The sequence below is a fragment of the Aedes albopictus genome, chromosome 2, assembly GCF_035046485.1.
Source record: "Aedes albopictus strain Foshan chromosome 2, AalbF5, whole genome shotgun sequence".
Lineage (NCBI taxonomy): Eukaryota > Metazoa > Arthropoda > Insecta > Diptera > Culicidae > Aedes > Aedes albopictus.
In genome coordinates this window covers 123,802,985-123,947,163 of record NC_085137.1, presented here as the reverse complement: position 1 = coordinate 123,947,163, position 144,179 = coordinate 123,802,985, and the positions used below count along the sequence as shown (strand labels likewise).

Below are 144,179 nucleotides of genomic sequence, written 5' to 3'. Positions count from 1 at the left end.
CATGAATTCATTTAGAAAATCCTTCAGAAATATCTTTCAGGAGGTCTTCCATAAATTCATTATGAAAGTTTTTTTTACAACATTTTCCATGAATTGCTTCATAGGACCCTTCAGAAATTTCTCCAAGAATTTCTCTAGAAAAGCTTCCATGGGTTTACTCAGAAATTGTTCAACGGATTCTTTCAAAACCCGTATGAGAATTCTTAAAGAAAATCCCACGGTTTCCCTCAGAAATGCTTCCAGCGATTTTTACGGAAAATCAAAGTTAAGAATTCCGCAAGGAATGTTTCTAAAAAAATCTTTCACAGAAATTCTTAAAAAGTTTCATTTAAAAGTTTATCCATGGATCCCTTAAGAAATGTCTGCAGGGTTTCCTTCAAATATTCTCTCAATATTTTTCCCAGAAATTTCTCCAAGCATTTTTTGATATCGATTTCTACGGGTTCTTTCTGAAACTTTATGAGGTGGGATTTTTTTTTATTACCGTACGGGTTTGGGCCGAAGGGTCTCAGATTTTCATGAAACTTTTTCCACAGGCAGGGCTCATGGATATATGGTCGGCGTTAAGTCAGAGAGGACCATGTGTCTTTTACTTAATTTCTAGAAAAACGACTTTAAAGTTTGCAACTGTTTAAGTTTTGAGTTTTTCAACAAATGTTCTTGAATTTTTGCCATAAATCTCAATAACTATTCATCACAGCATCGCTCTGTATTGATCGCAAAAAAACGTAAAATAAAGTTTGAAACCGAGAAATTGCTAAGTAATTGATTGTACTTAGTCCACTCTGACTGAACGGTTTTTGGAAAACCTTCAACCAACTACAGTTCACACTCAAGTTTTTACATATTTGATGAAAAAATAATGCACAAGTAGGACAACAGTTAATAGGAGTGGTGTGTAATGTGAGCATGAAGTTTGGAATTTGATATTTCTGTTATTACACTGTTGATTACCATTTTCAATTTTTATGTTCAGTCAGAGTGGATCAAAAGTACAACAGTTCAATATCACATGAAGGGTAGTCAATTAATGAGCTATTTAAGAATTCTTAACTTCAACATTTAATAGCTAACAACTTTTGAATGTATTTCCATAGTTCGGTACGTTTTTTGAAATATTGTAGTTACACAGTTCATAATAATTTATTCAGAGGACTGGCATTTTTCAAAAATTCGTTCAGACAGAGTGAACCAAGTACACAATTATTAAATAATCGGTAAAATAAATTTCTTCATGAAAGGGGTATTGGTACATTTCAATATGATGCCCAACAGCTACTAAATAAACATATTTTGATTTGGAGAGGATTACGAAGAATAAGGTAATTTCAACTATTTTCCTTAGAGACACATGGTCCACTCTGTCTGCACGCAAAATGCCACAATATGCTTCAACACGATGATCTGTAAAATACGATATTGACCATTATAAAATGGAATTTCACGTGCTTTCTTGACCAATAATCATCAGAAAATGCGTTAGGGAGTCATACGATTTGGAAACGTATCACATTTTGCTCATAAACTATTATATTTATTGGAATTTAACCATAACATATTTTTTCAACTCGTTTGCCATCAAGCATATGGTCCACTCTGACTGCACACTATTATCGATTTTTGCAGTTCAATCAAAACAAAATTGTGCTATAACTCTTGTTAATTGTAACATTAAGAAAATTGGGTAAATGTTCCAAGTAGCTTCAGTAATTCTTAATCAAATGCCCTAAAAATCTAATTTTCATCAATTTTGTTACTTGGTCCCCTCTGACTTAACGCCGACCATATGATCAAAAAAAAAAATGAGGAAAATTCAGGAGGAAATTTTTTTGTTTTCCCCTGACACTACTTACTACTACTTACAAAGCTTTTTTTTTTAGAAAATGAAAACAAATTTTCTCAGAAACCAAAAAAATATGAACTGGAAAAAGTATCCCACAAAATTTTCCACGGTTGAGAAAATTCGTAAAGAAAAGCCGGAAAAACTATGCCCGAACACGTGGAAAATTTTCGAAAACATATTTTTGAGAAGGTTATTTTATAAGCTTTAATCGCTGACATTTTTGGAATGCACTTATTTTCGTTTTTGAGTTATGGCCAATTTTGTTGAAAATGTCCAAATGTGCCATAAATGCCTTTTCTTTGAAAAATCATAAAAGAACGAAGCATCGTAGAAACAAAGTTTTTTTTAATGAAAATAAAAGCAAATTCCCATAGAAATCCAAAAAAAAAAATATGAAATAGAAAAAGTTTTCCACAAAATTTTTCTCCGTTGAGAAAATTCACAAAGTAAAGCCGAGAAAAACTATGTCCGAACTTGTGGGAAATAAAAAAAAAATTGAGGAGGTAATTTCATAAGCTTTGATCGCTGAAATTTTTGGAATGCACTTAATTTTCATTCCTGAGTTATGGCAAATTTTGTTAAAAATTACCATATAATATAGGCTTACATGGTCATTTTCACATAATTGACTATAACTCAGTAACAAGAAAAAAATACATTCCAAAAATTTCAGCGATCAAAGCTTATAAAATTACATTCCCAAAAATATTTTTTTGAAAATTTTCCGCGAGTGCGGACATAGTTTATCCGGCTTTTCTTTATGAATTTTCGGTTGAAAATGTTGTGGAAAACTTTTTCCACTTCATATTTTTTTTTTGATTCCTGAGAAAAGTTGCTTTCATTTTTATTAAAAAAAAACTTTGTTTCTCCGATGCTTCGCTCTTGAGTTATGATTTTTCAAAGAATGGGCTTTTATGGTACATTTGGACATTTTTCAACAAAATTGGCCATAAACGAAAAAAAGTGCATTCCAAAAATTTCAGCGATTAAAACTTATGAAATAACCCTCTCAAAAATATTTTTTCGAAAATTTTCCACGAGTTCGGGCGTAGTTTTTCCGGCTTTTCTTTACGACTTTTCTCAACTGTGAAAAATTTTGTGAAAAACTTTTTCCGGTTCATATTTTTTTTTTGATTTCTGAGAAAATTTGTTTTCATTTTCTAAAATAAACTTTGTATCTACGATGCTTCGTTCTTGAGTTATGATTTTTCAAAGTAAGTAGTGTCAGGAGAAAACAAAAAATTTCAACCTGAGTTTTCCGGGAAAATAGGCGACCCTGAATTTTCCTCAATTTTTTTTTAATCATATATCCATGAGCCCTGCCTGTGGAAAAAGGAGGAAAAATACCCAGGTATCACATTAGAACTCCTTCTTGGGATTAGTTAAGAAAATCTTTCTTCTATTTCTCCAAGAAATCCATCAGAATTTCCAACAGGGATTTTTCTGAAATTTAAAAAAAATCTTTCATCATTTCTTTCAGTGGTTTTTTTCAGCAAGTTTTCCAGATAAATTCGTACGAGAATATCTTCACGAAGTCCGTTGAAGTGGTTCAAAAACTACTCTACGGATTCAATTGAAAATCATCCAGGAAGTTTATTAATGGATTTCAACAGGATTTTTTTCTAAAAAAATCTCTATAAACTTTTTTAGGAATTCAACCAAGGTTTCTCTAATAGTATTTTTAATATTTCTCCCTGGTATTACTTCAGAAAAACCTTCACGAATTTTCTTGGAATTTCTACAGATAGTGATTCTGTATGGACATTGGAAGTAGTTCCAAGGACAAGTTGCTCGAGAAATTGCTTGAGGGATTCCTGTAGAAATTCATGAACCAATTTTTGTAGAAATATTGTAAAAATGTTTGCAGAAATTGGTGGATCTGCAACAAATCCCTAAATCAATAACTGAGCGATCCTTGGAGGGTTTTCTGAATCCTTGGAAGAACTCCTGCCCAGCCAACACGAAGTTGCATATGATGTAGACTAGTTTGCTTAAGTGCCATATGCGTACATATTTGCATTTAAGGACAAACGTCTTAAAATCCCGCTTCAATGGCGCATCAGAACTACAGACGCACAAATCTGAAGAAGCAAGCTTCAAACTACCCTGCATTTTAATATTCTGTTGTTGCTCACTTGTAATAAGCTGAAAATAAGAAGATCAGGTGCGCTTGGTTTTGTTTACGAAGATAATTGTGCGCTCGAAATCGTGAGTAGGTGCAAAAGTCGGCCTTTGTGGCCGCCATTTCGGGATTCTAACAAGTATGTCTATAACCACGCGAAAAACGTACGTATTTTGCAATCGTGTGTTGGCTGGGTGAAGATAATTCGGGAGAAATTCTTGGAAGTATTTCTTAGACAAGTTTTGTCTGGAGAAATTTTTGAAGTTATTCCGCATGAAACAAAAAAAAATCAAAATCTTTTTTAGTGTATCTTTGAAAGAATGTCCAACAGAACTAGACCTGATTTTCTTTTTCAGAAGATCTCTCACGAAGATCTCGACAGGAGTACCTTCCGAAATTCTTTTAGGAGAATTCAGGGAAATTCATCCAGAAGATCCTTCAGGGATTCTCATAGGAGATCCTTCAGAGATTAGTTTGAAAGTGCCTTCATGGATTCCTTCAGAAGTTCCTCCAGGAATTCCTTCGAGAATTTCTTTAGAAACTAGTTAAGGAGATTCTTCAGAAAATCCTGGAATTTTTCGGGGATTCATCTTGGCATTACTATTCTTTCAGGAGTTCTTTTAGGACCGGGCTGTTCGGGCTCGTTTAGAAGTTGACCATCAATGCTAACTTCTTTTCCCGATCAGCCTAGATAGCTGTGTAGTGTCGGTAGTTGTCGGTCGGTTGTCTCAATTGGCTAAGAATAACACTACGGATCGCATGATCCAGTGGTAAGAGTCCACTAAACAGGTGACCCCTATTTATGGTGTTATGCGGCTTAATGCTTACCGTACCAAGGAATGAATGGTTAGGGGGGTCTAATAAGAACCTGACTACAAACGGAGCCTGTGGAGTACTACTACCACAGTATTCTGCCCTTACTGCGCTAACCGGAGCAATGGTGCAGTTGACCTTGTGTTTCTCTGAGATAATCTGCTATCCTTCTTAAGCCTCAACTGTGAGGCTCAATAAGGGTAGGATTATTAGTATGTTGTTCATTAGCTTTAATTATAACCTATATGGCTCTTCGCATTATGCGTTCTTTACAGTGTCCTCTGTGTATGTTCGTCTCTGGCGTTCTGCAATCGATACCGAATTGGTTTTTATCGCTACTCTTTTTTCTTGTGTTGTGATTGTAAGAGTTTGATCGTGCCTAGTTTGGGTAGTGGCTATGGTTATGACTGCTCAGATCAATCTTCAGCATAAAACAACAGCTTTGGTCTAAGAACCTTACTTTCGTAGGGAGGATTTCTAAGTAGATGTAAAGCTTTAACTAACACATATATGGTTCCGCATTTTGCGTTTGACCCGACGTTTGCTACTTTCAGTAAAATTGAAATGACAATCTCGCGTGTCATGCCTCAAGCCCCAGAATGTTTTGATAAAACTGCTTGTTTGCAGCCATGCTATTCCCAAATCTTGGGGGTTTATTCCGTAAGTCGATAATGCATCGAATGAAGATCAGACCCATCAATTTGAATTTTTCTTCTGAAATGATTAGAACGCTTTGTCGGGCATCACACCCGTGATGTTTTTCTGGCAAACATTACGGCATTGCGTCAAGCAGCGATTAGGAAATTGAGTGTTTGTGGATGACCCCATGCGGGAGTCTTGCCATGACTTTTGAGGAATCTCGTAGCAGAAACGCAATTGAGATAACTCAATGATTTTGTCCATCACAAGCCTGAACAGGCTGCTTCATTTGTATATCTTAGCTGTGAACCCGACTGTGGAACTTTGAATCATTTGATATGTAACTATCCAGTTTTTACGCAACTGCGTTTCCAAGTACTCGGTAAACACTTGATTAAGTGAAACTGACCTAAGAAGCCTGAATCTTCAGGATGTTCTGTTGTTCTGAACCCGTTGTGGCAAGAAGCTATAAGCTTACTTTACGCTTTATGCGTTTGTTTACAGTGCCTTTTCAGGGTGCTGTTTGAACCCGTTGTGGTACGCTTATAAAAAAAATCCCTATTCCCTTACCTTCCCTTTCCCTATCTCATCCCTTATTCCTCCCTTCGCTCTCCCTCAGGTAAATGATGAATAGGCTCGTATTCATGGCGATGGCACAAATTTCCCAAATGGAGGAGAACGTGCCTCTGGAGCCAGCCTACTGATACCTGATACCTGAAGGATTGCTCCAGAAGTTCCTTCGATGATCTCTCCAGGAGTTCGCTCAGGATTTTCCCTAATAGCTCCAGGAGGATTCAGGGATGCCTCCAGCTGTTCATTAGGAATTCCTTCAGAAGTTTCCAAAGCTATTCCAATGGGTTCAGGTATCCTTTAAGAAGTCCCTTTAAAGAGGGTTCATAAATGCCACCTGGAGATTCATCAACAATCCCGTGAGAAGTTTCTTCAGGAATTCCTGCAGGAGGTCTTTAAAAATAAGTATAGGAGTTCCTGCAGGAATTCCTTTTGAACAGAGATACAGATACAGTATTGTTCCGATTTTGTCGCGCCCTTTTTCAAAAGTGCTTTCAAATATTTTACAAAATGTATAGGCATTTTCAATAATTTCAACTCAACGTTGCAAAACGTGCCTTTAACATTCATCTTGATGAAGATGGGAAACACTTGCTCTCAAATTTGACAGCAAATTAATGTAAAAAGAATGACTGACGCGCGGAGGGCGTGGTAAAATCGGAACATTACTGTATATAGATTTTTCTGTGTTATACAGATTTGTTACAAGATACAGAGTGCAGAAAAAGTACAGATTTTTAATACGTGATACAGATTTCTCCATACAGCAAAGAGTGTTTGCAAACAACAATTTTTTAATCAATTGAATGAAAACTTCTCTGCTGATTAAACTAAGAACAATTTATGCAAATTCGCGCATTTTCAAACACATCTAAAAGAAATATATACCAGTAAAAATTGAAAACCGTGAAAAAGAAATTCAATTTTATTAGTTTCCATTGAAATTTAAGACTCTCGGTGTCTGCTGTACCCTTAGGTATGGTAATACAGAAAAACTACCTTTAGAAACTCCTATAGGAGTTCTTTCCAGGAGTTTTATCAGAGATTCCTCCAGGAGTTTCAGGGATTCTTACAGATGTTTACAGAGATTCCTCCTGAATTTCTTCAGAGATTCCTACAAAAGTTCCTTCAGGGAATCTTATACGAAGATACAAGGATACCTCCAGGAGAATTCAAGGATTACCCCAGAAGTTTATTCAGGGACTCCTATATAAGAGTCCCTCCAAAAGTTTCCTTAAGGATGTCCTTAGAGGATTGCTCGAGATATTCCTTTAGGAACTCTTTAATAAGCTCTCACAGGGATCGCTCCTGGGCTTTTTTCCGATAGTAGATTAGGATGAATTTCTTCGAGGATTCCTCCTGGAATTCTTTCGGGGATTCCTCTTGGAATAACTCCGGAGATTCTTCCTAGATTTTCTTTTGGGGCTTCCTCCTAGACTTCCTTCGAGGATTCCTCCTGAAATTATTTCGGGGATTCCTTCTAATATTCCATCGAATTTCTTTAGTGATTCCTCTTTGAATTCCTTCGGAGATTTCATCCGGATTCCTCATGGAATTCTTCCATGGATTTCCTCTTGGACTTCCTTGTGGGATTCCTCCGAAATTCTTTCTCCTCGTATTGTAACGTGAATTTCTCCTGAAATTTCTTCGGGGTTTCCTCCTAGAATTTCTTGGAAGATTTATCTTAGAATTCCTTCGGAGATTCTTCCTGTATTTGCTTCAGGGATTCCTCATGGTATTCCTTCAGGAGTCCTTCTGGTGTCCCTTTGGGGTTTCCTTCCAGAATTGTTTCAGTGATTTCTCCTAGATTTCCTTCGAGAATTCCTCCTGGATTTCGTCCGGAAATTTTTCCTGGACTTCCTATGGGGATTCCTCTTGAAAATCCTTCGAGTATTCCGCTTGGAAATCCTTCGCAGATTCCTCCCAGCATTCTCCTCCCTTCAGGGGGGGGGGGGTATTCCTGCTGGATTTTTCCAGGGATTTCTCCTGGACTTCCTTTGGGGATTCCTCCCGGTAATCCTTTAGGGATTCCTCCGGGAATTAATTCAAAGATTCCTCCATAAATTCCTTCGGGAATTCCTCCTAGAATTCCTTTGGGAGTTTCTCCTGCAATTTCATCGGGGATTTCTTCTGCAATTTCTATGGGAATTCCTCTTCGAATTTCTTCGAAGATTTCTCCTGGAATTCTTTTGGATTTTCCTCTTGGAATTCCTGCGGGAATGGTTCCTCCTAGACATACTTTGAAAATTTCTTTTCGAATTCCTTTGAAAAAAAAAAATCTAGAATTTTTTTGGGGATTCCTCCTGGACTTTCTTCATCAAATCCTCCAGGGATTTTTCGGGGATTCTTCTTGATATCTCGTCGTGGATTCCTCCTGGAACTCTTTCGGAGTTTCCTCCCCGAATTTTTGTGGTGATTCCTCTTAGATTTCCTTGGAGATTCTTCCTGAAATTCCTTCAAAAATTCCTCATGACATTACTCCAGGATTTCTTCGGGATTTCCTTCTTGAATTTCTTCGGTGATTTCTCCTAGAATACCTTCGGAATTTTCTCCTGGTATTCGAAGATTCTTTCAAGAGTTCCTTCGAGGATTCCTTCTTTATTTTTTTGGAGATTCCTCCTGGGCCTTTTACGGGGATTCCTCTTCGAATTTCTTCGGGATTCCCTCTTAAAATTCCTTTGGTGATTCCTCTTCGAATTTATCCGGAGATCCCTCACGGAATTTCTCCGGGGATTCTTCTTAGAATTCTTTCAAAGTTTCCTGCTGAAATACCTCATGGGGTTCCTCCTAGAATTCCTTTGAGGATTCCTCATGGAATTCTTCCAGAAATTTCTCTAATATTCTCTCAGGGATTTCCCGTGGAATTCCTTTAGATATTCCTTCTCGATATTTTTCGTTGATTCTTCCTAGAAATCTTTTGGGGATTGCTTCTGGAACTTCTCTCGAAGATTCGTCCTGAATTTCCCTCTGAAATTCCTCGAAAACTTCAATCAGGAATTTCTTCAGAATTTTCTGTAAAGATCTGTAAAAGAGATTCTTCAACCACTTGAGATTCATGCAGAAGTTTCATACAGCAGTTCCTGCAGATATTAGTCCAAAATTTTCTTCATGGATTCCTTCAGGAGTTTCTTTGAGGCTCCTCCTAGGATTCCCTGAAGATTCCTCACTAAGATCATTCGGGGATTCCTTAGTGTAAATAATTTTAACTTATTATCAAGTTTGATAGCTTCTGAAGGTTCTGAGAAAAAAAAACTGCCAAAATCAATTTTATATTGCCCTTCATTTGCAATGGAGTAATGCAAGATGCATAACACTAAGGATACCGGTAATGTCTCAATATTCCTTTCTAATTATACATATTCGATATTCCTAACCTTAAAACAGCCGCGAGTACTTCGGCTCCCCAAACTACGGGAGCGATTCCAATAGGCAGCTGCTCTTACACTTTGTACAGCGCCTGAATGTATTCTATTCTAATTCTACTATATCGAACTGGTTGCCTATGTGCTGCTGTCACTTTCTTACCCTGTCCATGGTAGAATGATGAGCACGAGGATGTTGATGTGTGGCTGTTGCTCCTTTTCCAGTCTGATTGAGGGTCCATTATAAGTTGCCATTTCGCCGATTTACAATTATCCGGGTCCGTTAGGGCTATGAGAGTTCAGAAGAGGGCTCTGGCATCGCATTGACCCCTTCCAGAAAATATCCCTCACTACGCCACTGCCGTTTGTTGGGTGTCACTGTTGCTTTGTTCGTAAAATTTGGAAGGACGTAACCGGAACTGGCCTCGTAAGGTCGTTGTGTATGATCTGCACGCGCTCACCACCGGGGGAAGATGGTGGTGATGATGATGATCATGATGATGATGATGGAGGAGATCTCGGTTACTCTGACCGTGCGAGCAGCTCACGAGGCTGCTGATGAGTTATGATGTAAGCCTTGTGGTGGGTTGGTGCAGCAGCCAGTCAGTGTGGACGAATTCGGTCATTGTAGGAAGCTAATGCATGAAAAAGTCCATCATGTTGTAATGGATGAAGCGTCGATTCCACCCGGTAAGTAGGTGCGGCCGGCGGCGGCTGTTGTGGTGTTGTGTTGGCGCGATCAGTCTCGACCATTTCCCCTATTGATCTATTTCGATGAAAAATTTGTACGAGGAAAAACCGATCGGCCCTCAATATCTCTACAAATTGCTATTTTCTCCTGTATCTTTTGAAGCCATTCTTCATCGGCCGAGAGATACAGAGACCTTCGCAGCCGATCCGATGTCGAGCGATATCAACATCATTGTAGCGAATTCCGTGATCGTACGCTGCTTGTCAAGATTGTCAGCCCATTGATGATAATATATATTTACCTTCCCTTTTTGTGGGAGATAGCGTAAATCATTATAATTATGACTTTTATCCTCGCTGATCGCTGGAGCTGAGTGGACTCTCGCATGGAGGAGAGTTTGAAGTTGGTGGAAAGTGAAATTATTCACTCCTGGCTCAGTCGGGCAGTCGTCGTCGTCGTCGTCGGTGTAAGAAAAACTGCAGGTGCACTTTCCTGAGCAGACAGCACTCATTTTTCTTCCCATCGCTTTCAATCATAAAACGTCAATCTTTTCCAGCGAACTGTTTGGATTTCGAGCCGGGCAAAGGAAGAAAGAAAAACCCTTGCGTTTTCAATCAGAATTCAAACGGCGTGTCTCAAGCCGCGCAAGATCAATGATGACTCAATACTGTAAGTACACGCGATGGCACGGTGATTGACAGGTATTGAAGTACAATCATTACAACCATTATCGGAACGGAGCTCGGTGTGCGGATTGGAATCTCTTTTGTCGAAACTCTGCCTAATCATGGTTGTAATTTGCCTGTACACGGTACGGTACCTTGATGAATGAATTGAAAGGTCCATGTGTTATCTGCGAATTGAAATTTGAATCGAACGGCAATGGAAAGCAGAGCATTAACAAAAAGTAATTATCAGCGATTAGGTGTACACACGTGTTTACCTACGTGCAGCACCAGAGGTGAACTCTTAGGTTGAATGATCATTGAGAAAAGTTATGCACATTACTACATTTACACCATACCACGTAAGAAATTTTGGAAAAATCCATGATTTGAGTTGGCGTATGCCTTTTTTTCACTTTATCATACCGAAAAGTTTCCTATAAGCCGTGCTTGTTTGAGACGTAACCACCACCAGTCTTACTATTGATTCACGATTCAGGTGGGTGTAGTAGATTTAAATGCTCAGGTTTGCCAGGAGGAGGATTGCAGACCGAAGATTGGAAAATTCAGCGCCCACCAGCTGACGAACGAAAATGGCCTTCGCCTCATCGATTTCTCCGCTTCCAAGAACATGGCCATTCGTAGCATCTTCTTCCAGCACAGCCTCTCGTATCGTTACACCTGGAGATAATCACAACAAACGGAATCGCAAATCGACCACGTTCTGATTGATGGACGGCACTTCTCCGACATTTTCGACGTCAGGATCTATCGTGGCGCTAATATCGACTCTGATCATTACCTGGTGATGGTTAAACTGCGCCCCAAACTCTCCGTTATTAACAATGTACAGCACCGGCGCCCGCCCTGATACGAAATAGAGTGACTGAAGCAACCGGATGTCACCCCTGCATACGCGCAGAATCTCGAAGCTGCGTTGCCGGACGAGGGTATGCTCGATGTAGCCCCTCTAGAGGACTGCTGGAGTACAGTCAATGCAGCCATCAACAACGCAGCCGAGAGCACTATCGGGTACGTAGAACGGAGTCGACGAAACGATTGTTTCGACAATGAGTGCAGAGCGGTTCAGGAGGAGAAGGACGCAGCGTGGGCGGTAATGCTGCAGCATGGAATCCGACAGAATGTGGAGCGATACAGACAGAAACGGAAGCAGTAGCCTGGAAGAAGAGGAGTGCGAGGAAATGAAACTACTGTGCCGTTCTCAAGAAACACGTAAGTTATGCCAGATGCTCAACGCATCCCGCAAAGGTTACGTGCCGCAAGCCGAAATCTGCAGGGATAAGGACGGGAGCCTCCTGACGGACAAACGTGAGGTGATCGAAAGGTGGAAGCAGCACTTCGACGAGCAACTGAATGGCGAAGAGAATGTTGGCACAAGGGATCAAGGCAGCGGAGGAAATGACAATGTTGGTGCAACAGAGGACGGGAACGAACCAACCCCCACGCTGAGGGAAGTTGAGGATGCCATCCACCAGCTCAAAAACAACAAATCGGCTGGTAAGGATGGTATCGCAGCAGGAGTCTAGAAAAGTGTGACGAGTCATGTATTAGGTGTGGGGAAATATGCTACAAGGGGAGGACCTTGTGGATGCTATCGACTGGTAATTTTGTACTTGGGGGGTTTTCGGCCTTGCAGTCTCCGGTGCAATCAAAACGATGTATATTTTCGATGCCCGACGTTTCGATGGACTATGCCATCTTTCTCAAGGGTTAGAAATATCGTTCTTCGTCTGGTGGTATGAATTGCACATGAATTTTAGTCAAATTTTGGACGGACTTCATCAATTTCTATTTTTGTCAGGAAAAACTGGGAAGTTTTGTATGGCGGGTGACGATCAGAGTAGTAAAGACACGGACACCGTCTTCAGCCAGAGGCTGTACAGACTGAACGAAACTTAACACTAGACAACGGACACGACATACATTACGAGCACCAGTGGATACGAGGAAGAAACATTTCTTGCGAAAAGTTGCATTACTCGGAGCGGGAATCGAACCCTCACCCCATGGTATGATACGTTTATACGCTTGGTGACGCTAACCGCACAACCACGAGGCTCCACGACCCGCCATACAAAACTTCCCAGTTTTTCCTGACAAAAATAGAAATTGATGAAGTCCGTCCAAAATTTGACTAAAATTCATGTGCAATTCATACCACCAGACGAAGAACGATATTTCTAACCCTTGAGAAAGATGGCATAGTCCATCGAAACGTCGGGCATCGAAAATATACATCGTTTTGATTGCACCGGAGACTGCAAGGCCGAAAACCCCCCAAGTACAAGGGGAGGACGGGAAATAAAAAATCGTCCAAAAATGCTACGTCATTAATGGACGCTCCCTTAAGTTGTTATGCGACGAGTCGGGCTTAACAGCCGGGGTACACAGCAAATAATTTTGTAATATCCAGGTGCGTAATTTCTGGTGATGTATTCATTTTCGAACGTAATTTCACTCGGTTACATCGTTTTCCAACAATTACCACACTCACCATGCAAACCCTGGTTGGCACCAGAAAGTATCAACAAACCCATTCCAGCAGATACCTAGAAGCAGTATCATATTTATCACCTTCCTTCTAACTCGGTGAAATAGCTGAGAGGTAAGGCATATGCCTCACAATCCACGGATCAGTGTACGAATCCATGCCAATATTTTACTTATATATGATTCATCCATAGATCCGGCTCTAGCGATTGCTAGACCCACTCTCAAGCTGCGGCGGCTAATTTGTTGCATGAAAATGATGTAATTGTTTACATCACTTTTACGACGCGACTGATGTGCAGCGAAAATGATGTGATATCACAAGAATTTTTTTGCTGTGTACGATCTTCACGAAATCAGGCCAATTTGTCTGTTTTGCGGATGAAATGGATATAACTATTGCGGTGGCAGAACTGTACACCCGCCTGAAACGCGAAGCAGTAAAGGTCGGACTGGTGGTGAATGCGGCCAAGACAAAGTACATGCTGGTAGGTGGAACTGAGCGAGACAGGACAAACCTTGGCAGCAATGTTACGCTAGACGTGGATATTTTCGAGGTGGTAGAAGAATTCGTCTACCTCGGTTCCTTGCTAACGGATGGCAGTACACGGTGTGCCAAAAACCGTTATTATCAAATAAAAATGTCCACCAATTTGGCACCCGTCATTCGAAAGATATACTATCCTAGTATCTACTCTGGAAATTTGAAAATCTTTCATCGAGGGAAATTGAAGTTTTTGCCATTTGAGCATATTGCGTTATTTCTATAGAATTTTCATATATGAGTAAATATGCACATATCGTTGTTCTACGGCTATTTATGATTTCAACAAATATATGTACATTAGTTTTTCAAATACATACTTATCAACATGTATGATATTCAAGCACAGTTTCTGCAAATTTGACAACATTTTGTTAGAGGAATCACAAGTTACAGTAATTTTAATAGTTTACTCTGATATCCCAACATATTTCCCTAATATGTTACCTATAATTCAGTTACTTACATATAAGTTTCAAACCCGTATACGTCATCAAAACATTTTTTTAGCAATTTGTATTGAATATACGTGATTATTGGGCATATATGCGATAAATTTTAAACCATTATATTGCTGGGTTTGATAGTCACGCTGGAGTTTAAGACATTTATGAAATAATTTGAAAAAGTGTTAGGAAGAAGATCTACCACATGTTTAAAATATTTTCTAGTCTATTATAAAAGAGTAAAAATGTGTTTTCAACATGGATAACCGATCTTTTTTAAAAATAAAAAAAAAATATTCCTTCAGATAATTGGAGTTATAGCTTATGGTATTGGGTATCAACTCCAATTTATCAAAAAATTTGTGAGATTATGAAATTATCATATTTACACTTTTAAACAACTACCATGAGGTGTTTGAAATTGTAACAACAATATATATTAGCATGGGTAGAAATAGACATTTCACTCCTGCACACTTTTTGAGTTCCATTTTGGCCCCATATAAATTGTGCAAAATTTCAACTCGATCGGAGAAACTATATTTTAGCGCCAGCCGTTTGAAATTTTCATACAATTTACTATGGGAAAAATCACCTCTTCAAAGAGAAATCGCCACAGGTGGCCCCTTAATCCCTAAAAATTAGATTGATGAATGATTTCTGTAGGAAATTTGACGAGGAATCAACCCTTTGAACACCGCAAATCGATCTAAGTGGAAAAAGATATTGACTGAAAACCGAATAGCATGGCAACGCCGTTTAACATGTAAGGATTACCAAAAAATATTAATATGTATATCATCATTTTATTGATCGGGTAAGGCTTTATGTTTTTTTTAACGAACATTACATCGCATTGCGGTTTTCGGAGGTCTGAATTCTCGTAAAGTTTTCTTCAGAGATCACATCATTCATTTTTAGGGATCAAGGGGCGATTTTCTTTGAAGAAGTAAATTTTTCTCATACTAAATAGTATGAACATTTAAAAAAGACGGGCGCTAAAATATAGTTTCTTTGATTGAGCTGAAATTTTGCACAGTTGATATGAGGGCAAAATGGCACTCAAAAAGTATACAGGAACGAGAGTTTTACCATTTTTCCCATATAACCGTGTCCCAGACTAATACATATGGAATAATACATATAATCCTGTGTTTGACATTTAGGTTGAAAATTTCATAAACAATTTATATTAATTTTCATATATTTCAAAATGATTAGCTATTGTGCTCCTTGTCGTATCTAATCCAAAGTTATCTTTTTGTTCAGTAAACGGAATATAATACTTCTTTTAAACTTCCGATCATTAGAAACTGTGCATTTACATAGCATTTCAAGTACAATTTAATAACACATAATAAATCACAATAATAGCACATAATAAATCTATTAGACTTTATAAAAAAATCACTTATTTATACATAAAATTGTACGTATATAAACGTACGCAAGGATTTTTTATCATTGATGAAATTTCAGTCGTTGCATAGCTCAGATCCAGCTCGTAAGAAAATACTAGAAAGATACACTTTTTAAATTTATTTTACAAACGTCTTAAGCTCCCATACCATTGTGATTATCAAACCCATCAATAGAATGGTTGCAACTTATCGCAAATTAGATAAAAAATCAGGCATATTAAATACTAATTTCTGAAAAGGATAACATTTTTGCTCTGATGACATATACGGGTTTGCTAGTCGCATGGAAATAATTGGATTATAGCGATTATAAGTAAAATTTAGGGAAATAGAGTAAATTATTCAAATAGAGTAAAGTGGGGCAAAGGTTCGAGTGGGGCAAGAGTTTCGTTTGAAGTTTTTGTGCTCAATTGAAATAATTTCTTTCGGGTGTCGAGGTTGTTCGAACCCTTTTTAAAAAAGAGTCTTTCACTCCAAAAATTATGAAAATTGAGCAATATTTCGAATAGTTATGACAAAATGTTGGTTTTTGATCAAAAAATTGTAACATGCGATGGTCCTTCCAATGTATGGAATGGAATTGTAATGAAATCGAATTCGATATTTTATTTTGGGGCGTAACTAGGTATATTTTGAAGATGCTTCAGCATGTATAACTTTTTGCAAAAAAGATTTGGAAATCATATTTTACACATAGTGGTGCAAAAGTTCGAATTGTGGGGCAAAAGTTCGAGTCATGTGGCAACTTTAGGTATAAACCTAAAATTCTGCAAAATGTACATATTATCTCTAAGCGTGATGGAATTATTGAGAAAATTCGATCAAAGTTGAAAAAAATGTTGTTTTATCTGAATTTGGCGGAAAACTACTAATTTTTGGTGTAGTAAGTTTAACCTTGATTTGGGTAAAATCCAGATCGAATTTTAGAGTGTATTTCAATTCTAACGTCAAATATTAAGTGGTTTCAGGTATTCCTATTACCAAAGTGTCAAAATAGTGTGCTACGGTTGGCGAAATTCCACAAACACTAGATTCGAACTTTTGCCCCAGTGGTGGGGCAAGAGTTCGAATAGAACACACACATACAAAAAGTGTTGTAACTCAAAATTGAAAAGACATTTGGCGTAACTTTGTTCAGCAAAATTTTAGCTCATGGATGGTAGAATCACCACACGGTATTTATTTATTTTTATCTGCTTCGATTTTTCAGCTAGGGTCGAACTTTTGCCCCACCTTACTCTAACTGTAACTTGAGAGGAATCTCAAATGAAGGAATTCAACAAAATGTTGTCAAATTTGCAGAAACTTTGCCTAAATATCATACACGTTGGATAGCATTTGAAAAACTAATGTTTAGTTGGGTTGAAATTATAAATGGCCATAGAACTACGATATGTGCATATTTACTCATATAAGAAAATCCTATAGAAATAACGCAATATGCTCAAATGACAAAAACTTCAATTTCCCTAGATGAAAGATTTTCAAATTTTCAGAGCAAATACTAGGATAGTATATCTTTCAAATGACGGGTGCCAAATTGGTGGACATTTTTATTTGATAATAACGGTTTTTGGCACACCGTGAGTAACGTGAGCCGTGAAATAGGAAGGTGCATCATCAGTGAAAGTCGTGCCTACCAGGGGCTCCAGAAGAAACTGCGGTCAAAAAAGATTCACCCTCGCACCAAATGTATCATGTACAAGACTCTCGTCTCGTGGCCGTAGAGAACCACCGGTCTTGGTTCTCTACGGCCACGAGACGTGGACCATGCTCAAGGAGGACCTGCAAGCACTCGGAGTTTTCGACCGACGCGTGCTAAGGACGATCTTCGGTGGTGTGCAGGAGAACGGTGTGTGGTGGAGAAGGATGAACCACGAGCTCGCTGCACTTTAATAATATTTCGTTTTAGGTTCCTGCACTGTTTTAAGGCTTCGGAAACAGCAGATTGTTGACCTAAGGTTCCCTTTTTACCATGGTGGGTCTGCCACTTTATGTATAGCTTCTGGAGGAGGAATATATCATACTCCTTAGTCATCTCCATGATCTTTAGGGTCTCCAGTTAGCCTAATGGTTAAAGCTATGGATCGCCAATCCGGAGACGGTGGGTTCGATTCCCGTTCCGGTCGGGAAAGTTTTCTTGACTCCCTGGGCATAGTGTATCATTGTGCTTGTCCCATACATACCTACAGTCAAGTTTTTTTACGCGAGGGATACGTACCGCGTAAATGAAAACCGCGTTAATTCAAAAATCCGGAAATCCAATAATCAATAATAACAATAAATAATCAAGGAGATAATTATGGGAAGATGGAAGGATACTCAGGCTTTAGGTGTTTCAGGGGGTTCCAGTGGCATTTTAGGGTATTATGTTGTTCTATCGGGCCCGAGGAAGTTTCAGGGGGTTGCTGATAGGTTTAGGAAGTTTCGATCTCTGATCGAAAGTGGTTTTCTTCAGCAAAGTTGTTCAGTAGGTCAAAGATTTGTAGTTAAATGACCATTTATTTCAAAATTCCGCCACTAGGAGGCGCTAGTAACACATTTGCAAATGATAGGAATTTCTTAGAGAGTATTAATTACGATGATTTTTTTTTTTTCGGTTGAACATATTCAAGTCGAGTTAAATGTATTTCAAAGCCCAGCCCACAAATGCCAAAAATTACATTTCATTTGGTGCACTCAATGCTGAGGTATAGCACTTTAACGAACAGCACTCTAATATGAATGGGGCACGTTCGGTGGAGTACTAGATGTGTAGTAATGAGCTGAATTTTAGTATGGTGAGAAGGTCAATTCTCCGTTTCTGCAATGAAATGGTCCAAAAAGCGTGGGTATTATGATTCCTTGCCTAATATAAAAAGTTACAGCTTGTTCAATATTTTGGAAAATTATTAGAAGCTTTAAGCCTTGCTTCTTTGCAACTAGCACCGTCTAGTGGCAGAATCTCGAACTAATCGACTAATCAACTGATAGCCCTTAATCTACCTTTCAACTTTGCTGAAGACAACATCTTTCTATGTCATCAGGATCCTGAGGTATATGGAATTCAAAGTTTGTTCGCTCTCTAGCGCCTCCTAGCGGTGAAAGGGGCTGTCCATAAACCACGTGGTCATGAGGGGGGGGGGGGGGGTTCGGCCAATGACGATTTTGTATGGACTAATAAAAATTTTTGTATGGACCAATGACCACGCGGGGGGGGGGGGGTTGAAAAGTCCCAAAAAATGACCACGTGGTTTATGGACAGCCCCAAACTTTGTATCAAATGGCATATCACCAGTAAGTTCTTGACCAGCTTAACAACTTTGCCAAACACATCAACTCTCTTAGTAATCAGGGTGCTGAGATATAAGGTATGGAAATTTCGCTAGTATTTTTTTTTTAATTTTTTTTTTATTTCTGTTCGGGTTTGTCACTGCGACCAGTTTTTAGATCTATTGTGACATTACCCGTATCCTTAGTGTAGTGCATGTCGCATTACTCAATTGCCATTGAGGGGCAATGAAGTATCGAGTTTGATACAGTTTTTGTTTTGTTTTCTTAGAAAACAAAACAAGAGTACTGATATTGGCCATGCATCGGAAACCTAGCATCACCCTTGTTTTACTGCTAAATTCTCCCCAGTAAGAAGTTTAGAATCCGGGTTTAAACATTAGCAGCAATACCATTCCAATAATGGAACATATGTTCTGTAATAAGGATTCTAGTTCCTTGCATACCAGCACTTACCTGTCTTTGAAGAGTTAGTACATACATGGATCCCTAACCCGATTTGATGTCCTTTGCATCAAGTTTAGCCTCGAACGGCGAGGTTTTTAACTATCTGCAAAGTAAAGTTGGTTAACTTAGTTTTATTCAGAGACCGTAAGCCACCACGATACCAGTGACAAGGACTAAATACTATGATTCCTTGAATTGCCAGAACGCATATTCCAAAATTGGAAAAGTAGGACGATACTAGGTTTCGGTAGATTTTACTCCGTAACTCAACACGAAAAGGTGATCTACCCACGTCCTGTTTGGTGGACTTTTACCCCCGGAACAGGGGGTCCGTAGTGCTATTCTAAGCCGGCAGCTACACGGGCAATTTCGCTAGTATTTTTTGTCTGTGATTTCTGTCATAGTCAAACAGACATAACACTGATAAAATTTCCATGCCATATATTTCACAATCTTGATTACTTAGAACGATGGTGTCTTCGGCAATATTGTTTGGTAGATCAACACCTCTCAGTTGGTTGAAAATTCTGTCACTAGGCAGCGCTAGTTGCAAATTTGTATGAGCATGCAACATTTAATTAATATTTAGAATTTTTTTAACAAGCTGCAGGGATGGCATTCACCCTGAGAACTGAGATAGTAGCAAGTGAATGTAACTCTTTGCAAATGGTGACTGCCATCCCTGAAAGCTGTAACTTTTTATAAAATGCACCAAAACTTCTCAAAGTTTTACTGCTAGTTGCTCAACTAGTTAGATATTATGAAATTTTAACTCGGTTGAACGCTTCCATTCATTCGTCCGTATGTTTTGCTGATAATTTCGTGAAAAAGTTTGTTAAAATTCTTATTGTTGTTAAAAATACGAGTGATTAATCCGTTCTACAGTTGGAATTCGTTAGTTCATCGGTTTTTCATCTAGAAGCTCATTTTTATCTGGATCCGTAGTGTTTTAAACGTTTCTGCTATGGATAACACATGCAAACAATGTATCACTCACATCGATACAATGAAAGGACTGTACACCGTTTGTAAAGGCAGATGTGCCAGGAGATTTCATGCATCATGTGTTGGTCTTAGTGAGTCAGATCTTTGCGCGCTATCCAACAACATCATTTGGATTTGCGATGAATGCATGCTTGAATTTTGTAAGGCCAGAGACACTGTTCCTGATTCGCCGAGAGCACATTTGAGCTCGACATCTTCAGTTGCAGCAGAGCTGAACGAGTTAAGATGCCAAGTAGCGAATACTACCGATGTGGTTTCCAAAATAGCCGATCAAATATCTCCATCTGTTCCAATCGTTCCAACACACCGGCATTCTACACCAGTATAAACACCGAGTCCATCAAACAATGTCTCTACTCGCACGATAAAACATTGTGATGATGAATCTTCCTCGTTTGTTTTGCCCAATATAGATTGTAGTGCTACTGAAACCGATTTCACTCGTTTAGTAACTAATTCTCTTTGCGACTCAGAACCCGAGTGCCTGAAGATACTTTATCAATGAAGATACTTATTAAATGACCTAAAAAATTGACCAGTAGCTTTATCATACCATTTAAGAGTTTTACTTGACCAGTGGGTGTGTTCGTATATGAACCGGTCGACTACACATTTATACTGTGTTCTAGGCTTGTGTTTGTTGCGCCTTACTGGATGATAGCTATCCAGCAGTGAGTGACACAATTTCTGCAACGGAGCGACGGATAACGTGTGTTGGGCTGCTTAGGAGAGTGGCAAAGAAAGAGCGTAGAAAAAGTTCCCAGCGTATCAATGCGTTCGTCGCGAATATGTGTTTGAGCGACATAGAGACGGTCAGATGAGTGCTGATGGAGGAATTCGTATGCTCTACTTCTGATTTTCTTGGCGATTGATCAGCAGGCTACCTGACTAGGACTGCGCTGCCTATATCGCACTGATGAGTCTGTCTCTTTAGACATAACTGACGCGATACAGATTTTCGTACTCAATCGCAGAATGTCATAAAAGACGCTGTTTGAGACGTACCTTCCTGTTAGACAAGCGCTCTGGACGTATTTTGACAATATAACTGACGTCAGAAGAACAGCAGTGTCCAGGCTGCACTATCAGCTAGCCTCAAGGCTAGCCTACAACTGTTAGTTGTTGGTCCTCGTCACATCGGTCAAATCAGTTGGTAAACGAGAAGAATGCAGCATGGGCGAGAATGCTGCAACACCGTTAGAGAGCGAATGAGGCATGTTACAGACAAGCGCGGAACAGGCAGAACTCAGTCTTCCGGATGAAGAAGCGCCAGCAGGAAGAACGAGATCTCGAAGCGATGGAAGAGCTGTACCGCGCTAAGGACACACGAAAGTTCTACGAGAAGCTGAACCGCTCGCACAGAGGCTTTGTGCCACAAGCCGACATATGCCGATATAATTATGGGAATATTCTCAAGAGCGAGCGTGAGGTGGTCGAGAGATGGCGGCAGCATTACGATGAGCACCTCAATGCAAGTACCGAAGGTGGCGTAGTAACAGATCTAGGAGTATGTGTACAGGACGAAAGACTTCCGGCCCCTGACCTTCAAGAGATTGAGGAGGAGGTTGGCCGGTTGAAAAACAACAAAGCCGCTGAAGCAGATCAACTACCAAGCGAGCTTCTAAAATACGGTGGAGAAGCACTGGTGAGAGCACTACACTGGGTCATTACCAGGATTTGGGAGGAGGAAGTATTACCGGAGGAATGGATGGATGGTATCGTGTGTCGCATCTACAAAAAGGGCGACAAGTTGGATTGCGGGAACTACCACGCGATCACACTACTGAACGCTGCCTACAAGATACTCTCTCAAATTTTATGCCGCCGTCTATCACTGGTTGCAAGACAGTTCGTGGGGCAATATCAGGCTGGATTTATGGGTGAACGCGCTACAACGGGCCAGATGTTCGCCATCCGCCAGGTGTGGCAGAAATGCCGCGAATACAACGTGCCCACACATCACTTGTACATCGATTTCAAATCGGCGTATGATACAATCGATCGAGAACAGCTATGGCAGATTATGCACGAATACAGATTCCCGGATAAACTGATACGATTGATCAAGGCGACGAAGGATCGAGTGATGTGCGTAGTTCGAGTATCAGGAACACTCTCGAGTCCCTTCGAATCTTGTTGAGGGTTACGGCAAGGTCTTTCGTGCTTGCTGTTCAACATTGCGTTAGAAGGTGTAATAAGGAGAGCGGGGATAAACACGAGTGGGACGATTTTCATGAAGTCCGTTCAGGTGCTTCGTTTCGCTGATGATATTGATATTATTTGCTCGTCAATTTGGGATGATGGCGGAAACGTACTTCCGACTAAATAATGAAGCCAGGCGAATCGGATTAGTCATCAATGTGTCGATGACAAAGTACATGATGGCAAAGGGCTCTAGGCAGGAATTACCGCGCCCGCCATCCCGAATTTCTATCGACGGTGATGAAATCGAGCCGGTTGAAGAATTCGTGTATTTGGGCTCACTGGTGACCGCCGAAAACGACACCAGCAGATAAATTCATAGGCGCATTGTGGCAGGAAATCGTGCTTACTTTGGACTCCGTAGAACTCTGCGATCGAATAAAGTTCGTCGTAACACGAAGTTAACTATCAATAAAACACTGATTAGACTGGTAGTCCTCTATGGGCACGAAGCATGGGGTCTACGTGCAGAGGACTAACGCGCCCTTAGAGTTTTCGAATGAAAGATGTTGCGAACCATCTACGGCGGAGTGCAGGTGAAAGACGGGACTTGTAGAAGGCGAATAATCCACGAGCTGCATCAGCTGCTCAGAAAACCAACCATCGTCCATACCGAGCAAATTGGGAGGCTACGGTGGGCGGGTCACGTCATCAGGATGTCGGATAGCAACCCGACTAAAATGGTTCTCGAGAGTCATCCAACCGGTACAAGAAGACGTGGAGCGCATCGAGCTAGGTGGGTCGACCAAGTGGAGGACGATCTGCGAACCTTTCGCAGAGTGCGGAACTGGAGACAAACAGCCATGGACCGAGTGGAATGGAGACGGTTACTATGTACAGCAGAGGCCACCCCGGCCTTAGCCTGATTGGTAAGGTAAGTATGTTCTTCGTCAACAAGCAGTTTAAACATTAGAAAGGAACTCATTGAGCCAGCAGGTCCATCCACGTTGTCAACTCACCATTTTGTAGCCCAGTTCAATATATAATGGCTAAACTAAAGTACATCTTACCATACAAATGTAACCGATTCAAGTCTCCAAACGAAAACAAACTCCCGATTACATGACTGAAACGCGATGCATCTACCAAATGAGTTTTTCCCTTTTTCCATCTCCTTCAAATCACGCAACCCCTCAATCAGGGTGCAGGTATTTACATTCGACCACATTCGGCCACGGGTTTTATGGCCCAGTCTCGTTTAAATTTCACGCATCACTCGCCGTTTGATGGACACACTGACTCACATTTCAATTAGTTTTTTCTCCGGCGCTTCATTCACCGCTCGAATAGACCTCGTACTTTCGTCCAACTTCCTCCCAAATCGGAATTATCCAACCAATCAGTACCTATCGTATCGAATCCGACTACATACATACAAGGTTTATTCCGTTGTGCTCATTGTTTTCATGTGCCCATTTTGATAATGAGTAAAATTTGGTACCTGCTTTCAGGCTTCGTACCATCAATCCAACGATAAGTAACCGAACGACCGTGAGAACTGAAACCAATCCGCCTATGGCCCAGCAAGCAATCAAGCACGGAAAGCGTAAGTTCCAAGACATTCATATTCCATACGCGCCCGAGTGGGGCTCGCGCTATCAAATCAAAACAATCGGACCCCTAAATGGAAGTATTCACGTGGAAGAGCGAGATTTCGATCTCGCGGGGTTCCACTGTACCGGGGTTGTTTTTGTTTGGACCATGTGGGTCCGAGCGCTCTCCGGTGCTCTCTCTCGCAGGAAGAAGATTTTTGCAATTTTCAACTCTTCGTCGTTCATCCGAATGTTGGAAAAATGATCTCTTCAATAAAGAGAAAGAAATAATATTGCCATGCACTAAAATAAAGCAAACAGTCGAAGCTCAATCATAGTTCTGAAGTTATTGAAGGGCACAGCTTGGCGGTCACTGATAGTACAGCACTTTGATATGCTAGCTCTTCAGAGGCTAGGCTTCTTCAAGAACAATTTTGAACAACAAATAAGAGAGCACATCACCCTACTCCATTTCGTCTAAGGTTAAAGATAATGTTGAAATGTCATTCTTATTCTGTACTCTGGAGACGGCACTGTTTTACTTTGCCCGCCTTTGGCAGTTTCGTAAAATTTCCGCATATCATTCTGTTCCATACTACATACTACATAATGTTATTAGGTAACATTCTCCTCGTACTGCCCTTTCTTCCTGCGTTTAATTCTTGTTTTTTTTTTTTATTTATTATAACTTCTGCTTAATTTGATTTGTATGTTCATAACATCACAATGAAATTTCAGTTTCACCATCATTTGAGTGCTCTTCAGTCAAGCTGCAGAAAAAATCCGTAGTCTCTTGCTCCGACTCAGATATCGCTCTAGGCACTTGCGCTGCTGTCACCTGCGCTCTCAACCTCCGCCAAATTCGCTGTTTTTTCGCCGTGGATTCGTGTTGTTTGCATCAAACTGCTACAAAGCGCCCCGAACATATTTCAAACATGTACAGTTATATTTTTACAATGTCTTAAATCTGGCGGCATAATAGCATCATTAAGGCTGCAATCCGCGTGTGTGCTTCTCTTTCGATTCTCGTTCGCGTCGACCATCGTCGTCGCTTGTTGTCGTGCGTTGTTGCGTGCTCTTATACTCTGGAGGTTTCGTGCTGAGCGCAACCAGCCAGTCAGCGGAGTCAATTGATCATTAATACCGTCCATGGAGTGTATAGTATGGCGGTGAGACCTGCTTGCATGTTCCTTATTTATTTATCCTACTTCCATGCGAAATGGTCTGGTTCCTGTGGCTGAGCTCTCGATCTGCTGTGGCGGAGATGGGCTCATCGAACAGGCTGAGCGCTCTCTTTTTAGAGATGAATCCGCCGGAGCACTGTTTGATATGCTTGGGTTAAGTTTTGAGGCTGTTGCTTGTCTTAGATGGTAAGATCAGAAAAGGTATTGATTTTCTCCTATTTTTATTAGGGGGATGAGGGGCATAATGGACACCTTAAGCAAATGAGTACGTTAGGCCTGTATAACAGACAAAAACTTAACATATTAGGGGTACTCACTAAACAGATTAAATTGCTGCGTAAGCCATGATTTTCTGCTTATTTGAAATGTTTCATGATTTTGCGAATGAAATAATCGAAGATTGCCTTGGTAATCGCGACGTTTAATCAGTTTAATCAGTTTACGCTGTTAAGCGAATACCCCTATTATTATCAGTTGGTGGTTTTTGGTTTGGCATGCAGTCATTCAAATCAGAAAGAAACAGATTTTGTCTACATATTTTCCGACGTTTCGTCGGTGCAATGTATTTTGCCTACTTCTTAGGATCATAGAGTTCTGTTTTTTGTCATGGGATGGTTTGATCTAATTTTAAATTGTCGTACTTTTTGTTTACGCATCACGTTGTTTAAACTAGGGTGCACTACTTCGGTATTATCAGTTGGCTTACAACTTTAACTTGTTTCCTACGTATTTCAATCATTTACAGCAGGTAGAATGTCATTATTGTGAAGAAATAATGAATTGTAAACCGTGTTTTTTTTTTGGGAATGGCAGGAAAGGTACGGGGCGAAATGGGCACCCCTGCATATTTTTTGCTGTATCTTTGATAATATTGACTAGTTAAGTTATTTGCCTATGGAGATCAACACCACACATGTAATACTCCATGGCACGGTAAAGGCTGGGTATGCTGCGCAATTCAGATCCCATTGTGATCCACTAGCCTCTGCCCAGCAACTCATATCCCTACCTCCACGCGGTACCGGCCGGAAACTATGAGCAAACTTAGGGAAGATCGGGTAACCAACCCAGGTGGGAACTTTGGTCGTAGGCTGACAGGGAAGGGAGGGTTTGCTTCGGCAAACCTGAGCGTCTGTTCTCTAGGAGGAGCGGCTCACAACAGCGTCTGATCCTCATGTTAGGGGCGGCTGATCTACGTCCGTGTGCCAGGGAAGGACTCTAAGCTCAACTGTGCACTATGGTCCTCCGGAAAGTAGGGGGTTGGTGTCAGGCCCTACGAGCCAGCCGTAAAAAAAACATTGTAACGGAAAATCAGCAACAGAATAATACGAACCGAGATCAACGGCAACGACTCCAGCGAACAAAAAGGACTTGCGATTGGAAACTCGGAACGTGGAACTGCCGATCTCTCAACTTCATTGGGAGCACCCGCATACTCGCCGATCTGCTGAAGGACCGCGGGTTCGGCATCGTGGCGTAGCAGGAGATGTGTTGGACAGGATCCATGGTGCGAACGTTTAGAGGTAATCATACCATCTACCAGAGCTGGCGCAATACACGTGAGCTGGGAACAGCTTTTATAGTGATGGACGACATGCAGAGGCGCGTGGTCGGTTGGTGGCCGATCGACGAAAGAATGTGCAGGTTGAGGATCAAGGGCCTATGCTTCAACTACAGCATAATAAACGTGAACAGCCCACACTCCGGAAGTACTGATAATGACAAGGACGCTTTTTACGCGCAGCTCGAATGCGAGTACGATCGCTGCCCAAGCCACGACGTAAAGATCATCATAGGAGATTTGAACGCTCAGGTAGGCGAGGAGGAGGAATTCAGACCGACGATTGGTAATTTCAGCGCCCACCAGCAGACGAACGAAAACGGCCTACGACTCATTGATTTCGCCGCTTCCAAAAATATGCCCATACGTAGCACCTTTTTCCAACACAGCCTCCCGTATCGTTACACCTGGAGATCACCACAGCAGACGGAATCTCAAATCGACCACGTTCTGATTGACGGATGGCACTTCTCCGACATTATCGACGTCAGGACCTATCGTGGCGCTAATATCGACTCCGACCACTATCTGGTGATGGTCAAACTGCGCCCAAAACTCTCCGTCGTCAACAATGTACGGTACCGGCGACCGCCACGGTACAACCTAGAGCGACTGAAGCAATCGGATGTCGCCTCAGCATACGCGCAGAATCTCGAGGCCGCGTTGCCAGACGAGGGCGAGCTCGATGAGGCCCCTCTAGAGGACTGCTGCAGTACAGTAAAAGCAGCCATCAACGACGCAGCCGAGAGCACCATCGGGTACGTGGAACGGAATCGACGGAACGAATGGTTCGACGAAGAGTGCAGAACGGTTTTGGAGGAGAAGAACGCAACGAGGGCGGTAATGCTGCAGCAAGGGACTCGACAGAACGTGGAACGTTATAAACAGAAGCGGAAACAGCAGACCCGCCTCTTTCGGGAGAAAAAGCGCCACCTGGAAGAAGCGGAGTGTGAAGAAATGGAACTGTTGTGCCGTTCCCAAGAAACACGGAAATTCTATCAGAAGCTCAACGCATCCCGCAACGGCTTCGTGCCGCCAGCCGAAATTTGCAGGGATAAAGACGGAGGCCTCTTGACGGACGGACGTGAGGTGATCGAAAGGTGGAAGCAGCACTTCGATCAGCACCTGAACGGCATGGAGAACATAGGCACGGGAGCCCACGGCAACGGAACAAACGACGACGCCAGTGCAGCAGAGGACGGAAATGAACCAACTCCCACGCTGAGGGAAGTTAAGGATGCCATTAACCAGCTCAAAACCAACAAAGCAGCTGGTAAGGATGGTATCGCAGCTGAACTCATCAAGATGGGCCCAGAAAAGTTGGCCACCTGTCTGCATCGGCTGATAGTCACAGGATCTGGGAAACCGAACAGCTACCGGAGGAGTGAAAAAAAGGGGTAATCTGCCTCATTCACAAGAAAGGCGATCATTTGGAATATGAGAACTTCAGGGCAATCACTATTTTGAATGCTGGCTTCAAAGTGCTATCCCAGATCATCTTCCGTCGTCTATCACCTAAAACGAATGAGTTTGTGGGAAGTTACCAAGCTGGCTTCATCGACGGCCGGTCGACAACGGACCAGATCTTTACCGTACGGCAAATCCTCCAGAAATGCCGTGAATACCAGGTCCCAACGCACCACCTGTTCATCGACTTCAAAGCGGCATACGACAGTATCGACCACGCAGAGCTATGGAGAACCATGGACGAAAACGACTTTCCTGGGAAGCTGACTAGACTGATTAAAGCAACGATGGACGGTGTGCAAAACTGCGTAAGGGTTTCGGGTGAACTATCCAGTTCATTCGAATCTCGCCGGGGACAGCGACAAGGTGACGGACTCTCATGTCTACTCTTCAACATCGCTCTGGAAGGTGTGATAAGACGAGGCGGGCTCAACAGCCGGGGAACGATTTTCACAAAATCCGGACCGAACAATTTGTGTGCTTTGCGGACGACATGGACATTATTGCCAGAACGTTTGGAACGGTGGCAGAGCTGTACACCCGCCTGAAACGCGAAGCAGCAAAGGTCGGACTGGTGGTGAATGCCTCAAAAACAAAGTACATGCTGGTAGGTGGAACCGAAAACGACCGGATCCGTCTGGGTAGTAATGTTACCATAGACGGGGATACTTTCGAGGTGGTGGAGGAATTCGTCTACCTCGGATCCTTACTGACGGCTGACAACAACGTGAGCCGAGAAATTCGGAGGCGCATCATCAGCGGAAGTCGGGCCTACTACGGGCTCCAGAAGAAACTGCGGTCGAAAAAGATTCACCCACGCACCAAATGCACCATGTACAAAACGCTAATAAGACCGGTGATCCTCTACGGGCACGAGACATGAACCATGCTCGAGGAGGACCTACAAGCACTCGAAGTTTTCGAGCGACGCGTGCTAAGAACGATCTTCGGCGGTGTGCAGGAGAACGGTGTGTGGCGGAGAAGGATGAACCACGAGCTCGCTGCACTTTACGGCGAACCCAGCATCCAGAAGGTGGCCAAAGCCGGAAGGATACGGTGGGCAGGGCATGTTGCAAGAATGCCGGACAACAATCATACAAAGTTGGGGTTTGCTAACCATCTGGTTGGCACAAGAAGGCGTGTAGCGCAGAGATCACGATGGGCAGACCAGGTGGAGCGTGATCTAGCGAGCGTTGGGCGTGACCGACGTTGGAGAGCTGCAGCTGCAAATCGAGTATTATGGCGCAAATTGCTGATTCAGTGTTATCATGAATTTGATGTTGAACTAAATAAATGAATGAATGAACGTGAAATATTTCCATTTGTGTTCCAGCTTCAAATGTACATTTGGGTACGTGAAGTCTACATGGACATCGACCAGGAAATCCCAGAAGTGCTTTATATCCATAACCGAAAAGGAAGGATTGCGTACGATGGACGGAATACAAAATACTTCACTTGCAAATCGGATAGCCATCTGAAAAGATCTTTTCTAACGCTGAAAGATCGACGAACGGGAGATGAAAACAAAATGAACTCATCGTAAGTGCCCGAAAGCGAGAAAGAAGGGACCGGGGAACAGATGAAGCGAATTATGAGTGAAAGCAGATCATTGGGCGAATCTGCATATAGATGTAGCATCATCTGCTTCATCCGTGTCGCATCATCAATCGGTGCGACATCCACAGCATCCGATCTGGCTGCTGCATCCGCGACCGAAAGGTCGTCCGCTACACCGACAACTATCTATAATAGTATCTACAAGAGCTCTCAAATTTCTCTCGACACAACACACTATTGTACCTCTCATACCATCCACACTTACAATAGCAGACAATGTACAACTGATTGAATTTTAATAAACTGAACATGATTAGTATTAGCTTACATTTCAATCGAGTCACAACCTTTCTTTTTACTCCGAATAATTGAATGTGCGCTAAATAGCCTTAACTTAACTACAGCCTCATCTGAGATTAGTTAAAGTAGCTTTTGCAAAAAGAATGGCTACTTTGCACGAAAAGATATCCGCAAGCACAACTGGAGACACCCAACCGGCAAAGTTCACAACCAAATCGTCTATGACTATATGGCTTTCACTTCTCGGACGACATTAATTAATGTTAGAACTTTTAGTGGTCCCAACATCGATTCAGATTACTATCTCGCTGATGGTAGAATTCGAGCTCAGTTATTAATCGTGCCAGATACAAGAAAGCGGCAATCGATGCGTTCCAACATTCAGTCAACGCACAGTGGGAAAAAATATGTATAAAACGCGAATAAATTCTATATCTCTGCTCGGAGTGGATGGATTTGAATGAAATTTTGGCACAAACTGCAAAAAACTCTACAGTTTCGGATAAGGAGGGGGTCATTCGCCGCACGATGCTGGAAATCAGTGTATCGGGCCCGTTTTATCCCACTCTCTCTCTCTTTTTCACCTTTTTAGAAAAATCCTGTAGTGCAAAATAAATGATTTATTTGATTCGTGTTTGTGTTAAAACTTCCGTAGTATCGAATGGAGCTGGTTTGGCTCACCGCACGGCCTTAAACATTGAAATATCTTCAAATTACCTCGATATCCCCTATTTCTATAAATTTTCACATGCATCTCCGCCCGAAGTGGAATGCAATCGACAAGAGAAGGAGCCATCTTATGTCAAATTTTCGATACAATGGAAGTTTCTACACAAATACGAGTTAAATAAGTCATTTATTTTGCACGCCAGTCGGGAATAGATGAGAATTTTCTCAAAAAGGTGTGAAAAAGAGAGCGCGGGGTAAAACGAACTCAATACGCTGATTTCCAGCATCGTGCGGCGAATGACACCCTCACGGTGCTCCCCAGACCGTTATTATAAAATAAAAATCTCCATCCAATAGGTGCCCACCATTCGTTTTCTATGACTATCCTGCATGTCTGGGCAAAATTTGAAAAAAATCGTAGGACCCATTTTTGAGTTAGGCCCTTTTAAAGGGCGTAAAGCCATATATTCAAAGAAAAATCGAAATATTTATGTACTCAGCCATTTTAAAATGATTTTGAAGAAATATTTTCATGAATAATTGTATTGCATTGAGTATTAGATATGTTTAGCATAGTTTTTGTTGAGCTTTTAGAAGAAATATGAACATTTACATGAAAATATTTCAATAATGTTTGTAATTTCTCAAGTTCGATTACGTTAAGAAAATCGTGAATGTAAATAAACAAAAAAAGTAAATAAAGGAAAAGCACATATTATGTGCGTTCGAACAAAAGGAAGAAGAGTTTTTTATCTAGTTCATTTATTTGGGGCTCAATCGCGTATAACGCTTTACGGAGCCGAAGATCTTTTTTGAACTTAATATGTACAATATACACACGATAATAACTTTTTAATCATATCTGTTATTAATGGAAGGAAGCCACGGTTCTCGTGGCAGCTCGAGGTTAGAAGGTCACATTTTAAGGGATGGACAGATCCTTACGATTGAACCAAAGGTTTCACTGCAGCTCATCCGGGGACGAATCGCATCTTGCTAGCATAGAAGAAGAGTTTGAATTGTTTTAAGCCCTTAACATACTAGTTTTTTTGCACAAGCATAAAAAACGAATAAATTCTGTATAAAATCAGGAACACCAATTTGTGATGTTTTACAAATTTCGAAAGGCAATTACAATTAATCAATTATATATTGTTTGTATTTAAAAACGTGATATCTGGACTATGAATGTAGTGTATTATAACTAATAATACCTACTTACACTGAAAGCCGCGTTGCAGTGAAGACCACAAAAATGTGTTTGAATTTAGTATGAGAAAACATGGTCATCACACCACAAGTGCCTCCTGACAGCGATTTGCCTTCTCTTTAACAACTAATTTGATGGTGCTTTGCTCGAAACTGGCCGCAGAATCTTTATTTTAAGTGTGAAAAGATGCCACGGTAAAATTAAGAACATTGAATCTTTGAAGTAAACCGAAACGCAATCCACTCAAATTCAATGGCGATGAGGATTAGGTTCAATTCCGCAGAATAGTAATACTAATCACAAGTGGTTTCAAGCGTATGACTATGATGAATGCCGAATTGCTGACACTATTTAGACATTTATTGCAAATAAAAAGAGGCAAGTCTGTATTTATCTATTTTTTACAGACATCTGCATATTTTATGTGAGTAATTTCTTCAATTAATTTTCGCAGCTCACTGGTGCTGCCCATAATCTACGTCAGGTATCTGTTCTGGTTTGTTTTGTGTATTATTTTGGTATTTTTTTTTTTTGGAAGAAATGAGAATAAACGATAACAACAAGAAAGGAGTCAATCGGTGGCCATCTTTACCTCCTCCTCCCTTTTGTCCACACAATATTTTAAAAATTTAAAGGACCAAAACATTGACCTTCTTTCCTTCAGATGGCTGATTTATTATTATTATATCCTAATTTTTAACAAAAATAAAAACTTTTTGTATAAATGTATCCGATGTATTGACATGGTATTATGAAAATAACTTTTGATCTGTTTAACTAGCATTTAGTCCAATAAGATTTCTAGTCCAAATGGCTTACTTTCCTGTCCTGTCCTTTTAATGAGTACATTAGAAGTCGGATTTAGGTCCCAAATCCCGTCTTGAAAGACATGTGCTCCACACTAGATTGTCAAAATATCGTGATGGATATCACTTTATCAACTCTTGAGAATGATTAAATGTTAATAGGCTCGAGAGACCTAAAACACTGGAAAGACGATTGATTCAAATTATAACAAATATTTCAAACCCATTCCTTTGAATAAGATACTTTTTTGGGCTCTGCTCTGTCTCATACTTGGGTATTTATTTTGTGTTACATTCATGTGTGAAAACGAACTTATATGAATAAAATTTCAATGCTCTAACTTTTTTCTACAATTTCTATTTTAACCCTGAAATTGTTTTCAAATCTCCTCATCACATTTTATCATGTTCTTTGTTCATAATTTATTTAATATTCACGTAATAGTACTCACTTAGTGTTGTAATAACTCAAATGTTCACATTTTCATCAACAAATCTAGGCTAGCATTTGAAAAAGGCGTAACAACTATTGCAAACTTCTGCAACCTCTGACCAGTAACAAGTAGAGCAGAATCCCCTTTATCTGATAATGGTGTATGTTTTCATAAATAAATTGAAATCCGCATAGGAGGGATGGAAAAAGCTGAGACGTGCAAAGGTTGTTTCGCCCTTTTCACATGTTGGTCTAGAAATCAGCCAAAACTATGTTTGACGCTACCGGTACTCGATACAAAACGATTCTTTGTGAAAATATTTCATCAAAATCGATAAAAAATGGCTGAGCACATAAAAATTTCGATTTTTATTTTGAATATATGGCTTTACGCCCTTTAAAAGGGCCTAACTCAAAAATGGGCCCTACGATTTTTTTCAAATTTTGCCCAGACATGCAGGATAGTCATAGAAAACGAATGGTGGGCACCGATTGGATGGAGATTTTTATTTTATAATAACGGTCTGGGGAGCACCGTGACCCTCTTTATCTAAAACTGTAAAGATTTTTGCAGTTTGTGTCAAACATTCATTCGAATCTATCCACTCCGAGCAGAGATATTGAATTTATTCGCGTTTTATACCTATTTTTTCCCACTGTGCAACGCTTCATACAAATTTTGAAAATTTTGTATGGACAAAAGTCTACGAGGGGAGAGGGGGAGGGGTTTGAGATGGCCTAAAATAAGTCTACGTTGTTTATGGACAGCGCCTTACACATTCTATGTGCGGCATGAATGTTTACTAAAAATTAGTACTTTTAGCTTAGAGAGTAATGTTGCTAGAAGCCGGATGCTGGTGTCGGTGACCCGGAAGAACAGGGAGCTATATAGTAGGCCGTCCCTATTTTTGCAAAAGTTGGAAATGTTAAAAGTTCAATATTGCAAAACGATCGTTTTAGCTAAAAAACCATCATGACAAAATTTGAAGTCCGTATCTCAAGGCTAAGTGGTCCCCCACGGGGCCTAAAGTTCTAAAAAATTGTATGGGGTCAAAAAAATCATGAAATTTTTTCGACGAAAAAATTGCACTATTCTACTAGAATCGGTGATTTTAGGACTCTAAAGGGCTAAAAATGTGCTCAGAATTGCGATATCTCTTTTCGTTTCTGAGTTATTGACGAAAACCTACCTAAAATTGAACATTTTGACCATTTTTTGAAATCCCTGAGTAAACCTCCCATATTTTGTACGATAACTCAAAAACGAAAAGAGATATCGCAATTCTGAGCACATTTTTGGCCCTTTAGGGTCCTAAAATCACCGATTCTATTCATGATTTTTTTGACCCCATACAATTTTTTAGAACTTTAGGCCCCGTGGGGGACCACTTAGCCATGAGATACGGACTTCAAATTTTGTCATGATGTTTTTTTAGCTAAAACGATCGTTTTGCAATATTGAACTTTTAACATTTCCAACTTTTGCAAAAATAGGGACGGCCTACTATATAGGGAAGTAAGAGTAGCCGAAAAACGAATCCACCGCAACACAAAAGAGAGCATGAGGAAAATGTGGTCGCTCAAGCGCAAAAGAGTATGGAACAGAATGGTATGCTGAGGTTTTACGAAACTGTCAATGGTGTGCAGAGAAAAACTATGCCTTCTCAGGTCATGTGCAATGACCGTGATGGAAACTTTTTGACAGATGAAACAATGGTGGCTGCCTGGTGGAGAGATCAGTTCGATGTATTGTTGCCCTAGAAAGTTAATGAACCCAACGTGATTTCCATGCCAGGACATCCAAACCATTGCTTTGGAGCAAAATCAACCTATTTTTGGTATATTTGACTATACATGAAAGAACTCCACGTTTGAAATCTATTTTTGTTGTAAGTCTCACTATTTCAATAGCAAATTTCACGATGCTAATATGTATCAAAATATCAATCGTTAAATTTAAAACATTTGATTTTTTTTCGTGAAAGACAGGACATAACCAGTGATGTCATCGAGGTTACTCCAAGTGGTTCACTGAGTAACCAGCTCTGCAGATAAAAAAAATTCTAGCATGTAAGTACGCTTCTTTGAAAAAGTTGTATAAACTTTTTTTTTTGTTAATTCATAATTTTACTCATACTCATACTCATACTCATTTCTATCACAAATTCCACCAGAGTTGCTTTTGATTTTTTTCAAGGGATTTCTCCAATAGTTCTCTAGAAAACTTTCAATGGAGGTTTCATAAAAAATCTTTCAGGGATTCTTTGAGAAAATTTTCTTGGGATTCTGTCGAAAAATTTTCCACGGATTCATTGTTTCGAACATTCTTCCATAAAGAAAATCCTCTGCAAATTGAATTGAAATTCCTTAAAAATTTCCCTCAGAATTAATACCAGGGATTTTTTATTCCTCAAGAGATTCTTTCAAAAAATATTCCAGTTGTTTCTTATACATTTTTTTTCAGAAATTCTTCCAAGAATTCTTCAAGAAATTCCACCAGGGAGTACATCAGATATACCCCCGAGTGTTCCTTCGGAAATTTTTCGATGGTTTCTTGTGATAAGTCTTTCATGGATTCTTTCGAAAATTTATCCAAAGATTTCTCCAGAAAATCCACAATGGATTGCTTCAGAAAAAATCTGTCAGAAATTTCTCCAGAGATTTCTACAGAAATTCCTCCAACGTTTCCTTTACAAATTCTCCCAGGAATTACTTGTAAAAGACATAACTCCAGAAATTTCCATAAGAATTCTTTCGGAAATTACTCCAGCTATTTCTGCATTAAATCTGGCTGGGAAAAAATCAGCGGTACCTTCAGGGATTCTTAAAGAAATTCCTCCAGGGAATATAATACAAATTTTGATTAGATTTCTTTCGAAAGTTTTGTTTAAGGCGAAACTGGAAGCATTTTCTCATTTTTTTCGGTTTTTGATTTTTTATTAAATAACGAAGCAATATTTTCAAAATCGGTTTTCGTGCACATGTAGAGTATGGATCAAGGTATCTTCTGTTTTTTTGGTGAAGTGGAAAATGTTTTCCATTTTTGCAGAAGCCATTTTTTTGTGAAATTTTGTTCAAAAATGGTTTTTGCAAAAACGAAAAACATTTTCCACTACAAAAAAAATCAGAAGATACCTTGGTACATATTCTATATGTGCACGAAAACCGGTTTTGAAAATATTGCTTCGTTATTCAATTAAAAATCCAAAACCAAAAAGTGAGAAAATGCTTCCAGTTTCGCCTTAAGAACGCTTTTCAATTATTACTATAGAAAATTTCCCAGAGATTCTTTCATCAATTTCTATTTTATTTTCTTCAAATGGTCGGCGTTAAGTCAGACCGGACCATCTGTTTTTCAATGATTTCGAGAAAATGTCCTGCAAGCACTTGCAATTTCAAAACTCTGGCATTATTTTCAGAAATACTATTGTTCTTTAATGTAATGACACATCTGCATCAAAATAAAGATAAAGATAAAGATGTCTCACAGGAATTCTTCAACAAACTCATTCATTCACGCTCAGTTTGGCGTGCTGATTCAGAATATGGAGTAATTTCAACATCCCTTAAAAAGCCATTTGCAGCTCCTTCACATGAGTGAACTTTTCCTGACGATGAGAAAAACTTATACCGATTGCACGCCATTTCATAATAAAAGATGCACTTTAGAGAGCGACTCTTATTTCTTTCCGGCAAACAGAATCATCATCATCAGGTGCATCCATATAATGTACGAAGACCATAATACTGGAATTATTTCCATGGTGGCGTAAGAGTATAGGGTCGGTGACGTTTGTTAACCTTGAGTAACCCAGCTCTGATTTTACCATGACAGCACTGCGACATAACGTACCGTCTAAGAAATCGTGGACATGTTTTGGGAGATGTTTCAGGGTGTTTCTAGGTTTCGTGGACATTCCAGGATGTTTCAGGGGTGTTGAAGGGTATCCAGGGACATTTCAGGGTGTTCCAGTAGGCTTCTGGGGGCTTTCAGGAGCGTTCCAGAGGTTTTCAAGGTTTTAGGGGCAGAAAATTTCAGCCTAAGTAACATGTCGATGACCAATTAGTCTTGCAGAAGTTTTGAGAACCACTATAAAACCTTGTACTTTTTTATTTCGGTAGCATGATGGTTTTAATAATCTCTTGCAGTCTAGTTGACTAAAAGATGTTACTTGCAAGGGGTGCTCCATGGGGATTCAGGGACGTTTCAGAGTGTTCTAATGAGATTTCAAGGAATTTCAGTGGATTTTAGGGGACATCAATGTGCCGGTCCAGCAGGTTTCAAGGTTTCGTGGACATTCCAGGAAGTTTCTTGGGTGTTCCGTAGGGTTTCAGGGGCATTCCAAGCAAACAGGCCCGTACACAGAAGTGGTGCCAAGGGGAGGGGAGGTTCCCAATTTCGGCAAAAGGCGGAGGGGCGCCTAGTGTATGGAGCGTTGGTAGCCAAGTTGGTGCCAAGGGGAGGGGGGGTGTTTGGTGTTAACACCAAAAATCTCACCTTGTGCACGGGCTTGCATGGAGATTCAGGGATGTTTCAGGGTGTTCTAGTGGGTTTCACCGGGTATCAGCAGCGGTTCAGATGATTTCAAGTGGTTTTAAGGGTGCTCCCGTGCGTATCAGCGGGTTTTTATCGTTTTTAAAGTGTTCCTTAAGGTTTTTAAGTTTCAATGGTGTTCCAGGAGGTTTCAGAGTCCATGGGGCGTTCTAGGAGTGTTCCCAGGGGCATTCCCAGGGTTTTAGGGGGTTTCAGGGATGCTCCAGTAGGTTTCATGAGCATTCCAAGGGTTTGCAAGCGTTTCAGAAGCGTTTCAGGAAGTTTTAAGGCTGTTCCAGGGAGTTCAAGGAATCCCAAGGGGCGTTCCAGGGGTGTTCTAGGGGATGCAATGAGTTTTCAGGGGCGGTACATGCGATTTCAGAGACATTCCGATGAATTTCAGGAGCGTTCTAGGGGTTTTCATGGGATATATGCATGTTCCAGGGAATATGTCGTCCCTGATATAACCTGAAATCCTGATAAACCTAGAAACCCCTCTGAAAATTCGCAAAACTTGCTTGAAAGCCCTCTGAAGCCTAACATTTGATGGGATTCGTGGCCGTGCAGCTAGAGGCGTCAGTCATCTAGGCTATTCATAAGCCATGGAGCGGGGAAAACGTTTTTTCAAACGGAAAATTATCCACTGGGCCACTGGGCGTTATATGTGTTGTCCGTCTAAAGTTAGTGCTTATTCAGTCTGTACAACCTCGTGTTTTTTTTTTCTTATAAATAGACCGTTCGCCATGCTGTTTTATTTTGTATGGCGAGTTTTAAAATTTTTAAAACTCGCCATACAAAATAAAACAGCATTGCGAACGGCCTTATATTATAGTTTTAAACAACCTCTGATTGAAGCCGATAGAGTGTCTTTTTTAAGCCTAAAATTTCAACAACTACATATTTTAGCACTTCTAGCAGATTTCATCCCCAGCATTTCTCACTCTCTCACGCTCTCACACCCCGTGCACCGGTCGGTTCGTTGTCTAATTTCCTTTCCAGAGCATCGATCATCATGCAGCTCAGCAGCTGACGAACCGCACCACTAGCACTGTTGGACTGGTGGTCTGGTTTGGCGTTTGTTGGCAGCAGCAAGCTCGCGGTGCCAGTTCTTCACTGCGGCTTGATCCGTCCGGTTCGTCGCTTCAAACCCGTTCAATTCTCTTTCTCTCTGTGTGTCGGCTCGGCTCCTTCCTTGCGTAGTGTTGCTGCGACGGCGCGCGTGCCAATTCCTAGTGCGTGATTCACATTTCTCCTCGGCGGCGTTGCTTTTCCTTCCGCATTTGAGACATTGTGCCGTCGTCGTCGTCTGCTGGTGCCGCCGTGTAGTATTCCTGGTTTCGAATCCCGGTCACCTGCGCGCGTGGGGGTGTCATCGTTTCGTTCCTGTGCGAGAAGGAAGAAACTCGTTCAAGATTGGGGTAGTCTGTGCGAGCGTGTGTGTCTGCAGTTGTGTGGATTTAAGTGGATTTTCGGATCGACACGGAGACGCGCAACCCGGTTATCAACGGCGCAACCGATCCGACGACCAGAGGCAGCAACTTGTTTGCCCGAGATTAGTGTCAACTCGATTCCAGCCCGAGACGTTCGAGATCCCGTATGGAGCGATTGTGGTGAACACGAGTGTCGTCCCGCGCACATCTCTCGGCGCACGGCGGGGCCCGGCGGAGATCCCGAGTGTGTGAGGTGTAATTTCGGTGTCATCCCGCTGCTACCAGGTGTGTGTTTATGTTTTTTTTCTCCTCTTCGCGCGCTCTCTCCGATCCTGCTTCGGAACGATAAATGTGTGATTAAACAAAATGGTAAAACAGCAGCCAGCAAATAAAAAAAAAAACACGGGCGTAACTGCGTGTAGTGTCTCACTTTGGATGGATGCGGTGATTTAAGCTAAATATCAGTGATTTGAACATGGCGAGAAAGTAAAACTCGCGCGCGGTGAAATGGTTAATCCGCTTGGCTTTCCGCACCTCTCAAGATGGATGAACGAGTGGATGGATGGATGCAAGGAGATGGATGTCAGAGATGGAAGCAGGACGGCCAAAAACCGATAGCATGGTGTGATGGTATTCGTAGACTTCAGGTTATATTGGTGGAATAACTGCGTGACATGGAGTCATTGTTATTATTGTAATGATCACATACTTAGTTCAGGACAAGGTAATCAGGCAAAACATTAATTGAAAACTATAGTAAGTTTTTCCAGACGAACCTGGATGTGATTTCTCGTCCATTCTGAGTTAGGCCCAGTTATTTTGTTTATAATCTTCAGAGTAAAAAGTCCCTTTTAGTAATGTTTTAGTCTTCAACTATCTTAGTTATGAGATAAAATCAATCAATGATCTGTACATTATATCACCCAACCCGCATGCAAAGTCTGAGTTCAATTCGTGGTAGATCCAGTAGTTTTTCGCAATACAATTGTCTACAATTGTATAAAGTGTTTTCTAGCTTGCTAGATATGATGCAGTGGCGTAGCCATTACTCAAAACCAATAATTAAAAAAAAACATAACTTTGGATCAAGCTGGCCGAATTTAAATTATCTTTAATCGTTCAAAAGATGTTTATATAGTTGTAGTTCCTGATAAAATTACGATGATGCGGTTTAATTGTTTCTAGACATATCCTTTGAGAATGCAATAGAGGAATCAACGAAACATAACCTGAACAAATATATGAAGGAGTTTCTGGAGAAATCCTTAGAAGAATGTAAGGAATATCTGCAAGAATTTCTGAAGAAATCCAAACAAATGTCTTTGCAGGAATTCTTGAAAAAAAAAATCCCTGGATGTTCCTGCAGAAACCTCTCCAAGGAATTCTGCTGGACTATCAACGGGAAATTACGGAGGAATTCTTAAAGAAATTCCTGGATAAATGCAAAAATTATTCCTGTAAAAATCTTTTCAAGAATCCCGGATAATTATTTTGGGTTAAAACCTGGGAACAATTCCTTGAGGTTCCCCGGAGGAAGAATTCCCAAAAAAAAATCAGTAGAAATTCCCAGTTCCCAACAAGAATTTTTGGGTCAATTTCTGTGAAATATTCACGGAAAATATCTGGACGAATTCTAGCGAGGATTCATTGCATCTTTTGAAATAATATGCAAATTAAGCTTTGTTTTGTTCTGTGACGAGATACACAATTGTTTGGCTGATTTCAAATGTAAAGCTAGATTTTTTCGTTACGTAACTTGTATATGAAACCAAAAGATATACAACTGAAATTAGAATTGATAATGAAATGTTCAAGTTTTAGAACATAAAAGTTTAAGTGATTAATTTGATTTTCTTGTTCAAAAATTGATAATCTGGTTGAAAAGCCGACAAAATCGAGAGAAGAGAAAATGGAGGACAAAAAAAAAATTGGGTCACTATTAGACCTGTGTGCCGACTATATTTTGCTCGGCGGTTGCGTCATCGATGTGACCAAAATATGATCATAATGTCAACATTGGCAAAGCAAACAAGTTGTCATTACGCTCTAGCTAGAATTTGTAGTCTTGCATAACTCCATTGCAAATAAAGGGCAATAAAATATTGATTTTACTACAGTTTTTGTTTTGTTTTCAGATGCTATTAAATTTGATAATAAGGTTGCTTTATTTACACTAAAGAATCTACGAATGATTTTAGGAAGGAATCTCCGAAGGAATTCCTGGAGAAGTCTTAAAGAAACTCCTGGAGGAATCCAAGACAAAAATTTTAGACTAACCTCTGCGGGAACTGCTGTATTGCTGTATGCTGCAACCCTGGAGAAACTTCTGCAGGAATCTCTGGTGATTGAAGAATATCTCTTTCTCTTATAGAGATCCCTGTAGAAGCTTGTGCAAGAAGATTTGCAAAATAATTCCTGCGGGAATTTATGAAGGAGTTCGAAAAGTAATCCTCTAAGAGGAATCAACGAAAAATATCCAGGAGAAATCCCAAAGAAATTCAAGCAAAAATCCAAAGAGATTTTTCAGAAGGAATCCTCAAAAGAGTTCCAGTGTGAATTTCCAAAGGAATTCGAAAAAAAAACCCGAGAGAATTCTAGGAGGAATTGGCGAAGAAATTCGAAGAGAAATCACCAAAGGAATTTCAGGAGGGATCTCCGAAGAAATTTGAAGAGGAATCACCATAGGAATTCCAAGAGGAAATTCCGAAGGAGTTCCGGGAGAAATCCCCGAAGGAATTCCAAGCGTAATACTCAACGGTATTTCAAGAGGAAACTCCGATGGAATTTCAATAGGAATCCCCATAGGAAATCCAGAAGGAATCTCAAAAAAAAATTCAAGAAAGAATCCCTGAAGGAACTGTACTGAGAGTTCCCGAATTACATGAGGAATTTCCGAAGGAATTCAAGGAGAAATCACTGAAGAAATTGAAGAAACAATTGCATCTTGGAGTATTTCTGTAGAAATTTCAGGGGAAATCTTCAAAGGTATTCTACGAGGAATTACCAAAGGAATTTCAGGAGGAAACCCCGAAGGAATTCCCGGAGGAATCCACGATGGAATATCAAGAGTAGGAATTCCTGAAAAAGCTTCTGGAGATATCTTTAACGTAACTCCTAAAGGCATCCGTGGGTCCTAAAGGCATCCGTGGGTCTCAATCTTAATCTACATTCTGAAAGAACCCCTGAAACGATCCCTGGATTAACTCATGGAAGAATCACTAAAGGAACTTCTGGAGAAATTCCTTAAGGATATCCTGAAGGAATTTTTATGCAGTAATACCTGAGTTTTTCTGGAACTTCTGGAGAGATTTCTGAAGGAACTTTTGTGGGAATCCCTGAAAAAAATCAGGAAGAATCTCTGAAGGAACACCTGGACTATTTTTTAAAGAGCTCCTGCAGGCGTTTTGGAAGAAACTTCTTACGGAATTCTAAATTGATCTCCAGGATGCATTTATGAATGCTCTTGAAAGAATCTCTGAAAAAATTTCATGAGGTATCCCGAAATAATTACAAGAGGAATCCGCGAGAGAATTTTAGGAGAGATTCTCGAAGAATGTCCAGGAGGGATGCCAGAAGAAATTCCTGCAGCAACCCTTAATGAAACTCCCGAAATGATCCTTTAGGATCTCCTTGAGCGATCTCTACAAAACGGCTGCAAAAATCTCTTGTTGGAATTCTAGAGAAATTTCTGAAGGATGTCCTGGAGGAAACTGTGGGACTAGTTCTTAAAATAACTCCTATAGGAATTACAGAAGGAACTAGAGAAGGAATCTCAGAGGGACTTCTCAGACTTATTTCTGAAAGACCTCCTCTGGGATTCCCTGAAGGATATTCTGGATGAATCTCTGATGTATTGTAACACTCCGGAAATAAACGATAAACTTTATTTATAAATTAACGATTTACATAACAATCTAACTATTAATCATCCAATATCAATATAATTGATCACTGATCGTTCTTCATTCCCAGCTTGATCATCTAGTTCGCTCTCAGTCTCCTTCGATCCCATCTCATCGTGAGAGAGAGTAAAAATCTGCCTTGATGCCAAGTGAAGACCAGGGTTGAAGCTTGACGTTGTCGTTACAGTATCCATAGGAGGCATTCCTGAATCCTTTTGACAGAATTTCTGAAGGAACCCCTGTAGTTATTTTCTGAAGGTACTCCTGTCAAAATCTTCCTGATAAAGGGATTTTCTGAAAAAAAAAAACAAAATCAATCCTGGAGGCATCTCTGAAAATTTTTCGGGAAGAATCCCTGGTGGATTTCTTGGATGCATCACTGAATCTATCTGAAATAATCATTGAAGAAACTTCTTGAGAGATGTGAATGATAAATAATAAATTGAATCTAATGAAAAATTGAAAAACAAGTTCTAGGAGTTTCGTATTTGGTTGGAATTCTATTTGAATTTCTCAGAAATTTAAAATGAGTCTTCTGCAGAGTTAGTCTAAAACACTTGAAAGAAAAAAATAGACAGACCAAAGTTCCAATGACCAGGTATCAAATTGTTAAAACTTCATTTTTTTTTTAATTTTAATATCATAAGGGTATAACTTAGTGATTCATTTTTTTTTTAATAATTATTAATATTCATTAAAGACACTTAACCACTTATGTGGCATTCGTGTCTGATTTTTTTTATTGATATTCTCTTAATAGTATGAAACTATTCGTTTTAGAATAATCTTATTGTAATCTGCTCGAGAATGGTTTTACCAGCGTCTATAACTGCAAAAGTAACCAAATAATACGTGCAATAATATATTTTTTCTTTGATGATGAGAAATCAATTATTGCAGTCAAACTCTTGTGATAGTGATCATGAGAATGTTTTATATCAACCTTGTGTAAACTTGATTTTGTTCGTGCGCGAAATCTGAAAATCGGCGGCGTGACAAACAACGGCGTATGGCGTGCCGCCGATACCTCGGTCGGCGTCGGCGTGGGACGAAAAGTGTCGGCGGCGGCGTGGCACGGCGGCGCACAGGTCTAGTCACTACTGTATTATAATTCCAAATAATTTCAAGTTATGCAAGTTACAAGTGGTAGTCGAAATACGCGTATCTGGTAAAGGATAAGCAAAATAGGGCGGAAGGTACAAACTTATTTTCAAGTTAGTTTTTTTAATTTTTTTTTATAGACTTTACCAGGAAATTATGCATAAGACATCCCTTGCGAACTTAGTCAACTTTTTCATCATAGATTTTAATTAAATGTATGCCAACAATTATTATGTGTATAAACAAAAATCATAAGGGATTATATAGCAACAGCTATATGGTGTCATTGGCGAAGGGAGCTTTCAGTCAATAACTGTGGAAATGCTAATAAATCACTTGTTCAAAAGTAGGCTTTGTCCCAGTAGGAGCGTGATGGCAGGAAGAAGAAGACCAATCTATATATATAAAAATGAATTTCTGTCTGTCTGTCTGTCTGTCTGTCTGTCTGTCTGTCTGACCGCTATGGGTTCGGAAACTACTGAACCGATCGGTGTGAAATTTTGTATGCGGGTGCTGTTGGGACCGGGGAAGGTTCTTAGCTTGGTGTGAGACCTCTCCGGTCTTTGGAACGGGGGGCTCCCATACAGATGACTTCGCGGGGGACGTCCCTATGAAGCTGCATGTCAAAAAACACAGTAGGCAGGCAGTACGAAGTTTGCCGGGACAGCTAGTAAAAAATAAAAACAAAATGAAAAATACAATAACCATTAAGGTAATTCTGAAGGGGTCATTCCGGTGAAACCCCCTTCAGTATTCTGACAGGGAATTTCTTCAAAAAATCCTTCATCACGGATTGTATTAGGGATGTTCGTTATTAAATAGATTTTCCGCAGGTACTTTTTCCCAATATTTTTTTCAAAAAGCTTCATTTTGGTGTAATCAGTTAGCTGGCCGAAATAAACAACCAGCCATACAAAAAAGGAATATAAAATTTGCTAGGAAGCACGAAACAGTAACGAACCCAACCCAGCTGTGTTTCGCAATAGCTTCTTGACGATAATTGCAATCTTCTGCGTGTTTGAATCAGCAATTCTACCATCTGTTCTTGTCGGCTCTGCTCGAGAAAACCATGCAATGTTATAATTAAAATTCTTTATCGACTTCAATGCCATCATTGCCAAATTCTGCAGTGATCCATGCGGAAACCGTTGCAGACAACAAATCATGTTGAAGTGTAGAATTAGCTATAAGTTAAAATACACATAAATATAAAAATAAAAAAAAAACAAATCATGTTGAAAGTGAATTTCCGTTAGAAGATATGGTTGAAAATTTGAAGATTATAAGACCAATCAATAAGTCTACATTTTGTTAATTGTAAAATTTATTGAAAACAAATGAAAGTGATGATGGCAATCTGAATTATTTGAGCGTTAAACAAATTAACAGTCACTGTTATTGATTTTCAATCGAAATAGAAATAGAAACAGAAATTATAATCAAGATTGTTTACGCAACTTACGACTGATGCATGGCATTTACTAAAACATGAATCAACATTCGTACGCCACCGCGTACGCCATCCGCGATCTGTCCGGCATTCTTGCAACATGCCCTGACCACCATATCTTTCCGGCTTTGGCCACCTGCTGGATGCTGAGTTCGCCGTGGAGTACAGCGAGCTCGTGGTTCATCCTTCACACGGCGTCCTTAACACGGCGTCGCCCAAAAACTTCGAGTGCTTGTCTTTGTGTTATTGTGCAGAAAACTTGAAATAATGAAGTTTAGATGTGTTGGCAATGATGCTTTGAGGTTCGTGCTCTTGGAAACATAAGTAGAGCCATAAGGAGGTCATTATGTCGCCCATGTTCAAGCCTCTACATTCGGTGACTTTTGTGCGCGAGCCTCAACCACTTCATATGAAATTTGTTCACTATCAATGCAAGTGTTTTATGATCTAACATAAAACATGCTAAATTATGTTTCCCACATGCTTTTACAACACTGTGATTAACAACGAGAAATCCTAAAGCTGAAGCGATTGACCGCCTATTTGCTTAAAAATCTATCACTTCAGTGTTAAACAAATGGGTTGTTTGCCTAGTCAAACGCTATTTCAGTCGAAAGTGAAATTTGTTGCTCCACCAGAAAGAAATATGTGGGCAGCAAAATTGAAATCGACAACAAGTGGTAATCAAGTGTTCTCAATGATGGTGCTTGACTCTTCTTCTGGTAATAGCGCTCGAAGAAATTCAAACTAGCTGCCTCTTCAGAACGATGATTATCTAAAAGTTCAGCAGAGCAAGAATGGGTGTCAAATGCCACTTGAATTCAAATCGCATTGCTCGACTGTTTTTCGAAGTTTTGATTTTAGGTCCCTTTTTCATAAGGTGCATTGCGGACGTAACGGAAAAAATATGTAGATGTACGTAATAAAAATCGGAAAATTAAAGTTTAGTGTATCAATCATAGTCAATCATAGTGTTTTCACTGCATCGACAAGAATTGCACGGAAAATTTCCACCAAACTGAGTCTGTGGTGGAAAGACTCACACGAGATAAAGAAACTGTTCGGATAGGCGAAGGGTCTTCCAGCAGCAGTTTGTATGTGCAGCTCAAAGCTAAAAAAGGGATTTTATTAGAGTTCATTTCGAGAGAGTCATGTTATAGCAATACATTTGATCTTGCCTATATCGATAGCAAACCCCTTTGGATCGATGTAACAGAAATCACGTATAGTCGTTGCCTGAGAGTAACATTGATTAACAAAGCGTAAAACTTCGAATTCATCCTTTAAGCATACCTAGTCGCAGCGAATATCTCTATGCACACGATATAATTGCAACCCTCAATACAAGCCGTCGGAACGCTATATTCTATATGAGAAACCGGCATTAAGAAGTGTATACAAATCCCTGTGAGGAATAAACGGTTTCTTTACCTACTCCTAACGTTTATAAATTTCAAGTTAACGACTTAAGCAGAACCAAATTCAACGTAAATTAGCACAAAATAACTCGCACCAAACTATGTAATCATATAATCGAATTCTTGATCAAATTAGCATCACACTGCATCTTCTCTAGCATACGAAAAAGTGCCACACGTTTCTGCCTTTTGCTATTGTGCTATGGCAGCTCATTGTGTCAACCGTAGCTATTCATTCGTTGAGTGGGATTCTAGAGGCGGTGATGCTGAACGTCGTCCGTGCTGCCAGAACATCCCCCGCCCCGTGAATCGAGGGGAGGGTCTCCCGTAGATTCACCCAGCTCCATTACCGCCAACTTTACCACAGGTCGCTTCAACTTACCGGACGACGTGCGAACGATCGCCTGCCGTATTCTGCCGTCCTTACCGGGAATGACTTCATCCACGACGCCTCGAACCCATGACCTTCTTTTGCCTTCTACCACGTATACAACGTCGCCGACCTTCAAGGACTTCACTTCGTCCAGCCACTTCGTCCTTCTATTGATTGTAGGGAAGTACTCCTTCGACCATCGCTCCCATGCAATGTTCGCTAACTGCTGAGAGCGAAGGAAACTGCTTCGGAGAGTCTGCTCCAGATTCACGGGTGGTTCCATTGGTTCATGAGCACCCGACGAACATCCAAAGATAAAATGATTCGGCGTTAGCGCTTCGGGATTATCTAAGTCTTGCGGCATGTACATGAGGGGCCGTGAGTTGATCAATCCCTCTACTTCAACTAACGTAGTCCACAAGATTTCGTCGGTCAGTCTCCGACCATCATTCAACGTAGCCATGGCCTCTTTGACGCTCCGCACCATGCGTTCCCACACTCCGCCCATGTGTGGCGCGGAAGGGGGATTGAAAGTCCATTTCGTTCGTGCATCGGTAAAGGTACCGGCGCACTCCAGATCGATCTGCTTTATCTGTTGCTGCAGCTCGCGATTAGCCCCGACAAAGTTGGTGCCATTGTCGGAGAATATTTGTACCGGTGATCCACGTCTACGTGAGAATCTTCGAATTGACATGATGCAGGATTCGCTTGAAAGATCGTAAGAGACTTCCAGGTGAACCGCTCGTACCACTAGACACGTGAATACTACCACATATCTTTTCTCTTTGCGCCGGCCGACGGTTACCTCCAGCGGCCCCATGTAGTCAATACCGACGTAGCTGAAAGGTCGGACATTCGGCGTCAATCGTTGCTCGGGAAGAGGAGCCATACGAGGAGGAAAGGGCTTGCACTTGCTCACTTTACAGAACTGGCAACTGCGAGCAATGTTCTCTACGGCCGATCGTAGATGCGAAATTTGAAATCGTTGACGGACTTCGTTTACGACGGTTTCTTTGTTCGCATGTCCGTAACGACGATGGTAGTGGTCCAAGAGGCGTTGAGTAATCTCACTCTCTTTTGGGAGAATGATCGGAAATCTTGCGTCGAAACCAGCATAAGTGGCATCGGCAGTTCTCCCTTCCATCCGAATGATGCCGTATTCGTCAGCGAAGGGTGAAAATTTGTAGAGTGAACTGCTTTTCTCTAGAGCTATCCATTTCCCTATCGGTTGATCACGGTTCTTCAGCAGAGTTCGCACTTCGTCCGGATAATATTCACCCTGCGTCATTCTCCAGAGAAACTGCTCCGCTCGTAGAAACTCCTCTTGCGACAGTGGCACCTTGCGGGTGGCCACTTCGGATCTTAGCAGTTTCGCTTGATTTTTGGTAGCTTGGAAGGTTTCTATTGGGCGTCCAGATACGCGCAATCGGCAGTTACTGATAAAACGGTAAACGCATGCCACGGTCCGTAGCAGTACACTCCACTTCGAAAATCTACCAGCGTCTATCATTCCCACCGGAAGCATGATGTGAGTGAGTAAGTAGGCCGATCGTAGTTCTTCAGTAGTATTCGGCTTCTCACGCTGCTGTGGCCAACTGTCTTCGGAGAGATACAAAACGATGGACCCTGGAACCACCTCCCGTTGGAATCAGGCTCCGAGTCGCGTACCCACTTTGTCAAACAATCGGCTACATTCTGCTTAGACGGTACCCATCGCCAGCATTCTGCTTGGGTCAGAGACAGAAGTTCTCCGATACGATGGGCGACGAATTGTTTGTAGCGCCTGTGGTCGGAACGAATCCACGCGAGAACCGTGGAAGAATCCGTCCAAAGGTACACCTCACGAGGTTGAAGGGTATGGTTCGTCAAAACAGCGGTCAACATTCTAGCCCCGAGCACGGCCGCTTCCAATTCCAATCGTGGAATCGAGAGATGTTTCAGGGGGGCGACTTTACTTTTCGCCATAACCAACGAGCACCGCACGCGTTCTAAGTGGTCCGTAATCCGGAAGTACACCGCACAGCCATATCCAGCCTCACTGGCATCGGTGAACACGTGGCACTGCAGCGTTCGACGGCACAGAGGATCTGCTTCACCGAAATAGCAACGTGGAATACTGAGCTCACTGATACCCGGTAGTAACTCCACCCAGCGTGTCCACTTCTCGAATTCTTCGTCTGCCATTTCTTCGTCCCACTGCACCCCACTTCTCCATAGATCCTGAATGAGGGTGCGTCCATGTATGAGGTACGGTGCCAGGAGACCAAGAGGATCAAACAGACTCATTATGATCCTCAGAGCGATTCGCTTTGTCGGCCGCTTTCCTCCGGACACGTACTGAAGAAGTTGTTCGCCAAGCTCGGTTGAAAACGTTAGAGAGTCCGACTCTGGGTGCCACAGCATTCCAAGAACTCGTTCCCATTTTGCCTCGGTCGTTGACTGTAGCAGACGTGGCTCTGGATCGTTGCGTTCGCCGAGCTTCTCCAACACTTCCTCACTGTTGCTCACCCAGTTCCTCATTTCGAACCCGCCACGGGCGTGGATGGTCCTAACTTGAACAGCCAACTCCGCTGCTTCTTCTGGGGTGTCAGCACTGTCGTAGTAGTCGTCCATATACGTCTTGTCCTTGATTGCCGCTGCAGCTACCGGGAACTCGTCCGCCCACTTGTCAGCGTTGACTCGTAGGACGTGCTGCGCGACGCATGGCGAGCATGTGACGCCAAACATCGCTACGTCTGCGATGTAGACTTCAGGAGGATGTTGCAAATCAAATCGGAAGAGGAAACACTGAAAGTATCTGTCCGATGTCCTCATTCGAAGCTGCAGAAACATTTCGCGGATATCGCCTCCAAATGCAACGGGTTTCTCACGGAATTTGCAGATCACTGAAGGGAGCGACACTAGCAGGTCGGGGCCTTTTAATAGTTGTGAGTTGAGGGACACTCCATTCACTTGCGCTTTCCCGTCCCACACGAGTCGTTTCTTCTGCTTCTTCGGATGTATAACCAGGCCCAGAGGCAGATACCACGCTTGCCTTCGGTTGATCTCCATCAACTCCTCTTCTGTAGCCTTGTGGATGTAGCCTTTCTGCACGTAGTCCGCGATTTGCTTGTTCACACTTTCTCTGAGACTTGGGTCCTTCGCCAGTTGGGCCTCGAAGCTCCGCAAGCGTTTCATCGCCATGGGAAGGCTATCTGGGAGGTCGATTTCGTCGGCTTTCCAAAGAAGAGCGGTTTCGTATTTTCCATCAACGAATTTTGTGGTATTTTCCAATATCTCGCGGGCACGTTTCTCATCAGCGGACTCTGGCGGGGGCGTGGTTGCAGCAGCCATGTCTTCCAGGATGAACTGCTGACGAACTAGATCGTTCAATTCTCTATCGGCATCGCAATTGCACTCGTGGAGATTTACAAATGCTGGTTTTGATATTGCGCTTTCATCTGGGCCATAGACGGACCACCCTAGCAAAGATTTCACCGCGATCGGTTCGCCTGGTCGGCCGACGCAACTATCCAGGGGCGCGAAGAGACTCAAATTATCCAAACCTAGGAGAATTCTAGGCGCGGCCTCGGAGTACGCAGAAACAGGAAGATTTCGGAGATGTGGGAATCGCTCGGATACTTCGTTGAAGGCCAAACTCTGACTCGGAAGGTTCAACTCTTCGATGGTGTGCGCATTCTTCAGCACGTAACGGCGGGGTAGTCCTTTTCCGGAAATTTCGAAGTCCACGCGCTGCGAGCTCTCCTCATTCCTCTTCACGCTCGAAGTCCATCTCAGCTCTAGGGGTTCAGGAACACCAACTGCTCCAAGCTGCCGTGCTAAGCTTGCTTCAATAAGCGTCAAGGAGGACCCTTCGTCCAAAAAGGCGAAAGTTTCACATCTGCGGTTCCCGTTGAACAACATAACCGGTATGATTCTGAACAGTACGGATCTTTGCGGCCGCTCATGAGCGTTGCATTCCGACGCTCGAAGTTGTCGCTGACGCTGTTCCTGTATCGAACCGCGATCAGAACGATGTAGAAGTGGGTGGTGGCGGTCTCGGCAGTTCCCGACGTTGCATCGGATTCTCGAACGACATCTCCATTGGCCGTGGTCAAACAGACAAACCTCGCACAGTTTCCAATGATGAACGGCTTTCAGGCGAGCTTCCAATCCCAGCTGCTGGAAACGTTCGCAGTTCCGCACACGATGGTCTGTTTTACCGCATATCGGACAGGGTTGCCTTTCTTCATCGCGTCTCTGCACCTCGGCTACCTCTTCGTGGGCGTACACATGCCCCTTCTCTTTCGGCTTGTCCCTTTCGGCTCTCCCAACCGCTGCCTTCTGTGGGATCGGTGACGTAACTTCGCTGGCGTCGTACACCAGTTCTTCCATGAACACTCCGAAATGTTTTAGGGTCGGTTCCGCATACCCTCGCTTGAATCTTGCCCACTCGAGCTTGTTCGACGCTGGCAGCTTCTCCACTAGTTCGCCGAGCAGCGTAGGGTTGGACAGATGGCCACTGAGATTCGCGGCCTCCAGGTGATCGCATAGCTGTTGCACCGTTAGGCCAAAGTTGATCAGCGACTCCAATCGTTCCGGTTTTGGTGCCTCGGCCCGACGCACCTTGCTCAGCAGATTCTTCACCAGCAGCTCTGGTCTCCCGTACAACCGTCGTAGCGTTTCCATAATCGCGTTAACGCTTTGGGGAAACATCAGTTTCGTAACGACGGCGTCTCGCGCTGGCCCGCGCAAGCACTCTCGCAAGCGAATTATATTTTCCACGTCCGTGAAACCGCACGCAATGTTGGCTGTCTCGAAGCTGTGGACAAATATAGGCCACTCTTCCGGGTCGCCCGAAAAAGTGGGTAACTTCTTCGGCCAGATTTGTCTCGCGGCTACTTGGTCGCTGTTCGGCCCCGCCCCGTGGGAACCTGGGTTCGATCCTATCGCCGCGCGCTCAACCCCTCGCAAAGACGGCGCCAGGCTGGCATTCGATCTAGCCGCGCTTCCGACGGGTTCCGAAGGGATATTCCTAACTCGCGCACTGTTGGCACGGATATGATGATCCGGAATCGCTTCTGGGATGAATCGTGGCTCTAACTGCTGTCGATCGGCTATCTCATCTGCTAGCGGCCGGAAGCGATCCGGTTCCGCCAAATCGTTCGCTGCGTTAGGCCACTCCGAGAACTGTGTCGCGCTTTTGTCGTCCCGGTGACTCATACCGTGCTGGCTTGTCAACCAAGCCTTGGTCCTGTCCTTGCGACTGAAGACGCTTGATTTGCTGCTCTCGTCATCAGCAATCTGTTCCTCCAGCTCGAATTTGTCGCGCAGGTACTTCTCCTGCATCGCGAGCTCCTTGGCCTTAATGGCGTGCTCCTGTTCCTTCAGCTGCCTCTCCTTCTCCAGACGGATCCGTTCTTCCTCTAATCGTGCCCGCTCTTCCCTCAACTTCTGCTCCTCCAGCAATCGCTCGTCTTCCAATCGCTGCAATGCCAATTGCGCTCGAGCTCTGGCGGTAGAAGTGCTGGATTTGGAAGATCTCATCTCCCCGTGGCTCGACTTATCGAAGGCAGGAACCTCTGGATGCTTCTTCGGAGTGGCGTTACCACTCGCCGCAGGATCAGGAACGAACAAGGTCTTCGATTTGTCGGAGTTTTTCGATTTCTCCGAAGTCTTCTTCTGGTTGGCGGTGCTCGACTTCGGTATCTCACTCGATGTAGCACCGAGGACAGTCAAGTTAGCCGTTTGTTTCTTACCTCCTTTCTTCTTGGCTCCGGTGACTTCCGAAGGCGGTTCGGGCAGGCACTTACTGCATCTCCACGACCGCTGTTGGACTCCCGGGGACACCTTGGCACAAGTGTAGTGGTACCATACACTGCACCCATCGCAGGCCACCATGCCGACGTTGGCGGAATTCGGTTCGTCGCACGCACCGCATTCCCTAGCATCGTCCTGGGGTGGCATCCTCAAAGATTTGTAGCTAGGATGCCACCCCAGGACGATGCTAGGGAATGCGGTGCGTGCGACGAACCGAATTCCGCCGACGTCGGCATGGTGGCCTGCGATGGGTGCAGTGTATGGTACCACTACACTTGTGCCAAGGTGTCCCCGGGAGTCCAACAGCGGTCGTGGAGATGCAGTAAGTGCCTGCCCGAACCGCCTTCGGAAGTCACCGGAGCCAAGAAGAAAGGAGGTAAGAAACAAACGGCTAACTTGACTGTCCTCGGTGCTACATCGAGTGAGATACCGAAGTCGAGCACCGCCAACCAGAAGAAGACTTCGGAGAAATCGAAAAACTCCGACAAATCGAAGACCTTGTTCGTTCCTGATCCTGCGGCGAGTGGTAACGCCACTCCGAAGAAGCATCCAGAGGTTCCTGCCTTCGATAAGTCGAGCCACGGGGAGATGAGATCTTCCAAATCCAGCACTTCTACCGCCAGAGCTCGAGCGCAATTGGCATTGCAGCGATTGGAAGACGAGCGATTGCTGGAGGAGCAGAAGTTGAGGGAAGAGCGGGCACGATTAGAGGAAGAACGGATCCGTCTGGAGAAGGAGAGGCAGCTGAAGGAACAGGAGCACGCCATTAAGGCCAAAAAACTCCAATATGGCAAAATGACGACAAACACGGATGGATGGCGACGCTCAGGCTGTTCCGTTCGGATGCAGGTGTAGGAGCCATGATGCGAAAAATAATATTAAAAAAGCCGAGCGCACCAAGGTGAAACGGATGGTGATGGTGATGGTGATGACGACGGTAGAGAGCATAAAACATGGACCAGTTATTTATTCTAATTAAAAGTGGATTATCCAGTTGCGCGCTTTCGCGGAAGTTTTCTTTTGGAGTGTAGTGTGCAGTCCATGAGCGCATGAGTAATTGTCGGAAGGAAGGAAAACTTCAATGCTCGTGGCTATGTTTAATTGGAGCATGATTTGAATTTCTATAGAATTTCGTTTGATGGCTGTCCGTCCCGTAGATGTCATCTTGTCGATATGTCGTGACCTATTTAGGCCTGTGAAAACATGTGAGCTTTCACTGCTCATTCAAACGTCAAATGCTTTTCGCCAATCGATTGGAAATGATGAAAGCTTGTGAAACTGACCCAAAGCGGGCTCCAATCTTTTCACTGTCTCGGCTTCCACTGCACTGCCAATTGACAAATCGTTCAAGGTTTATGTGATCGTTTGCTCCACTACTGCTGCTGCCAAACGCTTCTCCAATTTCACTCAATTGCAATCAAAATATTCATTACAATCTCTCTAACAATAAATTGCGGAAACGATCCATTCAACACGTATACACACCGATCGAGTACAGGCTAACTACGGACCTCACACACCGACTGGTAAAGAAAATAGCTTTGGTTAGATACCTTAAACTTTTTCTAAACAGCCCAGACAATTGCAACCAGCTGGCAAGCATCATTATTACCATCGCAATCATCTCCATCATCTTACGGAGGGGGCTGCGCTACGGCGCGTTGGCGCGCTGCAAAAATCAACCGGATAAACATAAATAAACCGGAAAATACTCTTCTTTTTCACTAACCGGCAAACCGTCATTACTCACCACCCACCCTGCATCCCCACCCACGAGAATGCGATAATGCAGGGCTGCCAGATACAAATATACGCCTCTGAAACTTTGCGTTTCAGGAACCCCCAGTCAACCATCAGGGATCTCTTTACCATCCATTGACACTCCAAGTGATTTAGATGATGCCGTTGATACTACAACGACCTTCATCATGGAAGCTTTTGAAGAAGCTTGCCCTCTGCGGTCTGTGAAGACCACAAGAGGAACCCCTCAGTGGAACTCTGATCTGGCGAAGCTCAGGAAACAATGTAGAAAGAGTTGGAACAGACGACGTTCTGCTGGATCGGAGGCTTTCAGGTCGGCTCGCAAGGCCTACCAGAAAGCTCTTCGGTCTGCTGAACGATCCGGCTAGAAAAAGCCTTTATACAAATGTTTTCAGTCTGAGTGAAGTCAGTCGGTTGAACAAAATCTTTGCAAAAGCTAAGGATTTTCAAGCGAACGAACTTCGTTTGCCCAATGGTGATTTCACTTCCTCTGATGAGGAAGTTTTGGATTGTTTATTCAGCACACACTTCCCCGGATGTGTGGATATTACATCTTCGGATCAACCTGATGTCTTTTCTTGTAGTTATGATTCTTTAGCTTCGGCTTGGAATATCATAACTTTAGAATCGATTGAATGGGCACTAAATAGCTTTGCTCCTTTCAAATCTCCTGGGGCAGATGGGATTCATCCTATTTTGCTTCAGAAGGGATTTGATCATTTCAAACATGCTTAGAAACAACTGTTTGTTTGCAGTTTTGCTGCAGGGTATATTCCCAAATCCTGGCGGGATATTACTGCAGAGTTCATTCCGAAAGTGGTTCGTGCGTCGTATGAAGAAGCAAAGAATTTCAGACTAGATTTCAGACCTATCAGTTTGACCTCTTTTCTTCTGAAATGCTTAGAAGGCATTGTCGATCATCACATCCGTGATGTTCATTTGGCCAATGTGCCTCTTCATGTGAACCAACATGCTAACCAATCTGGAAAGTTCACTGTAAATCTTTTACACAAAGTTGTTTACGATATCGAGAAAGCATTCGCTCAAAAGCAATCCTGCTTGAGTGTTTTCTTAGATATCGAGGGTGCCTTTGACAACGTGCCTTTCAATGCCATATTGGAAGCCGCACGGGGTCATGGTATATCTCCTATGATTGATTTCCAATTGGATGCACCAAATACTCAAAAACTGACATCTCTTCTCGACAAGCGTCAAGCGGCGATTAGGAAATTGAGTGTTTGTGGATGCCCCCAAGGGAGAGTCTTGCCACCACTTTTGTGGAATCTCTTAGCAGATACGCTATTGAGGCAAAACGCTTTTCCAGTAGTTGAGGGTTGGTGTCGCCAATATACTTTCGGTTGATCCGAGTAAAACATCTATTGTTCTTTTCACGGAAAAGCGAAACCGTGATAGTGTTCGTCATTTACGTCTCTATGATTTTGAAATCAATGTGACTGAACAGGTAAAGTACGTTGCAGTCATTCTTGATTCCAAGCTTTCCTGGACACCTCATGTTGAGTTCAGAATCAAGAAAACTTGTATGGCCTTCGGGCAGTGGCGTAGCCAGAAATTGTCTCTGGGAGGGGTTTTCAACTATAAATGATACCTTTTTTGGTTTGACACTTACATTTTGTAAACAGTAATGAGCAATTGTATTCGTAGTTTGCAAAAGCGGCGAAGCAGAAAAATTTTTTCGTCGCAAAGCGCTTTATACTGAAAATTTGTTCCACAAATTTTGGCTCTGGGGTTTAACCCTAAAACCCCCCCCCCCCCCCCCGTGGCTACGCCAGTGCCTTCGGGTAATGCCTGCGAACCTTTGGTACAACTTGAGGTCTAAAACCCAAGTATATCAAATGGATTTATACAACTGTTTTTCGTCCAATATTGGCGTATGGATGTCGATTCGATACAGCGTGGAACACGGAGGAAGACGTCCAAAACCGGGGGTCATTGCCAGCCAGCGGAGATGGCTGACCTCACGCTTCGATAAGCCAGCATTTCTGGAGCGATAGCTCATGGAGGGTAACACTGATGATCTAGTCGGAACTCTAAGTCGTGCATGTGACGCCGCATTGCCAAGGCACTTCCAACCCACGTGTTTTTAGAAGTGCGAACCCAATTCGGCAAAAACAAGTGTTCAAGAAGTTGATTCCAATGTTTTTAATTGTTTTTTCGGACAGATCATGCTTCCACAAAGCCATTCAAAACGAAAGCGATTAACACTTGTAATTCCCTGAAGAAGATGTAATATACAGCGAAACGTCGGATGAAGGAAAATATCTGATCGTTTGATTGCAATTGCGACTGCCACTCTGAAAGTCATCCCAGGTGTCCAGTTACCTCAGTCGAAAGCCCCTCCAAATTTCTGGAACAAATTATTTTAAAAAATCCTCCAAAGATTCTCACAGGAGCTCTTCTTAGGAATCCTTCAGAAATTTCTCCTTGTATTCTTTGAGGAACTCCTAAACTAATTCATTCAGTACTTCCTTCAGAAACTGTTTAGAGATTTCTTTTGGAATTCCTCTTGAAATGGCTTACGGGATTCCTTCTGGAGTTTCTTCGCGAACTCTTCTGAGGATTCCTCCAGAATTTTTCCAAGAATCCCATCTGCGATTTGTTCAGGAAATATTCCTCGTATTCCTCTAAGAATTCCTTAAGAGATTAAATTTCTTCAGGAATTTCTCCATGAATTTTTCCAAGGATTCCTGCAGGGATTGCTAGGAATTCCTGCAGGGATTTCTTTAAAAATTCCTCCAGGCGTTTATCTACAGATTCCTCTAAAAATTCCGCCATAAATTCCACTAGATATTTCTTCAGGAGTTTCTCTGGTGATTCCTTCAGGAATTTCTACAGGCATTCCTCTAGGATGTCTTCCAGGGATCTCTTTAAGAATCCTACAAGATTTTTTTTTCAGCGATCCCTCCAAGAAACCTTCTAGGGTTTCCTCAATGCATTCCTTCAGGACTTCCTCCAGGAATCTCTGGAGGAATATTCCTCCAGTAATTCTTCCAAGAATTCCACCAGAGATTCCTACAGAAATTTATCCATGGAATCTTCAAGGGATTCTTCCAAGGATTGTTTTCAGAGACTCCTACAGGACTTAATCCAAATATTTTTCTAGGAATAACGTCAGGGAATCCTCCAAGAATTCCACCAGGAATTCTCCTAGGCATTATTCCAGGAAATTTTCCTGGCATTCTTCCAGGGAGTCGTCCTTGGATACTTGCAGAGATTTCTCCAGGATTTTTTTTACAGCAATTCCTCCAAAAAATCCACCAGATATTCCTCCAGGCATTGCTTCAGGGACTTCTCCAGAAGTTCCAGGAGTTCTTCCAGGAGTTTCTCCTGGGGTTGCTTCAGGAATTCTTCCAGGGCTTCATTCAGGAATTTCTCCAGGGATTCCTCTAGGAATTTCACCAAGAATTAAAAAGGAATTCTATCATAAATTATGACAGCAAATCATCCAGTATTATTTCTAGGAAATCCTTTAGGGGTTGCTTCAGAAATTTTTCCAAGATTTTCTCTAGGAACAACTTCTAAATTTTTTTTCAGGAACTTCTTCAAGAATTCTTCCAGATTTTTCTCTAGGGATTTTTGCAGATATTCCTCTATGAATCCTGCTTGAAATTCCTGTAGGAACTTCTTCAGGGATTTTTCCTGAGATTTCTCAACGAGTTTCTCCAAGTTTTCCCTCAGGAATTTCTTCCGATATTCCTTGGAGGCTTTTTTTTTATTCTTCAATCACTTAACCCAATTTACAGCTCTTTTGTCCACTAGGGCACTGCGTGAGCGATTCCAATTGGAAGCTGTACTTACAATTCGTACAGCGCCTAAATGTATTCTATTCTAATTCTACTATACCCAACTGGTTGCCGTTGCGCTGCTTTCACTTTCTATCCTATCATGGTAGAATGATGAGCACGTGGAAGCTGATATGGCTGTTGGTTGTTCCTGTTTTCAGTCCGATTGGGGGTCCATTTTTAGTTGCCGTTCGCCGATGTCCAAGCATTCGGGTCCATTTGGGCCATTGGCTCAGAAGAGAATCAGTGTCAGCTGTTCTCAGGGGGAAAGAGCAACTGACGAAAGTGCCGGGGCCGGGATCGAACCAATGACCATCTGCTTATGAAGCAAACGTGTAGCCACAACGCCACGGACCCCGGCAGTTGGGGGCTTTCTCCAGAAGTTTATCTTAAAATTCCTTCAGGAATTTCTCAGGAGATTTTTCAGAAATTTCGCCCAGAGTTCCTCTAGAGGTTCCTCCAGAAATTTATCCAGTGATTGTTGCAAAGATTCCTCCAGGAATTCCTTCAAGAACTCCTCCAAGAATTTCATCAGGAATTCCTTCAGCAATTTCTCTAGGAATTGTTCTAGGAATTGCTCCTGAACATCCGTCAGGAATAATGTCAGCAATTTCTACAGGATTTTTTTTAGAAAATCTTCTGGGGATTTTTTTTCTGAAATTCTTCCAGGAAATTCTCTAGGAATACCCTCAGTAATTTTTCAGGGATTTCTCTAAATTTTTTTCCAGGAATTTCTCCTGAGATTTCTTCATGAATTGCTCCAGAGATTCTTCCAGGAATTTTTCCAGGGATTTTCCCATGGCCTCCTCCGTGAAATCTTCCAGAAGTTTCTCCAAGGATTCTTCCATGAAACCCTCTAGGGGTTCCTTAAGAACTTCTTCAAGGAAGTTCTCCAGGAATACCTTCAGGAACTTTTTTAGAAATTTCCCCAGATATTCCTCCAGGAATTCCTCCAGGGATTTCTTCACAAATTTCTGCAATGATACTTCCAGGGATTACTTCAGAAGTTCCTTCGAGGATTTCTCCAGAAATTTCTCAAGGGACTTGTTTTTTTTTCAGAATCCAGGAGTTCCTCCAGTAAATACCCCAGGAATTTCTTCAGGAATTGCACCCTTCTGAAATTATGTCAGCAATTGCTTCAGTACTTTCTTCAGAAAAACCTCTAGGGATTTCTTCGGTGATCCTTCCAGGAAATTCTCCATGAATACTTTCAGGAATTTTTCAGGGATTCCTCCAGACATTTCTCCAGGAATTCCTCCAGAGAATCGTCCAGGAATTGCATCAGGCGTTCTTCCAGGGGTTTCTCCACGAATCCCTCCAGTTAATCCTCCAGGAAATCCTCCTGGAATTTTTCAAGGGATTTTTTCAGAAATTTCTCCAGAAACTTCTCCCATAATTCCTCTGGAGATTTCTCCAGGAATATTTTCAGAGATTGATCCAAGAACTCATCCAAGAATTTTCTTCATGAATTCCTGTTGGGTCTCATCCAAGAATTCTTCTTGGAGTTACGCCAGGATTTTTTTTTCAGAAGTTTCTCCAGGCATTCCTCCAGTCTCTAGAGATTTTCTCAGGAATTACTTCAGGGATTCCTCCAGGAATTCCTTCAGGGATTTCGCCAAGAATTCCTCCAAGAATTCCTTCTGAAGTTTGTCTAAGATTTCCTCTAGGAATTCTCTAAAGGATTTATCTAAAATTTTTCTAAGGATTCCTTCAAGAATTCTTCCAAGAATATATCCAGAATTTAACCTAAGGAATCTTCCAAAAATTTATCTAAGATTTCTTCTAGGGTTTCTTCATAAGATCTCTTCAGAAATTTCTCTAGGTATTCCTCCACTGACTCATACAGAAAGTCCTCTAGAAATTCTTCCAGGAATTCCTCCGGGAATTCGTCTAGGAATTCTACAGGGCATCTTCTAGGCATGCCTGTTAGAATTGGTCCAGGGATTCATCCAGGTGTTTCTTCGAATAGTTATCCAGGAAGTCTTCCAGGGATTGCTCCAGGAGTTCCTTAAATGATTTCCTCAGAATTTCCTCTTAGGTTTTCTTCAAAAATTCATTCAGGAGTTCCTTCGGAAATTCCAGAAATCCTTCAATCATCTTTTCAGGACTCATACAGGAACCAGGAAATTTTAGGTTAGTCCTCAAAAGAGTTCGTAATTTCCAAAAGAGTTCATCTTATGAGTATTTTTTAGACATTAACAAAAAAATAGAGCAAAATAATGCACGAGTAAGACCAAGCCCACTCATGGGCTCAATCAAGCGTTTTAACGTTAAGTAGAGCCCCGAACAAAGAAGCGAACCGCACCGGTCGCTGCTAAGTAGGGCTCGAAAGCGAAAAGTTTACGTACGGTTCGTAGCAGGGCTTAGAATATAGAGACACGCAAAGTACGGTCTCTATCCGTAGGCTCGTGCGCTCTCTCGCGTTTAGCTCTCTGGGTAGCGTAAAGAGGAGACGAAAGAACATGAGTATGGATTTGTTGCCAGGTATATAGTTTCTAGAGAATGATTTTCTTGCTTTGTATAGGTAGGAATTTATTTTAGTTTGCATCAAATATTTGAAATTTTCAACCAATCAATATCATAGATCGTTACACGCATAACACAACAAATTGTCTGACATAGAATTGTGATAGAGTGACAATTCAAACGCAGAAAAATAATAGGTTTAAATTGACAAGCTTTGCTTAAGTATGTTATGAATAAAGTGTTCGCTTCTTCGCCAATTGTAGGATCATGCATATCGAAAATGTATTGATTTTCTCTTAAAAATAGTTACGATTGCTCATAATCGCACCTTTAGTTTTTGATTCGGCCGATCGTTTCGAAACTAATATTTGAAGAAATGTATAGTGATTCAGTGAGTATTGCTGTTTTAACACGTACATGTTTGAGCCGGGTTTTCTACGCAGCAAGTAAAGCTTAGTTTCGCACATTTAGAAAAATGTCCAAATAAATAACTCGCGAAATTCGTTCCGACAAGTTTCAAAATTATCGTCATCCGACGCCGATTTCACTTTCCGGGCTGAGATCCTCCGCTTTGAAAGAGCTGTGCCTCGCGTTTCGTTTTGTCGTGTATATTTCAAAAAGGCAAAAGAGTTTTGGTTTGATTGCTGTTTTTGAAAATGGTGGTCGTCAGTGGGTGGTTTATTAAATATAAATTTAAAAATATAAATTAAATAAACGAGACATTAGGAAGAAAGTGTGCGAAATGGGTAACTTCACCGTCCACGCATCCTTCCTCCCCTTTAAATTCGAGAAGTACCTTGCCGAAATAAAATATTCTGTACTCCAAGTATTTCGAAGAATCATCTTTGCGCGTAAATACAACGCAGTAGACCAGGCCGCTTTGATGCATGTGTCATATCTCTGATATGCTGCAAGCATCAGTATTGACAAGAAAAGTAACACGATTGCTTCCCAGGGTGATTCCGCGTATGTATGAGATTAGATAAGAGTAGTTACGATTTTTCAAAGATGCATTGACTGTACCTAACTCAACTCAGATATCATAGAAACACTACAGTTATTTCTTTTTGTAAAAACTAAATCATACCGATAAAAATCTTAAAAAATGTAGTCGAGCTGCCAAGTTTCACCAATTAAAATAGGCGGTGTGCAGGACTGCCATATTGTAGGCTCCTCGTTATAGAAAAAGCAAGGCGTTGGATGTTAAAATACAACAATTGTTGTATGAAGTGCCAAAAAGGAGAGTGGGCTCATTATGTACTTAGACAAATACGCAGTCTACTTCAAGCGCATATAATCTGCTTCCAACAAAATATTCATATACCAGCATCCAAAAGATCGCAATATATATTAAGATTTGCGAGTGATGCTTTGTAACTAAAAGGTTGTGACTGATAGCTGATGTTAAAATACACGTTAATGAAAAAAGGTTGCGCAAACTTATCGCAGACTGTTAGAAGACAGCTTCTCCTATGACCAGGATTCAAGAATCTTGACCTACGCGAAGTTGTAAAGGAGACAACTACGTTATAAATGTGTTGGAAATTCAAGGGATGTAATTATTCAATAAACCTAATTCTTAAAAAAGATGCTCATAATCTCAAATTCAGATAAATTTCTTGCGAGAAAGGCAACATGAATATAAAAGAGATGGATATTATTTTAGATAAAAATTCAATCTACAAGTCATACAGTAAGCAACAAACATATAATTTATAAAAAGATTGCTTGAATTCCGGGATTAAATACAATCATAAATTATTGAGAAAATGATATCTTTAAACGCACCAAAACTGGTACAAATCTCCAAGGGAATTATTTATTTGAATTCAATTTTTACTAACAGTTTTCAGTCTTATCCAAAACCCCATCTTTCATAATATGAGCACAATTTATTATACTGAATAAGATTTGCAATAACCCAATAGAAATACACAAAATATTGCGATGATTTACAGAAGTGCAAAAAACCGATGGTACGGAGAGAATAGAGACCACCGGTGCGCAAAGGCGACCGATCATTATTTTACTCACATGGAAACGAACGACCGGTGCGAAAATGGGTTGATAACGAAATTAAAAATCGTTAACGACGTGCTGTTGCGTGTGTAGTATTAAGCCCACGGGTGGGCTTGGTCTAAATAAAAATCCTAAATCGTCCAGAAATTAGTCATCGCTACCAGCACCACGTTTATTTATGTAGATCAGGCAAGCTTTTTTTAACGTATTGTACAAAATACAACAACGTGGCTGCCGAAAGGGTAAATAATGCTGATAGAATATAATGTTATTATATTCAATTTCATCATATTCCGTATAGTTATAAAAGCTAGTAGGTACAAATTTGCCAAGGGGGCTTGGGGGCTTGGTCCCCTGACCGAAAAGCTGGCTACGCCCTTGTAAGGCGACAATGGCGCCTGCCATGTAAGGTTACATGTCAATGTGAAAAAGGGGAAGGAAGTGATGATTGCACATCAGACTGAATATACCTCTGCGTCTGCACAAATTCATATGGATGTCGAGTGTTGGTGGTATATAGTTGGCAGATGGTTCACACATTGGTGCATGGATGCCAAGCGTAAGGTAGTGTTTACTACTCTGAAGATGCGCGGTACAGTTCGCTAGATTGCATATCTCGTAGGCGTTATCTGATAGATTGACACTGTGCTGTGAAAGTTGAGGGGAAGGGAAACGGCTTTTTCAACCCGTTTCTGTTCTAGCGATGGCTATGAACGTGTGAATATACATAAGCTGTACACTTGGCTGTACATGTAGCGAGGAAGGAGAAAGTACCCGAGCAGAAGAAAATAACAACCGCATAACAAAATGCGTTATTTTGGCAAAATAACTGAGTAATGAAATCAGTTATTTTAATGTTATTAACATAACATATTCTGTTATAAACTTGCGTGTCATAAGCGGCAAAATAACAATTATTATAACAAAAAAAAGTTCCTGGAAGACCAATTTAATAACATGTTTTGTTTGTGTCAATAACAACTTAATAACAATGATTTTGGAAAATATTTCAATAACAAATTTTGATCTTCAAAAGTTATTGATAGCAAACCAAAAGCAAATTTTTTTGGATTGGGTTTTCCTAATTGCGAATTATAATATATGAGTCTAACTATTTCCGAGGAACTACTAAACCACCAAGTATTACAACATTCTGAAATCTTCTATGGCATGGATACGACTATATGTAACTGGATACAAAAAATGATGAAAAAAAAACAGGACATAATTTTCGAAGTGTTCATAAAATAATAAGCTGACAAGAATAATAATTAGAATTATTAGATAATATGTACGGAATGCTATAAAGGACGTAAATCTTCAATGTTGTAGTTACAATTTAAAAACTTGTTATGGTTGTGATATTATTTATCAGATATTTGTACACTCTCAATACCACAATAATAACTTAGTTTGCTCCATAACAAAACATGTTATTTAAATGTTGTTTAATGGGTGCATATCAATAGCAGGATAACAACAAAATAAGATTGTCCAACAAAACATGTTATGGAAAAGTAATTCCTTGATAAGTTAATAATAACAACATAAGATATAAAAACAGGTTATGTTATTTTGTAGTTATTATTTTGCTATTCTCTTCTGCTCGGGTATACAGAAATATACAAAGTAGAAGGAAAGGGACGGACCAGGGATTGAACCCAGGACCTTCTGCATACGAATCAGAAACGGTAGCTACTAGACCACCAAGCCCGTCTAGCAGAGTATCCCCCATGGTTTAAAAAAAAGCCTTCTCTTCTGGGGGCTTTATTCAACTCCTCGTGTGTCCCAACTGAGACACAGAAGACAATCTACTCAATGCGCTGCTATACCTAGCATAGAGAAACAGAACTATCCAAATCGAATCAATGTGACGGAAATTTCACCCCGTTTGGTTTGATTATTATGCCATTTCACAAACAGCAACAACATCAGCATCACCAGTCGTCTGACCAAGAAGAAACGCTTTCTGCCTATTATTTGCAAATCTTTTGCCAAATTGCTGGCGCTAGTCTAGCCGATTACTAATTTTATGGTCGGTGGATGGTATTGTAAAACTCGTGCCAAAAACTACTGATTTGGATTGGTTATAAATTTGATATAGCGTCCGGGGTTGAGTGGATAACTGTATTTAAAGAAATATAAAAAGATAATTCGACGTCTGACGGAAGTTTTTGAGAATTGTTGGGACTGTTAGTTATTGACATGATTAAACATAATATTCTCGGACCAAAATTTATATAGATGTTTTGCGTAAGATGATTTTGTACACGTCATATTTTTTTAATGTTGACTTGGTAAAGTACACCGGGGCAAATTCAAACGGGTGGGGCAAGATGAAATGCGAAGTTTTGAAATAGTTTTCAATACATTTAAAAAATGTATCTTTCGTCAAAAGATTGTTCACAAAAAAGTATGCGTTATGACATTCATCATGTTTATTATCAACGTAATGTCAAATTAACCCATTGTTTCACCTTACCCCATCGTTTCAATTTGCCCCGGTGTACCTTAGAGCTACTGGAAAGATTCTGGCATTGCAAGCCAGATGATTAACCCTAAAAGGGATACCTGGGGTCCATTGGACCCCAAGCGCCTTTCAGAGCTCGTCTTTGATGGAACACACTCAGCGAGGTGACGAAACTGAGGCCATGAAGGTATCCCTTTTAGGGTTAAATATTAAAATAATCACAAAAATAATATGATTTAAAAAAAATTAGTAATTTATAAAGGTATACAATCTTGTTTCGAACCGAACTAATTCAAACTGACCAAAACGCATAATTCTTGAAATTGATGTTTGGTCTATGTACCTTCGGAACCAAATAATAATTTGACTGTTAAAAAACTTTTACACAGGATGCTTTGTATTTTTTTTTTTGATAGAAAACTTTTTTTCGAAAAGCTGGCATCTCTTACCGATTGGAAACAGATGGCAGTTTGATTCAGTTCGGAAATATAAACCTACTACATACCCCTCACCATGATCACTTGAGCACATACAAACGTTTTACTACATTCAGAGGCGCAGTATCATAACGTCCGAGGCCATAATGTCCCAGGGCTTTATGGCGCATTTTTTCGGGGCATAACGTCCGAACGTGATGGTACGCCACGAAGTCCAAGGAAAGAAGGCACATAGGATATTATGACGCATCCAAACTTTTGGACATTATTTCGCAAAAAAACGCGACTTAGCGACCGGGACTGTATGGCCTCGGACGTTGTGATCCGGCCCCACATTCAGACAATGGAAAATTCGGGGAATCTAATCTTCTCCCATCAAATTGTGGCCTCACTTACCTATGTCTACCGGGGCATGGTAGAACAGCTGAGTCTGGCGCTGCTTCATGGTGCTGAGCCATTTGGAAACATATCCAGGTTAAAGCAAACTGCGGAAAAAATACCCAATTTCATTTGATTATTACGCCATACCTAGCAGCAACAGTCAGTAGTGGCAACAATCTTTGGGGCGGGCGTGAAGGAACGTTTACTGCCCATTATTTGCAAATTTTGCCCAAATTGAAGGCTCCGTCCGCACTAGGTCTCCGTTTGTTGATTTTATGGTTGGGGGGCGATGGTGTGTTGTAAAACTCGTGCCAAAAATTACCGGTTCGGTTCGGTGGATAACCACCGGCAGAGGTTCCGGATGTTGTCTGTGATTATAAATTTCGTCTTGGCGCCCATGGGGTTTGGGTGGATAACTGTATCTAACAGAATTTTAGAGGAATAATTTAGCGTTTTAGGTGGTGGTCAACCGAAGTTCACGAGAATTATTTGAACTTGATAATTGGCATGATTTATCTCAATTTTCGATGTGCCTGACTGGGTAGAGTCCAATTCTAGGTCTGATTCAGCGTGGGAACATTTCTCTGGCTATTCGGGAAATGATTATTAGAATTAAAATAAAATATGATTATCAGAACTGTCCAATTATCTATTGGATCCAGTAGACTAGTCATTCATTCCTTATCACATCCGCCTTGTGAAGTTGTTTCTTCTTCTATTCTAAGTAAGCTGGCAAATCCGAATCCGACTCAACCGTTTATCTTAAGCTGTTAGTACACAGGGTCAAATATGTGTCCAAAAAGAAACCAATGCTCAAACATCTTGTTTGACTCGATCGAATTTTCATTAGTGTCAAACTGATGTTGTTTCTTGAGTTCTTTCCTTGTCAAATATTTGACCCTGTGTACTACTGGTCTTACTGAAGGACATTTGATTTTTAAACATTACGTCAAGCATCAGATATAATTATATTCCCATTGGTGTAGCTAGGGGGGGGGGACCAGCCCCACAGAATCCACCCTCCTTCCCCTCAGAAATTTTTCATTATTTTGGAAATTAATAAAAATCTAAAAACCACTGTCTTTATGACAAACACAGATCTATAATAGACTTTCATTTTGCATAATATGTGCTGAAATTGATAGTTATTGGAAACTACACTGGAACCTCTTTTTATGCACATGGCTGGGACTGCATAAATTGAAAATGTGCATAAATTAAAAAAGGCATAAAAAGAGGGAAATTCATGCATAAATTAAGTTTGGGCTTTAATTAGAGAATCTAGTTCGCGAGAACAGGTTTTGCTCCTGGGCTATTGAGGTGGGGCTAAGGGGGTTTCCCAGAAACTTCCCAGAGAATCCAAAAAGGGGGTTCCAAGAGACTTCAGGGGCGTTTTAAGGGGTTGTTTCGGGGGATTTGATGAGCCTTTTAAGGGTGTTCTGTCAAGATTTTTTGGTGTTTTCATGCGATTACGGGGAATTCTGGAGTATTTCAATAGTATTAAGTGGGTTTCAGGGGCGTTCCAAGGGGCTTTAGGGGCTATTCAAGGGATCTCAGGAGCCTTTAAAGGGCGTTGCAAGAGGATTGAGGGGCGTATTATTTTTTATTATTATTTTGAAATGCTGAAACGCCTTGCTATGCCTCCAAAACACCCCTCAAACCCCCTCGGACCCCATGTAACGCACCTGAGAGACCCCAAACCCCCCGAAAACTCCTCCGTAACGCTTTCGTAACGCCTCTTCATCCCGCAGAAAATGCTTTGAAACGTCCTGAAATGCTTTCAAAATGCTCCTTAAACCCCTCGGACGCCATGTAACGCACCTGAGAGGGCCCAACCCCTCGAAAACTCCTCCGTAACGCTTTCGAAACGCCTCTTAATCAAGCCGAAAATCATCTACAACATACAAAAATGCCTCCAAAATCCCCCTTAAACCCCCTCGGACCCCATGTAACGCACCTGAGAGGCTCCTAACCCCACGAAAACTCCTCGTAACGCTTAAGTAACGCCTCTGCATCTCGCCGAAAATGCTCTAAAACGTCTTGAAATGCCTCCAAAATCCCCCTTAAGCCCCCTCGGACACCATGTAACGCACCTGAGAAGCTCCGAACACCCCGAAAACCCCGAAAACTCCTCCGTAACACCTCTGAATCACGCCGAAAATGGTCCGAAACGTCCTGAAATGCCTCAAAAAATCCTCCTAAACCAACACCCTTAAAAACGCCTCCGTAACGCCTCTGAAACCAGCCTAAAATGCTCTGAGACTTCCTGAAATGACTCCGAAACCCCCTTAATACCCACTCGGAACCCATGTAACGCACATGAGACCTTCGGAAATACCCAAAAACGAACCTATAACCTTCCTTTGCTCTCCTCTGTATACACCCCTTGGCCGCCGTTACAATAGTTCCCGTCATTATTAAATATTTTTATGCACAATATTGGTTCTGAGTAGCTTTCCCTCTTTTTATGCAGGGCATAAAAAAGGTGCATAAATTAAAAGTGCATAAAAATAACATGCATAAAAAGAGGTTTTAGTGTATTCTCAACTTGCAACACTATAAAAAATCATTGTTCAAACTCAACTGATAGTTTTGTTTGGAAATATGGTATAACCAGAATTAAATAAGCAGCAATGCTTTATACAACTTCTTTTTAAAAAGAGTGTTTTCAGTTTCGTACCTTTTAATTCCGCCCTATGTAGCTTATCCTTTGACAGATACGCGTATTTCGACTACCACTTGTAATCTTCCTCAGTGTCAGTTATCCACAGTGGATAAATGACACTGAGGAAGATTACAAGTGGTAGTCGAAATACGCGTATCTGTCAAAGGATAAGCATCATAGGGCGGAATTAAAAAGTACGAAACTGATTACACTCATTCGAAGAGGGTATTCTGCTTAGAGGGTTCGAAAAGTCGGTACAAGGTTCTTTTTTAAATCGCCGGGAAATGAAATCTAAATGATAGTTTTCAAAGGAATTCTTTGATGGGTATCCCAAAAAACCTAAACATTTTGTAGCAGCAGGATGTACTGCAAAATATTGTTAAGTGCTTCCTTGAATTATGGGAATCCCATATAACATGGGACAATCGGACGTAGAACAGCAGTATATTGTATATACTCATCTCAGAACATAATCTTATAGAAATTTCAAGTGACGTATTCCTGGAAGGATCCTTGGAAGACTTTTTGTGGGTATTCTCGTTAAGCCTTGAAACTATCACTGGAGGAAATCATCGAGGTGTCCCTGTAAGAGTTTCTAAAAGGAATCCCTGGGGAAATTCCTGAAGAATTTCTCGGAGGCATTTCCGGAAAACTCTGAAATGATAGAATGCTTGGAAAAATCCTGGAATTCTCTGAAGGTATTCCTGGAAGAATAGCTGCAATCTATTAAAAAAATGTCTGGAGGAATTTAGGAAGGAATTTCTGGAGGAATACGTGGTGCATTTTCTAGAGAGTTTCCGGGAAAAAAGCCCAGGGGGAATTCCGAAAAAGTCTTCTCTGGGTGAATTCCTGAAGGATTTCCTGGAGGAATGTCCGAAAGCACTTCTAGCATGTTCCGTTAGGGATTTCTTTGTAACGAATCACTTTTTAAAAACTACACTTCTACACAATTTATTGTACGTACTTTACTTAACGACTACCTACACGGAATTCTGGATCAACCCTTCAGGACGCGCGCCATTGTAAAAAGTACAACAGTAGCAAAAAAAACTCGCTCGTAGTATACGGCGCGAGCACGGTGCAGCTTTAGGCTCAAACAGGCGCGCGTCCTGAAAGGTAAAAGTAAGCCACAGTGACTGTAAAGGAATCATAGGATATATTCCCGAAAGAATCGCAGATCGAATTTCTGAAGAAACTACTTTCAATAAGCTGCAGGGGGTATTCTTGCAGGAATTGATGGATGGATTCCAGAACAAATCTTCTTTAAGATTTCTCGGGATAATTTTGAACGAGTTTTTGGATGATGTTTTGGAGAATTTTCTGGCTCCAGAATCCCTTTAAAATTATTTTAAAGAATTCTAATAAAAATTGCTGGAGGAATTCCTATAGAAATCCTTCCACAAATTTAAATAATTTTCAGGTAATCATGGAAAAAATCTTGGGTAAATCCCTGGACAAGATGATGAACGGATTTTTGAAATTTCTGACCGGACCCCTGAATAAATTTTTGAAAATATCTCGTGAGGAATATCTGAAGGAATCACTACAGGAATTCCTGGAGCAATACCTGAAAGAATTCCTGAAAAATCCCTGGAGGATTTCCTGCAAGTGTGCGTAGGAATCCCTGGAGGAATTTCTGACAGTATACCCGGAGAAATCCCTGCATGAAATCCTGGAGGAATCCTTAGAGCAATCGTGGAGAAATTTCGGGAAAAAAACACTTGAGGAATAAGTGTCAAGTACAAGACACTGAAGACGACCTTACAGTTGAGGTCGAAATACGTATCTGTCAAAGGATGCAAATTCTTAGTGGAATTCAAAGGAACCGTACTTAACCCGATTTTCTTTTATTTACAGATATTCCCCTAACAAGCCCAGGTTAATCATCATCACTTGAGGAATCCCTAAAAGAGTTTCTAGACAAATTTCTGGAGGAATCGTTGGAGGAGATCATAGACGAATTCTTGGAGGAATTCCTAGAGGAATTCCCGGATAAATCTCTGGAGGATTTCCAGGAGAAATCGCTAGAGGAATCCCTGAAGGAATTTATTAAGGAATAATTTGAGGATTTACTGGAGGCATCCTTTTAGAAATTCCTGGACGAATGCCTGGAGCAATCTCTGGATAAATTCCTGGTGGAATCTCTACTGAAATTCTGTGAGGGACCTCTGCCTGGTAGAATTCCCAGAGATGAATTTCTGGAGGAACTCCAGGTGACTTCCTGAAGAAATTCTTGTAGCAAACCCTGGAAGAAATCCTGAAGGAATCCGTGGATGAATTCTTGGAGGAGCAATCCCTGGAGAAATTTCTGAAAAAGCTCTTGAGGAATTTCGGGAGAAATGCTGGAATTTCTTAATTTCTGGATGAACCTCAGGAGGAATGCCTAGAGGAACTTCTTGAAAAATTCCTGGCGGATTCCCAGGAGGAATTCCTGAAGAAATCCCTAGAGGATTTTTTGGAAAAATTCCGTTGAACTATCCCTGGAAGAATTCCTGGAGGAATCCCTAGAGGAATTTTTGGAAGCAATCCATGGAGAAATTTCTGATGAAATTCCCAGAGGAACTTCTGGAGGAATTCCAGTTGTAATTCTTTGAAAAAATTCTGAAGGAATCATTGGAGGGATCCCTGGAGGAATGTCCGGAAGAATCCTGAGGAACCCCTGGAAAAATTTCTGAAGAACTTCCTAGATAAATTCCCAGAGGAATTCCTGATGGAATCTCTGAGGGATAAATTCTGGATAAATTCCATTCGTTCGTTCTGCGATTCTTTCAGGAATATATCCATCTTTCACAGTCACTGTGGCTGACCCTGAAAGAACTCCCGCAGGAATCCCTGAAAAAAAAATCTTGAAGGAATCTCTGCATAAATTCCTGAGAAAAATTCTGAAGGAATCTTTGGAGGATTTCCTGGAGAAATTCCTGGAGAAATTGCTGTAGGAATTTCCTGAGGAATTCCTGGATCACTTCCTGAAGAAATTCCTGAAGAAATACCTGTGATTATTCCTGGAGGAATTCTGGGAGGAATTTCTGGAGGCCCGAGGCGAACCAGCCTAGGGCTGAAAGCCTCGTAAATAAAGCTAATAATAATAAATTTCTGGAGGACTCCCTGGAGAAATGCCTGGATGAAATCCTGAAGTAATGCCTGGAGGAACCCCTGGAGGAATTTCTATAGAAATCCCATGAGAAACTCCTAAACGAATGCCTACAGGTGTAATAAACTAAATAAGAGTGGGGGACCAACGTCGGCTGTGATATCGAGTGATGACGTTGACACCATGATGGTTGGAAGTAATCTCTCTTTATTCAACTCACTTAACTTAGGGAGCGGGGTCTCCAGTTAGCCTAGTGGTTAAGGCTATGGATCGCCAATCCGGAGACGGCGGGTTCGATTCCCGTTCCAGTCGGGAAAATTTTCTCGACTACCTGGGCATAGTGTATCATTGTACTTGCCTCACAATATACAAATTCATGCAATGGCAGGCAAAGGAAGCCCTTCAATTAATAACTGTGGAAGTTCTCAAAGAACACTAAGTTGAAGCGAGGCAGGCCAAGTCCCAGTGCGGACGTAGAGCCACAAAGAAGAAGAAGAACTTAGGGAGCGTCCATTTAATTACGTCACCGAAAAATTTTCTCTTTTCTGTTTATTATAAAATAACGCACGTTAGCTCTTGATTAATCCACGTATCCACCACAGAGGTATTTCTAACGGAATTATTGGAGGAATTCCAAGAGCAATCCCTAGAGGAATTTCTGAAGGAATTACTGAAGGAATTCCTGCAGGAACTCCTTGAGAAATTCCTGGAAACATGCTTGTAGGAAATCCTGGAGAAATTTCCTAGAGAAATACCTTGAGAAATCTCTAGACGAATTCTTGGAGGCATCCCTGCCTAAATTCCATGAGGAATCCCAGTAGGAATCCCTATAGTAGTTCCTGGAGAAATTTTTGGAGAATTTCCTTGAAGAACCACTGGACCACTTTTGGAGAAATCCCTGGAGGACTCCTTGAAAGAATTCCTGGAGGTGTTCCTGGATGAGTTTCTGTAGGAATGTTTAGAAGAATTCATGCAGGAATTCTGGGAGGAATCCCAGGAAGAATTTCTGAAGAAATCCAAGGATCAATTTTTGAAGCAATTCTAGTAGGAGTTTTTGAAGAAATCCCTGGAGGAAGTACTGAAGAAATCGCTGAAGTTCCTGAGGAAATCCTGATGGAATTCTTAAAAAGTGTGCGTAGGCGGTATCTTGGTACCGTGATTTCGGGTGAAATTGATCACTTTTCGTAGCTTTTGGCGAATAATTTTTGAATACTTATCGATATGGTTAAATTTAATGCTTTAAAACAAGTACAACCATGGTTTTCATCAGTCAACGAGGCTTAAAATTCTACTGCAAATTATTTTATTACATATAAAAACATTTGAAATAAAAAATCAAGAATTTGTATTTCGGGGTGAAATTGATCAGCCAGTGAAATGTTTTTGTAAGTGCAGAAAATATATTTTCTCCCTGAATCAACCACCCCGGAATGCGAAAAACTATGCAATTTTTTTTACAAGTTTACTAAATTTTTAATTATTCAAGTTTGAAGTTTATAAATCTTAAGAAAACGCCTGAAAGTATGCAATTTCCATAATAATATGTTATAACTTCCGGAAAAGTACAATTTTATGCATAAATTTCAATATTTATAAAAGTTTTGATGATGAAATCATGTTTAGCGAATACTTGCCAGCTAGAAACACTCATTCGAATATTCATTACATTTGCGATACAGCTACGGTAACAAAAGTTTGAAAGTGTCTTTGAAGTTCACCTAACAGGCAGTTTCGTAAAATATTGAATTTTATACAAAAATATGTGACCAATTTGCTGTAAAACATGTAAACTCATCATCCAATAACACTTGAGCCAGATGATGAACACTTTTTACAAATTGTTTTAAGTTTAAAGCGTTATTTTTAAAAAAATAAAAATGGCCCTCTTGGCGATCAATTTCACCCGAAATCACGGTACTTTAGGAGGAATCCCTGTAGTAGTTCCTGAAGGAATCCTTGGAGGAGTTCCGGAAGAAACCCCTAGGAGGAATCGCGGAAGCAATCCCAAGAGGAATTCCTAAGGGAATCTCTGAACAGTTCCTGGAGGATGGAGGAAGTCTTGGATCAATTCTGAAGAAAGAGCTCTTGGAGGCATATATAAAATAATCCTGGAAGTTGTTTGTGAAGAAATCCCATGAATCCCGGGAGAAATCCCATGAGAAATTCCTTAGGGAATCTCAGGAGAGATACTCCTTGATGGAAAATTCCACCATAAATCCGGTACAAGTCACGTCCCACAAAACTGATATCATTTGTGTGCTACCATCTGACATGAGTCAAATAAGTCACATGTCACTGTCCGACCACTGAAGATTGCTTTTATTGAAAATCGCCGAATTTCAACCGCGAACCCGTTACCTCACCAAGGTGAAAGAGCCGGTGCAAACACACGAACCCAAAAAATCACCAGTTGATTAACCTTCTCTTCCATTATTGCAATATTCGCAAAATCGCAATTTCGAATCTATTTTTGACGCACTCCATCGCAGAGATCGCTCATCCCCCGCTGCGCTGCGCTGGTTGACCGCTGCTGTACAGATGCGAGCTGCGAACTGCGAGCGACGATCCGCGAGGCCACGTCGGCGAGAGGTCATAATACTGGCCGGAAGGCAAATCTTAATTGACTGACTGCACAAATAATAACGGACAAACCGCACGCAATCCTCTCCTCTTGCGCGCATCTTTCTCTTGCGCAAATTTCGAGAAAAAAGGAGATGACGACGAAATGTAGCAGCTGGTTGAATACGCCCATAGCAATAATGAATGCTGGTCTTGAAACAAAACCATGTTAACGGTTCAAGTCAGCTCCAAAAATTCTGTTTTTTTTAGTGTATAAGAATTGATAATACTACCTATGTTTGAAGCATGTTGCGTCATACTGTACTGTACTGTAAACTTAGACTGTTGTTCCACAGGAGCAAAAACCTTATGCATGGGCAAAATTACTCAAATGGATGCTGCTCGGGCTGCATGCTCTTGTGTGATGGTAATGGCGATGGTAAAGAGATGGTGATCTCAACGACGAACTACCATGATGAGGGTGATAACCATCGCATTTCGCCTTCATCGAACCCCGCGGCCACTCTAGCTATGTTACCTGTCTTACAGTCATATGACTACGACAACGACACCAAATGGAAGAAAATGAGAATAATGATCTTTCAATGAGTAAACAGCCCGGAGGCGATTCGCCCTGTTTTGTTGGCGACCTCGGGTCCATGCATGGGGGAGGAGCGACATGGCGAGGCTTGAGTGATCTTATGCATGTATTACATATACACCATTCGCTGGATCCGCCGCGTGAAGGACTGTGTTTTTGACGACGACCTTCGCCAAGGCCGGCTTTGTTGATGGCGTGCAGACGACGTCAGAAGGCAGTTCCGTTTCAGTCGGGTCGGGTCGAGTAGTTACACAATGGAGTAGGACGCTACTTTCACTGGTCAAAACCGATGGCGTCATGTCAAGCCTTTGCCCCCGGTGGGGAAGGGGGGGGGGGGGTGATTGCTAAACACACACCCCCTCTCCCCCATTACCATTTTGCCGGAATTGTGAAAAACCCCTCCCTTGGCACCACTCCTGTGCACGGGCCTGCGTCATGTATATCAGTATACTTACTGACAGTGAATAAGAGCTTTATAAGAAAAGCTTAATAATTTGAAATGTATACATTCATCATACGTATAAACTTTATTTCTGATCTAATTATACTTTCCAATACCTTTGTGCAGTTTAAGGAAACAAAAAACATCTCTCTATTATCTAAGACTTTGATCGGCAGAAATGAAATCTAATTTATCGGCACATTCGACATATTATGGAACTTGAATGCACCTAAATTCTTCTTTCACATGGTTTCAGATTATGATCTAAGCTTTCAGAAAAGCTTTGTTCTAAATATTCTATCGGTGAAAAGTGAAATAGGCCATGTTCGAAGATTTTGTTTCGGTTTGCAGTAATTTGGAATATTGCTTTGATGATTAATTAAGCTTGGACTATGTCTTTAGTATCTCGTAGCCTTAGAATTTATGAGAAATGTGTTACTCAGAAATGATGGTTCATAGCAGTGGTTTACTTGGGATCCCAACATGTATATGAAATAATCTTTCAACAAATCCTTGGGGCAAAGTTCTTTGAAGAATTCAAAGAGGAGGTCATGGAAAAAATCATGGAGGAATTGTTGAAGAATTCCTTAGAGGATTACCCGGAAGAATACATGGAGGAATTTCTTATGGATTTTTTTCAGAAATTCCTGGAGGAATCCTTTGAAAATTATTGGAAAAAAATCTTTAAAGGAATTTCTTGGAGGAATTACCGTAGGAATCTTTAGAATATTTTTTTATAGGAATCATCGGAAGCCTTTCTTAAGAAATCCTTGGAGAAGTTGCTGAAGAAATCCCCAACCGCAATTTCCAGAGGAACTCTAAGGGAAATCTCTTTAAGAACCTTTGGAGAAATATTTGAATATTTGACTGGAGGATAGTCAGTAAGAATTAACGTAGGAATCGTTGAGAAAACTCTCGGAGAGATCTCTGGAAGAACTTCTAGTAAGCTCCCTAGAAGACCTACAAGAGAAATACTTATAATATCTCTAGAAATATTCCCTGAAAGTAGTCCGTGGCCATCCATAATAAACAGACAACCTGTAAGACATGCACAAAATACTGTAAACAAATCAGGCCAAACATGTCTAAAGGTCCTATCTGCAGAAGAGAGGCTCTCTTTGGTTTCCCTCTCTTTCGTTAATGTCTCAGCTGTTTATTTGTATTATTATTGTCTCCCTGCATTGAACGATGGTCAAAACAATCGTCTTTTGATTTGTACTGCAAAAATAGTTGAAAAGTGTACCATTACATTGCAATAATTGAAAGAGAAAGTGAACAAAGAGAGCCTCTCAAATGCAGATAGGACCTATTGAAATGTTTTGCCTGAAATGTAAACGCCGCGGTTCAATTACATATAACATTTTCCACTTGAGAGTCAAGGACTTCTCGACAATTTCACTGATGAGGGATGATTCGAACTTCCTAGGACAGCAGAATAATGAGATTTAACATATCAAATAGACACATTCCACGCACTTCTACGCCAAGGGTGTGAAATTTCAAAGTGATTGTTTTGCCTCAAGCTTTCCAGCATATGAAAAAGGGTAGATTCAATCTTAGGAAAACCATTTGTTTTACTTAAAATTTGACTGGTAACGTATTTAAATAGCTAGCTGAAGTAATAGCATTTTATGTAATAAAAATGAAATTTTTCATTGATAATTTTCAAGCATGCCTGCTTGCATGTTGAAGTTCGAAAACATTACACCTATTTTTTGTCAATATAGTATAATAATGTATATTTTATACACCCTAAGGAAATTTTTCATAAAAATGGGTTTTGATATGTTTTAAGCACTTTTCGCAATAGCCGCAAATTAATGGTGTCCCGTTACGAAAATAGCAAATTTGTTGTAATACCGAATTTATTACGAACTTGAGAAAAATGATTTTCAGGATTCTCTTAGTACTCGTGGAGACCTTTCTTCCAACACATGGGTTGCCTTGATCGACGCGTTATCTTAGGCGTTACAATGGGTACGTAGGCATGGTGTCCCGTTACGGAAATTTTAAAGACATTCATAAGTGAATAAAGAAGTTTGGTTTGATCAAATATTGAACCAAAAATCTGTACCCATGATGAAATGATATTATAGGGTATATATATTTTCATAATCCTTCTTGGTGTAACGCCCCTACTGGAACAAAACCCGCTTCTCAGCTCTACGAAAACTTCGTAAACAAAGGGCAGGTATTCTGGTGGATCAGTATCACAAGTGATATTTTATTAAGTTTTGTGGTGACAGCATACTCTTTAGATGCTATGGCCTTTTTAACATGTCCTATGAATTACCCCCAAGTAACACCGAAAACATCTTTTCAAATATTATTTGAAAAAGATGTATTACAAGAGTATTAGTAATGAATATGAAAACATCTTTAGTTGAAAATAAGTTTTCATTAAGTATAGTGGTAACAATCTGCCACTAAAATCTTATTAGTTTATTTTAAGTTCTCATAACGTTCAAAATAAATACGTTGATTCCATAAGTTCATAGGCTCATTGTATCTCCTTCAATCAAGATGTAATATGGAACATGGGATCAACCTAATAAATACTAACAAGTTCATTTATTTTACGTCAATAATACATGAATTGAACAAGTACTTCTGGTTAGAAAGATAAATGAAAGACGATCCAATGTTACGATTTTTAACCTGGCATTTTTAATATTCTGTGTTTTTATTTCGTACCTACTTTGAGCTTTCGAGCGATTACTTATTCCGATATACACATATGCTGATGTTTGATGGACTTGGAAACTAAAAAATCTGGGTTTGATTGCGGATGACATTCGCTGATAGTGAATTCACCGCGCAGCTTTGGAAGCTTTAAAACTATCCCTTATGTTAGCTGAGGCTACAAATTGATATAAACTTTTCTACTTACCTGAGTGAAGACTGATTTTCACTCACAATCCCAAATAATTTTGCTTAAACAGCCTAACACTAGTGATAAAATTAACCAAAGCTGACTTGTTTTGATTTTTCACCTAAACTGTTTGTTTTGATTTTGCGATCTACACTTTGTGTTCGTGTTTGCTGTATTAATGTTAAAAATAAGTTCCTCAAACCAAAACAAGACAACAGTCATCTGCTTCCTACAACATTTACAGCTGGATGATTATAATACGTCCATATGATGTTATTTCAACGTTAATCCATAGCATTAAACAAACATGTTACTGTGTTGCTTCTGGAACGTAATTTGAACGTTTTGGAGACAATGATTCCTTAGGAGGCGAATGATTATTAACTTTGGATGGATTTACAGTGCCTGTTAAAATAATCTATACATAAAATTATAAAATCTTTAAAATCTAAATGATCAAATTCACACATTACCAACATGTTGTAATCTGCACGCTTATAAGCTGCATGAAAGGCTTTCCAAGTTTAACCAAAAAATATTATTGCAACTTTTTTAGACGACACTGTATCACATAGCCAAGCCACCATATTGCATTCATGAAAACCTAATAGAAAGAAGATACTAGAAACTAAGAAATGAACGAAATATTTTTCTTAATATTCGTCAAACTGAGAGCGCATGAATTTATGAGGAATAAAATTATATATTTCACCAAAAATCATGGATCGCACTGGAGTTACTTACTCCTGAGTAATGAAAACGTATATCAATCATCCCATTTATCCAAAGCATGTACATCATTTTTGATTAATAACAAATTGCAAGAGAGGTTTTGTACACAGGATGCTTATTTTCATTTTGTTTCAGCTGAAGCTGTCAAATATTATCCAATAATTGGCAATTGGTTATCGCAAACTTCCTGCTTGCTTAGTTATAACAAGTAAATGTTGGCGGTGCTTTGTTATTGTTCTAACTTTGTAATGGAAAACATCTTTTATAACATCAAAGATGTTCTATAAGCCGCCATGTTTTGCGCTTTTTCGGTGTTATAGGTGTACAGATTTTAGTTTTGCTTATTCATAATCTAACAAGGGGATTTGTATAGAACGTGTATTTCATACAACTATATAACAAAGTGTGTTACTTGGGCCACCATGATGTATTAAAAGGGTTTTAGAATCACACAACGTTCAAAACTTGAAGATTCCGAAGTGATGGTTGGCATTCCTTGTTTACCCCATTAATCACCGTATAATTTACTTACATGACGACAAACATGTTTTGAAGCTTATGTGCTTATTGAAAATAAAAAAAAAATGCAAAATGCATCACGAAGTCTAGTGACCTCCCTCTTGTCGTTTTGATTGTCAACCGGATTTTCTTCTCGAAATCCATTTGTTTGTATCGTTACTGGTTGTCGTTAGCTAAATATCAACGGAAAGCCCCAATAATCCCATTTATTCTAAAAACAACATAGTAATATCTAATTTCAACCAATCGTTCAGTTTAACGGTTCCCCAAAACTAACATAGTATAAAAGAAAAATCACCTTGAAAATGTAAAATTTATTTCAAATGAAATTGGCTCTTTTATTCTCAAGGCGCATGAGCCTTCAAATAAAGGATTGAAGCAACATGCAACATATGATTGAAAAAACTGTGTTGAAAGAATGTACTGTAGATACCATTGAATCTTCTTCGGATCATTATAACGTAGAATATGGACAATAGCGTGGGACACCAAAAGACATTTTACTCCTGTACACTTTTTGAGTTCCATTTTTATCCCATATCAACTGTGCAAAATTTCAGCTCGATCGGAGAAACTATATTTTAGCGCAGGCTATTTTAAGTTTTCATACGATTTACTATGGGGAAAATCACCTTTTCAAAGAAAAATCGCCACAGGTTGCTCATTGACCCCTAAAAATAAATCGATGAATGATTTATGTTGGAAATTTTACGGGAAACCAACCCTTCGAAGACCGCAAAACGATCTATGGCATGTGGAAAAAGTTATTGATTGAAAACTGAATGGCATGCCAACGCTTTTTAACATGTAAGGAATAACAATAAATAATAAAATCTCGTCATTTTATCGATCGGGGGAGGCTTAATAACTTTTTCCGCAAACGTCGCATCGGTTTGTGGTCTTCGGAGGTTTAATTCCTCGTTAAGTTTTCTACAGAAATCATTCATCGACTTATTTTTAGGGATCAAAGGGTGACTCCTAGCGATTTTTCTTTGCAGAAGTAAAATTTCCCCATAGTAAATCGTATGAAAAACTAAGAATGGCGGGCGCTAAAATATAGTTTTTCCGATCGATCTGAAATTTCGCATAGTTGATATGGGACCAAAGTGGAACTCAAAAAGTATACAGGAGTTAGAGTTTTTCCATTTTTTGTATTTTCCCATATAAACCGTGTACCATTTTTTTTTTAGTTTTTATTTTTGTGTATTTTAACTTAAATGCTAATTCTACACTCAAACCGTGTACCAGGCTAATGGACAAACCGCGAAGATATGTAGATACGTCGCACAACCATAGTTTTGAAGATACAATTAAACTTCACGTACCCGACCTCCGATAACTCATTTTTGAAATGCTGGCACTTCGTCAATTTTCATCCGATTTTTTAAGTCGCCCTCGATCGATCATAAATTGGTGCTTATTTATTACACTCAAGTGGCCATGTAGTATCCGGAACCATTCCAACGATATTCCGGATTGTACTGTGGTCAGGGGGTGGGGTGGGGTCTGTTCTGCCAAATGGCTGAAAGTGATTATTTCGTGTGTGTTATTGTGTTTCAGAGGCCCCCGCGGAACCTGCTCCAGGTATTACGCAGCGACCATATCAGTTGATACATACTTAAGTAAATTTTTTCTATTCCATTATTTCGAAATCATGAAGAATCCCAAGTAACCACGGTGCTCCACGGGGGTGTCATCGAAGACATTTCTGGTTTGCAACCAAAACATGCTGAGCGACGTATCAACCCAAGTAACCACGGTGCTGAAGCTTTATTGCATGCAGATATACGGTGTACTTAGAGCAATCATTACTTTACATGCAAACTTAAAGTTGATTTAAAGTGGAAATGGGCAATTATGCGACTGCTCCAAGATTATACCAGTATAATCTTAATTTGATTCTATAATTGCCCACTTCCACTTTAAATCAACTTTAAGTTTGCATGTAAAGTTATGATTGCTCTAAGTACACCGTATATCTGCATGCAATAAAGCTTCAGCACCGTGGTTACTTGGGTTGATACGTCGCTCAGCATGTTTTGGTTGCAAACCAGAAATGTCTTCGATGACACCCCCGTGGAGCCTGTGCTATATGATCCGGGGTAGCAATTTTAGTTGATACATACTTCAGTCTATCGTTTCTGACTCAGTCATTCGAAATCATGAAGATTGATATGTCGCACGGCATGTTTAGGTTGAAAACCAGAAGTGTCCCCAATGAGGCCCCGCGGAACCTGTTACGAGCATCCGGATGGGCCAACTTATTCAAATCTGGTTATAGAAATTGTATTTCACTGTTCGCAACAAAAATTTCGCTGAAAATCGATGGTTCAAACACAACAGCACACGAAATAATCACTTTTAGCAATTTTGACAACCCCTGACCCCAGCACAACCCGGAATATCGTCGGAATGGTTCCGGATATTGCATGGACACTTGAGTATAATAAACTAGCACCAATTTATGATCAATTGAGGGCGACTTAAAAAAATCGGATGAAAATTGACGAAATGCCAGTATTTTGAAAATGAGTTGCCGGGGGTCGGGTACGTGAAGGTTTAATAAACCTCGAAACAGGTTCCCCAGGGCCCATTCCGATGGCCAACATAGGGCCAGAGCGGGTTTGAAGGCCTATTTGTGTCCTGCTGGACAGCTTCCATCTGTCTGAAAAACATTGCCGAAGACACCAACATTCTATCTAGCAAAGCATTTGATCTATGACTAGATGTCTTTAGCCGTAACGGGACACCATTTGCAAAACACTGTTTTCACGCGAGCGTAACGCTGCGCTCCCAAAACTAAATCAAGAATATTTCCAAAACTATACATTCCTCAGTAAAACTCACTTTGGCAATCTTGTTCACATCAATCCAAAGAAGAAATGTCTAGAAGACTCTATTATTCAAAACATCATAACAGAGCTGCTATACGCATTTTAGTTTGAAAATTTTAAAAAGAAGATTTCTGCGATGGTGTCCCGTTACGAAATGTAACACGTTGTATAAAGTAAATTTGAACCAAAACTTCTTAGAACAAGTGTTGCATCAGCAAGTACATCTCATAATCTTGTTATAAAACCTGTTAAACCATAAGGTCATGAACATTTTATTCGATTGCAGACGTCATTTGTTCACGAAAGTGAGTTCCTCGCGGTGTCCCGTTACGCTGGAATGTGTCAATAGCTCGTAGTAGTGAAATTGTGCATAAAATTTTACACCATTCGAGAATTTCAAGAATCATGAACAATATTGCTGAACATACGAACTGTGCAGGTGATCTGGATCATGATAAGAAACATTTAAAATTACCCAATATCATCACGTAATGCTGGAGTTGCTTACCTCATTTTCCACCTTACAAAGTCATAAGCTTTCTGTACAAATATGATGAAGACATGAGCTTTTTTGGCAGTTCATATAATAAAGAATATCAACAATTGTGTATTTTCTAAACACAACGGCGCCATTCAGCGGTTAATTTACGCACTGAACACTACCAAAATGGTTAGTGGGCTTCATAGCCGTGCGGTTAGCGGCGTTAGTCGTTTAGGCGTATTGTGAGTGCCACGGAGTGAGGGTTCGATTCCCGCTACAGCCGGAGGAAACTTTTCTTCAAACGAAAAATCTTCCACTGGTCCACTGGGTGTTCCGTGTTGTCCGTTGCCTAATGTTAGTGAATGTTCGTAGGGCAGTTCAGACTTCAATCATGTTAAAAACTCAAAGCTCCCATATGTTCATTACAATCCTTGGTGCAAAACTAGAGTCCTGTCAAATTTTCAGCCATTTTGGTGGTGATTTAATGGTGGCCCAAGAGCAAAAGAGGTTTATATGGGAATTACTATGCAAAATTTTCAAAAAAGGTTCTTCACGCTGCAGAGCATTAATATATGGATGAAGTTCTTTGCTCAAAGTCAAATTGAATTTATCAGATCTCAATGATGAATGTTGCCGAAGACCGCAAATCATTTCGACTCACGAGTCAAAAGTTATTAATCAATATTCATCCATACATGCTTGAACAGAAGACTACAGCTCGACCGACACGCTTGACACGCAATCATAGTATGCGTGTTAGCTTCTTGCACACCTTGCAGGACATCGTGTAAGAAGATGCGCATGTGAGTGAGAATTTGTTTAATATCTTTTTTGCCGATTGTCGAAATAAGTTCCGGTCTTCGGCAACATTAATCATTGAGATCTGAAGAATTCAATTTGGCTTTGACCCTATGACTTTATCCATGTGTGAATGCTCTACAACGTGGAGAACTTTTTTGAAAATTCTCCATAGTAATTCCCATACAAACCTATTTTGCTCTTGGGCCACCATTAAATCACAACCGAAATGGCTGAAAATTTGACAGAACTGTAGTTTTGCACCAAGGATTGTAATGAACATATGGGAGCTTTGAATTTCCAACATGTTTGAAATCTGAACTGCCCTAATGTTCAGTCTGTGCAACCTCTGGTTGAAGACGGTGTAGTGTCTTTAAAAAAAATAATTTGATTAGTTACACATTGCATTTTAAAAATCATTACTGAGTTTGTTATAATGTTGATGTAATGATGATCAAATCACATATTCATTTATTGTAACTGACTTAGTTAGAACCTTGAAATAATACAAACTAGTTTTCGTACCGATTCCAACAAATATATCAAAATATAACAAACCTTGATATAGATATCAATCGTTGATATAAATATGTTATTTTTTGTTATGCCTTTCTGATCGGGTACACATCCTTTTAACAATGTTCTGATTGATATCGCTACCGCATATCTTCTGCATAGTCAACCTTTGCTCCTCGAACCGTGAGCATTCAAAGAACACATGCTCCGCGGTCTCGTCGTAGTCTGCGTATGCTGGCCATGTGGGGAGCCTACATGTCGGAATCTGTGCAGATACCACCTAAAGCACTTATGGCCTGGCAGAAATTGTGTCAAGTGCAAGTTCACTTCGCCATGGGGCCTGCTCGTTCATTTAGACACGCTCGGTATGATTACTTCTAAACGTTCGCACCATGGATCCTTTCTAGCACACCTTCTGCAGCACTACGAATCCAGTCCTTCAGTAGATCGACGAGTATGCGGGTGCTCCCAGTGAATTTCGGCAGTTCCACGTACCGTATTTACAATCGCAAATCCTGTTTGTTCGGTGAGGTCGTGCCCTTGGTCTCGGTCCGTATTATTCAATTATTATGGTTTTTTTTTACGATTGAAGACTCGTAGGGTTGGTCATCAACCCCCTACTTTTCGGAGGACCAAAAGGCACAGTTAAGCTTACAGTCCTTCCCTGGCACTCGGACGTCGTTTTGCCACTCTTATAGGAATCAGGCGCTGTTGTGAGCCGCTTCTCGTGGAGAACAGTCGCTTAGATTTGCAGAATCAAACCCCACCCCCCGCCTTTCCCTGTCAGCCTACGATCAAAGCTCCCACCGGGGTTGGTTATTACCTGATCTTCCCTAAGGTTCCTCGCAGCCCGGCCCTGCCGGGAGGCAGGAGTAGGAGTTGCTTGACAGAGGCTGAGGCTGAGGCTTGATCTGAATTACGCAAATTTCCCAGCCTGTACCGTGCATTATTATTGACTAGTCCTAAAGAGTTACTTGCGAGATAGAAGAAGTTTGATTTCGAAACCAGTTGCAGGATTCACAAGATTTGTTAACTAGCAGGACGTACCCCTGCAACACAGAAATAAATCTCAGGAGGTACTCCAATAGAAATTGCTCAATAAACCTCTTTGCAATTTGCCTAGTTAAGCATTAACTCTAAGGACAATTAATGTCAATAAAAAATAATAATTTCTAGGAATCATCCCTAATGCTACTCCATCAGAAATCCCATGGAATACTCCCGCTGAAATTTTGGAAGATTTTCAAGAAGGAATCTCTGAGAGTTAATATGGAAGAATCCTTTCCGGAAGGAATCTGAGAAAACCTGGGAATAAATAAAATATACATTTACTTCCACCTTTAATTGGTAACATTCTAGAGAAGTCATGATTCTTTCCGGCGGCATCCGAATCTTCTCTCAAACATCCCCTTGATATAGCCTAAAGGTTGCTACGCCAGATTAGCGCAGCTCTTGGTGTACTTGACTCCCACCGTGACTTGATTGTTCGTCTTAATCGAATTCATTAAAACAAACCTGCAACACCGTACCCAATTCAGTAATTATTTAATCCTAAACTAATTAATGTTAATCCAAATTACGATTGCTTTCACCAACCGACCGGCACAACCCTCAGCCGAACACGAGCCAAAGAAACCTGCGCAGTAATCCGCTAAATGCAAGCCGGATCCTTCATAATCCCAAACCACTTGTGGCCTTCGTCCGTGCGTCGCGTTGCTGGTCGGCCGGTTGTTGCCTTTACATAAACATAATTGATTTCCTCCATTGTCACCTTCATTCAAATTATCCACTTTTCTTGGCTCTTTCTCTGGCAGCCCCTTTTAGAGGTGGGCAGGTACCGCTGCATAGCCATATCCATTGTGCTTTGTTTCCACCTTGCGCACAAATGAACCATCCAGCTGTTTTTAATCTTTTAATTTGCTCTGGCTGGTGACTAAATAATGGCACGTGACGCCACCCGGCTCAGATATACCTCCTCCTCCATTAGGCCAGCCGCAACTCGTTCCCTTATTACAGTGGTTCCTAAACCGACAAATTGTTCGGACGATTCTTTTTCCCTTGAAAGTTTATTTATTTCGTTTGGCCTTCACAAATTCAACCTTTTGACAATTATCAATAAGAAATATAATGAAAATTTCTTGATTTACTTACCAAATTAAGTGGAAATTACAATGTTGGAAATGTTTTGACATTTAAGTACCCAACAGAAACACGTTTTTATCTGCATTATTGAGCCCTAGATTAGTTCATCTTGGGACTTACGCTTCACTTCCCTTCCGAAGGAAGAACTCACATTTGGCGAGTTTGTCGGGAGTGGGATTCGATCCCAGTCCCTACCCGAGCAGAAGAAAATAACAAGTGAATAACATATCATGGTATTTATCTTAAATACATACTACCATACCTTGATATGCCCTTCATTAGGTGGTAATAAGAGGCAAAATAACAAAAATAATACCAAAAATTTGTATAAATAACACCTAGAAAATAACAAGTCTTGTTATTTCAATAATGAATGCATACCTAAAATTTCAAATGCTGTATTTGTTATTCTAAAGTTATTGAATAACAAACTAATAACATTCCTTGTTATTGAATGTTCCATTTGTTCAATGACTTCATGATGTAATAGCAAATCTTGTTCTTCGGTTATTTTCACAGCTAAACCAACAAATACTACATCAATACCAAAATCTGCTCAAATACCTCCAACTGTTATTGTGATGTTCTCATAACATTTCGTAGAATAACGCACCAATAACAATTTTAGGTATTAGAGCACATGTTGCTCTTCGCATGGTATTCGTAAGGTATGCCCTTCTACTCGGGTAGGCGTGATAGTCACGTGCTAGGTCCGCTTTACACAGAAACACATGCCTGATGAACAAACTTTGATTTGAATTGCAAAAAGAAACCCAATTCGCTAGATGGAAACTTTTTTTCTCTAAGCTGTGGAGCCACTTGACCATCTCTGTTCCCTGAAGACGTAGAATTGAACTCAAGCTTGTCATCAATCTGTAAACTGTATCGCTTTTCCTACGTTTCTCCATAGCACCAAACCGGAGTTTGCCAACCACTGCCTTATCCATTTGTTCGCTGGTAGAAAGTTCGGCGTCCTTCTCTCTCTCGGTTTAATCTCATTTTACTACAAAACAACCGGGTAGCGCCCCCACGTCCCATTTCCCCTCTTATCCCACAAAAAACGGTGGATCTGATCTGCACCGCTGATTTGACTGACTGACTGAGACGGTTTGCTTCTCTTGTAGGGAGAAAAGCTAAAAAAAGCGAAACAACCATACCATCGTCGTCGCCGTCATCATAACGTAGCATAACATGGCTGTTAATTAATCCTCTTAATTGCCAACTCCTTCGCCGGGTTGTTGTTACCGTTGTTTAGGTTCGGCGTGAGTTAGCACAACCGAGTGAGTGCGGCAAAATGCAAATCAATTGCATCTTAGGGGGTCATTCAAATGTAATGTATGCTAAATCAGGCAGTTATAAATGCCTCGTTACAAGCTTTTTTTCGGAAAGTTTTAAAAGTTTATTTAAAACGTAACATTGTAGTGGACCTTCTCTCCCCTCCCGTCATGTAGTTTATTAATAAGCCCTAATGGAGTGAATACACAGTATAATTTTCATTAATTTAGTTTGTGGAGTTAATGTCACCGTCGAATCTATATATACTTATCTTTCATTAATTTACAACAACATTTAGTTCAATATAGATGCGACTGTGTTTATAATTCAGCGCCACTAATTTTGGATCGCAGCTCCAACCTCGGAAACGTCCTATACTTGCCAAATAACTATGGACCTGGTCAGTCCACCTAGTCTCCCCTATGTACCGTGTCGTCTTATACCATCCAGAACACAACCTTTGCTGGGTTGCTATCCGGAATTGTTGCATCGTATCTTGCCCATCGCATCGTTTCGGCCTTGGCAACTTTCTAGTTGCTGGGTTCACCATACAGCGTAGCGAGCTCATGCTACCGCTTTCGCTGCCAAACACAGTTCTCCAGCATGCCGCCAAAAAAAAATGCACCACCTTGAACGATTTTCATTGAAATCCATCGCCCAGGTTCACACTACCATCACCTTGTGGAAAAGTTGCACGAATCACTGTGTTGTGCAATATCGTCAACAGAAGGCGCTAGTGTGAAACGTCAAACGCATATAAAAACGATGCGCGCGCCTCTGGTTGTGAAAGCCACAACTATGAAAATTTAAAATGATCGTTAAAAGCGTGGTCGATGGAAATTTCACAAGTGTTACGTCTGTTTGTCTGTGTATGTAGTGTTTATATCCTGACCACTTGACGGACTACGTTGGTGCGTCAATAGGATCCCGTTCTTTACCGGGCACATTTCGCGTTGAGGCACAAAGACGTTACCATGTAGGCGCGTTGAGCTTCTGGTAGAACTTGCAGGTTCCTTGAGAACGGAACAGAAACTTCATTCATTCATTCCATGTATTTCCTAAAACCCCGTTTTTGCCAGGCGATATTTCTTCTTCCAAACAGACGGTTTTGCTGCTTCCGCTTCCGATGTAACGTTCCACTTTCTACCGGGTCTTACGTTGCAGTAAGACCGCTACATTCATCTTCTGCCAAATTTCTCTGCACTCTTCGCCGAACCATTTGTTCCGATGGTGCATACGGCAACGGCATTCATGGCCGCTTTCACTGTACTCCGGTAATTATAATTATAATCTAGAGAGGCCACATTCAGCTCTCCGGCTACCCGAACAGCAATGAATAACTGCCCCATAACTAGAGCATACCAAAGTCAGGTATCATACCAAGATTAGGTATTGGTCGGTTTTCCAGGTATTGAAAATAACTTATTTTGGTATTTTGTAGGTATTGATGCAATACCTCAACGACTTATTGGTTTGGCGTTGAGGACTGCATGAGGTATTATTCAATTATGGAAAAATCGGTATTTGTATGGAAAAATCGCCGATTATTATTTAGGTATTACCATACCTGATGTCATTATTCACGTGTTATTCACAGAATACACACCAGTTATTATTTTAGGTATTTTACCTCTTATGCAGGGCTATTTAATACCTCATTCAGGTTGTAGGTATTTGGTTTTCCATACCTGAGTTAGTTATTCTTCAGTTATTTTCTCCTGCTCGGGTACGCTGCTTCGACATTCTTTATGTATACTGAAGCGTCATCCAGAAAGTTTTGGGGACAGCTACGTGACCATCACCAGGTAATGGTCGGAGTTGGTGTTAGTTTAGCTGTCAGGAAGGAACCGTGCATCAATCCAAACGTAGTCCATTTAGGATTCCATCTACACTGTGGTGCTGGAAGAAAGGCCTACCTCAAAATCAATTAGCCGTTGATCGTTTTCGTTCGTCAGCTGGTAGGTGCTGAAATTTCCTGACGGTCTTCCAGGGAGTAGAAACCAAGTTCAAAGGAACTCTGGAATCTATCCCAGTAAAACTTCAAAGAGAACTATTACAAGGAAGAACGCGAAAAATCTCGAGAAAAATTTCAAAATAAATCCTGGGAAATTCTCAGTTAACTCTTTTGTTAAAATTTCTTTGCCAATTAGTCGCTCGATTCCACAATCTGCTCTCTTATACACCTAGAGGTTCTTCTGCAGAAATTTCGCAAAATCAATTATTTCGTGACTATTTTTGAAACCCCGGGATTCTTGGGAAATTCAGCCAAAAATCTCGGAAAACTTTTGTGAAGCAGTCCCCGAGAACCTACAAGAGACTGGAGAAACTTGTAATTAATTAAAAGGAATAGAATGTTACTATTGTTGCTATTAGCAACATTCAGTGCCTTTCAGTTAATCACACTTTTTCAGTTTTTTCAGTTAATCAGAAGTTTTTCCGGTATGTTTTAGACAAATTTGGTAAATGTTAGTTAAATGCAATATATAAACATTGTACTTCTAGTGGATTTCCCTCCGGTAAAATCTCAGAAATAACTTCGAAAAATGACGGAAGTCACTTTGGAAAAAAACGTCTGGAGGAGCTCTGGGAAAAAAAATCGAAAAAAAAACGAACGTATCCCGGAATTGAATAAGGGTGAAATTCCGGTATGATTATGCAGATGTCTCTCGCATAGAAGTTTTTATATAAAATCTGGAAATATAGAGAAAAAAACTTTAATGGAAATTCAGAGATAGGCTCTTGAGAAAATTGCTTGACAGTCTGAAGAAACCCCTAAAAAAGCCCAAAAGAGGCTCCGCTGAAAATGAAAATCTACAAGAAACTCTGGGAACAAACTCTGGATGAAATCTCAGTTGGAATTGCGGATGTAATTTGGGGAGGATTTCTTTTGAAACTACAAATTCATGGGAGAAATTGAGGTGAAAATTTAAGAAATAATCCGGGATTGAATTGCGAAATAAATTTCTCGATGAATTTCGAATTCCCGAAAGAATTCTGTATAGAGTTCAGAAGAAGTTCCTAAACAAAACTCTAAAAGGAATCTTAATAGGGTACATACATACATTTATTTGTTCAACATCATTAAGACAAGACATAATCAACAATACCCGAGCAAAGGCGGATAAGAAAATGATAACAAGTTCTATTACCTGGTTATCATTCATTTGATAATTGAGTTTGTTATCTCTCTCTCTCTCTTCTTGGCGTAACGTCCTCATTGGGACAAAGCCTGCTTCTCAGCTTAGTGTTCTATGAGCACTTCCACAGTTATTAACTGAGAGCTTCCTCTGCCAATGACCATTTTGCATGCGTATATCGTGTGGCAGGCACGAAGATACTCTATGCCCAAGGAAGTCAAGGAAATTTCCTTTACGAAAAGATCCTGGACCGACCGGGAATCGAACCCGTCACCCTCAGCATGGTCATGCTGAATACCCGTGCGTTTACCGCCTCGGCTATATGGGCCCTTGTTTGTTATCATTTAGGTTGAATTAAGAGCCAACATAACAAAAATGATAACTCATATTTACTTCTCGAATACCAAAATGATAAGAAGTTAAGTTATCATTGAGTTCAAGTTGATAACTAATTGTGTTATATAATAGTTTTTTCAACATTTCATTTAGTTATCAACATGAAAAAATACATGTGACTGATAACTGGTTTTGTTCAATTAGTTATCATTTAGAGCTATTTTATCGACCAAAATAGTAAAAATCTACTTTACCGACATCGTCATCTATTGAAAAAAGTTTCTTGTAACTTACAATCAATGTTTTCAACTATTGCGCCCAGGCGGGTCTCGAACCCTGATCGAGTGATTGTCGGTCGCAGCCGATAGCCCCTATACCAACGGGACTCATTGAGAGTGAGAGTAATAAAAGGCTACGCTTTCGTACTGCAGTCGCATTGTAGGTGGGAAGCGGAATCTATTTTTAGATTCGAGGTTCATCAGACTCTCAGTTTTGGGAAAGCTTTGAAATGTGCGTTTGGAAACAGATAACATATTTTGTTATTATTTAGTATTTTTATGTTATCGCGATAGACCAAAATTATCGATAACTAAATTTGTTATCATCTGGTTATCATCAATTGAAAAAGATGATAACAAAAATAACAAAATGATAACACCGATAACACAGTTTATTATCAAAGTGATATCACTTTGTTATCCGCCTTTGCTCGGGTAGTACGCCACAATACTCGGTTTGTGGCTGCCGCTCTCCATCCTCGGTCGCGCCCAATGCTCGCCAAGTCACGCTCCACCTGGTACGCCCATCGTGCTCTCTGCGCTCCACGCCTTCTTGTGCCAACCGGATCCGTTGCAAACATCAGCTTTGCAGGGTTGTTGTCCGGCATTCTTGCAACACGCCCTGCCCAACGTATCATTCCGGCTTTGGCCACCTTCTGGATGCTGGGTTCGCCGTAAAGTGCAGCGAGCTCGTGGTTCATCCTTCTCCGCCACACATCGTTCTCCTGCATACCGCCGAAGATCGTTCTTAGCACGCGTCGCTCGAAAACTCCGAGTGCTTGCAGGTCCTCCTCGAGCATGGTCCATGTCTCGTGGACCACCGGTCTTATTAACGTCTTGTACATGGTACATTTGATGCGGGGGTGAATCTGTTTTGACCGCAGCTTCTTCTGGAGCCCATAGTAGGCACGACTTCCACTGATGATGCGCCTTCGTATTTCACGACTCACGTTATTGTCAGCCGTTAGCAAGGAACCGAGGTAGACGAATTCTTCTACCACCTCGAAAGTATCCCCGTCTATTGTAACATTGCTGCCAAGGCTTGTCCTGTCTCGCTCAGTCCCACCTACCAGCATGTACTTTGTCTTAGCCGCATTCACCACCAGTCCGACCACTGCTGCTTCACGTTTCAGGCGGGTGTACAGTAGGTTGTCCCAAAATTGCACATGGTCAGAAAGCTTGAGGGCTCACCCTGCAAATGATAGCTAAGGGTGTTAGAAACAAACTTTTGTATGTTGAGCATACGTGATTTTTTACTTTGTATGTGTTTTTAAGAAGTTCTTATGTGACATTTTTAGAAAAATACCTAAAAATTCAAATTTCACCAAATAGTAAATCGTGAATATCTCTAAAACGGATGGAAAAAACGCCATGCTGTCTTCGGCAAAGTTTTTCCTCATAAAATTTCCTATTTTTTTATGGAAATTGTTTAAAATTAGCATTAGGTTCAGATAGTTTTTATGATAGGTAAAATGCACAGTATATCATAAAATGACACATTTTAGTAAATTCAAAAATTTAGTATCAAAATGTTACCTGCAAAACATGTCGTTAATCATTTTTTCCAAGAAGTTTGGATCCATATCAAGCTGTAAAAAATATAAAAATAGTGGGTATTGCCAATATTTGTACGGTAAAAAATATTTGTATGAAATTTATTACGAAAAATGGCCATTTTTCAAAAATCCCGCTGGGGCGACCTCTAAACGTCTTTTCTGAAAGTTGCCGTCATACAAAAGTTTGTTTCTAACACCCTTAGCTATCATTTGCAGGGTGAGCCCCCAAGCTTTTTGACCATGTGCAATTTTGGGACAACCTAGTGTACAGTTCTGCACCCGTTCCAAATGTTCTAGCAATAATATCCATGTCATCCGCAAGACAGATTGGCCAGATTTCGTAAAGATCGTACCCCGGCTGTTGAGCCCGGCTCATCGCGTAACACCTTCTAGGACGAGGTTAAATAGTAGGCAGGAAAGTCCATCACCTTGTCGTACACAGCAAAAAAAAATCACATCATTTTCGCTGCACATCAGTCGCATCGTAAAAGTGATGTATCGATTACATTCTTTCCACGCAGCAAATTAGCCGCCGCAGCTTGAAAGTGGGTCTAGCAATCGCTATAGAGCCGAATCAATAGATGAATTATTTATAGGTAAAATATTGGCATGGATTCGTACATTGATCTGTTGATTGTGAAGCATATTCTTTACCTCTCGGCCATTTCACCGAGTTGGAATGAGCATGATAAATATGATACTGCTTCTACTTGATTTACTGAAACGGGTTTATCGACGCTTTTCGTTGCCAACCAGGGTGTACATGGTAAGTGTGATAATTGTTGGAAAACGATGTAATCGGCAGAAATTACATCCAAAAATGGATACAGCGCCAGAAGTTACGCGCCTGCATATTACAAAATTATTTGCTGTGTAGTCCCCGTCAAGATTCGAATGAACTGAATAGTTCACCCGAAATCCCTACGCTGTTCTGCACACCGTCCATCGTTGCTCTTATCAGTCTGGAAAGCTTCCCGGGAAAGCTGTTCTCGTCCATAATTTTCCATAGCTCTGTGCGGTCGATACTGTCGTATGGCGCTTTGAAAACGATAAACAGGTGGTGCGTTGGGACCTGGTATTCACGGCATTTCTGGAGGATTTACCGTACGGTGAAGCAGTGATGGAATTACTCTCCTCATGAAGCAATTCGCGAGTGTAAAGCCAACACAAGGCTTACTCACGATTCCGAGAGTAAACAGTGTGTGAGTTTATTCGCACCCGCCTGCTTCGTGAGTAAGAAGCAAAACGAAAACAGAAACACTCATGAGCTTTTATTCGTGAAGAACTAGTGGAGGTGCGGGAAGTGCATTTTATTGTGGTTATAATAGCAAATCCAGTGATTATCCAACATAAACTAATGCTTTATGCTTCATTGTTCCTGAAAAACAGCACTGTCAGTCGTAAAAAAGCGTTTTTCGTCAAAATGCAAAAATCTCACGAAGCTTCGCGAATCACATGCGAGTGCTTGCCAGCTTCGTTTACTCACGAATAAAGAAGTGCGAGTATTCCCGGGCCCCTGTTGTTCACGAGTACCTATGTTTGTTTCGGTTTGTGTCTGCTCAGCTGCAATCTTCATTATTTTCCATCCCTGCGGTGAAGATCTGGTCCGTTGTCGACCGGCCGTCGATGAAACCGGCTTGGTAACTTCCCACGAACTCATTTACGTTTGGTGAAAGACGACGGAAGATGATCTGAGATAGCACTTTGTAGGCGGCATTCAAAATGGTGAAAGTTCTCGAAAGTTCTCACACATTATCTTGTCGCCTTTCTTGTGGACGGGACAAAGTATCCCTTCCGTCCACTGCTCCGGTAGCTGTTCGGTTTCCCAGACTGCTTGACTGCTAACTGGTGCAGACAGGTGGCCAACTTTTCCGGGCCCATCTTGATGAGTTCTGCTGCGATACCGTCCTTACCAGCCGCTTTGTTGTTTTTGAGCTGGTGGATGGCATCCTTAACTTCCCTCAGCGTGGGAGTTGGTTCGTTTCCGTCCTCTGCTGCACCAACATAGTCATTTCCTCCGCTGCCTTGGTCCTTCGTGCCTACATTCTCTTCGTCATTCAGGTGCTCGTCGAAGTGCTGCTTCCACCTTTCGATCACCTCACGTTTGTCCGTCAGGAGGCTCCCGTCATTATCCCAGCATATTTCGGCTTGCGGCACGTAGCCTTTGCGGGATGCGTTGAGCTTCTGGTAGAACTAACGTGTTTCATGTGAACGGCACAGCAGTTCCATTTCCTCGCACTCCGCTTCTTCCAGGCGGCACTTTTTCTCCCGGATGAGACGGGTCTGCTGCTTCCGCTTCTGTCTGTATCGCTCCACATTCTGTCGGGTTCCATGCTGCAGCATTACCGCCCGCGCTGCATCCTTCTCCTCCAGAACCGCTCTGCACTCCTCGTCGAACCAATCGTTTCGTCGACTCCGTTCTACGTACCCGATAGTGTTCTCGGCTGCGTTGTTGATGGCTGCTTTGACTGTACTCCAGAAGTCCTCTAGAGGGGCCACATCGAGCATACCCTCGTCCAACAACGCTACCTCGAGATTCTGCGCGTATGCGGTGGCGACATCCGGTTGCTTCAGTTGCTCTAGATCGTACCGGGGCGGCCACCGGTACTGTACATTGTTAATAACGGAGAGTTTTGGGCGCAGTTTAACCATCACCAGGTAATGATCAGAGTCGATATTTGCGCCACGATAGGTCCTGACGTCAATAATGTCGGAGAAGTTCCGTCCATCAATTAGAACGTGGTCGATTAACGATTCCGTTTGTTGTGGTGATCTCCAGGTTTAACGATACGGGAGGCTGTGCTGGAAGAAGGTGCTACGAATGGCCATGTTCTTGGAGGCGGAGAAATCAGAGAGACGTAGGCCATTTTCGTTCGTCAGCTGGTGGGCGCTGAATTTTCCAATCGTCGGTCTGATTCCTCCTCCTGGCCTACCTGAGCGTTAAGATCCCTTATGATGATCTTGAGGTCGTGGTTTGGGCAGCGGTCGTACTCGCGTTCGAGCTGCGCGTAAAATGCGTCTTTGTCATCATCAGTGCTTCTGGAGTGAGGGCTGTGCACGTTTATTATGCTAAAGTTGAAGAATAGGCTCTTGATCCTCAACCTGCACATTCTTTCGTCGATCGGCCACCAATGGATCACGCGCCTCTGCCTAACACCCATCACGATGAAAGCTATTCCCAGCTCGCGTGTGTTGCCGCAGGTCTGGTAGATGGTATGATTACCTCTAAACGTTCGCACCATGGATCCTGTCCAACACACCTCCTGCAGCGCTACGATGCCGAACCCGCGGCCCTTCAGTAGATTGGCGAGTACGCGGGTGCTCCCAATGGAATTGAGAGATCGGCAGTTCCACGTACCGAGTTTCCAATCGCAAATCCTTTTTGTACGCTGGGGTCATTGCCGTTGGTCTCGGTTCGTATTATTCTGTTGCTGATTTTCCGACACCAACCTCCTACTTTCCGGAGGACCATAGTGCACAGTTGAGCTTAGAGTCCTTCCCTGGCACTCGGACGTAGATCAGCCGCCCATGGGGATCAGACGCTGTAAAGAAAAAAAAAATGTATGATTAACTTCTTACGAGCCCTGACAACCCTTGCCAGGAATTCCTGGCATAAAATTCAAAAAATGTTGGATTTCCGAATTTTTGATGGAATCGCTGAAGGAATTTTTGAAAGAATATATTCAATATTTTCCGAAAAAATCGAAAGAGGAATTTGTGAAAAATGCCATGTATAGTTTTTTGGAGAAATCACTGGAGGAATCTCTAGAGAAGTTCTGGCGCACACCATGGAAGATTTTCTTAAATAATCCCTGGAGAAATTTTTGAACGAATCCTTGGAAGATTTTTTGGAAGGTATTCCTGGATGATTTTTTAAATTAATCGTTAGAGCAATTTCGGAAAAAACTCATAAGAAGTTTTCTAACCACATTCTGGAAAAAGATTTTTTTTAGAAATCAATAGATGAATTTGTGAAGGAATGCCCTGGGAATTTCTTGAGAAATCCGTTTAAGATTTTTTGAAAAATTCGTAGGAAATATAAAGGATTTCTAAAGGATTCCTCTAAAATAATGTTTGCAGGCAACTTAAAGGAAATATTGTAAAGTAATCTTTGAAAGATTTTCCAATGCAATTTATTAAATTTTTTTTGAAAATATTCTCAGAAACAGTTGTTAAATAATTTCTAAAAGATTCACCTGGCGATTTTCTGAAGCAATCCGTTTAGGAGTTTCTGAAGGGATCTATAGAATGTTTTCTAAACACATTCTTAAGAACATCCGAATAAATCCTTTGCAAAAATAAAATTTTCACAACATATTTTTTTTAAATTAAAGAGGAGATTTATATAAATGTAAAAGAAGTCTTGAGAATAATTCTTAAAATGTAGATTGTGTTGCATGTTTGGGGTGACCAATAGCTTCGAGATTTAAGAGAAGCGTGTTATTGGTTCAAGAGTCTATTTATTACTAAATCTATTTACATATTTATGATCAATCGTTTTTGTAGCTCTTGTGTATACATTTTTGATAAATGGGTATTGCGTGTATGTCTTGAGTGCTTGCTGTATGTTAGGTGTAGTCCGCCACACATGTATGGGGGCGCAAAAAATAGGAAAACTCACAAATGTTTTTTTTACATTGATTATTGCGCTGTCACTCGTAGAGCTTAAGTACCTAAGATTATGCATGCTAAAAACTAAACGAGTGTTTTAAAGAAGCGTATTCTTGTACTGAGAGCCAAAAATACATGTTTTTATCCAAAGAGCTACTTAAAGTAACCTCAATGACACCACTGACTGAAAGTAAAAGACGATCATTCCGCATTTTTAAGGGTTAAACTTAATTGTATCCAGCACATTCCTTACAAAGTACTTATTTAGCAACTCACTGTTTCTGATACCTGTTTCAAAGTTTTCCTCTCAAGAAAAAATAAATTAAAAACAATGCACCAATTAAGAAGAGAAAAACGATCTGCTGTCCATCAATCTGTAACTCGTTTAACCACACACAAAACAAACACTCTCCATGTGCATCGAACGTTTCCACATGTCCATTGTTCCGTAAGCCTCTGACACCATATGTAGCCCAGCTTTCCGGAATAAGATGGATGTTATGCCGCAGAACAATTAGTCTACCGCGTGTGGGAGAGATTGGTGTAAAATGCACCGCTGTGCTTCACGTCCGTCTCATGATAACATTTTCTGGGATGTTGTCCGGTACTTTAGCTCGAACACTCCCAGAGCTTTCCATTTCTTTTCGAGCTAAGTTTCAAGACCGTAGATTACCATTCTATACTTGGTTGTCGGCCGTTAACGAGGATTTGAGTCCTTGATCATTATCTCTTGTAACACTGCTGTTAAAACTTGTCCTGTTTTGCCAAGTTCAACCTTCTAGCTTGAACTATTACACGTATTTGCAACCATTTCTGAATGTTTATGCTTCGTGTTGTCCGCGAAACGAACAAGTTGGCTGAATCTGTTTGAAATAAATTATCCCCTCGTGAATCCATTTCACCCATCTCTCCCCTTCACATTCCCCCCACATTATAGATCTGCGCGCATTGTCCAATCAGCAAAACGTTTTCTCACCCATCCATCTGGTTCTGCAGAGTTTAACATCACAGCTGATCCCCCGTTTTTCTTTTCTTCTCTCGTTTGTTCACTTTCAGAAAGAATGAAAAATAGATCCGCGCAATCAATCGGAGCAGCAGCTGAAGCAGTAGCAGCACGGACAGCCAGAGCAGTAGTGCCAGAGCCAGCTTTGTTGGAGGAGAAGGTGGTGGTGGACGGTAACCAAAACCGTGACGACGCCACCAGTAGTGGAAGATGCTCTCATGGCATTTCGTAACGTGCGTGATTGGAATTTTCATCCTCGGCCATGGAAGTTTCCTAACACAGACGACGACGCCAACAATAGCTAGTGCAAGTAAGTTACGGCGGGTGCGATTTGGTTATTTATAATGGGTTTCTCACTCGTTGCACTATGATCCAGCATCTAGGAAATACGACTACAGTTACAATTGAAGCAACAGAGGATTTTTTATTATTCTTCTTTTTCTTCTGTAACATTCCCACTGGGATAAAGCCTGATAAGGCTAAATGAGCAATTTTAATTGAACAGTTAGTCAAAAAATAATAAACCTGATAATTGAACTCTTATTTTGTTGTCAAATTTAGCTGGAAGGCTACATATTTTCTCGAATTCTTTGATCAATTCTTTTCTCTTCTTCTTTTCTCGATCAGCCTAGATAGCTGTGTAGTGTCGGTAGCGATTGTCTCAATTGGCTAAGAATAACACTACGGACCGCCTGTTCCGGTGGTAAGAATCCACCAACAGGTGACCCCTAATTCATGGTGTGATGCGGCTTCATGCTTACCGTGCCTAGGAATGAATGGCTAGGGGGGTCTAATAAAAACATAACCGCTAACGGAGCCTGTGGAGTACCAGGGCGCCCTCCACAGTATGTAGCCCTTACTGCGCTAACCGGAGCAATGGTGCAGTGGACCTTGTGTTTCTCCGAGACAATCAGCTGCCCTTCTTTAGTCTCACTTGAGGCTAAATAAGAGCGGGATTATGAAGATGTTGTTAATTAGTTTAAATTTTCACCTATATGGTTTCGCATTATGCGATTTACACAGTGTATTCTGTGTATCCTCGCCTTTGGCGTTTTCCAATCGATACCGATTTGGTTTTATTGTTGCTGTTCTTTGTTGTGCTGCTGTTGCGAAGAGTTTAATCTTACTTAGTTTGGGTAGTGGCTACGGTTAGGATAGCTCAGATCAATCTTCAGCATAAAAGAACAGCAACGATCAATCTTTGCAGACTTATGCAAAATGGTACAGCCCAAGTGGCCTTGGTACAAGAACCTTACTTTCGTAAGGGAAATTTCTATCTAGGAAACCTTGTGAACCCGGTGTTTGCCACTTTCAGTAAACATGAAATGGCAAACTCGCGTGTCATGCCTCGAGCCTGTGTGCTTGTCAACAACGCAATAGTTGCTACACTCATCTCTGAACTAACCACCAGAGATGTATGTGCTATCACAATTGATGTATCTGTTGGAAACCTCAACAGGAAATACGTCTATTGTTCTGTGTGTTTACCACATGATGAACCATCCCCTACGGATGCTTTCAAACAAGTCATCGCATACTGCACTTCAAAAGGCCTTCCGCTAATTGTTGGCAGTGATGCTAATGCTCACCATATCATCTGGGACAGCTCAGACATTAACTTGAGAGGCTCCAGTTTGATGGAGTACTTAAGTAGTACAGATCTTGCATTACTTAACATAGGCAACCGCCCAACCTTCATGGTATCTGCTAGAGAGGAAGTGTTAGATATAACGCTTTGCTCTAGCAGAATTAGTCACGAGCTGACCAATTGGCATGTGTCAGATGAAGAATCTTTATCTGACCATCGCTATATCTTTTTTGAACATTTAAATGTTACTTCGCAAACATTGCGTTTCAGGAATCCTCGGTCAACAAACTGGGATCTTTATACTGATTTGGTTGCAGCCAAATTTCATGGATATTCACCATCCATTGACACTCCAAGTGATTTAGATGATGCCGTTGATACTACAACGACCTTCATCATGGAAGCTTTTGAAGAAGCATGCACTCTACGGTCTGTGAAGATCACAAGAGGAACCCCTTGGTGGAACTCTGATCTGGCGAAACTCAGGAAACAATGTAGAAAGAGTTGGAACAGACGACGTTCGGCTGGTTCGGAGGCTTTTAGGTCGGCTCGCAAGGCCTACAGGAAAGCTCTCCGGTCTGCTGAACGATCCGGCTGGAAAAACCTTTGTACAAATGTTTCCAGCTTGAGTGAAGTCAGTCGGTTAAACAAAATCCTTGCGAAATCTAAGGATTTCCGGGTGAACGAACTTCGTTTGCCAAATGGCGATCTGACTTCCTCTGATGAGGAAGTTCTGGAATGCTTATTCAGCACACACTTCCCTGGATGTGTGGATATTACATCTTCGGATGATCCTGATGTCTTTTCTTGTAGTTATGATTCTTTAGCTTCGGCTCGGAGTATTGTAACTATAGAATCGATTGAGTGGGCTCTTAATAGCTTTGCTCCTTTCAAATCTCCTGGGGCAGATGGGATTTATCCTATTTTGCTTCAGAAGGGATTTGATTATTTCAAACATGTTTTGAAAAAACTACTTGTTTGCAGTTTTGCTACAGGGTATATTCCCAAATCCTGGAGGGATATTACTGTAAAGTTTATTCCGAAAGTGGGTCGTGCGTCGTATGAAGAAGCAAAGAGTTTCAGACCTATCAGTTTGACCTGTTTTCTTCTGAAATGCTTAGAACGCATTGTGGATCATCATATCCGTGATGTTCATCTGGCCAACGTGCCTCTTCATGTGAACCAACATGCCTACCAATCTGGTAAGTCCACTGTGACTCTTTTACACAAGGTTGTTTACGATATCGAGAAAGCATTCACTCAAAAGCAATCTTGTTTGGGTGTTTTCTTAGATATCGAGGGTGCCTTTGACAACGTGCCTTTCGATGCCATATTGGAAGCCGCACGGAGTCATGGTATATCTCCAATGATTTCCAATTGGATTCACCAAATGCTCAAAAACCGATATCTCTTCTCGACATTGCGTCTAGCAGGGATTTGGAAATTGAGTGTTTGTGGATGCCCCCAAGGGGGAGTCTTATCACCGCTTTTGTGGAATCTCGTAGCAGATACGCTATTGAGGCAACTCAATAATAGCGGTTTTCCTACTTATGGTTTTGCCGACAACTACCTAACATTGTTAGTTGGTATGTGCATCAGCACCCTTTTCGACCTGATGCAAAACGCCCTTCAGGTAGTTGAGGGTTGGTGTCGCCAATATGGCCTTTCGGTTAATCCGAGTAAAACATCTATTGTTCTTTTCACGGAAAGGCGAAACCGTAATGGCGTTCGACCTTTGCGTCTCTTTGATTCTGAAATCGATGTGACTGAACAGGTAAAGTACGTTGGAGTCATTCTTGATTCCAAGCTTTCCTGGACACCTCACATTGAGTTCAGAATCAAGAAAGCTTGTATGGCCTTCGGGCAATGCCGGCGTACTTTTGGTACAACTTGGGGTCTAAAACCCAAGTATATCAAATGGATTTACACAACTTTGGTTCGGCCAATATTGGCTTATGGATGTCTTGTGTGGTGGCAAAAGGATGAAGTGAGAACGGTCCAATCAAAATTAGGCCATCTCCAAAGGATGTGCTTAATGGCGATGTCTGGAGCGTTCTCTTCAACTCCTACGGCAGCGCTAGAAGTTCTCTTTGACGTTGCCCCACTACACATTCATCTCAAACAAGAAGCCCTTTCTTGCACTTACCGGTTACGGGTACTCGGTCTACTAGAGGAAACTCCTGTGAACCGCAGTTCAACACACACCTCGTTGTTTCCACTTTTGGTGAATTGGGACAAAATTGTCCTTGCTCCAAGTGATCTTACAATTGCTTGTAATTTTCCATATAGGACATTTTCCACGAAATTCCCTTCCCGGGAAGAGTGGACATCTGGTTATCTGGAAAGAAGTATTTCAGACGGCATCGTATGTTACACTGATGGCTCCCTTCTCGAAGGTCGAGCAGGTGCTGGTGTTTATTCTCGTGAGCTAAGGCTGTATCAGTCTTATTCACTTGGTAGACACTGTACCGTTTTTCAGGCCGAAATCTTTGCTCTTATGTGCGGAGTGCTATCAGCACTTCAGCAGCACGTAATGGGCAAAGTAATATACTTCTGTTCAGATAGCCAGGCTGCTATTAAAGCACTTGCTTCGGCCAACTCCAGGTCGAAGATAGTTATCGCTTGCCGAACTCAAATCGAGGAGCTGAATTCAGCAAACGCTGTTCACCTTCTATGGGTACCTGGTCATTCTTCCATCGCTGGAAATGAATTGGCTGATGAGTTAGCTCGCTCTGGAGCATCACATGACTTCATTGGCCCTGAGCCAGCTATTCCGATATCGAAGTGTTGGATTAAGCTTCAGATTCACACCTGGGCTGTCACTCAACACAGACAATATTGGAATAGTTTGGAGTCATGTCGTCAAACCAAATTGTATAGTGCTGAGCCATCTCTACGGGTGGCGAAGTATCTAACTAATCTGTCTAAGCAGAATTGCAGCATGCTGGTCAAAGCATTGACTGGCCACTGCCGACTCAGCTATCACATGGCGAATATTCAGCAAGCTGATTCATTTGCCTGTGATAGCTGTGAATCCGATTATGGAACTTCGTATCATTTGATATGTAACTGTCCAGTTTTCGCGCAACTGCGTTTCCGAGTATTCGGTAAACACTTATTAAGTGAAACTGACTTCAGAAACCTGAATCTTCAGGATATTCTGTTGTTCTTAACCCGCTGTGGTAAAGAGCTATAGGCTCTCTTTCGCTTTATGCGTTATTACAGTGCCCTTTTCAGGGCGCTGTTTGAACCCATTGTGGTACGCTTGTGCGTTAGTACCCTCTTCCAGGGTATTTTTCCTATTTCCCTACCTGTCCCTTTCCCCATCCAAATCCTTTTTCCTTCCTTTTCCCTCAGGTAGATGATGAAATAGGCTGTTATTTTGGCGATGGCACAAATGTCCCAAATGGAGGATAACGTGCCTCTGGAGCCGGCCTTCTGATACCTGATACCTGATGATCCAGCATCTAGGAAATACGACTACAGTTACAATTGAAGCAACAGAGGATTTTTTATTATTCTTCTTTTTCTTCTGTAACATTCCCACTGGGATAAAGCCTGATAAGGCTAAATGAGCAATTTTAACTGAACAGTTAGTCAAAAAATAATAAACCTGATAATTGAACTCTTATTTTGTTGTCAAATTTAGCTGGAAGGCTACATATTTTCTCGAATTCTTTGATCAATTCCATAATTGAATCGAGAACCTAAGCACTGCAATAATCTATAGATGGTTTCTGTTAATAAAGCAATCGTTTGAAGAATGTCATCATTGAAATGCCCCTTTCTGATTTCAAGTAACATAATAGTACCATAAAACGAGCTCGCCAATTTATATGCATTCATCTATTCCAATAATCCTGTTAATCTCTTGTTATACCCTAGTGTCTAAGCATTTTTTTAAAGATTTAGAATAGTTTTCTAGCATTTAAACGACTTTGAATGCTGTTTTAGGGAGGTTACAGAGGGATTTTTTCAGGGTAGCTACCGCTTAGGCTTGATTCAGCCTAAGGGTTTCAGGGGCCCTAGTGGACTTCAATGGGTTTTTAAGGATGTATCAGAGACTGTTAGAAGGATTGCAATTCAATTCGTTACCATTGGCGTATCTAGGATTTTTTCCCAGGGGGTGCCTGGGGGGTGCCAGTTTCAGTGGCTTCTAGGTTATTTTGCTTTTTTTGTAAAAGGAAGTACCGATCCTCCCTCGATTTTTTAGTATAATGATATACTGCGTCGCGGATAAAAATAGAACGTAAATTTAAACGCGCTATATTTTAAAGAACAGTTTTTTTTTGGAAAATCCAAACCGTTGTACTGATGTGAGGTTTGGAAACTTGATAACATATAATAATAATACATGGAATTTGTATGTTAGAAATTGTTTTGCAATTTATTTCAATTAAGACTTTTGCAAATCTCTCAGAAATTCCTTTGGATTTGGCAAATTTCTTCGGAAATATCTTTGGATCCCCTTCGGCAATTTCTTTAAGAATTTATTTGGTAATATGTTTAGAAATTGACACTAAACACCTTTCACGCATCTTTTGAATTTGATTGATTGATTTATCTTTATTTGAGAGACTTTCAGCAGGCATCTTTTGAAAATTTTAGCGGCAATAACTTTGAAAATTTATTCGGAAATTCTTTTATATATCGCTCCAATAATTGTAATGAAAATTCTTTAGAAAATTTCTTCTGTAATTATTTAAGGAATTCCTGCAGCAGATAGTTTTGGAATACCTTCGGAAATCCCGATATTACTTGCATTGAAAATTTATTCGGGAATTTCATCAGCAATTTCCTTGGAAATTTTGGTAACTTCGATTATTACTGTGGGAACTTCTTCGGTAATTCATTTGGAAATTGATTCGACAAATTCCTTAAAGATTTCCTTCGAAAATTTATTTGAAAAAAAAATCTTTGGTGGTTCTTTAAAAATTCTGTCACGGTGATACTACGACAATTACTTCTGGAATTCTTTCAAAATTTTTTTCAGGAACTCCTTTGATGATTTCGGAAAATTCTTTGAGGATTTATTAGAAATTTTTTGTGAATGTTTGTGAAATTTTTTAAAGAATATATTTCGGCAATTTATTTTGAGATTGCATTTAGCCAATTAAAAAAAGAAAGCCTTGATGTTTTCTTTAGGAATTCTACCGGTAATGAATTCCTTTGCAACTACTTTGAAAGATTTTTTTTATTTGTATTACGGAATTTTTAGCCCTAGGCTAGATGGACTAGATCACGCCCGAAACCGGTCGACGTAAAGGTAATTTTAATCTTTTCTTGACGATTGTAAGAACGATAAGTGTTATGTCTTGTCTCATGTCGCGTCTCGCGTGTGTCGTGAAGTTGTTACGTTAGCATAAACTGTAAAAGTTAATAATTCCTTTAGCATGTTTTTTTTCATTTCTGTGGTAGTTTCATTGGAATTTAATTTATTTAATTTCTTTAGTTTTTTTTTATAATTTCAATAGCTATTCTTTTGAAATTATTTTAGAATTTTTTTTCCAGTTGTTTTGCAAATTTCTCAGGCAATTTAATCGTGATTACTTTTCAAATTCTTTATGATTTAATTCTAGTTATATCTATTGCTTCCGAAAATTGCTGAATTGAAAAATCAGAAATTCTAAGCTGGGCTTGCTTGAAGAAAATCCTATGAAATTCATGGAAAGCTTCCCGACAAATCCCAAAAGAAATTACTGGAAAAGTTTCCATCAAAATTACCTTAGAACTTTCGAAGTTGTGGAGTGAACATGGTGTGATGGTTAGATCACTTGACTATCACGCCGAGGACCTGGGATCGAATCCCACTCACAAAACAATGTGAGTTCTTGCTTCGGAAGGGAAGTAAAGCGTGGGTCCCGAGATGAACTCTTCGTTTTTGGACGTGTACGAACAACGTACGAAAATCAACGCAGTCAGTCGGACATTGTCCTGTAGATGGGCTAGATCACGCTCGAATCCGGCAATTTAAATTTTTTCTTGATGATTGTAAGAACGATAAGTGTCTTGTCTCATGTCGCATCTCGTGTGTGATGCTGAAGGAACTTGCAAAGAAATGGCCATACTGTGGTCTAGAGAACACGGAGTCGTGGGTTCGAATCCCACCCATCTCTCAATTTGTCAATTAGCTATAATCTGTGGCTTCTAATTAATTATAAGTTTTTCCCGTACTTCCCTAAAGGATTTCACTAGAGATTTTTCTAGTAATACCTCCTGGAATTTCTCTGGAAATTCCAACTATTCCCGAAATTCGTTTAGAGAATCCTCTAGAGATTTATATTGGAATTTCTTCAGCTGGAATTCCTTGAAGAAGGCCAAGAGGAGTTCCAGGAGTAATATCATGATTAATTTCTAGAGCAATCCTTTATTAACTCTAGAGGATCTCCTGGATGAGTCTTAAGAAAAATCCCTGGAAGAATCAAATGCATTTCTGAAAGTATCCAAGGAAAATTACCTAGAAGAATCCCATCAAGAATACCAGAAGAAATCCCTAGAGGGATTCCTGTAGGTATCACAATAAGAATTTCTGGAGGAGACCTAGGAGGCATTGCTGACACATTAGAGGCAGCAAGAATCGTTTATGGAACCCCAGGAGGAGTTCCTGGATGAAAGTCTAGAGGAATTCCTGGAAGAATCCAATGATAAATATTTAGAGAAATCCCAGGAAAAAATCCTTTAAGATTTCCAGGAAGAAACACTGAAAGCAATGCTCCTATTAAGATTGCCTTGAATAATCCCAGCAAGTTTTTGGAGGAATCCCTGGAGAAATTCTTAGAAGAATCCCCATAAGAACTCCGTGAGGTATTTCAGTAAGTATTTCAGGAGGAGTCCTAGGAGGAATTGCTGGAAGAACCATAGCAGGAATATCTTGAGAAATTCAGCTGAAATTCCTGGAGGAAGAGCATGAGAAGCTTATGTGAGAATCCTTGGTTAAAAATTCCTGGAGGAATCACCGGAGAGCTGCTGAAGAAATCACAGGAAAAATCTCAAGAGGTATTATTTGCAGCATTCTGGGATGTATCATTGTAGAAATTTCAGCATAAATCCTAGGAGTAATTGCTGGAGGAAACTACACAGAAAATGCCTGGGAGAATCCAAAGAAAAAATCCTTGGAATACCTAGAGAAGTCCCTGCAAGAACCGGTAAAGGTATTTTGAAAGAATTTATAACGAAGGCCCTGATTGAATCGCAGAAGGAATTTCTGAAGGAATCTCAGGAAGATTTTCCGGAAGAATTTCAGCCACAATGCTAGGATAAATTCATATAGGAATCACTAGAAGAATTTCTGGACGTATTCTAGTAAGAATTTATGGAGGAATTGCTGGAAGAACCGCAGTAAAACTTGTTTGAGGCATCCTTGAAGGAAGGCCAAAAGGAGTTTATGCAGGAATTTCTGGAGGAATCTTTGGATAAAATCTCTGAAGGAATTCCTGGATGAGTGCTTGGAGAAATCCGTGGTAGAAGAATCAAAGAATTTCTGCAAGAATTCCAGGAAGTTTGCCTGGAAAGATCCCAGCAAAAAAGCCAGAAGAAAGCTCTAGAAGAATCCGTAGCATAATTTCTAAATTTCCACAGTTAGAATTTCTGGAGGAATTCTTAGCTGGAATATCTGGAGGAATTCTTAGAATCAGGAATACCGGGGGTATCTTAAAATTAGTTCCCCTAAAAATGCCTGGAGGATGCCTGGAAATCTCAGGAGGATTTCCCGAAAGTATTGCAGCAAGTAAGTGTGCCAGGAAAATTCCCTAGAAGTATTTCTGGAGGAGTTCTAATGGGGATTGCTTGAAGAATTCCAGCTGGAATTCATTGAGGAAGGGTAATAGAAGTTCTTGGAGGAATCTTCTGTGGAATTTCTGGAAGAAACTCTGGACGAAGTCCTGGATAAATCCTTGAAGAAATCTCTGGAAGAATCACCGAAGGGATTTTTAGAAAAATCCAAGGGAGATTTTCCGGAAGAATTTCTGGAACTTCCCTAGTAAAATACCTGGAGGTACCATATTGAGAATTTTTGGAGGAGTTCTAAGAGAAATTGCTGCAAGAATCGCAGCAGGAGTTGCTTGAGGAGTCCTAGCCACAATTCCCGGAGGAAGGCCAATATAAGCTCCTGGAGGAATTCCATGAGAAATTTCTGGAAGAATGTCTGAATAAAATCTCTGAAGGAATTCCTGAAAGAATCACCGGAGAAACTTCTGAAAGGTTCCCAGGACGATTGTCTTGAATAATCCCGCCAGGAATTCCTGAAGGAATCCCAATAGATTTTTTTAGAGGAATCCCTAGAAGAATTCCAAGAATTTCCTAAGAAATCCTAGGAGAAAATGCTGGAACAATCTCTGCAGAAATTTCTAGTATGTACAGGGGGTGGCCAAAATGTTTGGGATAGGCAACTTTTTTTTCTCTCACAATAAAGTTCAACATGGATTGTTTAATCTACCTTCCGATGCAAGAAGTAAATCAAATTTCATAAATACAAGCACGTTATAATCGAAAGAGAGGTGACTTAAATAGAGCCTCTCATCTGCACTTAGGACCTATAGAAATGTTTGGCCTGAATATCCTAAACGCTAAAACGTACAACAAGTATTTAAGTAATTCTGGGTGTGCTTAAGTTTTGTTGAAATGTGCCATTAATAAATATTAGAGTTATTGTGTTAAGTTTTAAATTTTAGGTATCTGTCAAGAAAAGATTCTAGGGGGTGCCAAATTTGTTCTAGGGGGTGCCAATGTTCGTTACAGAGAGTTTAAAGGGGACTCATAGAGATGTCGGGAGATTTCAATACGCTTTCATAAACATTTCTAGGTATTTTGGAAGATTTAGAAAGTCTGGGGATTTCAGAAGGTTTTTTAGTTGTTTTAGAGGATTTCAAGGAAATTTCAAGATTAATCAGAGGTATTCCAAGGAGGTTTTGAGAGGTTTCAGGGGGTATTTAAGGTCTTTGAGGGGATATTGGAAAGCTTCTGGGTTTTACTAGGTGTTACAGGGGGTTCTCGTGTGGCTCAAAAGGGTTCCATGGCGTCTCAGAAGCATAAAGGGTGTTTCAGGGTTGTTCTAGAGGAATTTCAACATGATACAGGGAGTTCCAAGGAATTTCAGATGGGTTCCGAAGAGTTTAATGGGATCTCAGAGATTTAAGTGTTTTCAGGGAATTTTCAGAGGGAGTTTTTATGACAACCCTTTGGGGCCGTAGAGGTCATAATGAACCCTGGCGATGGAACCGAGCATAACAATTGTTTTTCAGACTAGAGAGGTTAAAAAATAACAACTGAATCTAGTGAGGTTGCAGCAGCAGGGCAAAACAAAAGGTTAAATGGTTTCAGGAGGTACCCCAGAGGATTTCAGACGCCTTCGAGCGGCTTTCAGTAGGATCTTAGGGAATTTCAAGGGGGTTCAGAGGTGTATCCGATGAATTCGAAGGCTTTCCGAGGGAAAAGTGGTTCTTCGAAAAGATTTATAGGTGGGCCAGGGAGGGGCCTTGGAGGGGTTTTAGAGGGTTTCCGGGGGATGCAGAAGATTTTCAAGGTATTCCAGGGAGTTAAGAAAGCTTCAGCAAGATTTCAGGGAGTTAAGAAAGCTTCAGCAAGATTTCAGGGGAAATCGAAGGTGTTTTAGGGAGGTTTCAGAAGGATTCAGGCGTTTTCAGAGGGTTTTAACCCTTTGGAGCCGGAGGGGTCATATATGACCCCAACATAGAAACGGCTGTATAGATTCACCCATTCGATAAAACAGAATACTGTCTTCGGCAAAGTTGTTGCAAATTGAGTCCTCTATTAGGGAAAAATGGGAATATTTGTATTTGGGACTTCATTGAAAACCTAGAACATCCTGAACACCATGAAATTTTGAAAAACGAAATAATGGACATACCAGTTGTTCTAAAAGCTGAGCTTAGATGTGGGTAACGTTTATATGTATTCATTTAGCCTTCGTTAAGGTTATCAAAAGGTATTTTATATTCTGGGATGTTCTAGGCGTTCCAAACTGTCCCATAATGAAGTCCTTCAATTCTACAAGAACAAGGTTGTGTATTTTCGCCACAAATAATAGCATTGCATAACCTACTGGGATTGGTAAAGCTCTCGACATCTACAATATCATTTAAAGACACTATAGGGATATTCCAGGTCAGCCAAACTACCTTGGATTTCAGAAGTTTAGGTCTACACTCGTAACAGTAGATATATTTGTTATACTGAGTAACGTTGTATAATCAACCGTAGCTACTGGAGCAACCTGAAGTCAACTACCTTATTGGAAACCTTTGGGACATTTAGGGTCGTCCAAACTGTTATATAATGAAGTCCTTCAAATCTACAAGGAAAACTTAATGTGTTTTCGCCATAAATAGTAATATTGCATAATCTGCTGGGATCCGCGAAGCTCTTAAAATCTCAAATGTCATTTGGAGACACTACAGGGATATTCCAGGACAACCAAACTACCTTGGAATTCAGGACTTCAAGTCTACACTCGTAACAGTGTTTATATCTGTTCTACTGAGTAACGCTGCATAATTAACCGCAGCAATCTGAAGTCTACTAGCTTATTAGAACTATTGGGACATTCAGAGTCGTATGAACTGTTCTATAATAAAGTTCTACAAAGCTACTAGAATAATTTTATGTATTTTCGCCGTAAATAATAGCATTGCATAAACTACTGGGATCCGTGAAGCTCTTGACATCTACAATGCCATTTATAGACACTGTAGGGATATTCCAGGTCAGCCAAACTACCTTGTAGTTCAGAACTTCAGGTCTACACTCTTGTCTACACTCGTAACAGTAGCCATATCTGTTTTACTGAGTAACGCTGCATAAACAAGCGCAATTACTGGAGCAATCTGAAGTCTACTAGCTTATTATAATCCGTTGTGATATTCAAGGTCGTCCAAATTGTTCTATAATGAAGTCCTTCAATTCTACCAAAAAAGCTTTATGTGTATTCGCCATAAATTGTAAGTATGGCAAAATCTGCTGGGACCCGTGAAGCTCTTGAAATCTCAAATGTCATTTATAGACACTACAGGGATATTCCAGATCAGCCAAACTACCTTAGAGTTCAGGACTTCAGGTCTACAGTCGTAACAACAGCCATAACTGCTATACTGAGTAACGTTGCATATTTATCCGTGGATACTGGACCAATCTGAAGGCTACATTTTTTTATTATTATAAACCTTTGCTTTGCTTTGCTTTGCTTTGCTTTGCTTTGCTTTGCTTTGCTTTGCTTTGCTTTGCTTTGCTTTGCTTTGCTTTGCTTTGCTTTGCTTTGCTTTGCTTTGCTTTGCTTTGCTTTGCTTTGCTTTGCTTTGCTTTGCTTTGCTTTGCTTTGCTTTGCTTTGCTTTGCTTTGCTTTGCTTTGCTTTGCTTTGCTTTGCTTTGCTTTGCTTTGCTTTGCTTTGCTTTGCTTTGCTTTGCTTTGCTTTGCTTTGCTTTGCTTTGCTTTGCTTTGCTTTGCTTTGCTTTGCTTTGCTTTGCTTTGCTTTGCTTTGCTTTGCTTTGCTTTGCTTTGCTTTGCTTTGCTTTGCTTTGCTTTGCTTTGCTTTGCTTTGCTTTGCTTTGCTTTGCTTTGCTTTGCTTTGCTTTGCTTTGCTTTGCTTTGCTTTGCTTTGCTTTGCTTTGCTTTGCTTTGCTTTGCTTTGCTTTGCTTTGCTTTGCTTTGCTTTGCTTTGCTTTGCTTTGCTTTGCTTTGCTTTGCTTTGCTTTGCTTTGCTTTGCTTTGCTTTGCTTTGCTTTGCTTTGCTTTGCTTTGCTTTGCTTTGCTTTGCTTTGCTTTGCTTTGCTTTGCTTTGCTTTGCTTTGCTTTGCTTTGCTTTGCTTTGCTTTGCTTTGCTTTGCTTTGCTTTGCTTTGCTTTGCTTTGCTTTGCTTTGCTTTGCTTTGCTTTGCTTTGCTTTGCTTTGCTTTGCTTTGCTTTGCTTTGCTTTGCTTTGCTTTGCTTTGCTTTGCTTTGCTTTGCTTTGCTTTGCTTTGCTTTGCTTTGCTTTGCTTTGCTTTGCTTTGCTTTGCTTTGCTTTGCTTTGCTTTGCTTTGCTTTGCTTTGCTTTGCTTTGCTTTGCTTTGCTTTGCTTTGCTTTGCTTTGCTTTGCTTTGCTTTGCTTTGCTTTGCTTTGCTTTGCTTTGCTTTGCTTTGCTTTGCTTTGCTTTGCTTTGCTTTGCTTTGCTTTGCTTTGCTTTGCTTCGCTTTGCTTTGCTTTGCTTTGCTTTGCTTTGCTTTGCTTTGCTTTGCTTTGCTTTGCTTTGCTTTGCTTTGCTTTGCTTTGCTTAATAATTTATTTGAGGCTCATGCGCAAACGGGCATAACGGAGCCGAATCTTTGCTTTGCTTTTCTTCTTCAGGGGGATTTCAAAGGGATTTGAAGATGTTTCAGAGAGGCTTCAGGGGGTTAATGGGGAACCCAGGGAGTTTCTTGAGCTTATGCTGAAGTTTCAGATTTATCTGAACACATTACATGAAGTTTCAAGGGACCATCGAGGAGTTCGAAGTGATTTCAAAGATTCCAGTGTGGTTTCAGAGGGGCTTCTGCTATTCCGGAGGTTCCATAGGATTCCATAGGGTGTTTAATGTAAAACAAGGGATGCCAAAGAGGGTCAGTAGGACTTCAAGGGTGTCCAGAGGGTGTCATGGGGTTTTCGGAGGGCTCCTGTGAGTCCAGGAGAATTTGTACTTTTTTTCAATGATTTACATAGTTCCATCGGGCGATCTCTAGTATGGTTTGCGCTGACCTCATGTAAACTTCTAAGCAGGTATAACTACGTGAGAATGAAGCTCCTTTGTAGACTATACATAGAGCTAATTGATTGATTGATTTGTCTTTATTTAAGAGACTTTGAGCCCATACATAGAGCTATACAAACAAGTTGCTTAGCTGAAAAACAACTTTCTTATCTGAAATGCAGGGTACTTGGAAGATAGAAGATTCACGTACTCTACCTTGATACCTTGTTGGCTACAAAGTAACTTTACTCCAACGCCGAGCGTATAGTAGAGCATCATCTTCGTCGGTCTTGGGCGATGTTCCTCCAGTTTTCCCGAACGTGTAGGGATCGTAGATCTTCTTCAACCGCGTGCAGCCAGCGAGTTCGCGGCCGCCCACGAAATCGCCTACCTCTACCGGGTTCTCTGCTGAATATTGTTTTCGCTATTCTTTCTTCCGACATTCGCACTACGTGTCCAGCCCACTGAAGTCTGCCGTATTTTATACGTTTCACAATATTCGCATCTTCGTACACTTGGTTCAACTCGTGATTCATGCGTCTGCGCCACACTCCATTTTCTTGTTTCCCACCGAGAATTGTCCGCAGCACTTTGTGCTCAAAAACTCCAAAAGCTTTCCGGTCTACCTCCTTTAACGTCCACGCTTCGTGACCGTAGAGTGCAACCGGAAGAATCAGCGTCTTATACAGAGCGAATTTTGTTTGCGTTTGCAAGTTACGGGACCTAAGCTGGCTACGCAATCCGTAAAAGGCCCTATTCGCAGCTGCAATACGCCTTTTCACTTCACGGGAAACGTCATTGTCACATGTCACTAGTATTCCAAGATAAACAAATTCTTCAACAACTTCAAACACTTCCCCATCAATCACTACCTCAGCACTAACACCACTAGGCCTGCTTCTGTCTCTACCCGCTATCATGTACTTCGTCTTGGTAGAGTTAATCGTCAAGCCTATCCTCGCTGTCTCTCTCTTCAGAGGAGCTTAAGCTTCCTCCACTGCCCTACGATCGATGCCGATGAGATCAATATCGTCCGGAAAACCGAGGAGCATGTGCGACCGTGTGATGATAGAGCCATTCCTCTGCACGCCTGACCTCCTAATCGCTCCTTCGAGTGCAATGTTGAACAATAAATTTGAAAGAGCATCCCCCTGCTTCAACCCATCCAAGGTCACAAACGACGTAGACACTTCGTCCGCGATCCGAATACTTGATTTTGATCCATCCAGCGTTGCGCGTATCAGCCTAATTAGTTTCGCCGGAAAACCATGTTCTGACAATATCTGTCGAAGCTCATTTCTTTTCACTGAATCGTACGCTGCTTTAAAATCAATGAACAGAAGGTGAGTCTGCTAGTTATATTCCCGAAATTTATCTAGGATCATCCGCAGGGTAAACATTTGATCCGTCGTTGATCAGCCCTCACGAAAACCAGCCTGGTATTCGCCGACGAAGGACTCCTCAAGAGGTCGAAGTCTGTTGAACAGGACACGCGACAGTATCTTCTACGCCGAATTTAAAAGGGTAATCCCTCTGTAATTGGCACACTCCAGTCTGTGCCGTTTCTTGTAGTTTGGGCATATGAGGCCATCCAACCAACTGGTGGGCAATTCTTCATCCTCCCAAATCTTTATAATAATCTGGTGGATTGATTGATGTAGCTGCTCGCTTCCGTGCTTAAGAAGTTCGACCGGGATATCGTCCTTCCCAGCAGCCTTGCTGTTTTTCAGCTCCTTAAGGGCCTTTTAAGCCTCATCCAGTGATGGTGGTTCCACTGCTTGACTGTCATCCATTATGTTAATCCTGTTCCTGGGTGCTCCTTCGCTGCTACCATTCAACAAATTTTTGAAGTGCTCCTTCCACCTGGCTGCCACCATTGTTTTGTCTGTCAGCAAATTTCCTTCCCGGTCATTGCTCATGGCGGGCACTGGCGCAGTCTTGTGCCGCGCGCCATTGACAGTTGCATAAAACCTCCGCATATCGTTCCTGTCCATACTTTCCTGCGCTTCAGCAATAACACTCTTTTCGTGTTGCCGTTTTTTCCTGCAGTGGATTCGTTTCTCTTCTGCTCTTGCAACCCTGTACCGCTCTCTGTTCTGCCTGGTACCGGTCACTAGCATTCGACTTCTGGCGGCATTCTTTTCGTTCGGGCTGCAAAACGGTGAGTCGATAAGGAGAGCGTTTAACATAGCTCTGATCCTCACAAGTTCCTACGTCATGCTTCCACGGGTCAAACGATGACAAAGACCGCCAGCTAAGAGTTCTGTGCTTAGCTGGTAGTGCAGCCTGGGCACTGTTGTCCTTCTGACTTCAGCTAGATTGAGGAGGTACGTCCCGAGCGTCTGTTCACCAAGGAGGTGCGGCTCAAACAGCGTCTGTTCTGGCATCCAGCGGCTGAGTATGAAATGCTGTATTGCGTCAACTATACCTAAGAAGGCAGCCCCTTCAACGCGGCCCCGGTAAGGTAGCCTGCTGAAAACCTTCAAACATCCAGAAAAGCAAGAGTAGAGTAAACGGATTGAATCAACGGCAACAGACCCGGCAACGAATAAAGAAGATTCACACCATGATATAAAAACAAGATTCTCGCATGGAAAACAACTTTTTAAATAAATTTTAAAAACTACTTTTTTCTATATTTTAATGTCATGAAAAACATCTTTTTGATCCACAGTGACACCAGCCTATTCCACACCACCAAAAGCTCGATCCGGGGTGGTCTTCAATGCTCTACCACCTCGGCCGGTTCACTTTGAATGGACTGGAAAAATTCTCATCAAGTCAGGGCCGAAACTTCAAAACAGCCAATTTGGATGCTTTTTCACAGTACTTAATCTGGTTTCGATGCGCGGGGGTCGGTTTGTAAGCAGCCGTTTATCACAAAAGGGTGAATGAGCAATCATCGCCTTGTGTGTTGTTAAATGTTTGGGAGCTTTACCCGAGAGGGGAAAAAAGCGATTATACCAGCACACAGCACCACCGGTTGCACCGCATTAGCTTCGGTTAAGCTTCAGCCGGGGGTTAGATGGTAATCATCATCGTTTTTTTTTTCGAGTTTGTGCAACCGATGCGATGGTGTGAAAGATTAGTTTTTCTGACCGTGTGTAGTTTCAAGATTAAGTTAGTGCCCAACAGCTATTGATGGCAGAAGATTTGTACCTACTGCTCTGCCGGTACCGATCATTGAGGTCACTGAGCAGATCACCAATTTGTCATCTTACAAAGTAGCCGTTCTCACGGCGATGTGGGGAAGGTCGTAGGAATAATTAATTTTCTAAATTCATTGAAGACTCAACTCGTAGTGACTGGTGATCTGATTGGATAGTGAATGCGCAGTTTTTGAATGCAATTATCCCCTTAGGGCGATTTCAACATAGTGAAAACGAATCGCTGTCATGCCATTTTTTTCTCAGATTGTTGATGATAGAAGCTACATACAGAGTGTTTTTGGATATTGCCAGATCTTTCACGAATGTTGATTATGATCTGTTGATGAATCCCAATGAGAAGTAGACCTTGGTATGGAAATTTCAATGTTTGTACAATATACAAACCGAATATTTTTAACTAAGCTTAGCTTAAACTGACATGTCAATGGTTGCTCCTCTGTGATTGATCTGATCTTGTATGAAATGCAATGAGTTCTAACTGAACCAGGGCTGGGATATCCCAATTATTCTCAAAGTGCAATTTAAGCAGCTCATACATTTTGAATCAAAACTGGTGTCGGCCAAGTCCTTACAGTCAATTATATAATAACATAATGGTATTGCAGTGAACTTTGCAAACCCAACGACTAAAACCCCTTTATTTCGTTCCAGACGTCATCCAGAACGTGCTGGGTGTCCCCTCAACCTGCGTGCACCAGAACGTGGTTCGTCAGTGCCGGTTGTCATTTTCCTGCTGGCTGGAAGGTGGCCGCCATGTCGCTGGATGCGGCGACAGTCGATGGCTGTTCTCGTGTTGCGTCAAGGACAATGAAGTTTCCTCGTCTTCCGCTATGATCACTTCCAAGCTGGCGTTTGCTGCACCGATGCGACCCATGGTTGCACCCGTTCCGGTGGTTCCCATGAAGACGATGTCCTATGCGGCTCCGAAGAAGAGCAGTTTTCTCCGGAGGCGATCCGATCAGATGGGGAACATGGTAAGTTGAGGAATTCTTCTAGCATTACCAAGAAAATATCTAATCAACGTAATTCTCACAGGACTGTGGCATCCCTCGAACGGCGCAGAACACCCTTCAGAAACGCATCATCGGAGGCCGAACGGCCAACTTCGCAGAATACCCCTGGCAAGCGCACATCCGAATAGCCGAGTACCAGTGCGGTGGAGTTCTTGTGTCGAGAATGTTCATAGCAACGGCAGCTCACTGTATCCAACAGGCCCGTCTCAAGGACATCGTCATCTACCTCGGCGAGCTGGACACCCAGAACTCCGGAAAAATAGTCGAGCCGCTTCCGGCGGAAAAACACCGCGCCGAGATGAAAATCGTCCATCCGAAGTTCCTGTTCCGAATGACGCAGCCGGACCGATACGATCTGGCACTGCTCAAGCTGACCCGGCCGGCCGGTTACAAAACGCACATTCTGCCGATTTGTCTTCCGGTGAGGCCGCTGGAGCTGATCGGCCGGAAGGGCATCATCGCCGGGTGGGGCAAAACCGATGCCAACATGGGCCAGACGGGGACCAACATTCTGCGGACAGCAGCGGTGCCGATTATTAGTAACTTTTTGTTTACTGTGCAATTCGTTAGACCTGCTTCGAGAACGCTCTAATCCGTTGATCTGTTTTAGGTACAAAAGAGTGCCTTCGGTGGCACAATAGCAAACACATCAATGTGGAGCTCTACAATGAAATGTTTTGTGCGGGTCACTCGGACGGACATCAGGATGCCTGTTTAGGTAAGTTTAAAACAAGTTGTGTATGACTGGTTCAAGCTTAATGGACCGTATTTCTGATTACTTATATTTTTGTTGGACTGTTATCTAATGTTCACAATATGTCCTTTCCACTGTAATAAACTAATTATTGCTACTTTCTTGATTTTAGTGTTCTTTAAGAGCCAACGAGGACGTGTGCAGTTTCTTCGGCTGCATATCGCGTCCGCGCTCTACCTATTTGCGCATTACCGTTGAATGTTTCGTTTTCTTGAATACATATACTGTTCATGGTCAATAGTTTTAACGTAGATAACTATAGGGGTTTGCCCGCTTCTCCTCGAAGGATTTCCACCGTCTGGTAACGGACGGCTCAGAAGACCTTTTTTATATTGCTAACGTAACACTGAGCACCACTGACAAAGTATATCTGGGTGGTATCTTTCTTGTAACTATCACGTTCACACTATCACAAACCGTTGCTCAAATTTAAGCAACACAAATTACACGGACAACTTCATGGAACATTTTCGGATAGGAACCAGAAGGTGGGCTTCACTTTTCCTTTTCTCTTAGGATTGGGGGAACCTGTTTAACAGACACCTGACCGGAAGCCCAGGTATCCTTATCTCCAATTAGTGAAGTTCGCACTCTCGAAGTTAGCTGCTCAGTCTTGCCTAGCTAGGGACTCTGTGACTCCCCATTTCAGAAGGAAAATTCCTGAAAGAATCTCAAAGAAATTTTCTGAGGATTTTCCAGAAGGAATTTCATCCAAATTAGCCGATAAGTACTTTGCAACTTACCACGGTAGCTTTTGGTACTTAACGCCACGCCCCAAGCCGTGCCGCCGTATTTTTAGCATGGACGAGGCGACACTAGCCAAAAGCTTGCGCTTACAGACTGACATACAAATAGAGGTAAAAAACAATAGAGTAGTCAATTCCACTTCTTCGATCGATTCACCGTAGATCTCTAGGGTAACGTCACCCCCACCGGGAATTTCAACCTCAACACCTCAAAATCGTACATGACATTCAATAACACCGAGCTCAGGATGGAACCTTGCGAGACACCTGAAGTTACACGAAAGTACTTCGGACCCACCTTTGTCGTAAACTAGTACTTGATTCTGGAAGTAACTTATACAGATACTTAGATATCCCCAGACGGATGAGCACACCGGCAATAGCTGCCCAACTAGCGCATTCCTCACATCCGGAGTCACTACTGCTCAGTAGTAAATCCCCCTCATCTTACGCTGGAGTGCTAGCTCGGTGGTTTTTTGTAACCGTCAACATAGCGTCTTCTGTTGAGAGATGCGTGGGTGTTTAGTATCAAGTATTGTGTTGTTCTTCTCTTTGAGTACATCACCACTATGACGCGACAATATCCGTTTGTCATGGGTAAATATCAAGCGACCATCTGACGAGGGTGGTTGATTGTTTGCTTTCTGCGTAAGAAGAACCATAGCAGGACAGTTTACATGGCATTAAAGTTAAAAGGTTATATCACTTATCAGAGTGAATCCCGATCCAATAATATCTTTCCTAAAAAATAGACAAACATTCCTGCAGCCTTTGGTGGAGACGTACGGTAAATGCCAACTTTCACATAACAAAGGTTGATACTAATATTCCTTTTCTCTCTACCAATCTGACTGCAAGGACGTGACCGGTGCCGTTATTGCACCGCTAAAAAGAGCCTCTGTAGGTTGCACACAGCACAGCTAAAAATAATGAGATTTACGCGTCATGTAAACTTCATTTTGGTCATGTAAACTTAATTTTATGATGGTTTACATTATATATCATGTAAATTTGTGTTATATGTCATGTAAACACTCAGAGTCATGCTGAATTACATGACATATAATGGAAGTTTACATGATATTTTATGATTTTTACATGATATGTCATGTAAACTTTTGTGATATCCCACGCTCCAATTATGTGCATCATATGTCACAGAACTTTACACTCTTTTTTCGACCTGTGAGGGATGGGACCATTCATTTGCAAAAAGTTACATTTACTTGCTATTATCTCAGTTCAGAATCATGCTATGGAAAAACAATGTATGGATGCATGTAACCTTGTAGTTTTATCTGAAAGTTTGCCGAATAACATTGGGTTCGCACACGCGGTAAATGTAAATTAGGGTATCGGGATGCTTCGTTGGCATAGTCCCCTCGTTCGGCCTATCTCAATGTAAACCAAAATCTCAAACAAACACGCATAACTGGATATCGGAAAAGCTATGCGCCAATCAACTGTAACATTTCGTTTCAATTTTAGCACTTTGGAGCATAAAAATTGAATGAAAATGTCACTTTTTTTAGCTTTTGTAGACGTCATGATTCTTCGGCTTAGTGGGTAGTCTATACACATGATCATAAATGGTATGATTCTGGAACATTTCGAATTGACTTTTCAATAACTGAATATTTGATGCGACGGTCAAAGACGCTATTTTGAACTTGTGTATTTGTTTTCAACGAATAATAACTATTTTACAAATTTAATGTGGGCCGAATTTTGAGGACTTTTTTTCACTATGCACCCAAATCTTGGCCCATCAGTAAACTAATGTCAAAAACAGCGATAAAAAGACGTCAACAACATTTCTTGCGTAAGAAGAGAAAGAACGAACAGCAAGAAAGATTTTGTGCGCGGTGACTGTAAAAATATAACCCAATTATAGGGTTGCGATGTTTTCGTTACTAAATTAAGAAAGAACTTTAGTTAAAGTGATTTATTTATAGTTTTTTTGAAAATTTGGCTGCGAAAATGTAATTTAAAAGTAAGATTGGTGAACAAACAGAGATAATACTTCAACAGAAATATTGAAAAAATGAGATAATTAGTGGTTCTAGTGCATGGAAAGGAATAGGCCAACGTTGTATCCACTAATAGGCCAATTTTTGTACCATAGACCAACGTTGCATACCATAGTATCCAATCTTTTCAGCTTAATTAGGTAAATTCTTGAATATTTACGTAAGTTTGCTTCCAATTGGTGAAACATGCACTGCCTAGAGTGTGTAATAGGGTATTATTTCTAGTGCTATTAATTCATGAGTTATGGTCAAAATTGTCAAGGCGGCTTGCAAATTAGGCCAAGGAATGGTACATATACCCTACATTCACGCCGTGGAGAGTTCCGTTTGCTGCCCTCTGTTGACTTAACTATTGATTCTACGCTAATATATTCTTCTACAAAGTTTCAGATAAAACAAAACTGAAAAAGTGTTCCATACATTGATTTTTTCTACGATGCTTCTGAAGCGAGTTAACAGCAAGTGAATGTAAATGAATGATTCCATCCTTGTGCACAGTGCATTGTGCAACTTTCATTAGTTCGGGTCAATCACGGTCCAGTCAACCAGTGATCGTATAAGATGTTGCATAAGATGTTAACGTGGAGGCGATATGCGTACATTTTACATGCCCCTAGATGGAGGCATGCACGCATATGGCCTCCACTTTATGATCTTATACAACATCTTTTACGATTGCTGGTTGTCTGGGGGAGTAATAATCATAGATACTAGCCATAGATATGTGCAGCCAGTATAAGCTAAGCTAAGCTACGACAACATAGCGTATTCTGTCGAACTCCCCTTCCGGATCCGAACTCAACAGACCGTTTATGCCCCCGGTTCGCCTCAACATTCTTTTAAGGATGATCTTCTCGAGTACCTTCCCCGCCGTGTCGATCAAGCATTCTGGCAAGGCTACTTTCAACCTTCCGTAACTCGCACGGTTGGCCACCATCGTCAACACTACGCGAATGCCGAGTACAAAAAGCGAGATTTTTTCAACTTGTTGTTCAAAATACAACAGCGCGATCGCTCGTGAGTTAAGACCAGGTTCGGTGCACCGTCCGAACGTGGGGCATTACCTATGCTGAGGAACTTTGCCATCCCTGCAAATTTCTCACCACCTCGACAATCTCCTAATCGCCAGCTGCAATCCCAAGCTGTCCTACGAAAGGAAGCCTAGGACTAGGATCATGACGCGGAAAAAGCCCCTCGATGATTTCCTCCAACATCTATGGAGATTACTCTGTAGGAGCCAATACAACTCTTGTCTTGGCCATAACAATCCTGTAGGTATCATCCCCATCATCTTTCTCTTACCCGCTGCCTGCTGTTGTTGTAGTCGATATTGTAGCGAACCGCCAGGTGTTCTTTGTGAGTGTAGGCATCGTCTACCTTCCAGTTCGAACTACTTGTTAGGCCAGGACTTCAAAAAGTAACGTCGATAATCGTTTCCGCTCTGATCTGACTACATGTATTTTTGGTACCGATATTAGGCAGATCGTTATCAAGCATGACCAGTGTCTCTAGCAGGATCTGCCCCGCTGGATCGTCAAACGGCTTTCCCATTCCACGGCCCAGGCAGTGAAGTCATCCGCTATTACCAACGGCCTTCGCCCTAGCAGCACGGTTGTCATACAGGCCAGCATCTGCGAGAACTGCTCGATCGACCTCCGCGAAGGCGCATAACACAAAAGAAGACCTCGTTTATCTTGGCGCCCTTACAAGTAGTAAACGTCAAATTCTGAACGGGGTATTGACCCTTCGTCCATATCGCCGCCATTTTTCTGCACCTGTTCAAGACCCAATGTTTCTTATCGGCAGGTACTCGTTATGGGTCCAATATGATGGAGATAACCATCCTCCACTCCGCAACTGCCTTACAATGCAGTTGCTGGGCTGCGTTATAGTGATTCAGGTTCCGCTGCGTTATCTGCACTGTGGTTTTTCTGATGTGGCTCTTCTGAAGGCCGGGAGCCTTGATCCCCTTATTGGGAGCTTGCTGTTCGCGGATTTCCCGGCACGAATCAGCCACTTGGGAATTCGGGCAGCCTTGTGCCTTCCGACCTTCACTGCCACTTCGCATATACAGCCTATACCTGTCAGGGCCGTTGTAGTCCCATGACTTGTGTCCTGGTTCCAGTCACTTGAAGCAAACCTCCGTTGGCTCGTGCACCAGCAAACCTTGAGCTGTACCAAGGCTACTGCCGCACCCTTCAGTAACCACATGGATGCGGTGGCCAGCTTCACCTCGCACTGTTGCCGCAGTGTCGGGACGAGCTCTTTCGCGTCAGTGATCTTATATAGGTTATGTTGCAAAGGGGGCAAGGGGGACACTTCCACCGGGCTGTTAGCAGCACTATCAAGATGTTCGTTTGTGCAGCTTTAAACTGCAATAAAGTTTATTAATTAAATAGGTACATATGTGTAGGAATTTCATATAGCTCACACTTTTCGGTGTACTTGCAAAGTATGCACACAACCTCTGCTTGCCCGATACAACGTTATACACTAAAACCCCAATTTTCGCTCAAAACGGGGGGAGCGTAAATTGGGGGAGCGTAACTTGGGGGGAGCGCTATTTGGGAATTAGTGCGTAAATCGGGGGAGTGTATTTTTTCAGTTTTATCATTAGTTTGTGAAGATCGACATCACAAAGTTCTTAAACTGTGTAAAGGTTATACAGTGACCCCACACCGATGAATCACCTTAATTTTTGTACACTATTTATGAATCACCATGTTGATCAAATGGAGTGATCCATAAACTGTGGTCATTTTTGCCGATTCATAAATTGTGGGGCCACTGTAAGTTATTTAACTACAATCAATAATTTAGCAGTTTTGCTAAGTTCAGTGGTTCCCAACCTACGGTCATGGGCCATGCGAATTTCTCAAGAACCAAAGGTGTGAGGATAAAGTTAAAAGGTTTTTCGCATTCTGCACTTCAGGGAGTATGTACTTATTACAATGTAGTTGTATTGCAAAGATCAGTGGTTTCCAAACTATGGTCACGGGCCACGTAAATATTTCAAGAACCGGAGATGCTAGGAAGAAGAGCAAATGTTTTACGGATTGATCATCTCAAGGATCAGTATCTCTGATATTGATATGTTGAAAAATCAGTGGTTTCCAATCTATGGCCACGGGCCACGTGAATATCTCAAGAACCGAAAGTGCTTGAAAGAAGAGCAAATGTTTTACGGATTGATCATATCAAGATCAGTATCTCTGATATTGATATGTTGAAAAATCAGTGGTTTCCAATCTATGGTCACGGGCCACGTGAATTTCTCAAGAACCGAAAGTGCTTGAAAGAAGAGCAAATGTTTTACGGATTGATCATATCAAGGATCAGTATCTCTGATATTGATATGTTGAAAAATCAGTGGTTTCCAATCTATGGCCACGGGCCACGTGAATATCTCAAGAACCGAAAGTGCTTGAAAGAAGAGCAAATGTTTTACGGATTGATCATATCAAGATCAGTATCTCTGATATTGATAAGTTGAAAAATCAGTGGTTTCCAATCTATGGTCACGGGCCACGTGAATATCTCAAGAACCGAAAGTGCTAGAAAGAAGAGCAGATGTTTTACGGATTGATCATCTCAAGAATCAGTATCTCTGATATTGATATGTTGAAAAATCAGTGGTTTCCAATCTATGGTCACGGGCCACGTGAATATCTCAAGAACCGAAAGTGCTTGAAAGAAGAGCAAATGTTTTACTGATTGATCATATCAAGGATCAGTATCTCTGATATAGATATGTTGAAAAATCAGTGGTTTCCAATCTATGGTCACGGGCCACGTGAATATCTCAAGAACCGAAGGTGTTAGGAAGAAAAGCAAATATTTTACGGATTGATCATCTCAAGGATCAGAATCTCTGAAATTGATATGTTAAAAAATCAGTGGTTTCCAATCTATGGTCACGGGCCACGTGAATATCTCAAGAACCGAAAGTGTTAGGAAGAAAGCATATGCTTTACGGAATTTTATCTCAAGGATCAGTATCTCTGATATTGATATGTTGATAAATCAGTGGTTTCCAATCCATGGTCACGGGCCATGCAAATTTCTCAAGAACCGAAGGTGTTAGGAAGAAAAGCAAATGTTTTACGGATTGATCATCTCAAGAATCAGTATCTCTGATATTGATATGTTGAAAAATCAGTGGTTTCCAATCTATGGTCACGGGCCACGTGAATATCTCAAGAACCGAAAGTGCTAGAAAGAAAAGCAAATGTTTTACGGATTGATCATCTCAAGGATCAGTATCTCTGATATAGATATGTTGAAAAATCAGAGGTTTTCAATCTATGGTCACGGGCCACGTGAATATCTCGAGAACCGAAAGTGCTAGGAAGAGCAAAGTTTAAGTTTCAGATCATTTGGCAGAATGTCGTTTGGCTGAACGCCATTTGGCCGAATACAATCTGGCCGAAAGGGTCGTTTTTCCGAATGCCGTTTGGCCGAATCATGATCAAAAGAATTCAGTGGAAGTTTTTGACATTCTAATTGCCAATATGATCATCAGAAGTATTTCATTATTTCAATCATAGGCTATTCTTTCTAGTTTTGATAATAATTGATTAGTTGGCGTTGAAGCTACCGATATTTTATAAAGTTTTTTCCTTCTTTGAATCATAGGCTGTTCTTTTGGGACATACTGAAACAACAAACAATCACTTTATTTCATGATCACGGAGCTTCCCGTGCGCAAGAAATCCAGAACCCGATGCAGCGAACCCAACGATACAGCAGAGGATACGTAGCAGGAACCCATCAGAACCAATATCCAGCTAAACTGTTTCTTTTATTTTAGATTCATTATTAACTGACACGAATGCACTCTTAGTGTAAAATGTCATAAATAAATAAAAAAAACTTTATTTCATCATTCATTTTTCCGGCATTCGACCAAACGACCCATTCGGCCAAATGGAGTTCGGCCAAATGACCCGGGACCCTTTAATATAATGCTGGTGATGGCACAAATTTCCCAAATGGAGAAGAACATGCCTCTAGAGCCGACCTACTGATCATGCTGCTTGATCTACATAATTTGAAAAGCCGATTTCACTTCCTCATCGCCTTTTAGATTCTTGAGGAATGGCCCGTAACTACAGTTTGTAAACCCCTGATGTTAACAATACCAGAATATTGTAATAAATACTCCTTGAGATGCAGAATCTTACAAACATTCACTCTTCTTCCTCGGCCTTTAGGATCTTGCGAAAACAGCATGGCCTGTGACCCCAGCTTGAGAACCACTGAATCTCTCATCTCTCATCTCCCAGCTTGAGAACCACTGAATCTCATCTCTCATCTCATCTCTCATCTCTCATCTCTCATCTCTCATCTCTCATCTCTCATCTCTCATCTCTCATCTCTCATCTCTCATCTCTCATCTCTCATCTCTCATCTCTCATCTCTCATCTCTCATCTCTCATCTCTCATCTCTCATCTCTCATCTCTCATCTCTCATCTCTCATCTCTCATCTCTCATCTCTCATCTCTCATCTCTCATCTCTCATCTCTCATCTCTCATCTCTCATCTCTCATCTCTCATCTCTCATCTCTCATCTCTCATCTCTCATCTCTCATCTCTCATCTCTCATCTCTCATCTCTCATCTCTCATCTCTCATCTCTCATCTCTCATCTCTCATCTCTCATCTCTCATCTCTCATCTCTCATCTCTCATCTCTCATCTCTCATCTCTCATCTCTCATCTCTCATCTCTCATCTCTCATCTCTCATCTCTCATCTCTCATCTCTCATCTCTCATCTCTCATCTCTCATCTCTCATCTCTCATCTCTCATCTCTCATCTCTCATCTCTCATCTCTCATCTCTCATCTCTCATCTCTCATCTCTCATCTCTCATCTCTCATCTCTCATCTCTCATCTCTCATCTCTCATCTCTCATCTCTCATCTCTCATCTCTCATCTCTCATCTCTCATCTCTCATCTCTCATCTCTCATCTCTCATCTCTCATCTCTCATCTCTCATCTCTCATCTCTCATCTCTCATCTCTCATCTCTCATCTCTCATCTCTCATCTCTCATCTCTCATCTCTCATCTCTCATCTCTCATCTCTCATCTCTCATCTCTCATCTCTCATCTCTCATCTCTCATCTCTCATCTCTCATCTCTCATCTCTCATCTCTCATCTCTCATCTCTCATCTCTCATCTCTCATCTCTCATCTCTCATCTCTCATCTCTCATCTCTCATCTCTCATCTCTCATCTCTCATCTCTCATCTCTCATCTCTCATCTCTCATCTCTCATCTCTCATCTCTCATCTCTCATCTCTCATCTCTCATCTCTCATCTCATCTCTCATCTCATCTCTCATCTCATCTCTCATCTCATCACATGTCATCGTTCCCTAACTCTCTATCCTATCCTCTAACCTCCCATCTACCCTACCTTCTACCCTACCTTCTACCCTACCCTCTACCCTGCCTTTTACCCCACCCTCTACTTTAACACACTACCCTAACCCTCAACCTTACCCTCAACCCTACCCTCTACCCTACCATCAACCCTACCATTACCCTACCTTCAACCATACACTGTAACATAACCCTTTACCCTACCTTCTACTCTACCCTCTACCCTAACCCTCAACCGTGCCCTCTACCCTACCTTTTACCCTACCCTGTTACATAATCCTCTACCCTACCTTCTATCCAACCTTCTTCCCTACCCTCTACCATACCCTCCACCCAACCCTCTACCATACCCTCCACCCAACCCTCTACCCTAACGCTCAACCCTCTACCCTAACTTTTACCCTACCCTGTAACATGACCCTCTTTCCTACCTTCTACCCTACCTTTTATCCTACCCTCTACTCTACCTTCTTCCCTACCCTCTACCCTACCCTCCACTCTACCCTCTACCCTCACTCTCAACCCTACCCTCTACCCTACCCTCTACCCTACCTTTTATCCTACCTTCCACCCTACCCTGTAACAAACCCTCTACTCTACATTCTACCCTACCTTCTACCCTAACCCTCTACCCTACCTTCTATCCTACCTTCTACCCTAATCCTCTACCCTACCGTCTACCCTATATTTTACCCTAAACTCTGCCTTACCTTCTACTTCTACCCTACCCTCTAACAAAACCCTCTACCCTACCCTCTACCCTAATCATCTACCCTACCCTCTACCCTACCCTCTACCCTAACCCTCTGTCCTAGTCTCTCCTCGAACCCTCTACCTAACCCTCTACCCAACCCTCTATCTTACCTTCTACCCTAACTTGTTACTTGTTCCCGAATACCTAAAACCCCAATTTACGCCAAAGGAGCGTAAATTGGGGGAGCGCTATTTGAGAATTAGTGCGTAAATGGGGGGAGCGTTATTTGGGAATTAGTGCGTAAATCGGGGGGCGCAAATTGAGTTTGGCGCAAATAAAGTGAGCGTAAATTGGGGTTTTAGTGTAGTTGGAATTCAACTGCAAGCAACATAGTTAGTAGTTTCAAAGGTTTAGCATAGTTATAATATTTTACCTAGTCAACAGGACAGTAATAGAATAACTGCAAATTCACAGCTATTGAACTTGGCGATTCTAACCTAATTTAAGTGAGAAATGATATAACAATTTTGTTTAGGATTTTCATTTAGGTAGAGTATAACAAATTCTTACTGTATCGCACGAACTAGGTTTTAGAATTCACTTTAGGGTTTTCCAATTGTAGGGTAACGAATTCAAATTAGATTTTAACAAATTAATCGTAGATTCACAGAACTTGCTCCTGCTGATGTTCTCCGCATGTAGATTTTCTATTGTCCTCGACTTCATCAGCATTTGACATCTCCCCGCCGTCATTAAGCAACGGCGACACTTCAGATGTTTGGCCAGCAGCAGTGTGGCCAGCGGTAACAGGTTATTTCACCTCAAGCGTTGCCTCCGCTATAGGAGCCCTCACCTCGACAACCTCACCAAGGACCACTACCACCAGACTTTTGTGGGCGGTACCTTTACGCTTCTTATCACGCTTGAGCTCGAGAATCATTTTACCAATACGAGTACGTCGGCTCCCAGATCCACGAGCTTGGCGTCGCTCCTCATCGCCTTCAAGACTTCCGAGTACTTAGACTATTCAGTCTTGATGACGCTTCTCACGCCTGGCGCCTACCCTTCTATGTCTCTCAGGTTGTATGTCTCCACTCACCTGCTCATACTTTGCCTTCTTTTTCTCTTCTTTTGCTCCACAATGATCCAGGGGTCTGCCCCCCCTCCTAACCCGCCCTAACATGTGGTTGCTGAGGACCTACCAATGATCGCAACCCTCTGTTTCCTTCAATCCGGGATGGGCTGGCTTTTTCTAGCCCACCCTTCTCAGCTTTCCGGGACGCCTGGCTAGTGTTCGCTTTACCGGCATTACTGCCGACTTCCGCGTTAACAACCACCTGGCATTGCGGGCGCCGCCTGGTAGCCCCTCACCTGACGAACGTTCCACACGACTTCCAAACCTGCCATTTGTTCGAACGCCATTTGGCCGAATGTCGTTTGGTCGAATGCCGTTTGCCCGAATTATGATCAAAATAATTCAGAGGTAGTTTTTACTATCAATATGATCATCAGCAGTATGCCCTTCTTTTAATCATAGGCTATTCTTTCTAATTTTGATATTCAAGGATAAGTTGGCGTTGAAACTATCAAAGATTTTTCCTTCTTTGAATCTGGGCTGTTTTTTCTAGTTCTACTGATGTGCGAAACAGCTAAGTTCATCTTTCATTTCTGGGCCAAACGGCATTCGGCCTAATGGTGTTCGGCCAAATGACCCGGAACCCTTCCGTAATTGCCAGGAGTTTCTTGTGGTCCTTCCTGGTCGCCATCATTGTCTTAGGAAGTCTAACAAGGGCCTACTTAAGGTTCTTGCTAATATTAGACTTCAAGGACGCTCAGTCGGAGCGAAACTGCTGCGCAGCCACTTCCATTGCAGATAGACCATCGCTGTTTTTGTTGATGGCCCTCAACAACCGCGCTCCGGCCATTATCTCACCCGACACACTACATGCGGAGCTGCCTAACGTATTCGATTTCCTCAACGGAGGCCTCGCTAACCCTCTCATTGCAAAGGAGTTAACCTCACCAGTACCACTAAATTGTTCATCTTATGATTGTCGGCTACGCAGCCTTTATCAAATCAAACGATCGATCACCAGACTAAATTTTTGATTTTGATGTATTCTCATTATACGGGAAAAAAGGTCCACTACGCCAGAGCCCTGCATTAACGCGGTAAGGTACAGAATACAGGGTGCGGCAGGAAAAAATGCGAAAAGTTCAAGGCACTATTACACGCTAAATATAGGATATATATGTGTATTTTTTCATGACAGTGTATCAGTCAATGTCTATATTCTAGCACTGAAAAATAAAAATGAACATATTTGATGTTTAACATGTGATAATGTAGGCCTAATAAGCGGATATCAATAAACTGCGCGCCCAATGGTCATTAAACAAAATGACTATAACAGTAACAAAATTAGCTCAAATTTGATGAACAACCAGACCACACTGATCCAGATCCATGTAGTTTCACATACCAGATGAAATAAGTACATATATTTGATGATATTGTAGAGAAAATCAAAAATTTTGTTTTATCAGATGCGAAATTTAGCGACCTGTGCGATTTTTTGCGCTTTGAAAATTCTGGTTGTCTTCATCTTCAGGCGCCGCCCTGTAAAGGTTAGTGACCAAAATGGATTTTTTTTAATTAACTTTTCAGAAAACTAGCCTATTATAGATCATGGAACGTTGAAACATAGATTGGTTAATGTCAAATGGACGAAAATGAGGTTTGAAGTTGAAAAACACTTTCGCATTTTTTCCTGCCGCATACTGTACTGTGGGGTTGCCCAGGTACCCCACTGACGATCGAGTATCTTTTTCACCCCCTCGATCACTAATTGCTCGGCACGGGTCGCTTGACACCTTGAATTGAGGTTAGTAGTCCTATACTTAGCCGTCAACTACACGGCTGACTCGCATGAAGGGAGGGTTCGTCAAGCCCCTTGACTACCGTTCCTACTCTCTCATGTACACTCGGTGTGCTTCAACAGTTTGTTGATGATGATCCTTTTTAGCACTTTCCCCGCCGTGTCCAGCAATCAGAATGGAGTGTATGCCGACAGATCCCCGGGTAGTTTCCACGCCTTTGGCATTAACTCGTTGGGGGCAGTGTTGGTAAACTCGCACTCAAAGCGCACTCATGAACCGCTCCTGCGTGAGCAAACTCGCGCGCGATTCTGAATCATTTTCTCACGCGCGAGATTTTCATGCAAAATCTCGCTCTCACGAGTCAAGCGCCGCAATCTCATTCGCTTGTAAAACGAATCCAAATCAATTTAAACGACAATCTTTGTTGTTATATGCAAGGTTTGATCTTGTTCTGACATACAATCCTAAAAACTTCGTTGTAAATAATAAGTCTACCAAAAAATTAAGGAATGAGTAAAATCACGAGTCAACTCATGCATGATTTTTTCGGCAGTGAGTTTGGCGAGTCAAGAATCGCGCGTGAATCAACTCAACCATGAGATTTGAGAATTTGAGTTTTTACCAACACTGGTTGGGGGATCGCTACAAGGGGTGTCTCGATGGTCTCACTGGTTGGGGCAAAATACAACTAAAAAGCACGGTGAAGGTCAATTAATGTCATTCTAATTTGACGTCTATTTGCCTTCGCATCGCATCTCCTAGAAGTGTTTCGTGACGTATTTCTCGTCACTTGCACGTGTATAGAAAATTATGATCAGTTGGCAGTTGCGCCAACTAACGAATACAATTCGCTAATCGGGGCGCAGTTATGAGTTATGACCACGAATTTCCGCTGTAGGACCAGCTTCTGTAATAGCTACTTTAGAGGCCAGGTTTGGAACGCCGTCCAGACCTGGGGCCTTACCTATGCCAAAGAATTTTACAATCCCTGCATCATCATCAGCTCCCCTAAACCAGCCCTCATTGTTGAAGAATAACTTCTTCCGCCTGCAAGTACATGCCCTTAGCCTAGTCGTCTCTGCTGACTTCGCTCTCTGCCTGCTTTTATTGTAGCCGATTCGTTAGATTGTCGCTGTGAGTTAGGTATTATCTATCCTACATTTCGAACAACTTAACTAACTTATTAGTCTAATTATTACTAATTATTAGTCAAGAACTACAAAAAATAACGTCGATGCTCTGCTCCGCTCCGGTATGGCTAAATCTTTCTTCAGTAACGGCATTTGTCAGACCGTCATCGACATGACGAGTGCCTCTAGCAGGATCTGACCTCGCAGGTTCGTGAAATAGCTTCCCTATTCCACAACAGGCATTGAAGTCACTCATTATAAGGAACGACCTTCAACGCCTTCAACTTATCAGCTCTACCGTCATACAGTCCAACATTTGAGTAAACTGCTCTATCGACCCACGAAGAAGCGCATAGCAGCTCCAAAAAAAAGACTATGTCGACCTTGGCGACCACAAAGCGTTCATTATATGTTAAAATCAGCTCCTTGCTTGGCCATTTCGTCCGTCGTGGCCGTCGTCAATACTACCACCATTTTGATCCGTTCTTCACTTAGTAGCTACTTCACATTGCAGCAGCGTAAAATTGGTTAAGGATCAGCTATGTTCCTAGCACTCTGAGTTATCAGTCGAGACTCTCTTGAAGGCCGGGAGCTTTAGGTCTGCAGGATTTCTGTAGTAGTTCTGACGATCGGTACGTGATATGTGTGATGAATAAAAGAGATATCAGATCTGTAAATAATATCAAAAAATTGTTCCTATTATATATAAGCAATAGTAAAATTCAATATTTCAAGATCAAACGAATAGCTATAATTATTCTAGGAATAGTTCTATGCCAACACAGCGATGGTTCTGCATTTCTGCTGAAATGGATTTGTTGGCAACTTTCGCAACCTATCACTGTTTCCGTGGTGAGTGTAATAATTGTTGGGAAATGGATAGAGCGAGAGAAATTGCGTCTATGAATAATACCAACGTGTTCACTGTGCGTATGAATATTTTAAAACATCCATGTAACTGAAAGCTTCCCCTTGCTTTCCGTGTATCGAAAAAGAGTATACATCTAGGCGCTCACCAAACTACTTTCTTTTACGCTTGAACTCACCTCACTGTACCTACCATTTCACTTTCACAACCATTCTTTCGCAGGCGACTCCGGTGGTCCGCTGATCATCAACGACCGGGGTCGGTTCACGCTGATCGGAATCACCAGTGCCGGGTTCGGGTGCGGAGTGGACCACCAGCCGGGAATCTACCATAACATCCAGAAGACGGTCAAGTGGATACAGAATGTGATTTTAACGGCAAGTTAGGGATCAAGAGAAGAATCTGCTAACAACACACACCCGCACGCGATATGGTGGTGCTGTAACAGCCAGCGCGGTGTGCGATGGAATCAACAGTATTGTTTTTAGAGGAAACTTACGCGAGTTTGCGTCGCGCAACGCGGAAACACTTGCAACTCTCTACTGGTGTCGCTGGTGCCACAGCGGCCCGCAGGATATTTTACCTTTTTAAAACGAAATAAGCTATAAATGTGATGATCTAAAGCTACTATGAAATTTCTGTGAGAATTTTATACGGTACCTACATTTTAAACGGGAAGATGCTTCAACTACTATTACTATTACTACTACTTCGTACTACAACTGCCGCTACTACTCGAAGGGTGATAATCTATTTTTATGGTATTTTAGTGCTATTTTACCTTTTCACCTCTATTGCTAGACACATTGAAATGTGTCGGCTTTTAGAAAGTAGAATATCGTCTTGTAATGGCGATAAAAATAATTTATTATTTCAGGATAGAAAAAAAATAAACATAAATATTTATATGAAATTCTTAACATGACTTTTACTTTATTCACTTCACATATTCCTTTAATCTTCTGAACCACAAGAATTGCGCGTAATTGTGACGGAAAATGACCAAGCGATAGCAAACAGAAATAAATTATGCAAAACAGACTGGCGTTTTCTCTCTACATCGAACTGCAGATATCTCCATTTCATTGATAACATCCGCATACTTATCAATATACTGAAGGATCGCTGTTTTGGGTCTTTGCGCGGCAGGAGAAGGTAGACAGGATGGTCTCAACATATAGAAGTACAATCCGCCTGAACCATGGCCTGTTAGATTCGGTCATAAATTTTTTGTTTTTCCATGGATTTTGATGAAATTTTCACATTTTCCCGAAAAACTCTTCTAGTTTATGATTCCGGGGACATGGGTGCCTAGTCCACATGGTTCCGGAGTTATTCTGGATTGTCTTGGGGTACCAAAACTGGCCACATACTTTGCACAATGTATACCTCAAGATCCCGATGAGGTAGAAGTGTAGTGTCTTGGGCGAATTTGTTCAGCAAGTTAAGAACTAACTGGCAACGACGACATTAGTTCGCGATTCTGTCGCTAGGCGGCGCCAGTGTCAAAAATTATCAAACCCTCATATCTCAGAAACCTGATAAGATAGAATGATGCCGTCTTCGGCAAAGTTCTTCAGTAAGCTCAGAAATATCTGGCAGTAAAGGCTTTGGTTTGGGATTTATCCGCTAGGTGGCGCCTTGTGTCTAAAAAATTCAAATCGTATATAGCACGTATATCTCGATACTCTAATGAGCTACAAGTATGCCACTTCACCAAAGTTGTTCAGTAGGCTAAGAACTATCTTACAATGGCGTCTTTGGGTCGAGAATCGTTCGCTAAGTGGCGCCAGAGTAAAAAATGTTTAAACTCCTGTATCTCAGAATCCTGATAAGATATAATGATGTCGTCTTCAGCGAAGTTCTTCAGCAAGCTTAAAGCTGTTTGACAGTTGAGTATTTGATTCGTGATTTACTCGCTAGGTGGCACCTTGCGTAAAATATTTATACACGTATATCTCGATACTCTAATGAGCTGAAAACATGGCGTTTTCTGAAAAATTGTTCAGCAAGTTGAGATCTATTCGGCAAAGAAGATGCTAGGTGACACCAGCAATCAAAACGTTCAAACAATTTTATCTAAAAAATATGAAAATGTCCTGCAAATTGTTCCGAATGTCAGGTGTTCTTGGTTATGATTTTATTCGAAAAGTTCCGTCTTGTATAAAAAAAAATACTTGTATGAACAACCTAATGAACAAGAAGTATTTCGTTTTCAGCATAGTTGTTCAAAAAGCTAAGTGCTATATGGCAGGATAATGGACGGTCGAGTACGGTGGTGCAAGAGGCAATACTTTTACACCGTTTTTTGACCTCCTGCAGACAAATTTTGTTTTCCAGGAATTCCTCCGGTAATTTATCCAGCTATTCTTCTGGGAATTTTCCTCCGGGAGTTTCTCCAGGAATTCCTCGGATTTTTTTTGAGGATTTTCTCCGAAAATTTAACTGAAAATTTCCCCAGAAATGCTCCATGAATTCCTCCGAGAATTTCTTCAGGAATTCCTCCGAAATGTTCTAGAGGTAATTCTCCAAGAATTTCTCAAGGAATTTCTCCGGAATTTTCTCCAGGAATTCTTCCGGGAATTTCTTCAGGAAAATTTTCGTTTTTTTTTTCAAGAAAATAATCTGGGAATTTCTCCGGGAATTCTTCTGGGAATCTATCCAGGAATTTATCCGGAAATGTATCCAGGATTTCCTCCCAGAATTTCACAGATAATTTCCCTAGGAATTATTCCTGGAATATCTCCAGGGAATTTCTTCAGGAACATCTCCATGAGTTCCTCCGGGAACTTCTTCAGGAATCGCTCCAGGAATTCCGGCAATTCTTCCGAGAATTTCTCAAGGAATTCCTCCGGGAATGTAGCCCTCAGCGCCAGGGATGGCATGTCACGCAGAAATTGTGCCCATTTACGCTCATCTTTTACTGAATTTTTTATTTACCAGTTTCATTTACCTTACAAAAGAGAAAAAGAAAAAAACGCACAATAAAATGTACATAATTTCTCTCACGCAGAGTTTTTGTGCAGGTGATTAGAGTGCTGCGTGAGAGCAATGAGAGCCCGCAAGTTATAATTCCAGTGCGCACGCAGAAAAATAGAAGTCAGTGCACACGCAGTGTGTTCAAAGGGGTCAGTGTTGTTTGAGCATTTGGTGAACCGAAACCATGCCAGTGAGTCCAAAACCCGCTAAGGGATATCAAATCCTGTGATATCAGAGACAAGCAGACGTCTTAAGCTGGTCAAGGACTTACAGTTGATGGATATTTTGGTTCCAAATTCCACCAACAGGCGGTGCTAGTAAGCTAACAAATTTTGTTTTTCATATATATCAGGAAAATTTGCAAAAAAAATTGCAACTAGCGCCGCCTAGCTGCAGAAACTCGAACCAAACGATAATTATTCTGAAAGCCCTTGACCTACCAAACAATTTTGCCGAAGACACCATCTTTCTAAAGAATCAGAATGCTGAGACATGTGAAATGTAAAATTTGTACGCTCTCTAGCGCCGCCTAGCGGTGAAATCACGAAATCACGGCTCATATTCTGAAAGCCCTTGACCAGCTAAACAACTATGCAGAAGAAACCAACTCTCTTAGTAATCAGGATCCTGAGATATATGGGATGGAAATTTTGTCAGTGTTGCATCTGCTTGTCTAAGATATCACATAAATCTCAGACAAATAGATGAGACATCTTGAGATGTCTTCGGCAAAGTTGTTTGGCTGGTCAAGGACTAACCAATAATAAGGCTTAAGATTCAAAATTCTGCCGCTGGGCGGCGCTAGAGAGCAAACAAATTTTAAAATTCACATATCTCAGCATCCTGATTTTGTAGAAAGATGGTGTCTTCGGCAATATTGTTTGGTAGATCAAGGGCTTTCAGAATAATTCAAGTTTCTGCAGCTAGGCGGCGTTAGTTGTATTTTTTTTTGCAAATTTTCCTGATATATAGTTATGGACATCCCTAGGCTCTACCCACGATGATCAGGTATCCGCCTATCGTGGACTAGATGCTGACAAAGCAGTATCACCCTTGGAGACACTGAGCATAACCCCCATACCAGAATACCCTTTGGACTCCGAGCATATTGATGACACGATAAATCGATACCGGCGCACAGTAACACCGACCATCCAACGCAACCCAGAACAACCAGGCCAGTTGCCATCCGGTGAACTTTTGCTGACATCGAGAAAGCATCGAACTCAATCGGAGGACACAGGTGTGCCCTCGGTCTGGTCTGGCTCGATCAGTCAGTTGGAAGTGAACGTTTGAATCGATAGGTCTAATAGTCAGTTGAAAGCCCTTCTGGCCCAGTATAAGTGTTAGGAAGTGTGAAATGTAAAATTATAAACAAGAACATAATAAAAGTGATGGGATTAGGGTAAATTTGAAACAAGTAGTTTTTTAAAAACCCTAATGTGAAGTCCCGTCCATTTTTGGCGCAGTCGTACGGAACACTCTACGTGCAGTGCTAGTTTTTGGAAGACAATCTAGTGACAAAACCCGATCCGTGGTAATTGGACAGTAGTGCGAAAACCGAAAATTAGTGTCGAATTGACGACATCGGACGTGCCGGTAACCAAGGACTAAAAGTGTAACTGACTTGCGCAGGATTCAGCATTAAGTAGACGCTTAGCCCAACCCGTGGCGAAGCAAGAAACTAGTGACTATCTCCAGTGATCATCAGGAACCAGGCTCTTGGAAACCATCCCTCAACCCGTAGGTGATTTGCGCCGCCCGACACGAAAACTGCATCGGTGGGTTTCAACCCTTTAAGAGTGTCGAACCGTGAGTAAACAACTTTTCTTTTCCCAACCTCTCTATCATTTTGTATGCGTAGATTTAATCCCGTTCCTAAAGTTAAGCCTCTCAGGTACCACGAAAGAAACATGGAACAAGTTAATTTACAGGCAATATTTGACCAAATACAAAACTTGGAGCACAGACTTGGTGCTCTTCAAGTCGAAAACAATAATTTACAGCAGCAACAGCAACAGTTGCAACAACAGCGGCAAGCCCCCGTCGTGGAGGACCGTCGCACGGACTTCTTTCGAATTCCAGACCCCATAAGAATGATCCCATCATTCGACGGGAATAAAAGACAGCTCAGTCATTGGCTTGATACAGCAAGACGAGCTTTGAATTTATGCCGACCACACGTCGCACCGGATTTATTTGCCGTGTACGAACAAGCGGTGATCAACAAAATCGAGGGCAAAGCTCGCGATATGATATGTGTAAACGGAAACCCCACTACCTTCGACGAAGTAGCGGAAATCCTACAAAGTGTCTACGGTGATCGCAATAATATTGCTACATACCAGACACAATTATGGTCACTTAAAATGACCGAATCATTACATATTTACTATAAGAAAACAAAGGAAATAATGGTTAATATGAAGTCTTTGGCAATGCAGAATCCAACTTATGCAAACCATTGGGACGCTATTAATCATTTCCTTGAACAAGAATGTTTAGCAGCATTTATTAACGGCCTTAGTAAACCCTACTTTGGGTATGCTCAAACAGCACAACCCAGCGATTTGGAGAATGCATACGCATTCCTGTGTCGGTTCCAAAACGCTGAGAAGACGAAGTCCCACACACAAGCTGCATTCGACCAACAGCCCCATGGTAGCAAAAATTTCAAATCTTCCAATAAACCATTTAGCAAGCAATCAGACACCCCATCTACACGACACAAACCGCTATCCGACAGACGGAAAATGACACCCATGGAAGTAGACCCGTCGTTACGTTCCAGAGTTTACAATCATGACGCTGAACAGAAAAACGACGACGATACACATGACACACATAGCGAAGACGATAGTGAAGACGAAGTCAGTGAACAAAGTGTAAATTTTCAGATAGACCTCGATCCGAGATCGTTGACTTAAATGCAATCAACGGACTTCCCTACGTAATAATGAACATTTGTGGTAAGGACGCAAAAATACTTGTGGATAGTGGATCAAACAAAAATTTCATTTCGCCCAGCCTGATTCCAAAATCAAAACAGCTAAAATGCAAAACCCTCAAAATTTCTAATAGCTCAGGACGGCATGCGGCCGATCAAAAATTCATCACGACAATTTTTGGCCTCAAGCAAAAAGTTACCTTCTACCTTTTAAATTTCCACAATTTTTTTGACGGAATCCTTGGATACGAAACCCTCTCCGACATCGAAGCACTGATCGACGTGAACAACCACAAAATAATCCTTCCCCACAAAACAATCCCGATGCAAATTAGGAAATTAGGCCCTTCGCAGATTACGCTGACAGAGAACTCTACGCGAATGATCAAACTACCCGTTTTACAGAATAATGGCAACGTTTACCTCCCTAACGACATACAAATTGCCAACGCTGTAATCCCTTCTGGGTTGTACCAAGCAGAAAATGGTTTTGTAAACGCTCCAATAAGAAACTTTGGCAAATCTGTCACCTTCCATTGGACAAAGCCAGCAAAAACTATTCAAGTAGCAGAAGTTAACAATATGAATTCACATCATTCTTATCAAGCGTCCCACATACCCCCTTCTGAATTGGAAACAATGATTAGAACCAAACATCTCAACAACGAAGAAAAATCTGCATTACTGAAAATCCTTTCTAAAAATTCCAAAATTTTTCATAATGATTCAAAAAAGTTGTCTTGCACTTCTGCAATTCAACATCGAATAAAAACTACGGATGATATTCCAGTTCATACCAAAACGTACCGATACCCTAATGTCCATAAAGCTGAAGTGGAGAAGCAAATCAACGAAATGTTGGAGGACGGTATTATTCAAAATTCTATTTCCCCCTGGACATCTCCAATCTGGATTGTTCCAAAAAAACTGGATGCAAGCGGAAAAAAGAAATGGCGTGTCGTCATAGACTACCGCAAATTAAATGAAAAGACTGTCGATGATAAATTCCCCATCCCGCGAATTGAAGAAATCCTTGACAGGCTCGGCCGTAGTACCTATTTTACTACACTGGATCTTAAATCTGGATTCCACCAGATTGAGGTACATCCAAAAGACAGGCCGAAAACTGCTTTCAGTACAGAGAAAGGGCACTTCGAATTCATCCGCATGCCCTTTGGATTAAAAAACGCGCCAGCAACTTTTCAGCGCGTAATGAACCACATTCTCGGAAATCTCATTGGAAATTGTTGCCTAGTTTACCTAGACGACATTATTATTTTTGGTAGCTCGTTACAGCACCACATCGATAACCTTAACAAAGTGCTTCAACGGCTTGCTCAAGCCAACCTTAACATTCAATTTGACAAATGTGAATTTCTTCAGAAACAATGTGAATTTTTGGGGCACATAGTAACCCAAGATGGCATTAAACCCAATCCAAATAAAATCGAAAAAATCCTTAATTGGCCAATCCCAAAAACAACTACTCAAATCAAAGGCTTCCTAGGACTTCTTGGATACTACAGAAAATTTATTCGAGATTTTGCAAAATTAACGAAACCTTTAACCAGGTGCTTGAAAAAAGATACAAAAATTGTCCACAACGAAGAATTTATTAGTTGTTTTAATGATTGCAAACAGTTACTAACGAGCGACCCTATTCTAAAATACCCCGACTTCAATGGAAAATTCATTCTTGAAACTGACGCAAGCGACTTTGCTTTAGGAGCCGTTTTGTCTCAGAAATTCGAAGATGGCAAGGAGCATCCTGTTGCATATGCCTCTAGAACGCTGAATCAAGCAGAATGCAACTATTCTGCCACGGAAAAAGAATTGTTGGCCATTGTATGGGCAACGAAACATTTTAGACCATATATTTACGGAACCTCTTTCGAAATTCGAACCGACCACAAACCACTTGTGTGGCTCCGGCAGAAAAATGATCTGAACAGGAGACTTTTACACTGGAAACTAGCTCTCGAAGAGCTCGAATTTGAAATCAAGTATAAGAAAGGTACTCTAAACGCTAATGCAGATGCATTGTCTCGTATTAACCCTGAGGATAAAACAGAAGTAAACGCCAACTCTACCTCCAGCGATGACATGACACAACACTCCGCGGACACTGACGATAACGACTTCATCCCGTCAACGGAAAGACCCCTTAACGGATTTGGAAATCAGATTGTACTTTTAGAGACAGATGAAGATAGTCGTGAATCCTTGACCCCATTTAAAAACTTCCACAGAATAACTATAAAGAAGGTACATTTTGGTCCAGCAGCCCTGATCAATATTCTTAAGGAATACGCTTCGACGAAATGCGCTACCGGTCTTTATTGTAGCGAAAGTATCCTTAATAGGCTGCAAACTATTTATAAAACTTACTTTTCAAGAGCAAAATCATTAAAAATTTTCTGGACACAAAGATTGTTAGAAGACGTAACAGATGAGCTGGAACAGGACCTGATCATCGAACGGCAACACAACGCGAACCACAGAGGAATCATTGAGACAAAGGCACACATCTCAAGAAGGTACTTTTTCCCAGGAATGAAGAGCAAAATTTCAAAGTTTATCAACATCTGCAAACTTTGTCAAAAGGCTAAGTATGAAAGGCGACCATATAAACAAAAATTCCAATTAACAGCAACACCATCCAGGCCGTTGCAAATTGTTCATATGGATATATTCATAATCAGAAATAGAAATTATCTAACACTTTGTGATAAGTTCTCCAGACTAACAATGGCTATCCCAATTAAAACACGGAATACTATACACATTCTAAGAGCACTAACCCACTTCTTCGCTAACGTTGGAAAACCTTCCTTTCTCGTCATGGATCAGGAAGCATCATTTACCTCAACAACAGTTAAAGAATTCCTTGAGGAAAACGATGTAGAGTACCATTATACGAGTGTTGGACAATCCTCTTCGAATGGTACTGTGGAAATCGTCCATAGGACTATTAGAGAATTGCACAACATCTTAAGTATGAAGGATTCAACTAAAGATTTGTCCGAAACGGCAAAAATTAATCTTGCAGTTTCCATATATAATGACTCAATACACTCTCAAACAAAGTTAACTCCAAAAGAGTTATTTTTTGGCTTCAGAAACGAGGACCCTGTCCCCGAAGATCTCGATGAAAGAATAAGACTGAAGGAGGAATTTTACAGGATTTTGTCTCAAAAACAATTAGAGAAAAAACGTTCAGACTTAGAAAAACTGAACATAAACAGAGAAGATCCTGAAAACTTCCTTCCAAATGAAACGGTCTTCGAAAGAAAAAGGAATAACTTGAAGCACCAAGAGAGGTATAGAGAAATACAAGTCAAAGATAATTTAGAGTCAAATATAATCGACGAGAATGGGAGAAAAGTCCACAAAACAAAATTAAAACGTAAACGTAAAACTTAATTTCGACGTAGAACTAATTGCACCTTTTTGTCTTCTTTCCCTTCTTCTCCTGTCATTTCAGCTCGAAGATGACACACAAACACCCGATACTTTTTTGTCTTACAATTATGATGTTTTTCAATCCTATTTACTCTGCTTACTTGGAAATCCTTGAACTTAATGAAAATCCCGGTATAGTTGCGTTCAAGACTAATTCAGTCTTTATAAAAGAAGGATCTCACACACTATTCCATAGATTTAATTTATTTTCCTTTACCGTCGTTCTCAAGCAGTATGAATCCATTATTTTGAACATTGAAGAAAACCCAAAGATAGCAGAACTAGTTAAAATTCTTAAACAAAAGCAGAGTCAGGCTTATTTTATCCTTGAAAATTTAACCGCTAGAAGTAGAAAAACAAAACGATCTCTTAATTTTCTTGGGTCTACCTTAAAAATGATTACAGGGAATCTCGATAATGAAGATTTGTTAAAAATAGAAAACCAACTTGAAATTCTTAAAAATTCAAATAACCTTTTAGTAACAGAGAATAATGAACAAATTCAAATTAATAAATTGTTTGAGGAAAGGATTAACAATATTACTAAACAAGCTTATAGACAGTCTAGGGAAATAGATAGCATCATTAAACAGACAAGACTGAGCTTAGACAGACCTGTCGAATGGGAACATCTCCTGCACCTACACAACATCATCTTCAACATCGACATGATCAACCAGCAGCTGTCTACAATTTTCGAGGCCATTCAGTTGTCCAAGTTGGGTTTAATTTCAAAGGCTTTCTTACAACCATCAGAGCTAGAATTTGCAACGAATCTGTTGGAGTCACAAGGCGTTGTGATTAACAGCTATGACCAAGTTTATGAGTTTTTGGAACCCATAGCATTCCACAATAACTCAGACATAATCCTACTTATAAAAATTCCTAAATTCAGGCAAGGAGAATTTGTGCAACTCCAAATAGAAGCCATTCCACGACAGTTTAAAATCATACCGATAAATGCAACAAAAGCCATTGTTGGTAACAATGAGTCTTACCTTATTTCCCATCCATGCATGAACATCGAGCATAGCATCATCTGCGACGTCCAGAACTTGTATAACACTTCAAATGACGGATGCTTACATGAGTTACTAAGAGGAAATACGGGTAACTGTACCTTCATTAGATCCCCAATGAAACCTGACACAAAGGAAATCGAGAATCTCGGACTGTTAGTTAAAAACTCTGTTGATCCGACTTCGATGCAAAACAGTTGTGGATATGGTCCGAGGAATTTAACAGGAACGTTTCTCATATCATTTAGAGATTGTTCCATCATCCTCAACGGAAAAACCTTTACCAGCAAAACATTCAGAGGAGAATCCAGACCTGTCATCTTACCCCTACATTCAGTTAGCGTAGATGAGTCACAGACAGAACCAGAATCCATTGACTATATGGAACAACTGCACATTAGGAATCGTCATAAGCTGGAGCACTTAGAAACAGCAAACAAAAGGACTAAAGTGCTCAACATAGTAGGAATAGTTCTCATCACATGCTTCGTAGCAGTAATTTTCGCTTTTCTTACGAGAGAAGTTCGTAAACTCAAAATGAAGCTGACAATACGGATCCCTGCAAACAATGCGTTGGAAAGCTCTCAAACAATATTGAACCGAGACGGTTCAAACTAAGGCGGGGGAAGTTATGGACATCCCTAGGCTCTACCCACGATGATCAGGTATCCGCCTATCGTGGACTAGATGCTGACAAAGCAGTATCACCCTTGGAGACACTGAGCATAACCCCCATA

General features: G+C 41.2%; 2 protein-coding genes and 1 long non-coding RNA gene across 3 annotated transcripts; 2 read left to right on the top strand and 1 right to left on the bottom strand.

Moving 5' to 3' along the window:
- Positions 1–38,655: 38,655 nt before the first annotated feature.
- On the top strand, positions 38,656–133,946 carry LOC115255251 (plasminogen). The gene is made up of 6 exons (XM_029853198.2): positions 38,656–39,522; positions 99,116–99,372; positions 117,188–117,510; positions 117,572–118,088; positions 118,160–118,267; positions 133,258–133,946. Exons 2-6 carry the CDS (start codon positions 99,273–99,275, stop codon positions 133,419–133,421), a joined length of 1,212 nt encoding a protein of 403 aa, XP_029709058.1. The 5' UTR covers positions 38,656–39,522; positions 99,116–99,272; the 3' UTR covers positions 133,422–133,946.
- LOC115259735 (uncharacterized) lies at positions 47,360–53,427 on the bottom strand. The gene is made up of 2 exons (XM_062847771.1): positions 49,154–53,427; positions 47,360–49,076 (listed from the first exon to the last, which is right to left on the bottom strand). Exons 1-2 carry the CDS (start codon positions 53,425–53,427, stop codon positions 47,360–47,362), a joined length of 5,991 nt encoding a protein of 1,996 aa, XP_062703755.1.
- Positions 133,947–136,983: 3,037 nt separating the features above from the next.
- On the top strand, positions 136,984–143,290 carry LOC134287719 (uncharacterized). Its single transcript, XR_009997474.1, has 2 exons — positions 136,984–137,826; positions 142,446–143,290. It is a non-coding gene; the product is annotated as an uncharacterized LOC134287719 (long non-coding RNA).
- The last annotated feature ends 889 nt before the right edge of the window (positions 143,291–144,179 follow it).

Excerpts from the sequence above, each read along its gene's own strand:
- LOC115259735 (XM_062847771.1), bottom strand. The coding sequence starts at position 53,427 with ATGCCACCCCAGGACGATGCTAGGGAATGCGGTGCGTGCGACGAACCG. Across the intron at positions 49,077-49,153 it reads GTAGCCGATTGTTTGACAAA|TTGGCCACAGCAGCGTGAGA; the intron begins GTGGGTACGCGA and ends CTCCGAAGACAG.
- LOC115255251 (XM_029853198.2), top strand. The coding sequence starts at position 99,273 with ATGCTCTCATGGCATTTCGTAACGTGCGTGATTGGAATTTTCATCCTC. Across the intron at positions 117,511-117,571 it reads CCGATCAGATGGGGAACATG|GACTGTGGCATCCCTCGAAC; the intron begins GTAAGTTGAGGA and ends TAATTCTCACAG. Across the intron at positions 118,268-133,257 it reads ACATCAGGATGCCTGTTTAG|GCGACTCCGGTGGTCCGCTG; the intron begins GTAAGTTTAAAA and ends ATTCTTTCGCAG.